The 144,179-nt window shown below is 35.1% G+C and overlaps 1 protein-coding gene and 1 pseudogene across 1 annotated transcript; one reads left to right on the top strand and one right to left on the bottom strand.

Moving 5' to 3' along the window:
* Positions 1-56,738: 56,738 nt before the first annotated feature.
* Positions 56,739-70,720, bottom strand: LOC108294766 (annotated as a pseudogene).
* Positions 70,721-71,270: 550 nt separating this feature from the next.
* Positions 71,271-129,016, top strand: SYT10 (synaptotagmin 10). The gene is made up of 7 exons (XM_017516723.2): positions 71,271-71,718; positions 84,481-84,838; positions 100,473-101,040; positions 120,239-120,359; positions 122,989-123,160; positions 125,518-125,647; positions 128,168-129,016. The coding sequence occupies exons 1-7, from the start codon at positions 71,568-71,570 to the stop codon at positions 128,237-128,239; spliced, it is 1,572 nt and encodes a 523-aa protein (XP_017372212.1). The 5' UTR covers positions 71,271-71,567; the 3' UTR covers positions 128,240-129,016.
* The last annotated feature ends 15,163 nt before the right edge of the window (positions 129,017-144,179 follow it).

Genomic DNA, 144,179 nt, shown 5'->3' with positions numbered 1-144,179 from the left:
GTTCATTATGATATTTTCACTAATATATACAGATGTTATAGCATAAAAACAACACTAAAAAATGAGAAGTCTATTGTATGTCATACTTCAGTAAAGCTGTTTAAAAATACTTACTGTAATATATAAAATATATTGGTCTATACCACACACACAAATATGATAAAAACATGAAGGACAAATGTTAATTAATTTAATTATTCTACAATGCATATATATCAAAACCTTATATTGTGCCCCACAATTGACAATTAAGAATAAAATTTTAAAAACATAAAAATTTCTTAAAATAGTAACAAGTTGGATTTCCACCTTCTAGGAAATTATACGCAACTGTTAAAATATAGATGTTGCAAAGGTGGGATAGAAAAGTCATAATACTTCCTAGGCCAAACCTTATTAGCCAATGTAAAAGCATACTTCTACCACTATATTTTTTTTAGTATTTTGAAAGAAACATGATTGAAGACATGAGGTTCAAATAATATTTTTTGTTACATATATGGAGTGGGATTGAGAATGAAAGTTGAAGAAAGATTTAGAAAAAAATACTAAATTAAATGGGGACAAGCTCAGACATTAAAATCAAATTATAATTTTGATATGTACTAAAAAGGCATATGAAGTTCCCCAAAGTATGAAATTCAGGGCAGTAGTTTTCTCGGGAGTTAAGGGGCTAGTAGAAACTGTATACCAAAGATGACAAGGAGGAAAAAGGGACTGGAAATGCATGAGTAGAAGGGAATAAAACTCATTCAATCCAGATGTGAAATCTGATATTTCTATTAGGGCTATCCCAGGATGAATTGACTGAATATTGCTAAATGTTACCTAATAGAAATCTAATTTAAGATTTATATTCCAGAAAATCTTTGAAAACTGAAGAAAGTGTGTGTGTGTGTGTGTGTGTGTGTGTGTGTCCCCTTGTGTTTAGGTAAAAACTTCCACCTTGACATATCTATCCATGGATAAAGGCATAATTTTGTAAAAATTTGGCATTTTATTTTACGTTAAACAGAAACAGATATAGTACACAGACTTGTAAGACAGAATTTCACATGACAATTGTTTTGTATGTGCTATAAGAGTTCTGAACTTTACTGCAGTATATACATTACATAGATACTACCCAGTAACTTATACCTATCATTTATACCCTGCTGATTTCCAAAATGAAGCACCTGCAACTTACCCTAACATATATAATTTTAATTAAATGAACTAGAAAGAAATGAATAAAGAAAACATTACCAGATTGAATTTTTCAATGTAAAATTTACCTCTGGGCTCTGACATCTGTAAACATCAAATTTAGGTGAAAAAAACATTTTATCACTACAAATTTCTACTTACATAAGATAGAGCTACCTACAAGTAGGATTGATAGTGCCATGAATCTATTTCTAATAATGGTTTTATGAAATATAAATTTTAAAATTATGTCTCTTTTTAAGGGCCTACAACCTAATTGGAGTATATATCCTTTCAAATAATTTTATAAGATTCCTAGTAAACACAGCTTGCCTTGCCTCTTTTTGGTAAAGGCCTTGGGAAATGGTCAGGACAGTTATATGGATATTCCCAATATTTCACTTTCAAGAGTAAATCAGTTAGGATGATAAGTTATGTGGCCATTCTACGAATGGCATCACTTGTAAGATTCACTGGTAAATTTCACCAGGCATATAGATGTCTGAAAGCATCATAGTTCTTAGAATCGTTAAATGGTAGGCCTCCTTTAAAAATTAAGTTTAATTTCTTTTAATTGATAAAAATCAAAGAGGAAGAAAAATACTGATGTGTACTAAAAAAGGCATATGAAAAGTCTAGAAAATCCCAGTTATGTTATTTGTATTTGTCTTAGGGAAGTTCTTTTCTCTAACACTTCTTTCCCTCTCCTGGCACCATCATTGTTCTTTAGAACATCTGTTATTATTATAAGCAAATGTCCTCATATTTAAATATATAACCATAGTCCTGGCACAGTGCCTACTAATAGCAAGATGGATAAAGTTTTCCATGTTGAAAATTCATTCATAAGAATGTTAGAAATAAATATGCATTTCTTTCCACATATCAAATTTGTTATTTCATTGCCTCATTTGAAGTTTTATTTTTGGTGGCTAAGAAGACTCTACATCAGAGCCCTAGTGAGAGGGAAATAATTGGGGCCTAGGCACAGAGCAGGAAGCTCATGTGGCACAGTAAGAGGCTGGTTGGCAACAGAAAAGAGCAGAAGCTGCAGAATTCTTATGTTCATCCAATTTTATGAGGTCAACAAACAATAGGACTGTGTTTATGGACCTGACTTTTTATTTCTGCGTGTGTCAGTAAAAAGGCAAAAATATTGGTTCCTTTTCAGAACCCTTAATTGTTAATATGCACAAAATTTCAATTTTTCAGAAATGCAGAGTGTATCTACATATTAAGGTAGGCTTAAAAAGAATCCTTCAATTTCCTGGTCCAAGACACATGGATGCACAAATACCAAACTGTCTCCCTATGCATGGGCCATGCTGTGAGGCAGCACCAGGGTGCAGGCTGTGGAGGCGAGATATTTATTCTGGGACACTGTTGATGGGATGACCAGAGGAGGCCAAGACGATTGCTGGTGCTGGATGCCAGAGCCAAGTATGATTAGAAGTTCTAAATGGAGATTGCCTGAGACAGAAAAATCAATAAGAACTGGGAAAGCACTGTGTGAAGTAGGTCAAATATGATTAAGAGTAGAAACTAGGAGCAATTTGTGAGCATTCAAGTTCAATAATTATGCAGTTGGGAAAGAGTTCATAACACTAAAATGCTGAATAGGGACATGTATTTAAGCCAACAAATGCCTTCTTTCCAAACATTGTTTATTTTTTTCATCATAATGTGATTTATTCAGCACCCGAGTGGTTAAATTAAGCAATAGTAATCATTTGGTCTGCTTAATAAGGAAAATAAACCGTTTTGTTTTTCTTCTTTTGCTACATTATACATATGAAAAGTCAGTTGAGTTTTTGTCCACCTACTACAACCAGAGCTTATTCTCAAACAACTTTCCTTTTTTGCATATATAACTGCAACTTTTATTTCAGATTCAGGGGTACATGTGCAGGTTTGTTGCATGGATATATTGCATGATCCTGAGGTTTGAGGTACAAATGATCTTGTCACCCAGGTAGTGACCCAATAGTTTTTCAACCCTTGCCCCCTTCCCTCCCAACTCCAGTAGTCCCCAGAGTCTATTACTGCCATCTTCATGTCTATAATTCCCAAAGTTTAGCTCCCACTTGTAAGTGAGAACATGTGGTATTTGGTCTTCTGTTCCTTAATTTGCTTAGGATAATGGGCTCCAGCTGCATCTATGTTTCTGCAAAGGAAATGATTTCATTCTCAAAACCACTTTCATTACTTATTGAATATTTATTATGTTCTAGATAATGGTGAACAACAGAAAAACAAAACAGAAAATACACATATTTTATGGAGCATAGGTTCTAGACAAAAGTGCAGACAATACATAAAGTAAATAAGTAAAGATATACATGCTAGAAAATTATGAACATCAAGAATAAGATATAAAACAGAGAAAGCAATGGGCCCTGAAATTTTCAATTGGTTAAGGAAAGTCTCACTGAAAATGTGACATATGAGTGAAGACAGGAAGGAAGGGAGGTGACAAAGACATGTGGATGTCTGAGCAAAGAGCATTCCAGCCTAAGGGCACAGCTGGTGCAAAGGCATCAGGTGGGACAATGCTTGATCTATTATTAGAGGCACATTTGTGTTGAAAACACATGAATGGGATAAGAAGTCAGAGAAGTGACTGGGTAAGATTGTATTAGAGATTATGAAAACCCTTGTAAGGTTAACAAACATTAGCTTGGCATTCAATCAGTGAGATGAATGGCAATTACAGCATTTTAAACAGACAAGTGATATGCCTTGTATTTTAAAATGTACAAGACATGCTTTAATAAGATGGTTAAGGCTACTATATTGACGTAGACATTGAAAAAGAATGGAAGCAGAGAAAGCTGTGAAGAGGGCATTATAAAACGAAAGTGAGAGTTGAGAGTGACTTGGACCAGGATGGTAGCACAGGAGGTGGTTAGAAGTGATCAGGGTCTGAATCTATTTTAAAATGGATGAAATAGTTGAATTTGCTGGTGTGGATGAGTGTAAGAAGAGTCAAGATAAATGTACAGCTTCTGGCCTGAAAGATAGAATTTCCATTAAGTAAGATTAGGAAGACTCACAAGTAGAAAAAATTTGGAGGGAATAATAGGAACTCAGTTTTGTACATATTACATTTGGTACACTCTTTTAACATCTGAAAAATCTCTTCCAGATTGTTATCTTTTTAGAGCTAGAGAACTCTTACTCTATCTACACCAGGCCTCAACTGCTGTCTAACAAGCAAGATTCACACTTTGCATAGTCCATATCTGACTATTCTGTGTGTATACAATGATCCAAAATACCCATAAGCCATGAGTGGGAACGTCGTTGGGAAACTTCTCAATTTGTGCTGGACACAGGTGTGTGCTGGGATGAGAGATCACTGGAATGATAGTTGGTGACATTATACACTGCCATCTCCTGTGAAAGTATGTATGTTTTCTTGATAATATAAGAGAAAAAGGCCAGGTGCAGTGGCTCACACCTGTGATCCCAGCACTTTGGGAGGCCGACGCAGGCAGATGACGAGATCAGGAGTTCGAGACCAGCTTGGCCAACCAACATGGTGAAACCCCATCTCTACTAAAAATACAAAATTAGCTGGTGCGTTGGCACACACCTGTAGTCCCAGATACTCGAGAGGCTGAGGCAGGAGAATCACTTGTACCCAGGAGGCGGAGGTTGCAGTGAGCCAAGATTGTGCCTCTGCACTCCAGCCTGGGCAACTGAGCAAAACTTAGTCTGAAAAAAACAAAAAAAATAAATAAATAAAAGAGAAAAGAAAAGAAAGAAAAAGAGAAAGACATCACTCTCTAGTTAGTATTACTATTTTATTATTTTGTTTATCCCATTTTCCAGTCCTCTTAGAATACAGACCCTCAGAAAGCATAGTCCTTGTCTGTCTTGTATAATGAGCCAAGAACAATGTCAATAACAATAAAATCCTATGGAAAACTAATCAGTTATATGTTCATGTTAACTAAAAATCTGTTCAGTACTTTAGAGAATTACTGTTTTGCATATAATAATATGATATGGTTTGGATATTTGTCCCCTCCAAATCTCATGTTTAAATGTAATCCTCAGTTGAAGTGGGGCCTGGTGAAAGTTTTTGGATCATAAGAGTGGATCCCTCATCAATGGCTTAGCACCATCTCCTTGGTGATGAGTTCTTGCTCACTTAGTTCACTGAAGATCTGGTTGTTTAAAAGAGTTAGGGAACTCCCAATTCTCTTTCTCTTGCTCTGGCTCATCCACATGACATGCTGACTCCCATTCACCTCTGCCATGATTAGAAGCTTCTTGAGGCCTCACCAGAAACAGATGCCAGCACCATGCTTCCTATAAAGCTTGCAGAACCATAAGCCAATCAAATTTCTTTTCCTTATAAATCACCCAACTTTAGGTTTTTCTTTGTAGCAGTGCAAGAATGGACTAACACATAGCACTTTTCTACAAAATGAAAGACTGAACTGCAAAGTAGTAGAGGGTGTAACTACAGTATATCAAAATTATACATTATTTTTCAAAATTTAATTTTATATACTATTTAGCACAGGTCTTTTAGGCAGAGATGTGACATGGTTAAGTATATATTTTAGACCTCTCTGGAGGCAGAAGCTGTAAACCATAGAATCAAGGAAAAATATATACAAATTTTAAAAATTCAGTTCAAATAACTGTCCTAGAAGTAAAAATTTAACAATTTGGACATTTAATATTTCATTTCTAATTTTAATGTTATAATTTTCTTTATCTCAGAACCCTACAATATGATTACTCTCCCCAGGATCATTTTGCCATTATATGCTGATAACATGAATCATCTCTTGTTTTTGAAGTGAACAGGATTATTTTACTTTTTCTTTGTTTTAGGAAATGAAAACTCAAACTTGGCAAACAGCTTTACAAAACTCTTTTTTGGTCACTTTACAATTTTAATTATTATCAATGAATATAATATTGTAAGTTAATAAACTTTAATAAAATGTAGCACTACATAACTCAAATTTTCATTTTCACTTTTTTGGTATTCTGTCCTCAGACAAACATGGAGAACATAGAGAAGAATATAATTTGAGCTTTGCTCTTCCTTGGCTTGTACTCTGGGTCTTTGTGCCCCCTTGTGGCTCACAGATCCCTTAGAAGAGAAATACAACTAGGTCTTGTCCATTTTGGCAATATTTCTGCTGGCACATCTCTCCTTCCTTCAAAACTTATTGCTTTCTTTGTCCTCTCCAGGATTTTTCTTTATAAAAACTTGTAGTAAACAGCACATAATATAAAATTTACTGTCATAACCATTTTTAAGTGGACAATAGACTTATGCTAACTATATGCACCTTGTGAAATAGATTTCTAGAACATTTTTATCTTGCAAAACTGAAACTCACTGTAACGACTGCCCTTTCCCCTCATCCCCAGCCCAAGCAACTGCCATTCCACTTTCTGTTTCAAAGGGTTTGATTACATACCTCATAAAAGTGGAATCTTGAAGCGTATGTTTTTGGGGGACGGGATTATTTCACTTTGCATAGTGTCCTCAAGGTTCATCCATATTGTAGCATTCTTTTTCAAGCTGAATAATATTGCATTGTATGTATTTAATGTGTATTCATCAGTGGTCATTTAGGTTGTGTCCACCTCTTAGCTATTGTGAATAATACTGCAATAAATCTCTTTGAGATCCTGTTTTCAATTCTTTTGGACATATACCCAGAAGTGGAATTCCTCGATCATATGGTAGAGTCATGCATCACTTTATGACAGGTATACATTCTGAGAAATGCATCATTAGGGGATTTTGTTATTGTGGGAACATCATAAGAGTGTGTTTTCACAAACCTAGATAGCACCTACTAGGCATCTAGGTTATTTGGTACAGCCTATTGTTCCTAGACTACAAGCCTCTACAGCATGTTACTATACTGAGTACTGTAGGCAGTTGTAACACAATGGTAAGTGCTTGTGTGTCTAAAAATATATAAAAACAGAAAAGATACAGTAAAAAAATATATATTATAATGTATGGAACAAATATTGTATATGTGTTCTGTTGTTAACCAAAACATTATGTGATACATGACCATAGTTCTATTTTTAATTTTTTGAGAGACTTCCATACTGTTTTTCATAATGGCTACACCATTTTACATTTCCACTAACACTGCACAAGGATTGAATTTCTCCATATCCTTACCAACCCTTGTTATTTTCTGTTTTTGTTTTGTTTTTTCATAGTGGACATCCTAAAGGATATAAGTGATGTCTCACTGTGGTTTTGATTTGCATTTTCCTGATGATTAGTGATGTTGAGTATCCTTTCGTGTGTTTGTTGATCATCTGTACAACTTTTTAGAGAAATGTTTATGCAAATTCTTTGCCCATTTTCTAATTGGATATTTGTTTTTTAGAAATGTTTATGCAAATTCTTTGCCCATTTTCTAATTGGTTATTTGTTTTATTTTGCCATTAGGTTCTAGGGGCTTATTATATTCTGGATGTAAATGCCTTATAAGGTATATGACTTGCAAATACTTTCTCCTATTTCATAGGTTGCCTTTGCACTCTGTTAATTTTTTTCTTTACTGTGAAGGACTTTTTTTTAGTTTGATGTAGTCCCATTTGTCTATTTTTGTTTCTGTTGCCTGAACTTTGGTGTGATATCCAAAAAATCATTGCTAAGGCCAATATCAAGAGGCTTTTTTCCTGTGTATTTTCCAAGGATGTTTATTATTTTAAGTTATATGTTTAGGTCTCTATTCTATTTTGAATCAATTTTAATATATGGTGTAAGGTAAGGATCCAATTTAATTTTTAAGCATGTGAATATCCAGTTTTCCCAGCACCATTTTTTGAAGAAACTGTCCTTTGCCCTTCCTGAGACCCTTGTTGATGATTGTTTGATTATATATGTAAGGAGTTTTTCCGGGCTCTCTATTCTGTTCCATTGATCTATATGTCTGTCTTTATGCCAGTATCATACTGTTTTAAATATTATAACTTTGTAATATGTTTTTAAGTCAGGAAATGTGAGGCTGCCAGCTTTATTTTTCTTTCTGAAGATTGTTTTGCCTATTTAGAGTTCTTTAAGATTTTATATGAATTTTAGAATTGGACTTGCCACTTCTGCAAAAAATGTCATTGAGATTTTGATAGAGATTGCATTTAGTCCAAGGATTGCTTTAGATAGTATGCACATTTTAACAATATTAAGTCTTTAATGAACATGAGATACTTATCTGTTTAAATTTCTTTCATAAATGATTTGTCATTTTCAGTGTAAAAGTCTTTTGATATCTTTATTTCTAAGAATTTTATTCATTTTGGTATTATTGCAAATGGAGTTGCTTTCCTAATGTCCTTTTCATAAAGTTTGTTTTTGGTGTATATCAACACATCTGATTTTTGTACTTTGATTTTATATCCTGTAAGTTTGCTGTCTTTGTTAGTTCTAACAGGTATTTCTGTGTGTGAAATCATTAGAGTTTTCTACATACATAATCATGTCATCTAAGAACTGAGCTAATTTCACTTCTTTCCTTTAAAATTTGGATGCCTTTTACTTCTTTTTTCTTTTTATGCTTAATTGCTGTCACTTTCACTTTCACTTACAACATACCCAAACTCCTTTTGAAGCTCTGATCTGGTCTCCACTGGCCTAATTTTCTTCTACCTGCCTCACATTTTATTCCCTGGGAAAAAAAGACATGTTTTCTTGATTTATGCCTTAGTTCCAAACCAGCTCCCTCCCCACTGCCACTCTTATCCCACTAAAGCTCATTCTTTCTAGGTACATGAATTGGCTACTTTAAGGACCCCTTCCATCATTTCAACAGGCTAAATGCCTGCCTCTATGTTCACAAATATATATACAGAGAAAAGACAAGAAACTGGTGAAGTACTGTTAGTCAAGGATACCAAAGCAGAGTGGATTTTTCTAAGTTTTACCTCTAGGAACTCAGTTAAGTCACTCCTTATTCCTATAAGCTTCAGTGTCTTCATTTGTATTATGGAGATAAAAATAGTATCTGTTGCATGAAGTTAAAAAAAATAAATAAGATGAAGCCTCAAAGTTGCCATAATTTTTATCATCACTAGTATGTACCTGGTTTTCCATTCTCAGGTCCCATTTGAGCATTTATTAGGTTTTCAATAGTTGTTGGCTGAAGTTCCTCTTTTTTGCATATCTGACATTATTTTTAAAGAGAATATAAAAACTACATGTTGTCAAATAGTGGATGCTACAAAAATAAAAAATTATCATAATTATAGTGATCCCTCTCAAAGTTTTTCTTCCAGTAGTTATCTAGATATGTTATTTAGATATCATATTATTTTCTTGAATAAAAAGTTTTAGAGGCAATAAGTGAAAATTATTGTGGATGAAATATTACTCCTCTCTAGCCTAATTAAGCTATAAAACCTGTTTAGCTCTACTGGGAAAAAATACATTGGTTTTAAATCTTTAAGAATTATCATGTTTATATTTTACGTTATCAAGAAGAAAAAATAAGTATCTGAATTCACTTTGCCTGTAAAAAAAAAAAAATGGATGCAAAACAGGCATATTCAGTGATTTTCCACTAATAGCCATTAGAAACTGATCTCAAACTTCCTCTCTAATCTTTTCATTCGATACCAGCTTTCTTTGTATTCTGTCTGGGTCATTTATCACCCTTTCCACACCACTGGCTCCCACCCATTCCCACCTGTCTCAATCTCAGCAGATGATTTCACTTTATGCTTACATAAGAAAATAAATACCATAAGACTCCCCCAACTTTCTATCCCTCCTTGACACTTTCAAATAGTCTTCTTGCCTGCTACTATGGCTCTCCTCGTCTGTCCCTGATCACAGTTATTCACTTTTCTTTTGTTAGAGGATGTTCACCAAGCACTTCTTTATAAAATAATTTATGATCTTTCAGCTCATTAATTAAAAAATTATATGTGTACTAAATTTAGTGCTGAGAAGAGAACCTTCAAAACAAAGAGTTTTACAGTCACATTCATTATACCTTTGGGTTCATCTTTATCTGGAAACTATGTTTTCCTGATAGCACCTGGATTTGACCTTTGCTCTCATGTGCTGTCTTACTTCAAGAATCTACTGCTAAAAGAGACTGGGAATAAAAAATAGTCTCATTTTCTATCTCAGCAAATCTTTATATTACCTTTGAATTCCTCATGAAGACTGAATAATAACTTCTTTACATGATATCTCTCTATCTATACTTCATTATTAGCAACTAATGAGGCCTGCTGGCACTTTTGACATTCTGTCGGGAAAATGCCTAAAACAGATCCGTCAGTTCAGTAGGTGAAGCTCCTGTTTTTTTAATGCCTTAGGTGACAGTTTTCCTGTATTTCCTATCACTACATAATGAGAAATGGCCAAGAGGACTTCTTGACTCATATGTTGGGCTCCTGGGCAGGAGTGGCTGGAACAGTGGAGGCAAGGTGGGCCTCTGTTCATATTTTCTCCACATAAGGAGGTTAGGCGTCGTCATAGCATGGCAGTCTTAGGATGTCAGACTTCTCATGTAGTGGCTGTATTCCCCGGAGAAAATATTTCAAAAGACAGAAATGGGAAATTACCCATTTTCTTCGTTCCAGGCCTGGAAACTGCCACAGAATTAGTTCCAGCATATTCTACTTGTCAAAGCAGTCAGAGACCCTGCCCAGGTTTAAGAAGAAGGAGCACAGCCTCTCCAAAGTATGAATATCAAATAATTTGCAGCTACCTTTCATTGCCCATATTTAATCCATTATCTCCCCTTCCCCATTCTACTGAGTCAAGTCCTATATCCAGCCATGTAATTGACAGGTCCATGTGGATGTCCCAAAAGCATCTGACCATGACAGAAGCCAAACTCACTTCTCCAGTGTTTTCTGCAGTAGTGAAGGACTCTGTCACTTACCAAAAAATTGGAAGTTATCTTTGAAACTTCTCACACACTGTATGCAATGCATCACAAATTTCTCACACACTATATGCAATGCATCACCAACTTCTAATGGTTTTGCCTCATATGTATCATTATTTGCTATTTTTAATCTGCTAAACATCCTTTCTAGAACTATTTCTTGAGAACAATTTATCATTCAGTTAGAAAAAGAATTGTAAAGAAATAACAATTCTCTGAGAACTGCTTATTTCTTGTTTACAAAGCCAAGAGTCAGCAAGAATCTACGTATTTCTCCCCTCCACTTTAATTAAAAGCTGCATAATTTTAATTAATGTCCTACAAACCATATGAATTAAAAAATTGTAGGAGGAAGAAAAGATGGTATTTTTCTATAGAAGAATAAATTGCCACTTATTCCTTGGACAATAAACTGTACTTTGTAACAGAGTTTGCATAAAGCTTTAAGATAGATAACTTTGCCAATTTTAGGAAGCTGTGCTTTCTGACTGTGAACTACACCACTGAAGTTATGTAACGTTGAGGCTTGATTTCAACATCATTTCTCATTTAGCTGATTTATTTTCATCACATTTCTATTGAACTTTTGTTTTTTTTACTTTTGTCCTAGGAATGTACCAAACTAGAAATACTTTTGCTTATGAAGGGGAGATGAACCACTTGCCCTTCCATTTTAATCTCCCTTCCCTCTATCAAATATGCTTCTTACCAAGCTGAGGTCTAGTTTTCAATCTCTGGTCTAAGCTTTCCTCTGTTATGGGTAGGCTGCCTTCTAACTCTTGGTGAGTAGGAATATGTCAGCTGTTACTAGGTTTGCAGTAGGACACCATACACAAAATAGAACTTTCTAAGTTTAAAAGGAATGAATACTGAGTGTATGTCTGTGTATATGTAAATATATACATACATTTAGCTTATAATAAAATCTGATTTATTACTTGTTTGAATTTGTGGAATGCTATGCCCTCATCACAAAAATAGTAACTACTATTTATGATATTGTGTTTTATATTAAATTGTGTTTATAATAGTAGTTACTATTTTTGTGATGAGGGTGCAGTATTCCACAAATTTAAACGAGTAACACAATATTGCAATTGTTATATCATTTTTACAGATTTTAAAAACTTAGTCTCTGTGTTTAAGTAACTTTCAAGTCACATAGTAAATGGTAATCTGGAATGGACTTTACAGTTCAGATGTTTTGATCATACCACGTGAATCTCATATAACCATGGAACCATTATTTGTGCTCCTGTCATAGCCCACATCACACCTCTGCCGTGTACTTAAATTATTTATAAACAGGCTTGTCTTTTCCACTATATTTTATTGTCCATATTTCCCTACTTAATAGCTTTTTAACATTGCAAAATTTATAACTTCCCTATTTCTCATTTCTCATGTATGCAAAATGGGGAGGCTGAATTAGAAAGTCTCTATGGTCCCTTTAAATTCTAGTATTCAGGAATGTCTATGATGGTGACCCCCTTGGAATAAAGCATTTATTCATCTTGTATTATCTACAACTTACAGTCACGTACATTGTACCCAGTTAGTATTCCATGTTTATTGAGTGACATTATAATGTAAAATAATTAGCATTTAAAGTTAAAAATCCATTTATAAATGAATTTGTTCATGACTATTGACCAACTACAATCTATTAGAGCACCTTATTGCCTACAAAGAATTTCTATTCAAAACTACAACTTTTGATCCTTTTTACATATAATAACTCATGAAGTTCATGGAAAAATTATGCAAGATAGATGTTGTTACCATTATTTTAATTTTAAATATGAGAAAATTGGTTAGTCACAGTGGCCCACGGCTGTAATCCTGATACTTTGGGAGGCTGAGATGGACAGCTGACTTCAGGTCAGGAGTTCAAGACCAGCCTGGCCAACATGGTGAAACTCCCTCTCTACTAAAGATACAAAAATTAGCAGGGTGTGGTGGTGCACACCTATAATTCTAACTACTCAGAAGGCTGAGGTAGGAGAATTGTTTGAACTCAGAAGGTGGAGGTTGCAGTGAGCTGTGATGATGCCACTGCCTTCCAGCCTGGGCAACAGAGCAAGAAAATAAATTTAAAAAAATTAAAAAATAATAAAATAAATAAAATAAATAAAAATATAAGAAATTTAAAGCCCAGAAAGGCTAATTGATTTGTTAAGGATGGCATATGTAGTAAGTGAAGCAGCCTGAATTGAAATTCTCAAAACTGATTTTTAATTCCAGTAATCTTCCAGTAGAATATGATGTTCCCTAGATGTTTCCACTTTTCAGTGCCCAGTGAGCTACAGAAGGGGAATAGAGAAGACAATAAGTTAAATTCAGGAAGGTCTAAGAATGACAACACATTAGTATCAGGACTAATGGAGTGATAAGAGTTCCAGCTACCAGAGTCAAAGGAAATAAAGACTGAATATCCATCAGCATAACAAGGGAGACAGTAACTCTTGGAATAATAATGACACACAATGGTGTTCACTGATTCTAAGGGAGCAGTGAATGTTTGCAAATATTCTTCAGACATTGGAGAGTTGGAATGATAAACATCATCAGAAAAGTTACCCAGGAAGCCTGAGATATGCAAAGGTTAATGGAAAGACAAATGTGTTGGAGTGGAGATAAGGGTGGTAAGTAAATAATATAGTGTAGATTCGTTTGTCTAGCATGTTTTCATTAATTTCCGCCAAAGCTTAAGCCCAAATTATCTTTGCTTTTTCATCTAAAGTCATGCTGGGATTTTGACCAAAAAAACAAAACAAAAACAGGCAAAAAGGCTAACAAATTAAAATGTTAGGATAGAACTTTCACTTGAACAGGAAGGTCAGTTGGGAGAAACAGTGCAGCAAAAGACATGGAAGGGTTTAGCAAGAACCGACAAGAATGGAATTTGACAATGGATAAAGTTCTTCATACTGAGGCAGCTATACCTTTTGTATTGCCCACCTGTCAACTAAATTAATTTCATCCTACACACATGAAGAAGGAAAGGAAATACAAGGATAAGAACAGTTTCTGACTCTGTATTCTAATATTTCTTTTTGAAACATAAGGTCTCAGCGATCCAATACCATATCTCATACACATACTAGGTGCTTAGACAATCTCACATACAACTGATCACAGAATTTGTTTCCTTTCAGAGGCACTTAAAAACAGAAGAGTTTCTCCTTTATGGAGAATGATGGTGAAGAATGATGCTATTTAAGTGCAGAAAGTAAAGATGATTTTTCTTTAAATTCTTGAATACTTTTATTGTTTTCTGATTTGTTGGTGATGACCCAATTCACTTGAAAATAAAGCTAAATTAAGGTGAATAAAATTAAAAGCACTGTTGATTTCCATACCCATCTACCTAAATCTATATTGTAGGACTAAATAAATTGTGCCAAAGAGTGAAATAAGTATATTAAATCACTCTGCTGAAGGAGCTTATAATTTAATAACATTCTTCTTTTGATGTTGCCCACTCCTTGATTCCATTAAAATTAAATTTTAATAATAGAATGTCTAATAATACATCTCCCAGTCGGCACCAACTACTTCTAGATCTCTTTTTCATTTCCCACCATACTTGAAATTTTGTAAGTTACCACCAACATAAAACCTAATTTAAGAGTTCTAGTAAAGAAATATTGCACATTAGCTATGAAAACAAGTTCAGGACCACTTGAGCAGAGCTTGACAGAAAATTTCCAATTGTCTTATTAAGAAAGAGAAGATAGTCTTAATGGGGATGAGTCAGCAGGCCCAGAAAAAAAATTTTAATGTTTCTTACTGTCTTCTCCAGCTTGTTTTGGGATTGGGTTGTTTTTATTTTTCTGCGTTGCTCTATGGTTTTGAAGACAACTTAGAGTTTATGGGCCTAGCCAAATGTTTATCTTTCTATGTATTGAGTGGGGGAAGGAAAAAGCAAAGCTGGAAATGAGAACAAGTAAAAACTTCTTTCCAGCCATCGCTACATTCTTTTAAAGATTTTGACTTGGTTATATGTGTAGGAGATATAAAAAGACAAAAGACTTCCCTAAGCCTGAGCTGTAGCCCTACTACATGAATAATCTCGGGTCATTTATCATATAAACCAATCACAGGGCAGGTTAAAATTTTTAAAGCAACAACAGAGTGGTCTTCTGTTGAATATCATTGCATCTCCATTATTTCTACAGAATTTTTTTCTTTTTGTCACTAGAGTTAGGAATCAAAGGACCTAATTAGTTGTGAGTCTGTTACTGACATCGCTGGTTTTTGTTCTATTTCTTAAGATTTCTGTTCCTTAATTCCACAATTATAAAAGTGAAAAAGTAAACATTATTTTCTTGCACAAAATATTGCAAAGGCATTAAAATGTCCTGCACCAAATAAAATATCTGAGCAAATAGGAAAATGAACATAAGCAATATTGCTAACAACTATTCAGACCCAATGTGATTTGAAATATGACTTCAATAAGAGAGAATAATTGTAACTACTCAGCCAATGTTACAAAAATTAAAATTGACAGGGTATCATCTTGTCAGACTCAATAATTTCCAATGCAATTGTAAATTTCAAGAACATTTCCAATCCTGTATTTCTACAGTATCTCAGAGTGCCAGAAACATCTTTCAGTCTTAAGAGATAATGATTATGAATGTTTTCTCTTCTATTATTGTGGTCAATTTGGGGTTGGTGTTGGCCTGTTCTAGGCCAACAAGAAACTTTTTAAAAAAAATTATCTCTTCTACTCTGAGTCTTCTACTTGCTATCCAGACAGTAACTTGTTCCCTTGGGATAAAGTAAGAAATATGTGAGCAACTTGGCTTAATATTATATTTTGTTTTATTTTCATTATAGTACACCCATTACACAAAGCAAAAATAACATTTAAAATGTGTTGCTCCATACTTTCTCCTGCTGCACATTTTGCATAAATTGGATCATTTCTTCAATAGGAAAATCTGTCTGCCTGAGTTTTAAATGTGTACAGAACTTTGATTTAATTAACTGTATGAGTCATCATTCTGTATTTATAAATGCCACCTTTTCAAGTACTAAGAGCATGAAAGCTGTTCTTTCCCTACTGAAGGACAATAAATTATGAAATATACTGATGTTACAACATAAGTAAAAATTAGAATTCAAGTATCATTTCACCAGTGAAATTCCAAGAATAGATAAGAGACTATACTAAAATGTTTACTGTAAGTTATTACTACTTCCCAAGATCACTAATTCTTATATCTGATTAAGACTGATAGAAAAATTAAATAATTAAAATAATCATACAGCTTGCATTCATTTAAAATATGTTCACTAAAAGGTAAGAAGTTCAAAACAATTAGTATTCTTGTTTTGGTTGTTTTTTTAACACTCATGCATTTTGTCTTAATCTGAAACTGGTCTTTAAAAGAAATTTTGTCTCAAAATTATACTATATAATATTCCAAATGTCTTACTAAAGTGAAAAAGTCACCTGCTTTATTGAATACTCATAAAAACATTATTAAAGATATTGGAAATCTTCTATCTCTATTCAGTGTAATGATATAACAGAGTTTTATCTTTATCATTTAGCTTATGCCAAAAACAAAACTAGAATGTTTCCATATCATACATATTTTAATAATATATGAAAAATAAATCAGTTTCTAAGGCCTAGAAAATCCATTTATTATGTGTAGAGAGAGAAAGACTACATTTATTAAAGAGCTGTTAAATTTATCATACCTAGATTCTTAATCCATATGAATAAGTGACTGTCACCAAATTATAATAGGTTCCTTTCATCATGCTGTGAAAGAATAAACGAGATCCCTTGAGGATTGCAACAGAAACAGAAATTTCCACAAAGTCATTATAGTGCGAAATACTAACAAAAATTATTGACAAGTTTATCAGTTGGCCATTTATAATTGTCTTTGTTAAAATGCAGAGCATACTAAAATAAACTTTTTCCACATGTTGATTACTTTATTCCATTAGATTATTTTGTTTTATACTCTATTCCAATGCCGCCTGCTCAGAACTAAAATAAAGTTCCTCTTTATTAAATGTACAGTGGTAAAATGCATTTGAAACATTACATTGGTGAAAAAGTGTTTTTTGCCATTAATTTTAATCAATTACAACTTTAAAGAAAATTGAATAGTCTAAGATCTCCTTGTATTAGTAATCACATGAATAATGCTATTGCCTTGGAAAATTTTATTAGGAAGGAGGTGGCATTTATCATATAAGAAGTACTGTCACCACCTATTAGATATGCTTTACTTATTTATTGTATCATCTTCTTCTCCAAAAGAATTTGATGTCTTCATATATGTTACTCATCTGTATAAAATTTTTAGTGACGTATATTTTTCCTTTTTTTTTTTTCTGATGATTATAGGTCTTTGGATTTTTTTTTTTTTCGAAAGAAAAAAGAAAGAAAGAAAGAAAGAAAAAATAATTTAAAAAAAAGAATGAAGGAGAGGAAGAAAGAGGAAGAGGGAGAGAGAATGGAAATGTTGATTTATTGCCCGGGCTAAAATGCAGTCTAAAAATGGGTATTGAAAGCTTCTTTTATATCAATAATTGTGCTTAATAGTGGAGACAGGAAAAAATGAGGGAAGAAAATAACAAACAAGCAGCCAACCAATATTTCATTTAAACATGTAAGTAGGTGTGATGTGGTGCTGATAAGAGTGTATATTTTGTGTATTTAAAGTGGAGAGTTCTGTAAATGTTTATTAAGTTTACTTGTTCTGGATCTGAGTTCAGGCCCTGGATATCCTTGTTAATTTTCTGTGTTGTTGATCTGTCTAATATTGATGTTAAAGTCTCCCACTATTATTGTGTGAGAGTCTAAGTCTCTTTATAAGTCTTATGTATCTGGGTGTTCCTGTATTGGGTGAGTATATATTTAGGATCGTTAGCTCTTCTTGTTGCATTGATCCTTTTACCATTATATAATGCCTTCATTGCCTCTTTTGATCTTTGTTGCTTTAAAATCTATTTTATCAGAGGCGAGAATTGCAACTCCTGCTTTTTATTTATTTATTTATTTTTGCTCTCCATTTCTTTGGTAAATCTTTCTCCAACTCTTTCTTTTGAGTCTTTATGTATAGATGGGTCTGGATGCAGCATACCGATGGGTTTTGGCTGTGTCTTTTGGTTGGGGGATTTAGTTGAGTTTAATACTGCCATTTGATGTTAGCTGGCTGTTTTGCCCATTAGTTGATGTAAATTCCTCATTATGTTGATGCTCTTTACTTTTCGGTATATTTTTGGAAAAGCTGATACTGGTTGTTCCTTTCTATGTGTAGTGGTTCTTTAAGAAGCTCTTGTAAAGCAGGCCTGGTGGTGATGAAATCTCTGAGTACTTGCTTGTTCACAAAAGATTTTATTTTTCCTTCGCTTATGAAGCTTAGTTTGGCTGGATATGTGATTATGGGTTGAAAGTTCTTTTCTTTAAGGATGTTGAATATTGGCCCCCACTCTCTTCTGGCTTGTAGGGTTTCTGCAGAGAGATCTGCTGTGAGTCTGACAGGATTCCCTTTGTGGGTAACCTGACCTTTCTCTCTGGCTGCCCTTAGTATTTTCTCCTTCATTTCAACCCTGGTGAATCTGACGATTATGTGCCTTGAGGTTGGTCTTCTTGAGGAATATTTTTGTCGTGTTCTCTGTATTACGTGGAGTTGAATATTGTACCGCCTTGCTAGGTTGGGAAAGTTTTCCTGAATAATATCCTGAAGCGTGTTTTCCAGCTTGGATTCATTCTCTTCGTCACATTCAGGTACACCTATCAAACGTAGATTAGGTCTTTCCACATAGTCCCATATTTCTTGGAGATTTTGCTCATTCCTTTTTATCCTTTTTTCTCTAATCTTGTCTTCTCGTTTTATTTCATTAAATTGGTCTTCGACCTCTGATATCCTTTCTTCTGCTTGATCAATTCAGCTGTTAAAACACTTCATGAAGTTCTCATGTTGTTTTTCAGCTCTATTATTTCACTTATATTCCTCTCTAAATTGCCTATTCTCATTGGCATTTCTTCAAACCTTTTTTAAAGTTCTTAATTTCTTTGCATTGGGTTAGAACAAGTTTTTTTAACTCACAGAAGTTTCTTATCATCCACCTTTTGAAGCCTACTTCTGTTAATGGAACACGCTAGTTCTCCATCAGGTCTTGTCCCGTTGCTGATGAGGAACTGTGATCCCCTGTAGAGGGAGAGGCGTTCTGATTTTGGGTATTCTCAGCCTTTTTAGGATGGTTTCTTCCCTTCGTTATAAATTGATCCATCTGTCATCTTTGTAATTATTGACTTTCTAATTAGGTTTCTGAGTGGACATCCAACTTGTTGATTCCCAGTGCCAGAATCTGAGCAACCCACTGTGCTGGCTAAAACAGCGACATTAAGATTGATGGTGCTTTTCTGACTCTGCACCAAGAACCGCTGTGCCGAGGCACCAGCAAAACTGCCACGCCAGCCACAAGAGTCACGCTGGTGACCTGTGGGGCTCCTCTGCTGGGAGTCTCCTGGTCCATAAGCAACAAAAATTCGTCTGAAAGTGTGGCGTCCTCTGGTTCTCTGCGCTTTCACTGGGAGCTACAATCCCGAGCTGCTAGTGATCAGCCATTTTGGATCTTTCTCCAAATTTAGACATAATTTAGTCACCACAACCAAAATCTAACTTTAAAGATTAGTAACAAAGATAAGCCATTTATTCTAATTTTTAGAGGTGAACTAAATACTCAGATAATTTATGACAACCCCCATTTCTTGCACTAAGCCTAGTCTTTTTTTTATATGACTCCCTAAGTTTCTCAAAAGCCTATAATTTGAAGTAGATTCAATTTACCTTAGGCTAAAGTTAAATTAGGTCAAAATATATTTGGAAGGCCCCAATACTTTCCTGGGGCCAGGCTTCTCATTTTTCTATTATTCCCTGATTTATATGACCTATGAGTTATATTCCAGCTAACAGCCAATCCCTATTCCCCCTCTCCCAATCTTCTTAACTTCCATTGACTCCAATTCTGTAAGAAACAAAATAATTTTAAAATGGTTACACTAGCCAGTGACAACAAATGACCTGCTTCTTAAGGATGAAATGGCAGTAGAAGGCCTTGTTGTGTGTAACTTGAAACAATATAGGCAAATTCCGAGTCTCATTTGTCCTCCAAATTCACATAGCATAGGTGTCTGTTCTTCACGCTGGGAGCATGGTTTAAAAACTGAAGGGCAAGAGTGATTGTGCTCAGTAGGACATGTGGTTCTGGAACAGACATAGTATTTTTCCTGCTTTAAATTTTATCAACCTTATTACATCTTAAACAGAATATCACAAACAATCAGAAAGTGGGATATTTAATTTAAGTAAACTTTTTTTAAGTTTAACTTTCAAATGTACTTACATTTTATAAAAGCCAGATTTATACCAATAACTTATATTTCTATTGTTTATATTGAATTTCTGACCATGGTAGCAATGTGATTTATTTAAAGAATTCATTTTGAAAGTACTTTTAGGTTCTTTTTAGTCAGTGGAAACTTTCATCTCTGGGCAGAGTTTCTTGATATAAAACCACCATACATAAATATCATCATATTTATATTCTGAGAAAGGGTTGCTTCTATGTACATCTCAATACCACCTCACCCCGTCCCCTAGAGTGTAATACAAATTTTGCCTCTCTGTTTTCTTCTGCTCTCCTTTCATAGGCCCTCATTCAAAAGCTGAAGAAAATTTCCCCATGATTTTAATTGAGTAATCCAAGGACATGTTAATATCTTTCAGTTTCCAACTTAACCTATGGCCATTAGAGCTATGGCATTGGGGTACTTCAGTTACAAGTGGGTGCAGTCAGGAAAGCAGACAACATACAACATTTCCACAAAAGAAATTTTAATGTAGAAAATAGATTATGGGAGCAGATCCAATATGGCTGAATAGGAATAGCTCTGGAGTACCGTTCTCAGCAAGAACAATGGAGAGGATGAGTGATCACCACATTTCCAAATGAGTTATTACTGCCCACAGACCAGGAGATTCCCAGGCTGAAAAGCACCCTGAGTTTCCAGCATGGGTGTTCCAGCCAGTGCAGTGGGTCTCTGCACAAAACCTCACACAAATCTGGGCGGCTATTTCAACTGGTGCCTGGAATGCCTGGGAGACAGAGCCACCCATTCAACTGAAAAAAAGGGGGCTGAAACAGGGAGCCAGATGATCTGGTTCAGCAGATTCCACCCCCACAAAGACCAGCAATCTGAAACCCCCTGGATTGAGAGTGTTGCAGCAAGCACAGCTGGACCTGGGATGGTCCAGCTCTGTGGGGATAAGGGCTTCCGCCATTGCCAAAGCAGTCCACCACTACCAAGGCAGTCCACCATTATTGAAGAAGTCTGCCATTACTGAGGCAATCTGCCATTACTGAGGCAGTTCTAACTATACCTCTGTAAATAAAACTACAAAGAAGTTCACACAGCAGCTGGGCAGAGCCCACAGCAGCTCAGCAATGCCTCTGCTGGCAGACTGTGACGAGGCTACCTCCTCACTGGGCAGAGTATCTCTGAATAAAGGCAGCAGCACATCAGGAACTTATAAATAAAGCCCCACCTTCCCAGGACAGAGCACCTGGGAAAAAAAGGCAGTTATGAGTTCCCCTGCAGCAGACTTGAACATACCTGCAAGCAGCTCTGAGCAGAACAATGGAACTCACAGCTCAGCACTTGAGCTCCTGTAAGTGACAGACTCCTCAAGCAGCTCCACGACTCCCATATATCCAAAGAGACACCTCATAAAGGAGAGCTCAGGCTGACATTTGGTGGGTATCCTTCTGGGACAAAGATAACAGAACAAGAAACTGGTAACAGCCCTTACTGTTCTTCAGCCACTGCAGGTGATCCTCAAGCAAGCAGGGTCTGGAGTGGACCTCCAGTAGTCCTATAGCAGAGGGGCCTGTTAGAAGGAAAACTAAAAAACAGAAATAACTTCAACATCAACAAAAAGGATGTCCACTCAGAGATCCCATCCAAAAGTCACCAACTACAAAGACCACAGGTAGATAAATCCACAAAGATGGGAAAAAAACAGTGCAAAAAGGATTAAAACACCTAAAACCAAAATGCTTCACCTTGGCCAAGGGAACACAACTCCTCAGCAAGGGAACAAAGCTGGATGGAGAATGAGTCTGATGAATTGACAGAAACAGGCTTCAGAAGGTGGGTAATAAAAAACTTCTCTGAGCTAAAAGAACATGTCCTAACCCAATGCAAAGAAACTAAGAAAATTGAAAAAAGGTTTGATGAAATCCTGACAAGAATAAACAGCTTAGAGACTAATATAAATGATTTAATAGAGCTGAAAAACACAAGAATTTCGCAAAGCATACACAAGTTTCAATAGCTGAATCGACCAAACAGAAGCAAGGATATCAGAGATTGAAGATCAACTCAATGAAATAAAACAAGAAGGAAAGATTAGAGAAAAAAGAGTAAAAAGAAATGAACAAAGCCTCCAAGAAATACGGGAATATGTGAAAAGACCTAAGTTTGATAGGTGTACCTGAATGTGACAGAGAGAATGAATCCAAGCTGGAAAACACTCTTCAGCATATTATCCAGGAGAACTTCCCCAACCTAGCAAGGCAGGCCAATATTCAAGTCCAGGAAATACACAGAACACCACAAAGATATTCCTCAAGAAGAACAACCCCAAGGCACATAATCGTCAGACACACCAGTATTGAAATGAAGGAAAAAATGCTAAGGGCAGCCCAAGAGAAAGGTCAGGTTACCCACAAAGGGAAGCCCATCAGACTCACAGCAGATCTCTCTGCAGAAACCCTACAAGCCAGAAGATAGTGGGGGCCAATATTCAACATACTTAAAGGAAAGAACTTTTAACCTAGATTTTATATCCAGCCAAACTAAGCTTTATAAGTGAAGGAGAAAGAAAATCCTTTATGGACAAGCAATTGCTCAGAGATTTCGTCACCACCAGGCCTGCCTTACAAGAGCTCCTGAAAGAAGCACTAAACAGGGAAAAGAACAACGAGTACCAGCCACTCCAAAAACATACCAAATTGTAAAGATCATCAACACAATAAAGAAACTGCATCAACTAATGGTCAAAATAACCAGCTAGCATCAAAATGGCAGGATCAAATTCACACGTAACAATATTAACCTTAAATGTAAATGGGCTAAATGCCTCAATCAAAAGACACAGACTGGCAAATTGGATGAAAAGTCAAAACCCATTGGTGTGTTGTATCTAGGAAACCCATCTCATATGCAAGGACACACATAGACTCAAAATATAGGAATGGAGGAAGATTGACCAAGAAAACAGAGAGCAAAAAAAAAGCAGGAGTTGCAATCCTAGTTTCTGACAAAATAGACTTTAAACCAACAAAGATCAAAGGAGACAATGAAGGGCACTACATAATGGTAAAAAGATCAATGCAACAAGAAGAGATAACAATCCCAAGCATATATGCACCCAAAACAGGAGCACCCAGATACATAAAGCAAGCTCTTAATGATCTACAAACAGACTTACACTCCCACACAATAATCGTGAGAGACTTTAACACTCTACTGTCAATATTAGATCAATGAGACAGAAAATTAACAAGGATATCCAGGACTTGAACTCAGATCGAAACCAAGAAAACCTAATAGATATCTACAAAACTCTCCACCCCAAAATTCACAGAATATACATTCTTCTCAGCACATCACACCCACTCTAAAACTGACCACATAATTGGAAGTAAATCACTCCTCAGCAAATGCAGCAGAACAGAAATCATAACAACCAGTGTCTCAGACCACAGTGCAATCAAATTAGAACTCACGATTAAGAAACTAACTCAGAACCACACGACTTCATGGAAACTGAACAACTGGCTCTTGAATGTTGACTGGATAAACAATGAAATGAAGGCAGAAATAAAGATGTTCTTTGAAACCAACGAGAATGAAGACACAATGTACCAGATGCTATGGGACACATTTAAAGCAGTGTCTAGAGGAAAATTTATAGCAATAAATGCCCACATGAGAAACAAGCAAAGATCTAAAATTGACACCCTATCATCAAAATTGAAAGACCTAGAGAAGCAAGATCAAAATAACTCAAAATCTAGCAGAAGACAAAAATAACTAAGATCGGAGCAGAACTGAAGGAGATAGAAACACAAAAAAAACCCTTCAAAAAATTAATATATCCAAGAGCTGTTTTTTGAAAGTATCAACAAAATAGACCACTAGCCAGATTAATAAAAAAAGAGAGAAGAATCAAATAGATGCAATAAAAAATGATAAAGGGGATATCACCGCCCATTTCACAGAAACACAAACTACCATCAGAGATTACTACAAACAACTCTATCCACATAAACCAGTAAACCTGGAAGAAATGGATAAATTCCTGGACATTTGCAACCTCCCAAGCCTAAACAAGGAAGAAATTCAAACCCTGAATATACCAATAACAAGAGCTTAAGTTGAGGCAGCAATTAATAGCCTACCAACCAAAAATAGCCCAGGTCCAAATGGGTTCACAGCCAAATTCTACCAGAGAAACAAAGAGGAGCTGGTACCACTCCTTCTGAAACTATTCCAAACAATACAAAAACAGGGAATCCTTCTGAAATCATTTTATGAGACTAAAATCCTAATACCAACACCCAGCAGAGACTCAACAAGAAAATAAAATTTCAGGCCAATATCCATGATGAACATAGATGCAAAAATCTTCAACACAATATTGGCAAACCGATTGCATCAGCACATCCAACAGCTTATCCATCACAATCAAGTAGGCTTCATCCCAGGGATGCAAGGCTGCTTCAACATATGCAAGTCTATAAACATAATTTACCACATAAATAGAAGACAAAAACCACAAGATTATCTGAATAGATGCAGAGAAGGCCTTCAACAAAACTCAGCAGCCCTTTATGCTAAAAACTCTCAACAAACTAGATATTGATGGAACATATCTCAAAATAATAAAAGCTATTTATGACAAGCCCACAGCCAATATCATACTGAATGGACAAAACATGGAAGCATTCCCTTTGAAATCTTGCACTAGACAAGGATGCCCTCTCCCACCACTCCTTTTCAATATAATATTGGAATTTCTAGCCAGAGCAATCAGACAAGAAAAAGAAATAAAGCGTATTCCATTAGGAAAGGAGGAAGACAAATTGTCTCTATTTGCAGACAACATGATTGCATATTTAGAAGACCCCATCATCTCAGCCCCAAAATCTCCATAAACTGATAAGCAACTTCGGCAAAGTCTCAGGATACAAAATCAATTTGCAGAAAGCACAAGCATTCCTATACTCCAATAACAGAACAGACTTAAGGAGAGCCAAATCAAGAACAAACTGCCATTCATAATTGCTACAAAGAGAATAAAATACCTAGGAATACAACTAACAAAGGATGTAAAGGACCTCTTTGGGGAGAACTATAAACCACTGATCAAGGAAATAAGAGAGGACACAAACAGATGGAAAAATATTCCATGCTCATGGTTAGAAAGAATCAATATTGTGGAAATGGCCTTACTGCCCAAAGTAATTTATAGATTCAATGCTATCCCCATCAAGCTACCTATGACTCTGTTTATAGAACTGGAAAAAACCATCTTAAACTTCATAAGGAACAAAAAGGGAGCATGCATAGCCACGAAATTCTAAGCAAAAAGAACGAAGCTGGAGGCATCATGCTACCTGACTTCAAATTATACTACAAGGTTACAGTAATCAAAACAGCATGGTACTGATACCAAAACAGAGAAATAGACAAATAGAACAGAACAGGGGCCTTGGAGGCAATGCCACATATCTACAACCATCTGATCTTTGACAAACTTCACAAAAACAAGCAATGGGGAAAGGATTCCCTGTTTAATAAATTGTGTTGGGAAAACTGGCTAGCCATGTGAAGAAAGCAAAAACTGGACCCCTTCCTGACACCTTACGCTAAAATTAACTCCAGATAGATTAAAGGCTTAAACATAAGAACTAACACCATAAAAACCCTAGAAGAAAACCTAGGCAAAACCATTCAGGACATAGGCATAGACAAGGACTTCATGACTAAAACACCAAAAGCATTGGCAACAAAAGCCGTAATAGACAAATGAGATCTAATTAAACTTAAAAGCTTCTGTATAGCAAAAGAAACAATCATGAGTGAACCAGCAACCAACAGAATGGGAAAAAATTTTTGCAATCTACCCATCAGACAAAGGGCTAGTATCCAGAATCTACAAAGAACATATTTAAAAGAAAAAGCAAACAAATCCAATCAAAGTGAGTGAAGGACATGAACAGATACTTTTCAAAAGATGTCATATATGATGCCAACAAATATATGAAAAAATGTTCATCATCACTTGTCATTAGAGAAACGCTAATCAAAACCACATTGCGATACCATCTCACACCAGTTAGAATGGCGATCATTTAAAAAATATGGAGACAGATGATAGAGAGGGTGTGGGGAAATAGGAACACTTTTACACTGTTGGTGGGAGTGTAAATTAGTTCAACCATTGTGGAAGACAGTGTGGCACTTCCTCAAGGACCTAGAAATAGAAATTCCATTTGACCCAGCAATCCCATTACTGGGTATATACCCAAAGGATTATAAATCATTCTATTATAAAGACACATGCACATGTTTGTTCACTGTGACATTGTTTACAACAGCAAAGACCTGGAACCAACCCAAATGTCCATCAATGATAGACTGGACCAGGAAAATGTGGCACTTATACACCATGGAATACTATGCAGCCATAAAAAAATTGAGTTTGTGTCTTTTGTAGGGACATAGATGAATATGGAAACCATCATTCTCAGCATACTGACACAAGAACAGAAAATCAAACACTGCATGTTCTCACTCATAGGCGGGTATTGAACAATGAGAACACATCGGCACAGGGAAGGGAGCATTACACACTGGGGCCTGTTGGGGGGGACTAGGGGAGTGATAGTGGGGGGTAGGGAGTTGGGGAGGGATAACATGGGGAGAAATGCCAGATATAGGTGACGGGGGGATGGAGGCAGCAAACCCCATTGCCATGTATGTATCTATGCAACAATCCTACATGTTCTGCACATGTACCCCAAAACCTAAAGTGCAATTATATATATATACACATTATATAAATTTAAAAAAAGAAAATAGATTACGCAAGTTTTGGAGTGCTACAAGAGCCAAAGATGATGCTCACTGTTGGTAGAATAAAAATAAAAGATTTGCGTTCTTAGAAATTAGGAGTTAGAAGCGAGGATCTGCAAAATAAGAGCTCAGGTTTCAAAGGATGGAAGCATCTTTGTTGTTACTGGTACCTTAAGAGTTTCAAGGGGAGTTCACAGGCCTCTGAGAAAGGGTTAGCAGCACCATCCAGCTTTTGCAGGTGCCTTTGAGGAGGCAGAATGACAGTGACTCTAGAAGTGCACATAAAGAAGCTGAAATCAGAAGCCAATTGCCTCTCCTGCAGTGACTGCTGCTGGTCAGGTGTGGTAAAGGAAGATCAAAGTAAGAGGGAAGACCCTCTCCTTGACAGTGACCCTATAGTGTAATAATTCTTAATCTTAGGTGCTTATTAGACTCACTTAATATTAAAAACCCTGATTCCCAGTCCACACTTGCAAACAATGAAATCTGACTAAGTGGACGTAAAAATTAAGCAATAGTCTTAACAGCTCTCCAAGCGATTCCAATATGTAGCCAAGGTTAACACCCACAAACCTAGTGCCTCCTACTGGCAGAAGCCCTGTAGCCAATGAATCTGGATAATAGGATTTGCAAAGTTCCTGCTCCAAATGAGAAGAGAGAAAATAGAAAGTTGGATTTAGAGCAGAGAGATAATAGTTAACCAATCACTGAAAAATGTGACAAATATTTCTTGGCTATAAAGGCCAAATGAACTTGTGGAAATAGTAATACAGGAAAATTTTAACAGTCTATACTGATGTGTACCAATATGGTTAACATATTGTGCTGTATTATCAAAATGATTCAATAAAAGGCTGATATATATACACCCCACAAACACAGGCAACCAAAACCAAAATGAACAAATGGAAGCATATCCAGTTAAAAAGCTTCTGCACAGCAAAGGATAAAATATTTGCAAACTATCCATCTGACAAAGGATTAATAACCAGATTATATAAAGAGCTCAGACATCTGAATAGAAAAAAATCTAATAATCTGATTTTTTTAAAGAGCAAATGATTTGGATGGACATGTCTTAAAAGGAGACATACAAATGGCAAACAGGCATATGAAAACGTGCTCAACATCATTGATCCTCGCATACAAATCTAAACTAAAATGAAATATCATCTCATCCCAGTTAAAATGGCTTTTATCCAAAAGACAAGCAACTACAAATGCTGGTGACAATGTGGAGAAAAGAGAAACCTCATACAGTGTTGGTGAGAATGTAAATTAGTAAAACCACTATGGAGAGCAGTGTGATGGCTCCTCAAAAAAATAAAAACTCTCCTCCTCTCTTTGCAACAATAGTTTGAGTAGGATTGGTATTTGTTCTTCTTTAGATGTTTGGTAGAATTCAGCAGTGAATCTGGAACTTGAAAACCAAGTTCCAGACCTTGCTTTTCTGGGAGACTTTATTATGGCTTTCATCTTGTTACTTGTTATTGGTCTGTTCAGGTCTTAGATTCCTTCATGGTTCAAGCTTGATAGATTGCATGTTTCTAGAAATTTTTTAAATTTCTTTCTTCTTCATTAACCCACTGGTCATTCCAGAGTGTATGTTTTTTAATTTCCATGTGTTTGTGTACTTTCCAATGTTCCTCTTGTTATTGATCTATAGTTTTATTCCATTGTGGTCACAGAAGATATTTGATACGATTTTCACTAGTTTGAATTTTTAAAGAATTGTTTTGTGACCTCATATTTGGTCTATCCTAGAGAATTATCTATATGGGATAGGAGAAGAATGTGTATTCTGTAGACGTCAGATAAAAAGTTCTATAAATATCTATTAGGTCTATTTGATCTGTAGTGCAGGTTAGGTCTGATGTTTGTTTGTTGATTTTCTGTCCGAACAATCTTTCTAAAGGTGAGAGTAGGGCGTTGCAGTCTCTGGATATTATTTTATTGGGGTCTAGCTCTCTCTTAGCTCTAATAGTTGCTTTATTTATTTGCATGCTTCAGGTTGGGTCCATATACACCTACAATTTTTATATCCTCTTTCTGAATTGATCCTTTTATTATTATACAATAATCGTTATCTTTTTTGTATTTTTGTCTTGAAATCTATTTTAACTAATATAAGTATGGCTACTCCTGCTTTTTTTTTTTTTTTTTTTTTTTTTTTTTTAATTACATGTTTTTTTTTTTTTTTTTTTTTTTTGTTTAGCCTATGTGTGTTTTATATGTGAAGTGTGTTTCTTGTAGGCAGCAGGTCAATGGGTCTTAATTTTTTTTAATCAATTCAGCCACTCTATGCCTTTTCGTTGAAGAGCTTAGCCCATTTACATTCAATGTTATTATCAATAAGTTAACACTTACTCGAGCCACTTTGTTATTCGTTTTGTGTTTTGTGTGTTCCTTCCTTGCTTCCTATATTCCTTTTTTTGTGAAAGTGATTTTTCATGGGCATCATGTTTTATTTTCTTGGTTTATATTTTTTGTGCAACTGCTGTGAGTTTTTTTAATTAGAGTTTACATAAGGCTTGCAAATAACATAACATTATATAAACTGATAACTTTGATTACAAAAACAGACTAACAAGCAAAGAGAAAATTCATACTTTGTACTTTAATTTTAGTTTTCATTTTTTTAGTTTTTGTTCTTCCTAATTATATCTTATTACACTGTCTATGTCTTTAAAAGTTGTAGTAGTAACCTGACCTTTCTCTCTGGCTGCCCTTAGTATTTTCTCTTTCATTTCAACCCTGGTGAATCTGGCAATTATGTGCCTTGAGGTTGGTCTTCTTGAGGAATATCTTTGTGGTGTTCTCTGTATTACCTGGAGTTGAATATTGCCCTGCCTTCCTAGGTTGGGAAAGTTTTCCTGAATAATATACTGAAGTGTATTTTCCAGCTTGGATTGATTCTCTTCATGACATTCAGGTACACCTATCAAACGTAGGTTAGGTCTTTTCACATAGTCCCATATTTCTTGGAGACTTTGCTCATTCTTTTTTATTCTTTTTTCTCTAATCTTGTCTTTTTGTTTTATTTCATTAAGTTGGTCTTCGACCTCTGATATCTTTTCTTCTGCTTGATCAATTTGGCTGTTAAAACTTGTGCATAGTTCGCTAAGTTCTCGTGTTGTGTTTTTCCCCATAAAGGGAAGCCTATCAGACTCACAGCAGATCTCTCAGCAGAAACCCTACAAGCCAGAAGAGAGTGGGGGCCAATATTCAACATCCTTAAAGAAAAGAACTTTCAACCCAGAATTTTACATCCAGCCAAACTAAGTTTCATTAGTGAAGGAAAAATAAAATCTTTTGTGAACAAGCAAGCACTCAGAGATTTCATCACCACCAGGCCTGCTTTACAAGAGCTTCTGAAAGAACCACTACAAATAGAAAGGAACAACCAGTATCAGCCTTTCTAAAAAATACCAAAAAACAAAGAACATCAACATAATTAAGAAATTGCATCAACTAATGGGCAAAACAGCCAGCCAACATTAAATGACAGTATCAAACTCATATATATTGTTATTAATTCTAAATTTAAATCGACTAAATCCCCCAATCCAATGACTCAGACAGGCAAAAAAAGCCAAGACCCTTTAATGCTACATCCAGATCCATCTCACATGCAAGGATACACAAAGACTCAAAACAAAGGGGTGGAGAAAAATTTACCAACCAAATGGAGAGCAAAAATAAATAAATAGAAAGCAGGAGTTGCAATTTTTGCTGATAAAATACACATTAAAGCAACAAAGATCAAAAGCAGCAAAGAAGGACATTACATAACAATAAAAGGATCAATGCAACAAGAAGAGCTAAAGATCCTAAATATATACGCACTCAATACAGGAATACCCAGATATATAAGACTTATAAAGATACTTGGACTCCCACACAATAATAGTGGGAGACTTCAACATCAATATTAGACAGATCAATGAGACAGAAAGTTAACACTGATATTCAGGACTTGAACTCAGGTCCGGAACGAGTAGACTTAATTAACATTTTTAGAACTCTCCACTTAAATACACAAAGTATACACTCTTATCAGTACTACATCACACCTATTTACAGGTTTAAATGAAATATTGGTTGGCTGCTTGTTAATTATTTTCTTCTCTCATTTTTTTTTAATATCTCTATTATTAAACACAATTACAGGCATACCCATTTTTAGACTGCATTCTAGCCCGGGCAATAAAGCAACACCCCTGTTCTCTCTCCTTCTTTCTCTTCCTCTTTCTTCCTTTCCTTCATTCTTTTTTTTAATTCTTTTTCTCTTTCTTCCTCAAAAAAAAAAAGTTGTAGTAGTTACTATATTTAATAGTTTAATTTTTTGTCTTCCTAGTAAAGATTTGAATATTTTATGTACCACAATTAGATTGTTCTGAAATTCTGTATTTGTCTGCCTGTGCATTTACTGTTACCAGTGAATTCTGTACCTTCAGATGATTTCTTACTGCTCACTAATGCCTTTTTCTTTCAGACTGAACAACTACCTTTAGCATTTCTTGTAGGATAGGTCTGGTGTTGATGAAATCTCTCAGCTTTGTTTGTCTGGAAAGTCTTTATTTCTTCTTCATGTTTGAAGGATATTTTCACTGGATGTAACATTAAATGGTAAAAGTGTTTTTCCAATAGCCCTTTAAATATGTCATGTGACTGTCTCCTGGCCTGTAAGGTTTGCACTGAGAAATATGCTGCCAGATTTATTGGAGCACCATTATATGTTATATGTTTCTTTTCTCTTGCTGCTTTTAGGATCCTTTCTTTAGCCTTGACTTTTGGGTGTTTGATTATCAAATGTCTTGAGGTAGTGTTATTTGGGTTATATCTGCTTGGTGTTAGAATATAACCTTCTTGTACTTAAACATGAATATCTTTCTCTAGGTTTAGAAAGTTCTCTGTTATTATGCCTTTGAATAAACATTCAACCGTAATTTCTCTGTTTCCATCTCCTCTTCAAGGCCAATAACCCCTAGATTTACACTTTAGGAGGTATTTTCTAATTTTGTAAGTGTGCGTCACTCTTTTATTTTTATTTTTATTTTTATTTTGTCTCCCATAAGTGTATTTTTAAATAGTCTCTCTTCAGGCTCACTAATTCTTTCTTCTGCTTTATCAATTTCACTGTTGAGACTCTGATGCATTGCTCAGTTTATTAATTGATTAAAATTTTCACCAAAATAATTTCTACTTGATTCTTTTTAATCATCTCAATCTCTTTATGAAATTTATCTAATTGGATTCAGAATTCCTTCTCTGTGTTGGATTTTATTGAGCTTCTTCAAAATAGCTATTTTGAATTATCTGTCTGAAAGGTCACATATCTCTGTCATTCCAAAATTGGTCACTGTTGCCTTATTTCATTCAGTTGGTGAGGTCATGTTTTCCTGGATAGTCTTGATACTTGTCACTGTTTATTGATGTCTGGGCACTGAAGAGTTAGGAATTTATTCTAATCTGCACAGTCTTGGCTTGTCTGTACCTGTCCTTCTTGAGAATACTTTCCAAGTATTTAAAGGGAATTGATGGTTGTGGTTTAAGTCTTTGGTCACTGCAGCCATATGTCCATTATGGTATAACCCAAGCCCAGTAACACTGTGACTCTCGTAGACTCATAGAGGTACCACTTTGGTGACTTCCAGCAAGATCTAGGAGAATTTCTGGATGACCAGGCATAGCCTTTTGTTCTCTCCCTTACTTCCCCTCAAACAAATAGGGTCTCTCGTTCTCCATGCACAGCTGCCAGGAGTTGGAAGAGGGAAAATATAAGCACTCCCACGGCCATCACTGCTAAAACTGTGATTTTCAGCTCCATCAAGTCATTTATATTCTTCGCTAAGCTGGTTAGTCTAGTTAGCATTTCGTCTAACCTTTTTTCTAGGTTCTTAGTTTCTTTGCATTGGGTTAGAACATGGTCTTGTAACTCAGAGAAGTTTGTTATTACCCACCTTCTGAAGCCTACTTCTATCAATTCTTCAAATTCATTCTCTTTTTTTCATACCCTTGATGGTGAGTTGTGATCCCTGAGAGGAGAAGAGGTGTTTTGTTCTTTGATGGTTTCTTCCTTTTTGCACTGTTTTTTCTCATCTTCATGGATTTATCTCCCTTTGATCTTTGAAGTTGGTGATTTCAGGGGGAGTCTCTGAGTGGACTTTTTTTTCTGTTGAGGTTGGATCCATATCTTTTTTTGGCCTGTAGAGGGCACTGCTGGCCTCTCTTGGGTTCAATCAGGTTGTTGAGTGGGAGGTCCTTCCCTGGAGTTTGTCTGCAGGTGAGATTGGCCCTGCCTTCCCAATGGTGTCTCTCTCAGAGCTCAGTCTTCCTGGTTGGGGTCAAACTGGTGTGTTTGCTGCCAAGCTCTCTAGCGAGGGCTTCAGTTCAATTTCTGTGGATGTGTGGCCTCCTAGGCCTTATGGTCTGTTTCCCTCCTTTCAACTCTGCCTCCCTCTGTGGGATGGTCCATCCCACTGCCATTAGTCCAAACTTCCGCCCAGGTCCCTGTGACAACTTGCCCGGCTGGGCGGGAGCCGCTGCTCAAATTTGCATGGACTACCCATGGCTCCCTTCAGTCTGGCAGGGCTCTCATGGACCATTGGTTGCAGGAGGGATGAGGTAAGCACAGGATCCTAATCGGAGCAGGAGAGGATAAAGTTCCTCCCACCCTCTGAGCCAGCTGCACGTTTCAGGTGGGAACGTGCCGCCCCATCTCGATTTGCTCCCCTGGCCGGCCTCACCCTGTGGCTTCTTCCTTGGGCTACTTTCAGTGCCCTATCAGTCCCACCGAAACAAACCTGGCACACACCTGGCACTTCGTTTGGAATCGTGAAGTCCTCTAGCTCTCAGGGACTCATTCGCTGGGATCTGCATTCCGCTGTGGCTTTCTCACCGCCATCTTTGCGTCCCCTCTCTATTTTCACTTTTTAAAATATCAAGAACACATAGTAATATTTAATTAAATAATGTATTTTGAGTTTCTTGATTTTTCGGTCTTCTTTTAAATAGTTGAAACTTTATCAGTCAATTAAGTTAAGCTTGATCACTTTAAGGTTTTTCATCTTGCTATAGAGAGACTAGTGCTGCTTTTTCTCTGACATCAGTTTAGTCTTTCTGCAAGGCTGGGCCCTTATGGGACCAAGGTTCAGAAAGTGCCTACAGACAGAAAGATAGAGTATTCCTTACAACTCACCTCATTACTTTATTTTCTCTCAGAGAGAATAGTCCTTTGATGCCTATTGCCTAATGTCTGAAAATCATTGTTTCATGTACAGTCATGCATTGCTTAGTAATGAGAATATGTTCTGAGAAATGGGTTGTCTAGTGATTTTTCTTGTTTGAACATTATCAAGTGTGCTTACACAAACCTAGATAGTCTAGCCTACAACACATCTAAGCTATATGATACAGCTTATTGTTCCTAGGCTACAAACCCATAAAGCATGTCACTGTACTAAATATGTAGCGATTGTAACACAATGTCAAGTATTTGCATATCCAAACATATAAAGGTGCAATAAAAATACAATATTATAATCTCATGGGACCACTGTCATATGTACAATCTGTCAAGCATTATAATGCAGCATGTAACTGTTTTGTTTTATTTTCCAGTTTTATTTATTTGTTTATTTATTTGCAATAGGAAGGCAAGTCTAGTATCAGTTATTCTGACATATCAAAAGTCGAAATTTCCTGTTTCACTGAACTTTACTTTTATATTTTCTTTTCCCTTCTGTGATTGCATTTGTTGTGTTCTCTTTTTCTAGCTTCTTTGGTTATATGCTTACCTTATAGATTTTAAGTATTTATTCTTATCTTTTATATGCATTGAAGACTACATATTTCCTTTAAAGTACTATTTTGGCTACCCTCCACATGTTGTAGTGTGGTATATTAAGTACATTTCTGAATATGTTAGGTGCATTGTAAATTCTTCCTTCTTCTACAACATATTTAGAATGCTATTTGTAACTTATTTGTAATTAACTGAATTATATAATCAGAGCATACTGTTTGTATGGTTAATGTTTATCAGTTATCTGAAAATTTGAGACAATTTGTGACATATTAATTGCCAATTTTGGTAAATATTCCATAAATGCTTACGAAGGTTATGAGTTCTCTTAATTTTTACTGTATTTTATCCATTTTATTAAGCTTATTAATTCTGTCTTATATTCTTATTACTTTTGTCTGCTTGATCTCTCAGTTATTTAGAAGAGTATGTTGAACTCTCACATGATAATGATTACTTTGTCCACTAATGTTTATAGTTATGTCATTTTTTTGCATATATTCAGAGGTTATGCTACTAGGAACTTAATGCTCAGAAGTAAATTATGTTTATCATGGTCTGAACCCCTTGACACTATATTATGACCTTAACAACATTTTTACTTTAAAATGCATTTTATCATGATATAGTGACTCAAATATTCTTTGAGTAAGTAAAAGCAGGTAATTTTAAGTGATCCTGACTTATTCCCACTTAAGTTACCAGTTCAAACCTAAATAAAGCCTAATTAGGAGAGACTATGCCTGCATTTCATTTAAAGGTAGAAAAAAAATATTTTCCCATTGGAAATATCAGACTTAAATGTCAGACTCTCCTGTATCTTCCACTTTAGTATTGAACTCTAAAATATTTTATATAGAATATAACAGAAATAGACAAGCACTGTCATATACACATTAAAATGTACCATTAAAAAAATCTCAAAAAAAGCAAAAAAAAATCAGTTGCACTTCGATTAAATATCCAGAGAATATTTCACATTTGTAGTCAAATAGTACATTTGTACACCTTTGTTATTTTTAAAATAATGCCTATCTATAATGAGTTAATTATTTCCTATGAATCAGGCACTAAGCTATGCATTGTATACATATAATCTCAATAACTATGCACAATAGAACACGTTATTTGACTTTTTCCTTTACCTCAAATTTTTCATCTTTAAAAAAACAGTAATATAAGTCTTCTCAGTTGCTTTTTAGTAACAGAAACTTATGAGAAATATACTTTCCTGTGAATAATCCTTAGGTTAAGAAAGGCTAAATTTTTTTAAAACCCTACAGTGTTGTATGTTTATATCAAATACATATGAGTCATAAGAAAAACACAATAAGCCTTCAATTGTACCTGTTTTTAAAGGTTCTATTACACACACAAAACTTAGAATTTCCTCTTAAAAAATGTTTCCAAGTAATGAGGAGACTGATAAAAGGGCAATTTAATAGCATCAGTAACTGATGGGCTCATTGCCAGGATTTTATTGATCTACTTGTCTACTAAAATGAATCTCCTTTTAAACCAGTCATCTATTTGTGCTTTATTACTGCATTTACAGAGTTTTTCTCCTTTACTAAATGTTTTTGTATACTATTAATTCAGCATTTTCCTTTATATTTTAAAGATTTGAAATTGTCCATGCAGTTTATAACAGAACTTTATATTAAAAGTAAGAAGATTCCTTATTAAAGATTAACTATAAAATTGATGCTATGTTAATCATGTGCTTTCTGTATTTTAACATGTTATGAAATCTTAAAAAGCCTGCTAGCCAGAGACAGACAGCCCCTCCCTGGGCTAGCCAATTTTTAGAGATGGCAAAAGGCCAGGAGCCTGTCTTTTATTTACAAACCAACTAATCACAAGTTGATAGCTCCAACCTCTCCCTTATCTATCACACATCACACTAATATTTCCCTAAATCATCTCAGAGCCCAGTGCCATGTAACTAGAGAACACTCCTATAGCCTACAGCTTGTGTGAATTATGCAAACTAGACCATCCTAAACTGTTTATTCTGCCTTGCTTTTCCCACAGACACTCCAATACAGGCTCTGGTCAACTTTCTCCTCACTGTGTCTTCCACCACCTCAACGAAAATCTGACACTTCTCTGGTGGCCCTGCAGGCATGCAGTGGCCCGCTCACTGGGACTTGTATGTGTAACACATTTCTTCCTTCCAAATCTCATTCTCATTTCCTCCTGTAGCTGTGGTTACTTTACCGTACCATATCCAACATAGACAGTCTAAGAAAATATACAATATAGGATTTTTGAAATTGTAAATAAGCAGTTTGGGAGGCTTTAGATATGTGGACAATGTTTCAGTAAAGACTGGAAAAAGACAGGTTTCAAGAGTCACAGTTACTTAGGCACACTAATCAACTAGCTTTCATCTAAAGAAGTATGTATGAAAGTAAGCATATAGGAAATCAAATGAGAATATTGTTTGTAGAACTGCTAATGAATATTATATAATAAAAAAGAGCTGTTTCTTAAAAATAAAGTGTTCTATAATTCTACATTGCCCATGTGTGTTGAATGAAAGAACAAGAAAGTGATCGTTAATGTAAGTTAGAAAGTAATACAAAAAGGAGATTTTAGTGTATGAAATGCTACCCTCATAAACTTAAGAAATTAAATCCATTCCACCATGCATTCAGGTTTCTTTCAGATTACTCTGCAAGCATGTATGTCTATTTTTCTTTGTCTTCTGCCAATCTCCAGCAACTTTCATTGTATTTTTTTCCAAAGCAGAACTGCTATTAAAGACTACCTTCAGAAAGAAAAATTGGGCAGTAGTACTCCAAAGGACCCAAAGAAGTTAAGGTGCAAAGCCTGTATGTACAGCCACAAAATCTGGGAACAGCACATGTAAGTAAGATGGGATTGTTTACCCTTCAGGTAATGACCCCAGTCAGTGCTAATTAGAAAGATTTCCAACTCTGGGGATCTTCAATCAACAGGAAGGATTCTCCATGAAGGAATACAGTTACCCATGGAAGATGTATGTGTCCAAATATGAAACATTCTCCTCGGGGGTTAGGATGAGGCTCACTTACTCATACATTTGGTAAATATGATTTGAGTTTTTATCATGTGCCAGGCAAAATTCTAGGTAGTGGAATAGAGCAGTGAAGTAAAACATGTTTTCATCATTGCGGTGCTGAGATTGTGATGGAAGAACACAAACATTAATCAGCAGTTATTTAAAAAACTACTACCATTTCAGAGAATCATAAATATGAAGAATGTAAGTTAGAACAGTGGGATTAAGGGTGATTGAAACTTGGTAGTTAGGAAAATAAGCTACTTATGATAGGATGTTTGGGTAATGCCTCTTTTAGAAAAGGACGTGTAAACTGAGAAAAGACAGAATTATAAGGACACAGTCACATGAAGATAAAGGGAGGAATACTGGGCCAGTCAAGACACTGCCAAGTGTAAAGCCTGGCTCAGAATCACATTCCCTTCCCATTAGTTAAGAACTGGAGCACCAAGAATGATTATCTATGGCAGAGAGGAGTGGTTATAAAGGGAGAATTTAGAAGCATGGTACAATAAATTCCCTTTTAGAGAGCATGACAAGTGAAAGGACATAGTGTATCCTCCGCTAAGGAGAACAAGAAGATCTGAACTAACAAATTGGGCTAAAGACACAGGAAGACAGAGTAGGGGAATCAAAGCAGAGGCTGCCAGAAGCAAGATGACAATTCTAAGGACAGTATACATTTATTTATATACTTTGGAAAAGATGTATCTCTTCTACAAGGCTGTAATTTTCTTAGAACAGGCTTTTTCTTATACATTTTTCTATTTTTGATGTGATCTATCACCCCCCAAAATGACCTATGATTGAATATATTTCAAAAGAATAAATGCTTATTAAATATCTGTAGAGAATATTCATGAAATAGGAGACATTGAGGTAAAGGCTATATGGATTTATATTCAGAGATCATTTGAAAGGAAAAAATGTATTGAGGAGAGAGGAACTATAGAGTAAGACCTATCTGGTGCATATTAGAGGCGATTTTGAATACTTGAAGACTATTTTGAACTACTCTAGATGATCGTAGTATCTCCAGAAATCTTGCACAAAGTATAATCTTTGTCTGAGTTTCACTTTTAATTAAGGTTTGTATTTTTTCCAGACTCACCAATGAGAGAAGAAAGAGCAATCATACAGTAAGGGCCAGCATATGTAGCACACCAGGGTCAAAATTAGTTGTGGCAAAGATAATTAACAGATAATGTCAATGTGATGAAGTGTTGTCACAAGATAACAGTCTCCTGCTGCTATATACATGTTGAACTGAAGCCCATTTTTCAAAAACAAATGTCAAAGTTGAAACAGGAATTTTTAACCCATAAAATATTAACCTTTAAACAATGTTCTATTGCAATAATGTATTTCGGATACATTATACTTTGCTTTAAAAATGCTAGAAAAAATAATCATTTTTAATAGCAATGCTATAAATGTGCCCTAACATTTATTTGCTATAATAGTTAATACTATGGGTAGTCAACTGTATCAAAATCTGGATGTTTTTATTTTTAGCAGTTTAGAGATACTAATTTTACTGTACCTTCCAGTACAACTAGCTGTCATCTTACCACTTATGCAGGCACCTGAAAATAATGAGAGTCTGAATGGCAGGTTATATTCTTAATTATCAATAAGATGTCACTGATACAATTTTTTTAATTGAATTAATACATTTTAATCTAATACCTTTAATCAAGAATTCTAGTTTGATACGCCTATTTTAAAAAAAACAACTGTTAATAAGGAATATACATTTTTCTTCTAAAGAATATATCTTTTCAACTTCCAGATGATTGAAGATAATATTACAAACCAAGGTAATAATTCGGTAATCACATACATTAATATGGGAAACTACTTCAACAGCTAGAGATTCTAGCGTAAACTGTATTATCTAAACTCACTTTATTAGAATAATTTTGTGCCATTATCAATTTATTTGTCTCTTAGCTGAAACACCCCCTTTTAGTCCTGCTATACAATAACAGAGGCAAACCATATAAAAATTTCTTCCTTGTCAGTGGCATAATATTAAGTCTGTTAGTGCGGTGTAACTGCTCCACTAAGTTGGTTAACGTAAACTTCTGCAGTGTGCAGCAGTCAGCAGCACTTCTCAATGAGCATCTTCCCCCAGAAGGTACCTTTCAAACACACCACCCTGTAAGGGAGCTTTCCTATGCATGACCCTTGCAGAGTATTACCAGTTAGTTCCCCAATATGGGACCTCAGGAACACTTCCACCATCCTTCAGACCACTGCCATCCTCCCTAACAAAGTCTGGATCTCAGTCCTGAAAGGCAGGCTACTCCCTATTTCTGCTCTTCCTGTATTCTTCAGAATTTTCTTTTTCCGTTAGTAGGTAATCCAGTATAATTACCTCTATATTCCACCTCCCCTGTTTAAATTGCTGTGTGGCTTCTGTGTCCTAATTGGTCAGTGAATAACACAACTTTCCATTTCACGCCGTTCGTTTTTAAATGTTATCAGAATATAATGGCTTCTTTATAGATTTTCTCATTGAAGTAGGATTCACGTAATATAGAATTAATCTTTTTTTTTTTGAGATAGGGTCCTGCTCTGTCACCTGAGCTTGAGTGCAGTGGCAGGATCTCAGCTCACTGCAGCCTCAACCTCCCAGGCTCAAGTGATCCTCCCACCTCAGTCTTCTGAATTGCTGGGACTACAGGTGTGCGCTACCATGCCTAGCTAATTTTTCATATTTTTATAGAGATGGGGTTTTGACATGCTGCACAGGCTAGTTTTGAACTTTAGTTTTACCTCTTCTTTTCTAATTTGTATTGCTTTCTCTTGCTAATTGCCCTGACTTAACTTCTAGTACAATGTTGAATTTCAACATCAAATAGGCATACTTGTTTTTATTTTCAGTCTTAGGGAGAAAGCTTTCAGTCCTGCACCATTTAGTATGATGTTAGTTTTTAATAAACGCCCTTTTCATATTGAGGAAATTCCCATCTATTTTAAGTGTGCTGAGTATTTTAATCATGAAACAGGGTTGAATTTTGTCAAATACTCTATCTCAGTCAATTAATATGATCATGGAATTTTCCCCCTTCATTCTAGAAATGTGATTTATTATATTGACTTTCTTATGTTGAATCATCCTTACATTCCTGGGATAATCTCTCTTGGTCATGATGTATAATCCTTTTCATATGCTGTTGGATTTGATTTGCTAGTATATTGTTGATGATTTTTACATATTTATTAATAAGGGATATTGGTCGATTGTTTTCTTTTACTTAGTGTCTTATTTTGGCTTTGATGGTAAAGTAATGCTGTCTGATAGAATGTATTAGATTATCCTTTCTGCTTATATTTTTTGGAAGAGCTTGAGAAGAAGTGGTGTTAATTATTCTTTAAATGTTTAGTAGAATTCACCAGCAAAGGCATCAGACCCAAGATGTTTTTGCAGGTAGAGTTTGGACTACTAATTCAATATATGCCTTCACAGCTCATATATTCTACATGTGCAGAGTTAGTACCGCATGGATGCCACAAGGATTTACAGCCTGTAGCAGCAGCCTGAGTTCATACCTGGGCCCACTTGAACCCAAAGGCTGGGGCAGCCAAGGAGTGCTGCACCCAACTGTGGGAGTAGAGACTTCATACAATGCAAAGCACCAAATATTGAGATCCTGTGGGCACCCAAGACCCCTCTTTGGACATAGTTCTGTCCCCTAGGCTTTGGCACTCTGGGCCTCTGATGGAAAGGGCAGAGAGAGATCAATAATCTCTGAAAGGCCTGCAGGGTCATTGCTTCATTATCCTGATGGACAATATCTGGCTCTCTTTCAACAATGCTAATTTCTTTATCAAATGGTCACTTGGCTACACCCTTGGTGTTGTCTCCCAAACATGTTTACAACCTGGGCAGGCCGCGAATTTTCCAAATCTTTAAATTCTGCTTCCTTTTTAGTCGTAAGTTCCATTTATAATGTGTTTCTGTCTTCCCACATTTGACTAAAAGCAGTTAAGAGAAGCAGTGTAGCACCCTGAATCTTTGCTTAGAGATTTCTTCCGCCAGAAATCCCAGTTAATTGCTCTTAAGATCTGCTTTCTACAAAGTACTAGAACATGAACGTAATTCAGCCAAGTTCTTTACATTGTTATACGGATTGCCTTTTCTCCAGTTACTCCTCATTTTTGTCCATGACTTCATCAGAATCACTTTCACTGTCTGTATTTCTACCAGCATTCTGATTATGATCACTTAAATAATCTCTAAGAAGATTCAGGATCTCTGTACAGATCTCTTCTTCTGAGCACTCACTAGAATTGCCCTTAACCCTCCATATTGGGCAAAAATCTAGGCTTTTTGTAGCATGTACCTCCAAACTCTTCCAACTTCTACTCATTACTCAGTTCAAAAGCTGCTTCCACACTTATAGATATTTGTTATAGTAACACCCTATTTCTCAGTCCCAATTTACATCTTAGTTCATTTGTGCTGCTATTGCAAAATACTCGAGACTGGGTAAGGATTTAACATGAATATCTCATAGATAGCATATAGCTAGATTATGTTTTTTAAAATCTATTCTGCTAAAATCTGCCTTGAATTTGCAAGCTTAACCATTTACATTTAAAGTGATTCATAATAAGTGAAAACTAAGGACTTACTTCTGCCATTATGCTTTGTGTTTTCTAAAGTTTCTCAGTTTCTCCAAGACTGCTTTCTTTTTGTATTTGATTATTTCCAGTGTATCATTTTAATTCCCCATCATTTTCTTTTCTATATAGTCTCAGTAATTTTCCTAGTAATTTCTCTATTACAATTAAAATCACAAACTTATAGCTAGTTTAAATTGATAATCTAGCTTCAGTAGCATTAAAAAACTCTATTTTTATCTAGCTCCATTGCCCCCTTTTAAGTCAAAAGTTACATTTGTGTGCCTTGTGTGTCTATATTGTATGTTTCTAATCATTGTTTTATACATTTATTTTTCAAATCATATATGATAAAACAAGTGTTATAAACCAAACAACACTGTTTTACATTTACCTATGTAGTTATCTTTACTAGTTATTTATCTGTGTATGCATTTGATTTATTATCTAGTATCCATTAATATTTCTTGTAGGTGGGCCTACTAGCAATAAAATCTCTCAGTTTTTGTCTATCCATGAATGTATTAATTTCTGTTTCATTTTTGAAGAAGAGTTTTGCCAAATATAAAATTCTTGGTTGAGAGTCTTTTTTCTTGCAACACCTTAAATATGTTACCCCATTGTTTTCAGGCCTCTATAATTTCAAATAGGAAATCGAATGTTAACCTTATTGAGGATCACTTGCAGGCGATGAGTCACTTCACTTTGCCTCAGTATGACTATGGTTGAGTTCATTCTACTTAGAGTTCATTAAGATTCCTGGATTTGTAAATTCAGACTTTCATCAAATTTATGGTTTTCAACCATAATTTCTTTACATATTCTTTCTCCCTCTTTATCTCTTCCTTCAACTTCTAAGAATCCCACAATGTTATGTTATACTTGATAGTGCCCAAAAGATTCCTTAGGCTTTATTAATTTTAATTATTTTTCCTTTCTTCTCTTTAGAGTGCATAATTTGAATTGTCCTTTCTTGGAGTTTATTGATTTTTTTCTTCTGCCTGCTCGAATATACTGCTTATCTCCTTTAGTGAATTTTTCACTTAGGCTTTTTAGCTCCAGAATTTCTATTTGTTTCCTTTTTTATAATTTCTATGTCTTTATTAACATTCTATATTGGATGAGACATAATTCTTCTGGCTCCTTTAGTCACTGCCATAGTTTCTTTTAGCTCTTTGAGCATACAGTTTGATTTAAAATTTTTGTCTAGTAAGTCCAATGTCTGCGTTTCCTCAGTGATAGTTTCTGTCAGTCAACTTTTTTTTCTTATAACGGGCATAAGTTTCTGTTTCTCAGTATGCCTTTTGTTTAAAAAGTTGTTAAAAAATCAAAATTTTGAAACTTATAACATGGAAAATCTGGAAATCATATTATCCCTCCCCAAACTTTAGTGTTGTTGCTTATTGAGGGCTGCTGTCATCCAATTATTTAGTGACTTCTTAAAACTATTTTTTCAAAAATGTATTCCTTGCTGTGTATAGTCACTGAAATCTCTGTTTCATTATCATAGCCTTCAGTCAGTGACTTGACAGAGATTTCCTTAAATGCTGTAATTTAGCAGTGTTTTCTTTCATTAAGCACTTCTCTGGTTCCTGCAAGTTTTCTATTAGATTAGTTATTATTAGATTCTAGAGTTTTGAAAAGCCGTTTCAGTTATTTTTCATCTTAATGCTTGTTTCAGTAGAGAGAGCTCTTTACTCTGCTATGTTTTAGGTTGTCCCCCCGAATTGTGTTTTTTAACTGTTTCACACACAAAAAAAGTTTTAAAAACTATAAAGACAGATTCTATGAGCTACAAAAACGAGAATAGTCCTTTTAATTTCACTTATAACTTATTTAGAAACGTATTACCTTTAGGATCTAGGTGATCAACAAGCTTCGCTAAACTCTTGGATCTCAATAATGTAATCAAGCTATTTTCCATGCTTACCCTTTTAATGATATTTTCTGAAAATGTATCCAGTATAATTTAAAAGTAGTAATATCCTCAAGCAGGTTTGTTTTTAAAATGGATCTGATGTTTTCTAGTACATTTTGTTGAAATTAAGAACGGAGTATCATATAGCTACTCATTGCAAAAAAATTTAAAGACATTTACCATTTTCTTTAATATAATCATGAATACAAGTTTTTGTCTTGTTAGACCAAGATTGGCCATCTAAAAATTTTAGGTTATAAGTGATTATAACCTAAACATTTAAAGGTTCTTTTAAAAAATCATGCCACTCCTCCAAAGAATATGAGAAACCCACCTGAAGAATAGTGGTGTCACAAAACACAGACTAGTATATCATAAAATTCTTTTTCCTCTACATCTTTTTTCAATTCAAATGATAAAGAAACTCGACGAGAACTTTATTTACAATAACTTTAAAAATTATATTCCATTTTGTTTTCTATTATTAGCCAAATCTGACTAAAACTATAAACATGATGATGTCTTACCAACATTCCTATTTACCAACATTCACATTACAAAAAAAGAAGCACGGGAGACATGTTGTTCATGTCTAAATTTTATTATTTACACATAATAAAAGTACAATTCAACAATAATTATATACATTTTTAAAATAAAAACATTCAGAATGGGTGCACTTCTTCAATTTAGTGGCTCTGCACAACTGATTTTTTATGTTCTTCCAGGATTCAGCTGATGGAACATAAGCCATTTGTATTTGTTCTAAAAAAAATGTTGTTTGTTCCTTTCCAAACAGGAAGCTAATGAATTGACTCAAGAAAATCTGGTCTGATCCATTTAATTTATATGTTCATACATATAAATAAAAAATATTTGTTTAAAAAATAAATTAACCAAACCAGAACAAATGTATGCCAGAGCTTTACAAAATCCTTACAAATAGCAAGAAGCCAGAATTAAAGAAAATGTTCCCATCAGCGAAGGAGGATGACTTTAAACAGGAAGTCCAAAATAAAAGTGTAGACAAAGGTGAATCCAATAAAAATGATTAGACATGTATGTGCAGAATGAGGATTTGGGCTCCTAAAGAATAAGCAGGCTAGAAAATTAATTTACTCAACTAACTGACGCAATCTTAAAGTCTTTTTTCCAACTTTTGTAGTTTTTAGTCCCAGCCATGAATTGATGCCACCTGTGCCACTTTGTGAAAATGCAAGTTTTGGGGCACTCCCTTGGGAGATTCTTAATCATGGTCTTTGGTATGATTCAGACATGGCTATTTTAGAAAGCCCTGCAGGCAACTCTGATGCATGACCAGGAGTGTATACTGCTGACTCAGCTGTTTGGATGTTCCATGTAAATTAGATAGATAGATACATAGATAGTTGCCTTTATTTTTATATATCTGAATCCATTTCATTAGGCAAAATTCTAATCTCTGTTCTTCTGGGGGTCTCCACAATAATAATAAAAGCATGAATTTAATAAATTTATTTTGTGTGCTAAATTTTTATTTAATGATTAAATAAAAAGTAGAAAACTAAGTGATGTATAAATCCATCCTGTCAAGCCCCAAAATTCAGTAACTACTTAGTATAAATTACCAAGTTTGCCCCAACCTCAGAGTCCTTGCCTAAAAAGTCTAAACTTTATGTGCATCAGGTTCATTTTTTATTACTTCTGATATGGAAGCAATATGTCTTTTGTCACAGCCTGCTTGGGCTTCTCAGTACAATTTTGTTAGAAACACCAGGACCTTTCTTCCTCATGATAACAAGTAAGAGTATAAATATGAAATTAAAATCTAGTTTTGAATCTATTAACAGCTTAAGAGTAGCCACTCAGGACAGAAGAGTAACCTTAATTCTAGAACGTTTAGAAGGGCATTAGCATAAGGATGAAGCAACAGTCACTCTCTGAATAGACTGTGACAGTGACTCCTAGACTCTCTCACCAAAAGAGAGCAGACTTTGGCTGGGCATGGTGGCTCATGCCTGTAAACCCAAGACTTTGGGAGGCTGAAGAGGGTGGATCACCTGAGGTCAGGAGGTCGAGACCAGTCTGGCCAACATGGCGAAATCCCACCTCTACCAAAAATATAAAAAATTAGCCAGGCATGGTGGCAGGCACCTGTAATCCCAGCTACTTGGGAGGCTAAGGCAGGAGAATTGCTTGAACCCAGGAGGTGGAGGTTGCAGTAAGCCGAGATGGTGCCATTGTACTACAGCCTGGGCAACAGAATGAGACTCTGTCAAAAAAAAAAAAAAAAAAAAAAGAAAAGAAAAGAAAAAGAAAAAGAAAAGGAAAAAGAGAAGACTTCCACGGAAAGGCTGCAGATACCTATCACTCTTAAAGGACAAAACTACTGTTCATGAAGTGTAAACCTCACAGGTTTTAGAATCTGAATAAACTAACTTTATATTCCAGCCCCACACTTCACAGTTGGGTAACCTTAGGTAAGTTGCATAACCTCTCTGTGTCTCTATTTTTAATTCTGTAAGTTAATAATAAACATATGTATATTGTAAACATACATATGCATATATGCATATTTTACACACCCATACACAAGATCATTTTCTTTTTTTTTCTGCCCAGGCCAAATAGGTAAATGGCCAAATAGGTAAATAGGGTTGTGGTAGGAATCAGCACCTCTGAATCTTTCAAGTCCTTGATGGTGGTAATAATTTCTGCAGTTCCTCCAGGATTGCAATATTGTCTTTCATTTACTATTTTCTTAGGTAGAACTAGATCTAGGGGTTTCCATTCGGCCTTTCCTGACATAATAACCCTCATTCCAGAGGTCAGGGGAATAACATGGGGATTATATCAGTTGCTGAGTACATCTATTCTAATTACACATTGTGGAACTGGAGAGATAACCACAGGATTGGTATGTGGACCTGCTCAACTCTGACACAGGCTTCAGCTAAAATCCCATTGATAACCTGACCCCCATAATCTTCTACTCTGACTCTAAAAACCCCTAACTTGACCTCCATAAGCCACTACTGTGACTGGTAGAACACAATAACATTTTGAGTCTCCTGGAATTAGAATAGATAGATATAGACAGAAAGATAGATGTGATAGATATATTTATTTCAAGCAATTGGCTTATGAAATTGTAGGGATTAGCTAGTTTGAAATCTGTAGGGCAGGCTGGCAAGCTGGAAATTCTGGCACAGAAGCTGAAGTTGCATCCCATACGTAGAATTTATTATTCCTCAGAGAAAGTTCAGTTTTGCTCTTAAGGCCTTTCGACTGATTGGATGATTGTATGAGTTAACTCCAAATTACTGAGGATAACTTCCTTTACTTAAAGTCAACTGACTTTAGAGATTAACCACATATACAAAAATACCTTCAGAGCAATACTAAATTTGTGTGTAATTTAATAACTGGGTATTACGTGCTGGCCAAGTTGACACATAAATCTAACCAATGCCGAAACAAAAATAACAACTTACAGGTCAACCATAAAGCAATCTCAACATCTTCCTAAGGTCTATATCTTCTTCATTACGTAATATTTAATGTATTACATATAACTATTCTGTTTAAATCATTTAGATGTTCCATTCCATCTAATTTATGATTAATGTTTACATCTGTTTCCACAAACAAGTTATATGAAAATCAGTGTAGGTCATTTTATCCCAAAACAAAAACTTCGGAAAATGTCATTAGCAGGTACACTGACATTCCAATATGAGAACAGGCACAAAGTGACATTAACTGCTAAATTCATTCTCAAAACTTTCCATAGGTCACAGCCATCTTCCATGAAATTCTGATGTAAAAATATAGAAAGGCATACTTCAAAAAACCCCCAGATTATTTTAAGCTTCATCCAACATGAAAGGAGTGTTCGTCTTTTGTCATGCTCCAACCTATCCTGTTTATTTTAAACTTTTTATATAACATTACACAAACAAGATCCTCCCACTTCTATACAATGATCCTCCAATTATAATAACCAATAATTTCATTTAGGATAAACCTTTGCTCAAACATAGAGCAGAGTCTTTCAGTTTCAATAAACACTTACTGAAAAAATGGTTAGCTCTGTGAAAGCAAAGATTGCTACTTTTTGACAGCTACAATATCCCCAGTTCCTGAGACATTACTTAGCATAAAGAGGATATTCAATTATTTTTCATTTTTTCATATATCAGCTTTATTCAGATGTAATTCACATAATATTCATCCTTTTAAAGTTGGTGATTTTTAGTATAATCACAAATTGTGCAAACATCACCATTACATAATTTTAAAACACTTTTCATCACCCTGTAAAGGAACCCCAGAATCCATTAGTGGTAGCTCCCCATTTCCTTGGTTTGCTCTCCCACAAGATTCTGAAAGCCGCTAATCTACTTTCTGTCTCTACAGATTTATATATTCTGAATATTTCACATAAGTAAAATCACACAATATGTGATCTTTTTTTACTGGCACCTTTCACTTAACACAACATTTACAAAGTTTTTCCTATTGTAAAATATATCAGTATGTACTCATTTTTATTGCTGAATACTATTCCAGTGTAGGGATATACCACATTTGTTTATCCATTCATCAGCTGACAGATGTTATTACTTTTTGGCCACTAGGAATAATGATGCTATGATTATTATTGTGTACAGACTTTTGTGTTAGCATGTTTTCCATTTGAGTAGATACCCAGGAGTGGAATTTCTGGTAATATGGTAACACTGTGGTACACATTTGAGGAACTTCCCAACTGCCTTCCAAAATAACTGCACCATTTATATTCTTTGTCTATTTTGTTCACTGTTACATCTCCAGCATTTAGAGCACTGTCTACTTGGTCTCGATAAATATATATGGAATGAATTAATGAATAGCAACCATGATTCTTGTATGTATTAACAAATTCTCACTATAAAAAATGAATGCCAACACTTTATTTAAAATGAGAAGTTGTAAGGAGGCGTCCTGATCTCAGTCTTATAATCTAAAGCAAAAAGAAATCTCAGATAGTTACTTACAGCTCTGAAGTACTCATCTCAAAGAATAATTATTATGAACATAATTTTTTTCAAATATAGAGGAATTACACAAAGTAACAGATATATCATGGTTTATTCACATTTAAAATAGATCAGCTTATTTGGTGTTTATGTCAATAAAACCAAGGTGATAAGTTTTAGCTTTTACAAAAGGTAGTGATTTTCTTTCCGTCTAAGCAGTGGTTACGTATTGCATTCCTCTTTCTAGGCAACTTAACATTGCAAAAGAATAAGGTGACTGCAACTAAATCAGCTGAATGTACTCTGGATACTTGAAAACAATTCAGAAGCATGTTCTTGTTTTCAATTCATAGGAAAATTATTGTACGCCTTCATTTACTGTTAAGTTTACTAAGTGCTATTTATGCATGTGAATCTAAGGAGGCACAGATTCTTTAATTTAATTATCAGACATTGATATGTTACTGTATTTTGAACACCAGGCAATTGTTTTAATTTGAAACAATCAGCCAGCTGAAAAAAATCTAAAATAACTTGAACCTAAAAAATTTGTTTTCTTACGTAATTTCAATGATAATGAAATACAAGATCACATGGAGAAACAATTTTATTTAATATTTTTATAATGTTCCTTGCATCTAATTTAATTGAGATTACATTTTTCTATATTTATTTTGATGTAGTATAATGAAATAAAGTTCAAAGCAAAGCATTTAAAAAGATATGCACAAATGTTCTTAGGATCAAAATAGAAAAATATGAGCTCTATGAAAGTTTAAAGGGAGGTTACCACCATTTATTGAATTTCTGCAAAATATTAAGCATTGAAATCTGAGCTTTACATATATTACATCATTAATCCATATACCATAAATAAAATACTGTAATTCTAAATTAATAGAAGATGATTCTGAACTTTTAGAATAGTTATTACTTAAGATGTTAGAAGACATGGCAGGGTTGGTGTTTGAACCTATGCTAACTCCAGACCCAAGCTCATAACTATTAAACTATAATACCCTTGCTATTGTCTGAATGTTTGTGTTCCTCCAAAATTCGTATTTTGAAATCCTAACCTCCAAAGTCATGTTATCAGGATGTGGAAGGTAATTTGCTCTTATAAAAGAAGGCTAAGGAAGTATAACTGGCCCTTCTCCTGTGTGAAGACACAAGATGAAAACTGCCCTCTGTGAACTAGGAAGTGGGCACTCGCCACTGAATATTCTGGCACTTTGATCTTGCGCTTCTCAGCCTCCAGAATTGTGAGAAATAATTTCTGTTGTTTATAAGTTAATCCATTTTATGGTACAAACAGCCCAAACAGATGAAGATAACGCGTTCCAAAAATTATTGCAGTCTTTTAAAAAAAATCCCTTTCTAAACTTTAGATTTATTTGAAACTATTATTATATCTAATTGGTTCTTTCATATTGTAATAGTAACACATGGTTGTCATATAAAATTTAAATGATATATGTATATAAGCTAAATGAGAAACAGTAGCATAATCTAATTATTTCAGTGTTCAATTGCACAGAACAAATTGCAAATGTTTTCTCCCATTCTGTGTATTGCCTTTTTACTCTGTTCTTTTAATACATAAAATTTTTTAAATTTTAATAATGTTCAACTTCTCTATTTTTCTTTTATTGTCTGTGTTGCTGGAGTCATATCTAAGAACTTTTTGCCAAATTTAATGTCAGGAAGCTTTTGCACTATATTTCCTTCTAAGAGTTTTATATTTTCAGGTCTTACATTTATTTAGGTCTTGGTTCATTTTGAGTTAATTTTTTAATTATGGTGCTAAGAGTCCAACTTCATTTCTTTGCACATGGATATCTGATTTTTCTAGCAAAAATCCAAACAAACAAACAAAACAAAATGATTTTTTAGTTTTTTCTAAAACTATCTTTTCCCCATTGAATGGTGTTGGCACCCCAGCAAAATCATGTGACCATATATGGGAAGATTTTTCTGGGTTCTCTATTCTATTTCATTGGCCTACATATCTGTCCCTATGAGAAGTGTTAAGTCCTTCAGCTTTGTTCCCTTTTATTAAATATATTTTGGGCTATTCGGGGTCTCCGGAGATTCCATGTAAATTTTTAAACAGGCTTCCTATTTCTGTAAAAAGAAATGATGAGGATTTTGATAGGAATTGTATTGAATATGTAGATTGCTTTGGGTAGTGTTGACGTCTTAACAATCTTAAGTCTTCCAGCTAGGAATGTGGGTCATTTTTCCACTTATTTATGTCTTCTTTAATTTCAGCAATGTTTTCTACAGTGTACAAATTGTGCAATGTTTTATACAAAACATTGTACAAATTTTTCAACTGCCCAGTTAATGCCTAAGTATTTTCTTCTCTTTGATGTCATTGTAACGGAATTTTTTTTGTAATTTTCTTTTCTGATTGTTTATTGTTAGTGTCTAAATATTCAACTGATTTTTATGTGTTGACTTTGCTTAGTGCTATTTTGCTGAATTCATTTATTGGTTCTAACAGGTTTTTTAAATGGAATCTAGGATTTTCTACACATAAAAGTATATCATCTGTGAACAGGGATAATTTTACTTCTTTCTTTCTAACTTGGATGACTTTTATTTCTTTTTCTTGCCTAATTCCTATGAATAGAACTTCCAGTTTTATCTTAAATAGAAGTGGTGAAAGCAGTCTTCCTTACCTTGTTTCTGATCTTAGAGGAAAAGCTTTCAATGTTTCACAGTCTAGTATAATGTTCACTGCAGGTTTTTCATATATGGCTTGTACTATATTGAGGTACTTTCCTTCTAGTCATAGCTTGTAGAATGTTTTAATTATAAAAGAATGTTGAATTTTGTAGGATAATTTTTCTGTATCAATTGAGATAATTATGTAAGTTTTCCTTTCATTCTGTTAATGTGATATATTACATTGATCAGTTTTCATATATTAAACTATCATTGTATTCAGAAGTAAGTTGCATTTGGTCATACTGCATAATCCTTTTAATATACTGCTGAGTTCCATTTACTAGTATTTTGCTGAAGATTTCTGCATTACTATTTATAGGGATATTGTCCTGTAATTTTCTTTTTCTGTAGTGACTTTGTCTGGCTTTGGCATCAGGGTCATGCTGACCTTATAGAATGAGATAGGAAATGTTCCCTCCTCTCCAATTCCTCCTCTTCAATTTTTTTTAAGAAAAGTTTGAACAGACTAGTGCTCATTTTTCTTTAAATGATTGGCAGAATTCACCAGTGAAACCATCAGGTCTAAGGTTTTTCTTTGTTGGAAGATTTTTCAATTACTGATTCAATCTTATTTTTGTTATAGATCTATTCATGTTTCCTATTTCTTCATGATTTAGTGTTGGTATGTTTCGTGTTTCTAAGAATTTGTCCACTTCATTGAAATTATCCAATTGTTGGCATATAATTTGTGATAGCAGTCTCATAATCCTTTTTCCTTCTGTAGAATCAGTAGTTAAATGCTCACTTTCCGTTCTGATTTTAGTAGTTTGAGACTTCTTTCTTTATTTCTTAGTCCCATTAAATGCCTAAATGTTTTAACTGTTGTATCTTCCTACTTGTATTAAACCTTTTATGAATAAAAGTGTCCTTCTTGTCTTTAAGAACATTAAAGTTAACTTTGATTTAAAGTCTATTTTGTCTGATATAATACCCCTGCTTTCTTTTGATTACTATTGCATGAATTATCTTTTTCCTTCAATTCACTTTCAATCTATTTGTATCTTTTATCTAAAGTAGTCTCTTGTGGACAGCATATACTTTGGCCATGTTTTTTCAATCTGTTCATCCAATAGCTGTCATTTGATTGGCAAGTTCATTCCATTTACATTTAAGGTAATTACTTCTAAGGATAGACTTGTCATTTTACTGTTTGTTTTCTATATGGCTTATAATTTTTTGTCTTTCATTTCCTGTATTACTGTCTTCTATGTTTAATTTTTGTGGTAGAATTTCTCATTGTAGAAATTTTTTTCTACAAGGAGAAAAAAAATTTCTCATTTCCTTTTGTATACATTCTATAGCTATTTTCTTTGTGATTGTCATGGGGATTATGTTAATATCCTAAAGTTATAATACTCTAATTGGCATTTATAACAGTTTAACTTAAGTAATATATAAAAAACTCTTTCTACAGTTCTGCCTCCACCATTTTATGTCATTCATAGAATGACATTTTTATACATTATGTGTTCCAAAACATAAACTAATAATTATTAGTCTCTTAAATCATGTAGAAAACAAAATTTGGATTTACAAAGCAAAGTTTCAATAACCTTTAGACTACTTTTTAAAAGTCTCTTAAATTCTGTAGAAAACTAAAAGTACAGTTACAAATCATTGTTTTAATACTACTAATTTTTATAATTGCCCACATTCTTACCTTTATTGAGATTTTTATTTCTTTATACAGCCTTGAGTTAGTGACTAGTGTCCTTTCATTTTATCTTGCAGGACTTCCTGAGTATTTTTTATAGGGAAAGGCTACTGGTAAGGAATTCCCTTGGCTTTTGTTTTCTGAGACTATTTTAATTTCTCCCTCACTTTTGAAAGAAAGTTTTGCCACATATAGAATTCCTGGTTGACAGGCTTTTATTTTCTTTCAGCACTTTAAATATATTGACCTTTGGGCTCCAAATTTTCTGATAAATCAGCTGATAGTCTTATTGAGGATTTCTTATATGTGACAAGTTCTTTCCCTCTTGCTGTTTTCAAGATTCTCTTAGTTTTTGTCTTTGAAAAATTTTATTATAGTATGCCTCAGTATGAGTCTTTTTTAGTTCATTTTACTTGAAATTCACTGAGCTTCTTAAATAACTTTTTTAATGTCTTTTATCAAATTTGGGAATATTTCAGTTATTATTCCTTCAAAAATTATCTTTTTCTCCTTCTGTCTCTTCTTCTTCTGGGACTCTTTCAATGTATATGTTAGTTGATACTGTCCCACATGTCCTATAGGCTCTTTTCACTTTCATTCAATCTTTTTTCTTTCTGCTCCTCAGACTCAATAGTTTCCATTGTCCTATCTTCAATTTTATTGTTTCTTCTTTCTGTTGAAATCTTTCTGAATCCCTGTAGTGATTTTTTTTCTTTCTTGATTCTTTCTTTTTTCTGTTCAAATCTCTCTGAATCCCTGTTGTGATTTTTTTTTTTTCATTTCAATTATTATAATTTCACCTCCGGAAATTCTCTTTGGTTTTCTTTTACATTTTCCATCTCTTTATTGGTATTTCCATTTTTTTCCACACATTATTTTTTTGACTTTCTCCACATCTTCCTTTAGTTTCTTCAGCATTTTTAAAGCAGTTGTTTTAGGATCTTTGTTTAGTAGATCTACCATCAGGTTTTTTTCAGTGACAATTTCTGTTGATTTATTTTTTTCTTTTGACTGGGTCATACTTGCCAATTTCTTTATATGTCTTCCGATATTTTTGTTGAAAACTAGACATTTGAATCTAATAATATGGCTATCTCTGGAAATCAAATCCTCTCCCTTTCCCAGGGCTTGCAGTTTTATTTTTATTATAGCTTTTGTTGTTGTTGTAACCTGTCTCTGTGCCAAAGATCAGCCTGTGGTGTAAACTTTAGGTTTTCTCATGTCTTTTCTGAGCCCACACCTTTCCTTAGACATGCATGATCACTTTCTAATTTTCGCCATATATGCAATTGCTTTTTAAGGTCCTAGTTGTTAATGTCTGTTTTCCAAGAGAGGAAAAGGAGAAGAATAGATTTGGCAGGAATCACTGGCCCTTTAAATCACCTGGAAGTCATCTCAATCACAGAGGAAGGGCTAGCAACAATTGGAAGAGATGCAACAATGCCTCCTCATCCCCTGCCCTGCCTCGGTTTGCACCCCTGTAATCAGAAATAGCAATTGGCAATGAGAACACAGATTCTGATATTTGGAAGACAGGATACTTTTTTGCCCAATTTGGCTCCTGCAAACTGTGGGCAGGTTGTTCCAGGCACACATGCAAGCGGCCTGCCATGGGGTTGGGGTGGGAGACAGATTCTCCTGCGGTAAGAGCTAAACCTGACCTAAATTAACTGCAAGTTACTGTCCATGCCACTCCTGGAAGTTACAAGCCTTCAGTAGACTCCAGAATTCCAAAGTATTTACATCAGATCCATTCTGCTAATGCAATTGTTGTCTAAGTAGGGAGACAGATTCCTGGTGTTTCCTGTTTCCATCATCTCAGATTCTTTTCACCAGTAGCTCTTTATTGAATAGCTGAATGGTGTTCAATTTTGCCAGTATGCCACAAGTGATCTAATAAATCCCCCATTTTGGAAATGTAAATTGTTCTAACATTTTTAGTATTACAAACAATGTTCTGATAAATATTTTTCTTGCTAAATCAGTTAATCCACTTTTCTTTAGGATATATTGTTAGAAGTATACTTCTAAGTAAGCATGCAAAAATTTAATTCTATTAAGTAATTTAGAGAAATACAACATCCACTTATTTTTTTGCCAACAGTATACACAACTACCCAGTTTCCCCCAAAATCCTTGCCTACATTAGCGCTTATAATTTTTTCAAAAAGCTAATTACATTGTTAAATTTTGCAGCTACTTCACTATTAATGAGGTTATTTTATGTGTTAATTTGTCATGGATACATTTTTTTTTTAATTCATGTTGCCTATTTCATTAGTAAAATTTGAGTTTTGTTTTAATTTTTTGAAATATTTTATTATTGAGATATTATTGTTACTAACCTACTTTTTGGTATATATTCCACACACATTTTTCTCAGTTCATTTATTTTGTTTTAAATATTTTTAAAGTTTAAAAAGTGTTTAAAGTTTGTAATTCCTAGGAGGAAAACATTATCTGAATGAATATCCTAATGGCAAACCACCGTAAAATGCTTCAGCTGCATTTTGGTTAGAGGGGTAGTGATTATCAAAGTAACCCAACTCTCTTGATGAGGTCAAAGTATACTGGTTTGTATTATTGTGACATCCATCCAAAGCATCCTGGGTGATCTCGGTTGCTTTTCCTTTAGCAAGGGCTTTATCAGGAGGGCATTATGCTCAACCTCCAAATTTGGCTGATAATTTACTGACAAAATTCACAACCTTTGGGTTACTCTGGTATTTTAACATATTTTCTGGGTTCTGGGCTACATGCTGGAAGGCCACCATAATTTTTGGATCCTGCTTGGCAGCCAGAACCTCTGGATCACTAAGAATTTCATTAAGTCCGGGCATTCCTGCCATTTGAGGCATGCCCCCCTCCCATGCTTAGCATTCTTCCATCAAAATTATCAGGCATTCCCCCAGAATAACCACCAGGATAAGGGCCATACTGAGCTCCTGACTAGCATCTGGCTTATTCCTGTATTTGGGCTTTCTCTTGCTCTTCTTGAGCCTTCTTAACTCTTTCTATTCTTTCTTTGATCTCTCACTCTTCACATTTTCTTTCATATCGTTTCTGATGTTCTACAATTTTCTGTGTCCTAGGTTGAACTTCTAGCATTGCTCAAGCATCTCCATCATAATCCAGTTTACAGGCAAGGGGCAAGCAAGATCATGGGTTGCTTTGTTACAATGGCCTAAAAAGTCTGTGTGGTTTCTCTCATGACTTATAAGGCTGAGCTGAATCAGGATTTATTTCAATGTGTCTGTCACAGTCTCAAATGGCAGCATTTGGCTTCTGTAATTTAACAAAGACACTGGCCCTCTTGGCATACAGAATGGCCAGGGGAGGATTCAGCTTGATGGTATCTGTGAATAAGTCAATGGCTTTCTGCAATTCATCATCATTTAAGGCTTCAATGGCAGCCACTTTCTTATCATTTGCCTGATCCACCATCTCCTCTGCTGTCTCTGCATTTTCATTTCCCATTTCTTGAGGGGCATCAATGTCTAGTTCAATAACACCTTCATTATCAGTTCCTAGGGCACTTTCTTCACTTGATGGTTTATCTGTCTTCAGGTCTTCCTATGCCTTCTTATTATCTGTTTTTTTCTTCCTTGATATTTTCTTCTTAGTGAGCTTTCTGAGTAGCAGATGACACTTTACCCCACATGCTCTATACCCACTCCCTCAGGAAGCTCATTTTCTCATGCACAGAATGCTTGGATCTTACTCACACATTTTGATGAAGGCCAGAAGCTCATTCACTTTGAGGGGGCCATGGTGGGACGGCGGTGGGTGAAGCTGAGGGGCTGCCACTGGGTTCCCAGCCCAGGCACTGGCTCAGCGTGACCTCAGTTCATTGATGTTTTTCAGTACATTTTTATCCTGTGTTATGGTTTCAATTTTTACATTAAAAATGCTCTAAAAATTCTTATTTTAGAATTAATTTTAAACACATAAGGCATTCAAAATTAAATGCTGTGTGGTGATAAATAAGCATTTGTTGTTTTTTTTAAGATAACAGCTTTATTGAGATATTATTCACATTTAATATGCAATTTTTGAAAGTGTACAATTCAGTAGTTTTTAGTGTATTCACAGAATTGCATAAACATCACTACTAACTTTGAAACATTTCATCACCAAAAAAAAAAAAAATCTTTCCATCAGTAGCCACTCCCCATTCCCCAGTTCTTCCTGCTCCTTCCCCAGATCCTGAAAGCTACTAATCTACTTTCCATCTCTAAGAATTTCAGTACCCTGGAGACTTTGTATAAATAGTGACTCAAAAGTATGAGGTCTCTTGCAACTGGCTTCTTTCACTTAACACAGTATTTTCGGAGTTCATCTATGTTGTGGCTTGTATCATCAGTATTCTTTTTTTATTACCAAATAATAATTATATAGTACAGAATATATCACGTTTTGTTTATCCATTAATTGGCTGATGGATATTACCACTTATGCAAACTAGGAATAATACTGCTATGAATATTAATGTACAATTTTTTGTGTGTGAAAATATGTTTCCAATTCTCCTGGATAAATACTAAGAAGTGAATTAGTATTAACTGATAGGAAGTTCTAACTAGTTTTCCAGCGTCATTGTACCATTTATATTTCTAACAGAAATGCATGAGTTCTAATTTCTCCACTCTTTCTCTGACATGTATTGTATCTGTCTTTTAATAAGAGCTACCTTAGTTGATATGAAGTAATATGTTACTATGGTTTTAATTTGCATTTCTCTAATGGCTAATGATGTTGAATCTCTGAATGCACTTTGTGACCATTTGCATATCTTCTTTGGGGAAATATCTATTCAAATCCTTTACCCTTTTTTAAAATTGAGTTATCTATCTTTTTGTTGTTGAGTTGTAAGCATTCTTTACATTTTCTAGATAAAAGCCCCTCATTATATGTGTTTTGCAATATTTTCTCCAAACCTGTCATTTAGCTTATTGTGTTCTTGATGCATTTTTGAAGTAAAAAAAAAAAAAAAAAAAAAAAAAAGCTTAATTTTTATTAAGTTCAAATTATCTATTTTTTTAAAACTTTGTCTATTGAGCTTTTGGTGTCATACCTAAGAAATTACTGTATAACTGAAGGTCATGAAAATTTTTTCCTGTTTTTCTGAAAAAGGTTTATAATTTCAGTTTTACGTTTAGGTCTATGATCTCTTTTGAATTAATTTTTATGTATGGTGTGAGGAAGAGGTACACTTTCATCCTTTTGCATGTGTATACCAGTTTTCCCAGCACCATTTGTTGAAAAAATAATTTTTCCCCTACTAAATTGTGTTTGTAACCTTATTGAAAAGTCAACTGCCCATAAATAAAAGGGTTTTTTTCTGGACTATCATTTCATTGATCTGTATATCTATGCTTATCCTAGTACCTCACTGTCTGCATTACTTTAGAGCTTTATAGTAAATTTGATTGGAAGTAAGAGTTCTTCAAGTTTCTTCTTTCTTTATATATTGTTTTAGTTGTCCTGGTGCTTTATAGTTCCATTTAAATTTTAGGATCATTCAATTAATTTTCACAAAACAGCAGCTAGGATTTTCATATAGATGGTATTAAATCTGTATCTCAACTTGGGACTTTGCCTTCTTAACAATAATAAGTCTTTGATTCATGAACACATCTCTTGTGTATTAAGATCTTTTAAAATTTCTTTCAGCAATGGTTGTAGTTTTCAGGGCTCACATCTTGCATTTCTTTTGTTAACTTTACCCTTAAGTATTTTATTATTTGAATGCTTTTATAAATGAAATTGCTTTCTTAATTTCATTTTGGATTGATTATTACTATTGTACAGCAACGATATTTCTATATTGATCTTGAATCCTACAACTTTGTTAAACTCATTTATTAGCTGTCATAGTTTTAATATGGATTCTTTTAGAATTTTTTATATATAAGATGATGTCCTCTGAAAATAGAGATAGTTTTACTTCTTCCCTTCCAGTCTGGCTGCTTTTTGTTTCATTATTTTTGCCTAATTTACCTGCCTTGTACCTCCAGTAAAATTGACATTTTTAACCTCCAGTAAAATTGAAGAGGCATGAGTACACATTCTTGTCTTCTCCTGATCTTTGGGGTAAACCTTCCCATCTTTCACCATTAAATATGAGGTTAGCTGGAATTTTTGTTTTTTTGTGTGGGAGGCGTGTGAGAAGGTGGGTATTTGGTTTTTGTGCGTGTGAATGCCCTTCATGAGGTTGAGAAAGTTCCTTTCTATTCCTGATTTGTTTAGTACTTTTATCATGAATCACTTTGTTTTTAAAATAAAGATTTAACAGCCAGAATTCAAGACAGGCAAATAAAACATTTAATCAATGTATACAATTATAATTTAGGTTTAAAAACTGGTATCATTTTTAAGTTCTCTGGATTTTTTTGTTTTTCATGTGTTTGTGTGTTTTGTAGCATGTGAATTGGCTTTGAAGTTGATCCCAAAAGAAGCACTCCAAAAAAAATTTGTGTAAAGGCAGCATTTTTAAATTGTTGGTGAGTCCATAAAATCAACTATGCAGAAAAACAATATATTTTATTTTCACAATCTGTATTCTAGCACTTACTCTTTAATATTTACAATAAAAAATAATACAAATACTACTGCAGAAAACTTACTCAACAAATTAAATTGAAATTCTCTGGGCCAGCTTTTTGCCAAGAGAGAAGCTGAGAATAAAAATTTTCTGAGAACCTACATACTATTTATATTATCATGTATTATGTAACTCTGTTTAATGAATGAACTGTAATTCTACTGATTTACAAATCATTTTAATGTATATATCCTCTTTATTGAACTTCTCAAAATAACCAGTAATGTTTATGTGATTTTAGTGTTTAGAAATTGACATAGTACATTCTAAGCCCTTAATTCAAACTTGTCAGTCCCAGATAAATTCTACTCATAAGCTATTACAGGGCTTCATATGGTTACTAAAATGCTAAATTGTCATTTCATTCCTGCTCTGTGCCCACAATTATTCTCAGTTCTGGGATGCAGTGGTAAAAAAAAAGTCAGATCTGGCTGTCAGGGAATTTGTAATCTAGTATGGGAAGGATAGATGGTAAACAAATAAACCAGCAAGATAATTTCAGAGAGAGGCCACTGCTATAGCGATAATAGAATATTCTAATTGATTTACGATGATTGGAACGTCCTCTATGAATGAAAATTGAGGAAGAATGTGGTGTAAACGGGAATTTTAGGGAGGTTAATTATGTGCTACGTGAGGTAATTCATCACTTGTGGCCTCTTGAGAAAGGTATTTTGCTACTTCTTAAGAGTTTTAGGGGCCCCAACTGTTTTACTTATGAATTACATACCAATTTGAGAAAACTTTGACACAGAGTAAAAAGGCTGAGTTATAACTGATTTATGTATCAAATAATCCTAATCCACAGAGTGATGATTATAATTTGTATTTGTATAGTGTTTTTGAGTACTTGCCCATTCACTGCCTCTTTTGAGCATCAGGGCAAGCCTTTGACGAAAGTAAAACATGATTATTATTCTAAAAGTAAAAAAGAAAAGCTAAGTTCAAAGAGTTTGAGTAAGTTATGCATTACACAGCTGGCAAACGATGGAACTTAAAACAGAAATATGGGTTTGTTTGTTTTTTACCTAATTTCAATTAATGCTCTCAATCTTTTGTTATTTTAGATTGCTTATTTTGAGTTGACCAGACATTACACCAGAAGTAAGTAAGTATACTATTTAAATTCTTACTTATACTTTGTGGTCTAAAGAGCCCATATAGAAGAGTGGTTCTCAAAGTGTAGTCCCTGTACCAAAAGTACCTGTATCACATGGGAGATTTTTAGAAATGCAAATTCTCAGTCCCCACCTCAAATCAACTGATTTAGAAACTCCAGGAGTGGGGCCTGCAAGTTATGTTTTAACAACCATTCTAAATGATTCTTACACACGCTAAGGTTTGAGATCACAAGTTTAGAAAAGAAGCAATGGTTAGTCTTGTATTCCTTGTTTTTTAATTAAAAATTAATGTATTTTACATTTTAATTTTAACTTCATTGATAGACATACACATTATATAAATAAAATTTCCATAAGTGTTTACATATAATATTATTTCTAGGGCAGTCTTTGAAAATAATGCACTCAAAATAATGGCAGGAATTTAAAAGTCTAACATCATTTTTGTAAGCAGGGGGTGCAAAAAAAGAATAATGTTATATGTTTCTGGTAGAAATGTGAGTTTAAATATAATTTCATATAGCAGAATTCCCTTCCTTGGAAATACAGATAATGCAAATAAAATTATCAGTATTTAACTAAATATTACAAGGAAATTCACTGCAACATCCATTGTGATAAATAGCTAAAGTAAAAAAAATTCTGCATCGGTAGGGAAATAGTTGAATAAATTATGGTATATCATCATCTTGAATGTTTCTGGTCATTAAAAATAATTATTCATCATGCTGTACATGCTGTAAATTTAATGTATAATAGCATAGTGACTATCATTGATAATACCACATTGTTTACTTGAAATTTGCAAAGAAGACAGGCATACCTCATTTATTGTGCTTCATTTTATTGCACTTTACACATACTGTGCTGCTTACAAGTTGATTTGTGGCAACCCTGCCTTAAACAAGTCTATTGGCACCATTTTTCCAACAGCATGTGCTCACTTCTTGTCTGTCACATTTTCAAAATTTTTTGAAATATTTCAAACATTTTCATTATTATTATATTTTTCATGATGATCTGTGATCAGTGGTTGATAGTTTGAATATTTATCTTGACCAAATCTCATGTTGAAATGCAATCCCCAGTGTGGGAGGTGGGGCCTGATGGGAGGGGTTTAGATCATGGGGACAGATCCCCCATAAATGGCTTGGGCCATCCTCTTAGTGATAAGTGAGCTCTCTCTCTGAGTTCATATGAGATCTGTATATTTAAGTGTGTGGCACCTCCACTCCCAATCTCCTCTCTCTTGCTCCTGTTTTCACCATGTGATGTGCAAGCTCCTGCTTCAGCTTCCACCATAAGTAAAAGTCCCCTAAGCCATCCCCAGAAGCAGATGCTGGCATTATGCTTCGACTACAGCCTGCAGAACCGTGAGCCAATTATATCTCTATTCTCACAAATTATCTAGTCTTAGGTATTTCTTTATAGCAATACAACAATGGCCTAACACAGAGATTTTTGGTATTACTGTATTGTTTTGAAGTACAATAAACTATACCCATAAAAGACAGCAACGTAATTGATAAACACTGTGTATGTTCTGACTGCTCCACCAACTGACCATTCTGCCATCTCTCTCCCTCTCATTGGGCCTCTTTAGTCCCTGAGAGACGATGCTAAAATTAGGCCAACTACTAACTCTACAATGGCCTTTAAGTGTTTAAGTGAAAGGAGGAGCTACACATCTCTCACTTAATTTTAGTTTTTATTATTATTAATATTTTTACTTATTTATTTATTTTTTGAGACAGGGTCTCACTCTGTCACCCACGCTGTAGTGCAGTGGCATGATCTCAGTTCACTGCAGTCTCTGCCCCCTGGGTTCAAGCGATTCTCCTGCCTCAGCCACCTAAGTAGCTGGAATTACAGGAGTGCATCACCACACCCAGCTAACACCCAGCTAATGTTTGTATTTTTGGTAGAGACGGGTTTCATCATGTTGTCCAGACTGCTATTGAACTCCTGAACTCAAGGGATCCACTTGCCTCAGCCTCCCATAGTGCTGGGATTACAGGTATGAGCCACTGCACCTGGCCACATCTCCTACTTTAAATCAAGTGCTAGAAATGATTATGCTTAGTGAAGAAGGCATGTCTAAAGCCAAGATAGTCTGAAAGCTAGGCCTCTCGAATCAGTTAGCCAAGTTATGAACACAAAGAAAAAGTTATTGAAGGAAATTGAAAGCGCTACTCCAATGAACATACAAATGATATGAAAGTGAAAACAGCATATTGCTGATATGAAGAAAGTTTTACTGGTCTGGATAGAAGATAAAGCCATCCACAATATTTCCTTACACAAAACTCTAATCCGGAACAAAGCCCTAACTCGCTCCAGGTCCATGAAAGCTGAGAGGTGAGGGAGAGGCAGCAGAAATCTTGTAAGCTAGCAGAGACTCGTTCATGAGGTTTAAGGAAAGAAGACATCTCCATAACATATAAGTGCAAGGAGAAGCAACAAGTGCTGATGCAGAAGCTGTAGCAAGTTAGCCAGAAGATCTAGCTAAGATCACGGAGGAAGGTGGCTACACTAAGCAACAGATTTTCAATGTAGATGAAATAGTCTTCTATTAGAAGAATATAACATCTAGGACTTTCATAGCTAGGCAGAAGAAGTCAGTGCCTGGCTTCAAAGGACAGGCTGACTCTCCTCTTAGGGGCTAGTGCAGCTGGTGACTTGAAGTGAAAGCCAGTGCTCATTTACCATTTCAAAACTCTTGGGGCCCTTAAGAATGACACCACATCTGCTCTGCCTGTGCTCTCTGAATGGAACAAGAAAGCCTGAATGGCAGCACATCTGTTCATAGCATGGTTTCCTAAATATTTTAAACCCACTGTTGAGACTGAGTGCTCAGAAAAAAAGATTCCTTTCAAAATATTATTGTTCATTGACAATGCACCTAGAAACCCAAGGGCTCTGATGGAGATGAACAAAAAGATTAATGTTGTTTGCATGACTGCTGCTCATGTTTCAAGGCGTGATTTTGATTTTAAAGTTTTTATTTCAGAAATACTTTTTGTTGTTGTTTGGGGTTTTTTATACATGGTTTCTGTTCTTATTCCATTTTGATGCATTTCCTGTACATGGCTCTCAAGGTTCTTTTTTCCAACTTTTATTTTAAATACAGGGGGTACATATGCAGGTTTGTAACCTGGGTATATTGCATGATGTTAAGGTTTGGGGTCCAAATGATCCCACCACCTAGGTACTCAGCATAGTACCCAATAGTTCATTTGTCAACCCTTTCCATCATCCTTCCCCCACCCCCAGTAGTCTCCATTGTCTATTGTTGCCATCTTTACATCCATGAGTACTCAATGTTTAGCTCCCACTTAAAAGTGAGAACATGCAGTACTTGGTCTTCTGTCCCTGCCTGAACTCCCTTAGGATAATGGTCTCCAGCTGTATCCATGTTGCTGCAAAGGACATGAATATTTAAGAAATACTTTTGATAAGGGCATAACTACCATAGATTGTGATTCTGATGGGTCTGTGCAAAGTAAATATAAAGCCTTCTGGAAAAGATTCACCATTCCAGATGTCATTAAAAAGATTCATGATTCATGGAGGCGCCCAAAATATAAAGATTAACAGGAATTTGGAAGAAATTCATTCCAACCCTCATGGATGAGTTTGAGGGGTTCGCGACTTCTGTGGAGGAAGTAAATGCCCATGTGGCACAAATAACAAGAGAACTAAAATTAGAGGTGAAGTCTGAAGATGTGAATTACTGCAATCTCATGATAAAACCTGAACACAGGGAGAGCTGCTGCTTATAAATGAGCAAAGAAAATTTCATATTTCTTGAGATGGAATCTATTCCTGATGAACATGCAAGGAACACTGTTAAAATGACAACAAATGATTTGGAATATTCCATAAATTTAGTTGATAAGGCAGCAACAGGATTTAAAAGAATTGGTTCCAATTTCGAACTAAATTTTCTGTGGGTAAAATGCTATCAAAAAGCACAGAAAAATCTTTTGTGAAAAGAAGAGTTGACTGGTGCAGCAAACGTCACTGTTATCTGTTGTAAGAAATTGCCACAACCACCCCAGCCTTCAACAACCAACCTTGATCAGTCAACAACCATCAACATTGACGCAAGACCCTCCACCAGTGAAAAAGACTACAATTTGCTGAAGGCTCAGATGATCATTAGCATTTTTGGCAATAAAGCATTTTTTAATTAAGGCATGTACATTGTCTTTTAAACATAGTGCTATTGCACACAATATACTACAGTATGTGTAAAGATAAATTGGATAAGCACTGGAAAACCAAAAATATGCTCTGACTTTTTGATGATATTTTGTGGCTTTAATACGATATTCATTTTATTAAGGTGGTCTGGAACCAAATCCACAATATCTCCCAGGTAGGTATTCCTGGAGATCTGTAACGTCCTCACTAACTTATCCTACACACACAAAATAGTAACTATGAGTAATGATGGATATGTTATTTAAAGTGATTGTGGTAATCATTTTGTATTGTATGGCTATATCAAATCATCACATTATACACCTTGCATATGTACTTTTAAATTTGTCAATTACACCTCAAAAAAGCAAGAAAAAATAATTCATTAAAACTGCATCAATTAAACTGAAAAGATTTTCATTAGTTACAATTGGGTAAGAACTGCACCATTTTGGAAAATAAACAACAGAGTAACATCTAGACATGTGTCTATCCATATACTTATTTACCTATATGGGAGAGGAAAAGAATATGACAAGGCTCATGCTAGGTTCTCAGATGGTATAGCTACTGGGACCATGGATTGGTTGCTAATGTGAATGGAGTAGATAAAGGCCATACTTTTATCATTTCACACTTTTATCAATTCACCTTCCTGGCTAATATACTATATATTTCTAAATAAGTAACTAATGGCTCTTATTACTGATGATTACTACAGAGAAAGAGATAGGGTTAAGAAGTGGCATATATTAATCTACTCATCAATAAATGTTTATTGAATAACTATTACTGCTGGAACAGTGTGAAGCACTAGAAAAAGAGCAGTGACAAAGCAAAAAATGGTCCCTTCCTTCTAGAGCTTACAACAAGTTATTTAACTTTGATTATGATTTGTGCTACAAAGGAGAAATTGAGAATGAAAAGAAAGTCCACAGTCAACTCAGAAAATAAAGAAGATAGACAGAGGTCACGTCAGATAGGGCTTTACAGACCACACTGAATTTAGATTTAGATTCAATAAGTCTAAAGCACAATGGGAAGCCGTTGGAAAGTTTTAAATAGTGGCACAATGAGAATTGCCTTTTTAAACAGCTAAACATGATAAATTAAGAACTTATGTGCTTGTGTTCCTGCTTCTGAAAGGAAACTGCAAGGACAGTAAAGCAATAAAGAGCTATAAACCCAAAAGAACAAAAAGACTAAAAAGACAAAAAAGAGAAAAGATGTTAATAGGTTTAGAAGATGGAAGCTGGTGAAGAAGCAGTCACTGACTTGCTAAGTAGTGAGAACTTAAACCTCTAGAGGCAGACAGCAATGAGAAGTTAGTGATTCACCCCAAAGAGGCTCAAAAAGAAACAGAGATGGAAACACCTCATATTCATTCTGCAGAAGGTAGGGGTAGCGCAAGAGGCCAAAAAGGCAAGGGTTGGGGGTCAATGTAATTCTTAAGATGTCTTGAAGCTCAAGTCCACCCACACATCCTCAATGATTACCCTTCCCCAAATTGGAAATAAGCGGTTTTTTGTTGTTGTTTTTTGTTTTGCCCAGAAATATTAACCTTGAAAGGCTCTGGATCCTGGACATCAGACCCAAAAGAGGACAGTCAGGTGACAGACTGAAGAAGGATTAAGTAAAAGCAGGCAGATTTTAATTATTACCTTGCATCCCTGGTGAGAGACTAGATAGTCCTCCTCTGAAAAGAATTGAATGGCTCCAGAGAATAAAGCTGTTGATGCTGATATTTGGAGTGTTCCAATTAAAAATACAGCTCAGTTCTGAATTGAACTTCAGTGATGCTCATGGGTTCAGTGTCTTACTGATGCACTTGGTCCTGCAAATCCATATTACAGTGCTCTTAAATGGAGATCAGGGATCAGCAGATACCTAAATCCTCCAACATAAAGAACAGAGTAACAGCAACAAAAAAAGAGTTATTCAGAGGAAAAAAAAAAAGATGGCAAGACAGAAACAAAGGTGAAAGAGTGTTAAATATACATAATTAATATGATCAGAGTAATAAGAAAAAATATTATATTCATGAAATTAAAAAATCAGTAAGCCAAAAATATGCAGATCTTTATGAAAGATGAAATTGCAGTAGTTTAGTAGAAGGCTCAGAGGACAAATTAAAGGAAATCTCCCAAAAATTAAAGCACAAGAAGTAAGGTGATAAAAATGGAAAATAGAAGAGAAGTGAAAATTGGAGATTCAGTCCTAGTAGTCAAAAATCCAACAAAAAAAAGGAATTCTAGTAAGGGACTACACAGAAAAATGGAAGGTAGAATATTATTGAGGGAATAAATCAGCAGAATTTCTCAGAATTGAAGAACTCAAAACTTAGACTGAGATTGAAATGCTCACTGGGTATCCATCAGGAAAAATGAACAAATTGAACATAGTGGAAAAAGAGAAGACACCAAATCTTCCAGAGTGGTAAATCAGGTTGTATTAAAAGGATCTGGAGTCAGAACTGGACTTCTCAGTAGGGACCCCTTCTATGCAAATCAGAAGTCTGGTCATCATCATCACCAGTTAGGAGTGAGCAGCAATTCCATTTTCTGAATTGAAGAATACAAGAGCAGGCCCAAGTGTATACAGAAAATTACAACTGGGCTATTATGAATCCGAGCTGCCTATCAAATAGAGAAGGAAAGAAGTAACACTTTAAGTTAAAATTTAGTAAATGTCTGTGATCTTTATTCAGACTGAGCTTAGCTGCTCGGAGATTTCCTCATTTACCTACTCTCTCAATTCCTGTCTTGGAGGTCAAATAATATTTTGAATTATAGTCTTAGAGTGATTCCTAAGTTCCCCTTACCTTAGCTAGATCTCTATCTAACAAGCTAACTCTCCTTCCTCCATTATGTGAACCAGACAGGGAAAGAAGGAATTAGAAGAGGATTGAGCAAGTAGGGAAATCACAGAGTTTTTAATGTTTAAAATTGTCACTTAACAGGTATGCATGGTTCACACATATTTCTCTGGGGTTTCTTATTTCCAAACCAGTCCCTCCTCTACATATGTAGAGGTCATCCAGAAGGAAGCTGTGACAGAGATCATTACAGCCAGCATTTTTTTTTTAAACTAACAATGGCTACCACAGTACTTAGCACAGCAAACAGTACTCAGTAAATATCAATCTAACCTGCTCTCCTCTCCTTTTACTATTTCACCAATTCCTTCAGAGTGTAAATGGGTAAGTAAATGCAAATCTGCATTGCTTGGTTTACTTCTTAGGGTCTTGGTTAGCTGAAATAGTTGGGGAAAAAATTTAAAGACTGAAAATTGAAATTCTTGTCATCTTATCTTTCAACATTGAAAAAGATGACCTTCAGTGCAGTTTTTACTTTGCCCAAAATTCTTACTGAGCTTTTGGTTAGTGACAAACAAAACCATTCTGATTCACCTGCTATTGAGCTGTGAGATGGTCTAAAGAACAAAGGAAAAAAAAATCAAAACCTGTGATATTCATTTTAGATGAAAGAAAAAAAATTTCAGAGAAATGAAATCAGAGAAATGAATATCCAAGTAAACACAATGGTAAGAGTAACAACAGGCCAGGAACAGAATAAACAAATACCAGGAAAGTTATTTTCAGAATTTGTTTACTTAATGTTTAACACTGAAAGCAAACACAAGAGAATCATTAAGGAGACCTTCTGCATTGCTCCACTCAAGCAATTAGAATCTGTAAGTAGTATAAAGATAATTACTCACTTGGTCCTCCTACATAGTAATTAGTTCATAAGGTAAATATGAAAGTACAGCATTGCATTGCAGGTGGTTTTATACCAGTCTGTCTGTGTAGACTGTAGCAGAATGGGGGGGGGGGCAAAAGGCAACTGGAAAGGGTCTTACTAAAGTTTGTTACTTAGCTTTGTCATTACAGTAGATGTCCAATATTTTTTTGAGTGACAGTGAAATTATTTCTTTAGACAATTTGACTTAAAAACCACCCAAGTCAGTGTGCATAAAAACAAAAATCAAATGAAGCCTGCAGATTTTAGTTTGTCTTAATTCATGGTAAAAATAGTCCTAGTTAAACCAATTGTCGTATGAATCAGATCAAAATGATTCAACTAATGAACGCTTCCCTACTGGAGTGCTATGCCTAATATTTATAGTAGGTTTACCACAGTGCCTGTGCAAAGGAAATAATTTACCATGAACTGATTAGCAGTTTTTTCCGTAGTCTACTACTATAAACATGCTAACAAGTTCAGTATATTTCACTTCAAAGATAAAGAATCCCTCACCACAAGAGGGTTAAATCAATCCTCAGGTTATGATATGGGATCAAATTCTGCCCAAAAACAGTTTAAAAACCATGTAAACACATTATTATATCCTGAGGCCCTTAGTAACTGTATTTTGTCGCTTTAGTTCTAGTGATTTGCACCCATTTGCATTAAAAAATTATAAGAATAGGTGACCTTAAGACATCTGAGTCCAAATCCCCCATTTTACAGACTCAGGCAAAGACCCGAAAGCAGGCCGTGCATAGTGGCTCCTCCCAGTAATACCAGCATTTTGAGAAGCTAAGGCGGTAGGATTGATTGAGCCCAGGAGTTCGATACCAGGCAGGGCACCATAGTGAGATCAAGGTTAGGCTGAGATGTGTGACACATTCGAACTTAATCCTGTTCCCTTTAATACTCATGTCTTGTTTTAAGTCGCTAACTAAGGCGATGGAGGGAGTCAAGTTGTACATTCTCAATCGCCAATTACGGATTAATCGACAGAATCTTAACTGATTATTAGTACAAATAACATTTTATTTTGTGATCTACCTAAGAGGGTTTGGTTATTCACGCATTCATATTTTTTTAAATTAACTTACTCAGTTTTTCTTCGATTGGGATGAGTTTTCCAGAAGAGCAGATGCAGACAGCACAGAAAGTAGAATACATCCGTGGAAAAGTTGGGAGAGACAAACGCGGATGGGGTGGCTGCACTGATGCAGGGAAAAGGATTAGGAAAACGGAGAGGGCTCCTCGGCCCCGCTCTGGGCAACAAGGAGCACCCCCGACCTCAGCAGGGGCGCCCGGCCGCCCGCCCTCCCTCGCGAGTCTATTCTCCAGAGGACGCGGGGAGCTGGGTCTGCGCGCTCCGCCGCCAGTCACACCGCGCCCGCGCCGGGCTGCGATTGGACGCGCCGCCGCCTGGCACCCGCCAGAAACACCAAAGCGCCGCGGAGAGGAGGGGGGCGTGCTTGCGAGTCGAGGGCTTTGGCTTTTTTACGGCTCCCCCCTCCCCTCCGCACTCCATGCCGGGTCTATAGTTCCTGCTGGCCTCGGCTCGCTCGCGCGGCGGGAGAGTTGGCGCAAACGTCGCCTCAGCCGCAGCCTCCTCGCCGCTCTTTCCCCAGCGCCCTCCGCTCCCGCCATGGGGCCAACGCGGGGCTCCTAAGAGTTGCAGTCTCTCAGCGGCGCGCTCTGCAGCCAGTCACCGCGGGCGGACAATGGCTTAGGGCGCCAGAGGGGTTAGTCTAGACGTACGGGAAGGGGAAAAGACGGCTAACTGGGGAAAAAAAGAGAAAACGAAAGAAAAGCCAAACGATGAGTTTCCACAAGGAGGACGGAGTCAACAGTCTGTGCAAGAAGGCACTGCACATCGTCACCGAGCTGTGCTTCGCGGGCCGAGTGGAGCAGGAGAAGTGCTTGGGCATCTTCCCCCGGGACCGGGGCAGCCAGGGCGGAGGCAGCACAGGTAACCGGGAGGGGACCCTGCGCGCTTGGTTGCAAGCTCCGGGGTCCTACACCTCCCGCGCCGCTCCCAGGGCATATTTAGGGGGCCGCGCTTTCCTACCTCGCTCCGTACTTCGCTCGGCTCCTGGCGACTTCGAGGGTGGGATGTTTGGGTTTTGTCTCCTCTTGTCCACCTGCCGGGCTTCTCCCGCTCTCTGGTCCGCTTCCGGCCTCCTGGCGCCGTCTCCCGCTCCCAGGCTCGCCGCGCCTCTCCGCGCTCTCCCACGCCTCCCGTCTTCCTCCCGGAGTGGAAAGGCGAATGCGGGCGGTGGCGGCGCCCGGCCTCTCGCGGCGCGGCTGCTCGCGGGGGCGGCTCACCTGTGGGACTCGGGCTGACCTCGTTTGTCACAGTGGCCGCGGGTCCGGGTCTTGCGGATGGGGCCTAGGTGGGACGCACCAATCTATGTTTGGACGCACAGAACTAACTCCCTTGCAGATGTGGCTGCCTTGGCCTCTGAGGTAACTCGCGGCTTCAACCTGTCGGGCACTTGACAATTTCCCAAGCCCTTTAATAGATACGATTTTCTAGGATTTCATGACAGAGTTGGTGAAACAGCAAGGATTATTGATCCCATTTGTGAGGCGACACCTAAAGCTCAGGACACATATCGAGGAAGTGGAAGAGAGGGGAAACGTTTAAAATCCCTTGCTCACTCTCATACACCCAACTTGCAGGCTCTCATACACCCAACTCATAGACGTCCTCCCTGCCCTTCAGGAAACTTGGAAATGGGCTGGATGGAGGCGGATATCGACCGTCGGAAATCTGGAGATGGGGAAAAGTCTCAAGTGGATTTTCCTCAAGGCTTGGGGCTAGAAAGGAGAGAACCCGAGCCACCGTTCGGGTCACTGTTGGGGAAAAGGCTGGTGTGTCCAGCCTGCTGTGCTGCTCGCACGCAAGAGAGATGGACCCCCGAGTTGCGGGCGGCTTGGTTTCAGGAGTCACTAGAGAAGGGTCACTTGTTGCATTGGGAGTCAAAAAAAACACTGCTTTCGGGATTTTTGGCTGGAAGGTTACCATTCCTTCTGTAGGTTCTTTCCCTTTGCTTTTCCTGTCATTTTGATGGGATTTTAAGCGTGGAAGATAGTCGGGGCAACAAGAGCTGGACAGCCAAGCCCGGGGTGGAGCAGGACAACACTGAGCCCTGCGTGCTGGGAGGGAGCAAAGCGGGCACACTTAGTGAATCCCCTCCACCGCCACCCCTGCGTCAAAGCCAAGCGGGGAGTGCAAATGGATTTAGTTTAGTTTTTACAATTCCATTGTTCACATGGGTAGCTGCAGGGTTTAGAATTCTCTGATCTGTGGAGCCAAGGGGGCTCTGTCCGCACTTGGCAGAGCTTGAAGAGATGCCGATGTTTGGACCCTGGAACGGAAAACTTTAGCATTTCAGTGTATAAACACAACCAAGAATCATTTCCATTCGTTCAGTAGGTGTTAAATTCCTAGGAGTGTGTGAAACTCAGTTATCAGTGGAAGGGACTGGGTGAGCAGGGTGTATTCATGTCGTGTGTATCATTGCTAAGCATGAGGTAAAGACCAGAATACTGTGACCTTAGAGTCCTCTGTGGTGATATTAGATAAGGTTTTCGGAAACGTCGTTAGTGACATACGTGCTAAAGGTAAGACTCAGAGAAGGGGCTACACTGGATGAAATTAGAGTATTTAACTTTGAAGATTTGTGCTTTGGTAATTGAACAGTTGATCCTGTGAATAAAACTACTGATTTTCCTCTTTCCTGCCCAGAAGTGATCACACACCAAAATAGTGGTTTCCCGGGTCTCAGATTGGCTGATAATGAGGAAAATATGTGAAGGCTAGAAACCAAATCCCAGCTTTTAAATCTGTCTAAAATGCACAGCTATATCACCTTCTGATAAAATACAGTATATGAATTGTAGAAGGGGTTCTCAGTTTTTCCTACACTACCAGAATTAGTTGTCTGAATTCCTTTTGAACTTTTTCCCTTGGGAATTAAAAGTAAAGAAAAAAAAAAATTGCCTAAAACAATTGCAAGAATATTTTCCTCCCCTTAAGAGGAAATATATACTCCATGATATATACAAGTAGGGTATTCGATTGAATATAAGAACATTTAATGACTATTACTAAGAATTCTACAAGGTTGTGTATGACGTATAAAGACAGACAAGATTGCTTTACATTTTCCATTTGCGAATCTAAGCAACAGTTAGAAGTAAAATACTTTAATCTGCAAATCGACTCTCAAAGTTAATAGATGTCTATGAAGTGGATTTAAAGATTGTTTGCCAAACATTTAATTTTATTTATTAGCCGCTCAGTGTCACACTGTTCTTTAAAGTAGATTTTCTTATCACTTGTGCTCTCATGCTTGTTATTATAGGTTCCCAAATGAAGCACTTCCAGCCACCCTTCTACTCATTGTTTAATGAGAAGGGCATTTTTGGTAGGAAGACATCAACAATGTTAAATGGCACAGTGCTTATTTATTCTGAAAGTTAATCAGCACTGCCCAGATGGTATTAGTTGTTCTAACATTACAGTGATAATTACAAGCACCAAAACTGTATATTTTTAATTCCTTCACATAGAGATAGAGGGAGAGAAATTCAGGTAATTCCAGTTAAAGTCATTCTACATGAAGGGAGCTACAAATCACATGTATAAGTAAGATATCATCTGACTGGTTTTGTAAATGCCAGTGGAGTGCAAGCATCACCATACCCTTTACCATATCAGCAGTAGCAGAAGCAGCAGCAGTATTGTTGCCATTGAGGATCTCACAATGGCAATATGATCACAAAATGACCAATCTCATACTTTAGTAAAATTGGTGAAGACTTACACTAAAGTGGCCAACACTAGTTCATTTACTCTTTTGGAGTAGTTTATTAGAGTCATTGTATGTGCCAACATTACTCATATTCTAGAAAGTTCACCATGTGCAATTTTTAGAATATCAGATTTTTTTAGTCTTTTTACTACGACTCTCTCCCTCCCCCCAAATAGATAAGTCACCCACTAAATTCATCTGAATGCACAATATGGTTTAATACTGGAATGCTTAGAGAAAATACAAAGCCATATATTGGACTCAAAAGTTATTTTTCAGGCATACTCTGACTGAATATACATAATAATTTTGAACTGGATTCAGCTTAATTTCTGGTTACTCCTGAATTGTTGCTCAAATGCTTATCAGTTTCAAGGAGCCTACGTTGCTTGAAAGGCAGACCTCATACTTCATAGCTGATCAAACCCACTTAAGCTAACAGTCACTTGCGCTCACATCACAATTGTATATATCTAACCTTAAAGATTTTCATAAGCATTTAATTCATCACTGTATTAATTTGCATGTTTACACAATTTTAATTTGGGACTAAAAATTCTGAAATAAAAATTTAGACAAATTCTTCTAAATTCATACATGTGTTCTTCAGTTTCTTAGAGGTAGGGATAATGAGTAGGTATATGGCAAAGAATATTATTAAAGTACTTAACTGATAAGAAAAGGGATAGTTAAGTAAAATTTTAAGAATTACATCATAATTTTCCTCTGAGATCAAGGCATAGTGGGTCTATGGTAAAAGTTTAAAATTAGAAGAGGGACTTTAGAGAAAGCAAATGACTACCCAATTAATTGAGTTGTCATTTTTAATCACCATAATGGAGTTTTACACATCCTAGTGATTGTATAAAGAATTGCAGTTTACAAACATATTATCAGCAGAAATTTGTCCTTGAGATTGTAGGTCTATAGAATAATGCAGCCACAGTGAATTCAGAAGGATAGGCCCATTTGAAGAAGGATACATGAGATATTTTTCCTTCCTCCACATTGTCACTCCAGTGAAGAGTGGCCAGTTTCTGTTATGTCTAGTTTTATTGTCACATGACCATCATACACCTTGTGCTTGGTCTGATTTACTTCAGACAGAAATGGACAACTATCTTCAAAGCCAAGAAGGTCTCAAAAAAAAAAAAAAACATTTATTTTTCTTAATTCCCAGTATGTTAGCAGTATTAGCAGCCATCTTTTCTTGCTTTAACGTTTTCTTTTTCCTTTGTGACAAATTAAAAAGCTGTATTTCCTTTTTCTATGAACTATAAGTCTCTGACACCTAATTCTTTTTTTTTTTTCCCCTTTATTTATTTTATTGTATTTTAGGTTTTGGGGTACATGTGAAGAACATGCAAAATTGTTGCATAGGAACACACATGGCAGTGTGATTTGCTGCCTTCCTCCCCATCACCTACATGTGGCATTTCTCCCCCTGCTATCCCCCCCCCAGCTCCCCACCCCCCACCGTCCCTAATTCTTATGAATTATTCTGTATACCAAGTTCAAATCACAGTTTTTTAAAAAACTTAATCATTACTGTAATTTTGCTTTTTAAAAAAAAATTAGTAATTGAGATGCATCTGCATTTACAAGCTTTCTTTATGCAAAATTCTGGCAGAAGACAAACTTTACCATAAATGTTTAACGTAATTTCCAAAGCCAATTAAAATCATTTATATTTTGAACATGTGATTATATTCTTCCTGATCTACATTTTATTGCACTAACGATGTGCACATTAAGTCAATAGCATGTCAGCTCTTTGATGGCAGGGGCTTGTTTATTTTATCATCAGTGGCTGGAAAAATCTGTGGTTCCTACTGGGGACTTAATTTTGGTTTTTTGGAGATAGAGTTTCACTCTTGTTGCCCAGGCTGGAGTGCAATGGGGTGACCTCAGCTTATTGCAACCTCTGCCTCCCAAATTCAAGAGAGCCTCCTGCCTCAGCCTACCGAATAACTGGAATTACAGGTGTGAGCCACTGCGCCTGGCTAATTTTGTATTTTTAGTAGAGATGGGATCTTCTCCATGTTGGTCAGGCTGGTCTCGAACTCCTCACCTCAGGTGATCCACCTTCGTTGGCCTCCCAAACTGCTGGGATTACAGGCGTGAGCCACCACGCCCAGCCCAACTAATATTTTTTTAAATAAATGAATGAATCAAGGAATTTATTATCAAGAAGCTTCAACTTTATTATTTGTAAAATAATAAGTCCTATTTAATAATCTCCAAATCCCTTATGCAACTAAATTGTATACACCTGAATTTTTGTGTCGCCAGTGTCTAATACAATACCCTATATAAGTAGTCATACAAAATATTCAGTTTATGACAGTAGCAGAAATTGGAACACTTGAAACATTTAAATGCTAGAATTCAGAGAGCAACATCCTCATGAAAAAGCAACTGAACGTGATATAGGTATCCATTGACTTTCTTCAGAGTGTGTTCAGGTGGAGCTATAATTCCATGACTAAATTTGTAAGTGATATGTAAAGCACTGAGTCTACAAGTTCTAGAATATCTGTTCAATATATTCATGTATGGCAGTAAAAGGAAGGCATGTTAATGTGCTAAGTAGAAAGTGGCAGGGGAAAAGTAACTATCTCATTATTCAAATTGCTGTTAATCATTCCAGTTGAAAGTAGGAATCATCACTTTGCAGATGAAAAAACTAAGGTAAAGAAAAGTTAACGTCCCTTCAAATCACAACTAGTTAGTGATGGAGATAGGCTAAGAAACCAGGGCGTCTTAGATTTTAGCCTAGGTTTAACGAAGAGTATGAATAAAAAGAGGAAATTCTGGGGGCATTCTTGACACTGAATGGCATTGGAAAAAATGTCTGTGAAGATAAGCTCTTAATATTATTATATTATTGGCTATAATTACTGGCCAATAAAATTTCTTCGTGTGCAATTAAGACTCAAATCCCAAACCTTTCTTTTTAGTAGATTTTCTATCATCCAAATATGACAAGCAGTGTTTTTCATTTTTCTTATGTGACTATATGCATACATGTGTACTTCAGTGTATATGAATAGCTGTTTACATATCCTTGGCCAAATATAATTGATTTGTGTCAACTGTAAAATCATGTAAAAGATTTTTAGCGTGTTTAAAATACACAACTTTGAACTCATATAATCCCAAATATATTCTTTCTATATGTTTATAAGTAAGTATTTAGTGAAAACAGATATTAAATTACCAATTACATTGTTTTTGTTAATTAGTAATTAGAAAAAACAATCCATTCAAATCTTGTATACTGTATTTTCCTACCATATTTTGGTCAACTTAAGTAATTAACAGTGTATACTATTAAAATTTAGTATTGTGAGGCATGGGAGACAAAATATGACAGTGAGAAAGAGCTAAGAGTCACCCACTCAAAAATCTCAGAGCATAATTAGTATGAATGTATCAAAGAAACTGAACCTTCAAATAGGGAGTGTTATTATTATAGGTATTTCTTCTAACTTGCATAAAGCCAGTTTCCTCTGTTGGTGGAATACCTAACACTGACCAAGTTTAGAAACAAAATTCCTGACTAAAGAGACGGCTTCTTTTATTATTTTATAGGGTAGTTTTTTTTTTCTTCATAATGTTGAATACATCCTAAGTAGTCACTGAAACTATAAGAGCAGGCATTAACATGGCTGACGTAGACTATCAAGGAAAAAAAGTAGTAGCTGTGATGGTTTTATTACCAGAAATTAATAAAAGTCCTTACACCTTTATTTCTTCATGGAATTGTGCCGTAATGGCTTTGGAACCAGAAGAGTGGAATCATCCTAAGGGAGATAGAAAGGAACCAATATTAATGACTTCTTTTTCCTTTAGATGAACCTTGATGTATATTATGATCTGCTAATTTATTATTCCATTGTTGACTAGATAACATGATAGTCAGTTTTTAAAACCATGTAGATGTCAATTTGTCCATCCTGCAAAATTGTCTTAAACAAAGACAATTGTTATCTCTTCAGTATTTATTAATATTGTTTCCTTAGTGATGTTTTAGTAGTCGTGGATTTATAGGTCCTACAGACAAATCAGTATTCAGAAACCTATAGTTTCTAATCTGTTACAATATGAGCTGTTAATGTACCTGAGAAGTGGTTTTAGCATTATACTTTTATTCAAGCAATATTTGTTGAGCACTTACTGTGCAAACACCACTGTGCCAAGCGTTAAATGTACTCGTGCCATAATTAAATGTACGTGATGCTATGTGTGATGTTCAAGTTAATGTAAATATGTGATTAATATATAATCACAAATTATAAATAATTTACTCAATTATGAGCATATGTAAAGCTTTTTAATATATTTGGATGTTCAAATACCATATTTGGTACCATATTTTATCAAATCTAAGATGCCATTGATTATAAGATGCGCCATTATTTTATGTGGTACCAAGAAAAGGAAGAGAACATTGACAAACTGCGGCACAATGCTTTTTAAACAGATGGAATTTTTATTTTATGTACAAAAGTACCTCTTTTAAAACTTAGTTAGACTTTTAAAGAAATCTTATATCACCCTTGTACAAGTATAAGAAAGAAAACATTAAAGAAATAAATAGGTTAAAGTAATTTTAAAACTAAAATTCTGAGTCTGATTCTTCTTGATTTAGAATTAATGATGCCCGTGGTTTTCCACACATTATTGTGTTGTATGCCATAAAAGGTGTTAATGAGGCATTTTTTCTTAAAACAATTCATAAAAGATATACAGGCCATTGGTACAAGCTCTAAAGCTAATTGTGCAAATATATGGGATGTTGTCAAATACATCTGACTCACCACCTTTACCACTCATTTCCAAAAATTTGACTTACAAGGGTGAAGGACATGCTTCACTATTTTCTCCAACATTCTCTTTCAAGCCACTTAGACTTATTCTATGAATTTTGATGCTGATGCTTTTGCTTTTGCATATACACAAATAATGAAAATTATCACACAATTACTGCCTGACTATTAGCTATTGTAACAAGCCATCAATACTGAGGTAACAATCTAATTTCAAAAATGCAAAATGTTTTGAAGTATGTATTTTATAATAGGTTACATATAGTATTATTACAGTTTTTATTATTTATTGAAATTCAAGAGAAAGGCAAAAGGCAATACATTTAAAATGGAAGTTATAAGAGCGCAAGTATTGTTGTTGGTTGATTATATTATGTATTGGATTTATAGATGAAAAAGAGATTGCTCATTGCCTCCCAGTATTTATCTCCCACTTCTACTTGACAGCAATAGGATCTCTTATTTTTGCTTAAGAATATGGCAGCATAAAAAATTTTTAAAGAGCATTTTTCAGTCTCCTTGAAGTTCAGTGTGGCCACATGACTAAGTTCTGATCCTTGGGAATTTATTAGCAGGGATATGCACAACCTCAAATTTGTACTTTTAAAATGAAATGACATACCCTCCCCTTCCCTTTTCCCATCTTATTCTTCCGTCCACCTGTCTGAAATGTGGATATAATAGCTTGCCATCTTGGACGTTAAAGAGAAGCAAAGACCTTTGAATAGCAGAGCAAAAATGTAAAACAAACCAGAATTCCAGGCACCTTAGAGTTGATAAATCTGCCATGGCCTGTTTATGCTGGGACAGTCTCGCTTCGCATGAGAGAGAAATAAACTATCTTGTTTCAGTCTCTATTAATTTGGTCACTTATTATAGAAATCAGAAGCATGCCCTAATTATAATACTGGTAGTATCAGATGAATAGTATAAATAAATTAACCTCAAAGATAGTCCAAAAATTTCATCTTTGAGGCAGTTGCCTCAGCTTTATTTGACAAAGCGTTGCTGATTTGAGTTTTATTCCCTCTCTTTCTCCATGAAATGGTACCATAAACAAATAGACTGTGGTCAGGCAACAGCAGGGAGCAGTGAAATAAACAGAAGACTTGGAATATCCATGAACTAAATTATATTAATTTATGATTAATTGTTGGAAATCACATTTTTGTACATTTTAAAAAATTAAAAATGAACTAGAATTTTAAAATTTTTAAAAAGATACAGATAGACACAGAGAAGAGTATCAAGTCAAGCAGTGGTAATTGGAATTGAGAACACGACACTTGGCCTGTGCTTTTCTGCATGATCATAGTGAGCTGCATGGGCAGGAGGTAAGTGGACCTAGCAGTATTTATAAGCCTTTGTGGACAAGATCATGCAAATGTTATGGCCTGTTTATGCAGACTTTAGCAAAGTTCTGCTATACTAAAAGTTTCTGAGGGAATTTGCATTTTAGAAGTTGCCTGTGTTTTCTGATGACAGTGATCTTTTTCTCGGTTTTTCAGAACGGTGTTACTTTATTTTGGGATATTAAGACATGATAAAAGAGTAAAATCTTTATAACTAAAATGAGTTAGAGATATATAGTCAGACAGACTGACAGACATATAAACAATGGCAGAAAGAATGTTTTTGCGTATGTAATCAAACCAGAGTTTGAGCTATTTTAAATCTAATTATCCCAGAGCCTAATCTAATTTCTGTGCATTTCATTAACTTTTAATCTTTCCGGATATAACAGGATGAATGTTATGTAATGGATTTTTTTTTAATTATCTGGAGACAGTGAAAATTACAGCTAGAGAGCCTAGTCATCAAGTTTGTCCATTGAAATGGATAACTTGAAAGTCCATGTAGAAAAGCCAGGACATTCGTATTCATCACTTTGCCCCCCCAATGGTTGGCCACCTTCCTCCAGTGATCTTCTCTAGTCCACCTCTTTTCTTTTATGGTCATACTCAAACCCTTGTCATTATGGTAAACAATACTAACTTAGCATTGTGAATCCAAATATTTCACTCCCTAACCAAAATCTCCTATTAGTTCATCTTGCTCATTTAGAAACTCCAGTCTATTAACTTTTCTATTTATCTCTGAATCTTCTGTCAATAAGCATGGCATCATACTTATGATGCATCATTTTATCTGTGCAATACACTGTCTCCTTTGGGATCTATCGCGTTCTCCTGGAAAAATAAACAAACCAAAACGTTATCCATGAATGAGTTTATTTGTCTCTCTCCCCCTACACCAAAGCTGCTGAATATTTAGAAGATTTTAAAACCAGGCAGACTAGTATCACTTTATTAGTCTCCAGTTTCAAAAGAAATGTATATTCTGACTAGGCATCTAATGTTTTCTTATTCAATTTTCTTCTGTTCTCTATAGTCCCTATTTCAAACTTTTATCACTTTCTCCAAATATCCCAAATTATTTTCAAATATTCCAACATAATTAACAGTTAACCCTAACTCCTCCTTTGGAGAGAAAAATACTAGTTACAAACAAGAATTCACTTGACTTCCTGCCTCAAGACCTAGGACCTTACCAGCATCCAGAACTATTCTCTTTATCTTACAAAGAAAGTAGCAAACCAGTTCTTTCACCTTTGCTTCAGACTTCATCCATTGTCACCTTTTGTGGAACTTCACTATTAATTATTCTGCTTAACTGCCTATTTTTTTGGCCACTGATTCCTTCTCATCATTCTTAAGCATGCTGAAGTATTGCACATCCTAATAAAAACACCTTCATCAACTCCATGTGCTACTGTAGTTATTGCTTCCTCTCCCCTTTCTTGTATAATTTATTGAAGAAATTATCTACTCTCACAGAATCCACTTCTGCACTGCTAGTCATTTCTTAATCCACATTAATCTGGTTAACACTGCATCTGCTTCACTGGACTCATAGAACTCACTAAAGACTTACTTGTTAAAGTAATTGTCACTTCTCAACTCTTGTTTTAATTGAACTTATTTTAATTATTTACAGTATAATTTCTTAAAATATTCTCCTAGGTTTTGTGAAAACCCACTGACCTGATTTTTTACCATATCTTTCTTTCTCCTTTTCCCCATTCTTCTATACAGGTTTCTTATTCCTTAAAACTCTCTTTCTTGAAATATTGGTGTACTCAGGATTCTGCTGAGGAACAATTATCTTCTATAGATTTAGATCTCACTATTTAAGGAAATTAGTTGCAATTTATCTAAGTTGCATTTATGCATAACCAGTAGCCTACTAAAATTTCTATTTGCATGACCATAAGTACTTCAAACTCAGTACAACCAAAACTGAAGTCATAGTCTTTCTTACTTCATCATCTCAATGAGTCAAATTTTTGTCCTTTATAATCTTCACACTCCTTTGCTAGAGCTTTGATTTTCTCTGGAATCTTTTCTTTCCCATTACAGCAACTCTGGTTCAGAACCACTACAGTCTCTCACATGGATAGCTGTTGTAATCTATTAACTAGTATTTACTCTAACCGTCTTGCCTTCACTTCTGTCTTCTCCTTAGCCAAAACGTTATTTCTGAAATGCATATTTCAGAAGTGCATATTTTCATTTCAACACCTTATATAAAATGTTTCTGGAACTACTTATTTTTCTTTGAATTAAATTCAAACTCGTAACATACTTCATGTCATAGTTAAATGAATTGCAAACATGAAAATGTCATTTAAAACTTTTTGATGACTTTATAAATTCTCCTAGATCGTCACTCAATCTTTTGATAGATTCTTTTCATTTTTTTAAACGAAGCTTGTTATTGGGGGGAAAAACATGTCATGAAGACCTAAGCATTAAGTACTTGATTTCATTTTTAATACTATTAATGATGAGTCATAATTGCTTCGGCAAGCAATGCAAAAGATAAATAAAATACAATAAGCTTGTTTGCATAATTTTAGTTTTATTTTTCAGGATAAAATTTTACTTAATCTAAATTCTTGCACTGTTTTCTATTAAGCTGAATTCCGTTTCCCCATGCCTTATGTCTCTGAATGCAAGGAGCTACAAGATTGAATTATCATGGAATCTTGACCCACCCCCATCCTTAAGAAATGATATATCAATTTCCTCCTTCTTTGAGGAAAAAGCTTGACATCTTCAGTAAACAAAAATTCTCTGCTTCTCTATATTATAAAATGTATAGGGTCAGGTACCCGTGGAGAATGCCTGTGCTGGTCCAGTGGGCCCATTTCCTAATTCATAGATGACACCTTCTTGCTGTGTCCCCACATGGTGGAAGGGCAAAAGAGCTCCCTTGGCCTACCTTATAAGGGCACTAATCCCATTCATGAAGACTTCCCTCAGGACCTAATGCCCTCCCCAAAGTTCCCACCTCTTAATACCATGGCCTTGGGGATTAGGATGTCAGCATATGAATTTTGGGGGGGGGGGACACAAAAATTCAGACCATAGCACAATTCATTAATTAATTTAGGACTCATGAAATTAAGATAAATTAGGAACAAAAATAATATAAAATTATCAGAAAAAAACCTATGGAGTTTGAAAATGTAACAGCGTCTCATTCTCTATTAGTAATGTGTTATTGTCATTTATACTGTAGAGAAAATGTTATTCTCATTTATACTGTAGAAATATATACTACAGTATATATTTAATCATATTAAATATATTACACAAATATTTAATGTGATTCTCAGCTAGAGAATGAGAAACTTGCATCTTTAGATCAAAGATGAAGCAAACAGAAGTTTCCTGTTGTGTGCAGTTTTAGATATTCTCACTTCATGGCGGGTTGGAGATTTTCAACCCCTATTTGTAACATCTTAAACCCATCACAGTGGACTTGGAAATAATATGCATACATCATACTTGTCCTGTATATAATTAGAATTTTTACCGGGATGGAACTTTTCAAGTACCTCCTTTGAGAATTTCCAGGAATGATTATTAACCTTTTCTTCCTACAAAGATAACTTAAAATTGAGCTTTTGAAACTCTAAATCAGGAAATAATAACAATTATGATGTAAAATTTTCTCTCCATTTCTGCTTTTTTATGTATAATATTAATCATTTTTACACTGTAATTTTTCCAGATATTTCAGTCAGCCTGTTAGCAGTCGTTGTCGGCTTTTGTGGACTGGCCTTGTTGGTTGTCTCACTTTTTGTCTTCTGGAAGCTGTGTTGGCCGTGCTGGAAAAGCAAGCCTGTGACTTCCAACGTCAGCACCCTTCCCCAGAGCATTTCAAGTGCTCCTACTGAAGGTCTTGAGACTGAAGAGAAAAAAGAAATTAAGGAAAATGAAAAGCCAGCCGTAAAAGCAATTGAGCCTGCAATAAAAATCAGCCACACTTCCCCTGACATACCAGCAGAAGTCCAAACTGCTTTAAAAGAACATTTAATTAAACATGCACGTGTGCAAAGACAAATTACTGAACCTACATCATCATCCCGGTAAGGAAAAATTAAACATATAAAACTGTGTGTGTGTGTGTGTGTGTGTGTGTGTGTGTGTGTGTGTGTGTGTGTGTGATTTTGTAAGAGAGAAAAATTTAGTTGAGAGAAAAGAAAAGAGAAACAGGATAAATGGGAAAGACATAGGAAATAGACAAATAAAGAGAGAAAGAGTAGGACAGAGTACATAGGGGCAGAGAGAGAAAGAAGCCAAACAGGGAGCAGGACCATGAAAGGAGCTTAGCAGAATGTGAAGTCTCAGTAAAATCATGTTACTACGGATTATTATTAAACTCCTTCCCTTGAAATATCATTAGTTGATAGCTGCTACTTGTAGTCTTTCAACTTAATTTAATTCAACCAATAAATATTGAGAAAGCCATTTGAAATGTCTATCATGGAGGCTCTACACAATCGGAAATTATCTAGAATTTCACAATCACAACTAACAGATTCATGTTTACTCTGCAACTGTTTAACACATATACCATAAATGTGAAATTTCATTGCATGTTTGAGCTCATGTAGACCAAATTCTTACACTGGACAAAGTCTAAGTTCCACAAGAGGCTAAATATCATGGACATGTGATGGAGTGTACACAAAAGGGAGGAAGAAGAGGACTTCCTTAAGGAAATACGTTTTAACTCAGCCTGGGAAAATCAGCAAAACTTTGTTGAAAATAATTCACCACAGTATATTCTAATTGTATTAACTATAAAGGAAAAAAAGATTCTTGTAAAGAGGCATTTTTATTCTGCTAAGTATAGGCATCCATTTTTAAAACACATGGCATGATAGCAGTTTTTCTCGGGTTCCGAAAGGTAGCAACTAGTTTTATTCTAGGGCAGAGTAAAATCAGTGGTCCCCTATTGAGAGGTAACTGTTATTTCCTGCAAACTAATTGACTTCCTAATCTTACCTTCTTATCTCTCTCAACTGAAGGTGCATCCATGTTTTTCAACATAGTAATACTTCTCTGGGTTTAGAAATCTATCAAATTGAAAAACTGTGTCATGTTGGCTACTAGAAATGAAGGGCTGTTCAATATACCTTTTGTGTATATAAAAATAATTTTATCTATAAATAAATCCACTCCTTTCTCAAATATATTCCAGAGGGATAAGTAAGAATAATTGTTACCTCTGAGGTAAGAAACTGGGATAAGGAGGATGGGTGGAGGTTTCTTTTTCTTGTTATACTTTTCTGTGCTACTTAAATCTTATAACTAAGGGCAGGCTGCGGTGGCTCACTCCTCTAATCACAGCACTCTGGGAGGCCAAGGTGGGCAGATCGTTTGAGGTCAGGAGTTCAAGACCAGCCTGATCAACATAGAGAAACCCCGTCTTTATTAAAAATACAGAAAATTAGCCCAGCATGGTGGCACATGCCTGTAATCCCAGCTACAAGGGGGACTGAGGCAGGAAAATTGCTTGAACCTGGGAGGTAGAAGTTGCGGTGAGCCGAGATTACGCCATTGCGCTCCAGCCTGGGCAACAAGAGCAAAACTGTCTCAAAAAAAAAAAAATTTGTAACTAAGAAATACCTTATATTTTGTTTTTATTTTGACAAGTTTTCCTGAGCAGTGACATTTAGGCTCATTTTAATATTTTCTTATTTATGATTTTTATGTAATTTAACCCAATAAATAGCCATGTTAATTTTTACTATATATTTATTGAGATATATATGTATTTATTGAATTACATGTATATTTATATTGAACTATAAATAATTGTCCAATATACCACTTTTTAAAATATGTTTTAGAAATAAGGGAAATAATGTCTTTGGGAGGAACTTCGTTTTTTCCAAGACATTGGGCTCACTATATCTGTAGGGGAAAACTGCTTTAAAATTACATCATGTGGTTACTTGATTATCACTACCATCCCTGAAAACTTTGGCCAATATTATATTTTATATCCACAAAGCCTTAAGACCCTAAGAAATTTCAGGGTAAAAATCTTCAATTAATCTGCAAAACATTTTAAAAATAGTAACCACTGTGAATAAACATTGGCTTAGCATTCAGAATTATTCAACTCTTATAGTTGATATGTACAAACTATATAAGGTTACGCTTATCTTATCTGATTATCCCTAGCTAGGGGAGAATGAAAACATGTGAGCGAAGACTTAGTTTTCCAGCTATGGATTTCTCAGTAATTATGTGAAATTGAACAAATCAGAAAACATAAAAATTTCAACCTTAAAAACATAAAAATTAGATTGTACATATCCAATATTTTCTAAGAGGAAAAACTGCAACACACATTCAGAGTTTTTCTAGAACTTTGATATCATTTCACCTGCCTCTGACTTTCCTTGTTTATATGGGTGGTTAGGGAAGGAAGAAGAAGAAAATAATTTTGAGCACTTGCAATTTTGCCAGTATGCCAGGGCACCCTTCCTGATAATCCTTCACCAATCTGTATGAAGTGTTATTAATTATCCCCCGTTACATGTGAGTTAACTGAAACCCAAAGAGAGCTTAAAATTTGCCTGAAGTCATACAGCTGGGAAGAGTAAGAATTCAAATTTATCCAGATAGATGAACGCATATTAAGCATAAACGCCAAGGGGATGTAGTTTTCCTGCAATTAAATATGTTGGTTATGAAGCATGCTTAGGATAGGTAGTTTAAAAGTTGAAGAGTAAGAGCATGTTTCTGTTCATTCTACTCAATTAAAAATCTGGAATTGTGTATGATTATCATGAATTACTAGAGTCATGATTTGAATCTGTTTAGCCTTGGGATGAATTCCTTGCAGAAAACTTGATTATTTATAGTTCTCAAGAACCCTAATCTACATTAATTACTTCATGATACTAGAAATTACCTTTATAGAGAGAGGAAGAGGAAATTGTTGAGTTCATTATGTAGTTCACTTGAACACAGAGATCTAGGGTACATTATTATAAATCAGATTATTCAGCTCGAATGCCAACTTTTCACCAAGATGTAGCCAAATCAAACCTGCATGCACAGGCGCGCGCGCGCACACACACACACACACACACACACACACACACACACACACACACAGAATTTAACTTTAATACTTTGTTTCCTCACCTTGTTGGTATGCCTTAGCTTCAGTCTGTTGGGATGCCTTTTAATTTGGCTCAGACATCATACTCTTTCAAGTTTTACTTGTCTCTATATTTAAATAGATCCTGTTGGGCCTAGAAGTTAGCAGCATTACTGGAAACTCCCACACTTCTCAGGTTCTTGTCTTCCTTTTCAAATGCCTGGACATTTTGCCCTGTCAGCCTGCCAGGCAACCAAACAAACCAGCTGGCATTTGTGTATTTCTTCGTTACTAACATTCTTCTAGTGTCATCTTCATTGATTGTTTATTCATCCAATAACCTTATTCAACATATATTTAATCCTGAGTATAGTCAGTGTGTCCTACACACTCTGAAAACTCCAAGGATCTGTGACAGTTTATGTAAATTTATAAGATAAATATGAGGAATTGCAAGTGCCAGCTATGTGATGGAGAATGTGGAATTAGAACATTCAGACATTATTTCCAGCTAAGGCATGGAGAAGAGCCATTAAGCGGAGTCGAAGGAGACTGGAAATTCATATAAATGGCATTTGGGAGGGGATGTACATCCTAGATGGAAACGTTTTATGTGAAAAATCATAGAGTAGGAAGTTGTGCTAAGAAGACAGCAGGTACAATACTTTGATCAAAAAACAGAGTCAAGTGAAGAAATAATGGAAGACAAAATCAGCTGCAATTGAAGTATAGTGAGACATTGAAAGCATGGTCAACATGTTCAGAGTCTGTCTTGTCAAAAAATATTTGTAGCAGAAGAGTTCTGTGGATAAGTGTTGTGTTTTAGGATAATTCACTTGGCAACACTTTATAAGACAGACTGTAGGAGAAGGCATCTACTTTGTAATTACTTTTTATTATATTGAAGCATAATAATAATCAGGAAATAGAAAACAAGAAGAAGAAGAAACATAAAAACATTTAAAAAAGAAAATCAAAGATCACAAATAAAAAAAAAAAAAAAAAAACATTAAGTGGCACTTCAGTAATTCCATGTCTGGTCCAAATCTTTTAAAAGTCATTCAAGGCTGTTAGTTATAGTATGATTGTACCAAGCTACCATTAGCATTTTGGTTCCATATACACCACATATGGAGTTCTATGCTGCTTTTTTAGGCAGAAAATCTGCCCTATCCACTTCTGTATTACTTTTTGATGCCTTAACAAAGCACTGTAGGAACTCAAGGTGAATTTACTGAATTAAAAGAATCAATAAATGAGTTCAATGACCTCATCTTGTTTATCCCACTCATCTTCTAGATGGTTACTCACTAGAAGAGTGCTTGGTCTTTTTATTATCCTCCTAAAGACCTGACTCTCTTTGCCTCTGCTTTTGTTAATACTGCTTTCCTTGTGTGGAATAACAACCTCATTTTTATGTAGTGTAGGATCCTTAAAGAAAATGCATCTGTGAGTCCACTTTCTCTGCCCAATTATAACTATTATCCTTTATTATTTGAAGCTGTAATTACAATCTAGCAATCATTTTGTGTCTTAATACTGAGCTCCAGCTGTTTCTAAACTAGATGCTAAATTTTCAGAGAACAAGGGGGTGTAACCTACTTTTATGCCCTCCTAATTTCCAGCACTGTGTAGGCACATAAGTGTCAAGTGAATGCTTTTGATTAATTGATCATCCTCCACTTCATTTTGCCTTTTTAAAGACATCGTCTTTGAAAAGCACACCAAATGATGAGTGGTGAGATAACACCATGTTCATATTAGAAAGAGGTTAATGATACTATTCTCACAGGGATGAGTATGAGAACCAATTTTCTGTGCATTTATTAATGGTATAAAGATGAGGTGAATAGTAACTGGCAAAATAATAATTTGTGGAGGATGAGGAATTACATAGATTTACCACCTTTAGGACTCTTAAGTACCTATTGAAAATAATTAGGAACCATAATAGCAGAGCCAATTAAACATGAAACAAAAGCAGGAAAATGTACATAGGAAGAAATCACTGACTTATATGTGCTGATGAATTTACAATATTTACAATTAGGTATGGTTGATTAGAAGAATAATGCTTAAAAATCATCAAGCACAGTATCCAAAAGAATGTTTAGTGTACATTATTATTAGAAAAATAAAGAATTATGTAAAAAATACATAAAATGAGATTGCATAGTTATCTTTACTGTAAAAATGTTTTTAAGCAGTTAAATTTCTCTGAAAAGATAGCAAAAATTGAAAATATCCTTGCTAAAACACTGTAAGGAATGAAAAATGAGATACTACAAAAAGGGGGAGTTTAAAATATGTATGCCTAGCTAGGGTATCAAGGAGCAACTCTTGCTCAGAACAGTGGAAAGACTTGAGATCTGTCTCCCTGAAACAGAAACTCATAAAACATGCTTTGCAGGAACTTGAGGTGGTTAAATAACCCGCTTCATTAAAGATATGTATTATGTATATACATTTGCTTCTTTTCTGAAAAAGAGATGACTCTTTGAACGAAAGCCAGAGTTACAATCTTAACAAAATTACTGAAATTTGAAGTTTGTTTTCTGGCACTTATATTGTCTTATACACAAACCCTAATTTGACTCTTTTGTTGTTGTTGTTGTTGTTGTTGTTTTGATACAGGGTCTCACTCTGTTGCCTAGGCAGGAGTGCAGTGGCATGATCATAGCTCTCTGCAGCCTAAGCTTCCAGGTTCAAGCGATCCTCCTGCCTCAGCCTCCCAAGTTGCCAGAACTATGGGCATGCACCACTAAGCCCAGCTAATTTTTTTTAAATTTTTTGTAGAGATGAGGTCTCAAAATGTTGCCTACCTGGTCTTGAATTTCTGACCTCAAGCAATCCTCTCACCTCAGCCTCCTAGTCTTCTATATAATATGAATAATGCTTGGAAAGTTTTATTTTATTAGTCACAGAAATCTTAGGGTAAATTATTTTCATAAAAACCCCAACAGATGTTTTCTTAGTTCCTAGCAAATGTTTATGATGAAATACATTAAAAATTGAGTAATACTTAGTCTTTGTTATTAAAAAGACCACAATTTAGAAGAAAATCTTGGAGAGTGGAAGACAAGTCTGAAAACAGGTAATTTCAGTACACTATTTGCAGTAACTTCAAGGAGATATGGAGGCACACAAGAAGCATTATCAAGAATGGTACATGAACCCAATTGTAGAACTATGACTATTGTTCTCCAAAACCTAGCTGAGCTCACCATGAGGTAAGCTCTTGATAGTCAGAAGCATATTACAAAGTAAGGGAAGGCTTCAAATTGCACACTGAGCTTAGAAATTCAGACCTAGAATCATGGTCAAATGACCTCCTAGGAATCAAGTAATACTAACAAATAAGTGCTTAGATTTATTATTTTGACCAGCTGTTACTGAGAAATTTTAATGTTTAAGGCTGCAGTCTATATTTACTTCTTTTCTTGTAATATAATGTGTTATGTTCTCAGAACATTATCTGTAATTCAAAAGCTATGAAGAAATATTTACCAATCTAATTACTTCATATGCATTCATTTAAATATATGCTATATCAAAAAGCATTTGCTTATCTCTTTTTTATGATAGTGATAACATTTTTTTTAAAAGTGGAGAGAGGTCAAGGTATTTGGGTAATAACTCAGCTGCCTGTAAATTATTTGAACAGAAAAAAGGTAAATTACAGAAATGGATTTTAGCCATCCCTTTAAATAATTGAGAAGGAAACCAGTTGTTTCCTTAGTTATTATTATTATTATTCAATTGTTATTTAGTCACATGGCTACATTTCTCAGAGAAAAATATATTCTTTATTCAACAATATTTATTTAACACTTATTCTGTCATAGATATTTTTCTTGAAATTTGATACACACTAGGCACAAAACTGTCAAAAGTCCCCCACACACACACACATTCTTACAAATTATATGATGTATTACAAGGTAGTAAGTCCTATGGAAAATAATAGCACAAAATAAAGGGATTGGAAGGTCTGAATGGTAGGCATTTTTGCAATTTTAAACATTGTAGTCAGAATAGCTCTTGGTGAGAAGGTAAATTGAGCAAAGACTAAAAGTGGTAGATAAGTGGACCTTGAGGAGTCTGGGAGGGCTTTTCATTTAGAGGAGGCAGATGCTACAAAATCCCTGAAGCTAGAACCTGTGCTATGTATTCCCACCCAGAGAAATTTAGGAGCAAAAGCAGAGGTAGCGGGACTACATTATTTTTGGCTTTTACTCTGACTAATATGGTAAGCCACTGGAGGGTTTTAAGTCAAAGGAGTGGCATGACCTGTTTTAAAAGATTATTCTACCTGCTTTATTGAAAATAGACATTGAGGAAGGCACAAGGATAGAAGCAGAAAGACCACTAAGGAGACTGTAATCCAGGCCAGAGGTGATAGTGTTTCAGACCAGGACAGTGTTAGTTAATGATGTTTGTGAGAACTTGTGACCAAATTGTGGACGATGGGCTCAGGTTGCTCCCTGATAGGATGTGTTCTTCCAGGCACTTGGTCCTTCACTCACCCAAGAATGGGGGAGAGAACTCCGCTGGACACGGTGAGCTCATTCAAGTAAATATCAGACCCGAAAGAGTTTTGCAGAAAGTGTTTTATTTATGCAGAGAGAGAAAAAGAAATAGAGTGAGCGAACTCCCACACTGACGCGGGAGGGGATCCAGAGATGAAGTCCGCACAGATGAAAGAGAAGGGGACTTTTATCCTGGGAGTTATTCCCACCTCATTTGAGTTTTTTATCCTATGAAAGGAGTTCCTCTAAGCTTCTGCTGGAGTGATCTTTGATTTCTGACATCTGATTTATTGTTTGGCCCACAGTCATCCCATAGCTTTTCATGGGCTTACCTGGGCAGTCTATCTTCCTGAGCTCACACAAAAGTTAAACAAAGATGTCTAAGCTCCCGGATGGACATGTGAAAGAAGGCAGGTTGGACATGTCACTAGGAAGTTCTTGCCTTTGAAACCATGCCCTTTGCGGACCCGGGAAGAGAAGTTAATTACATTCCCTCAAACTGACTGGATATATTTTGAGAGTATAAGAAACAGACTGTCCTAATAGATGAGCTGAGGCATGTGAGTGAAATAGGAATAGTCAAAAATAACTTGAAGATTTTGGTCTGAGCATCTGGGAAAATCAAGTTGAGACAAATGAAACCATTAATGGAGTGAGTTTCAGAGGCAAGAAGAGGATATCTGGACCTGTAGCATTTAAGGGTTCTATTAGAAATCTAAGTGGACATGTTCAGTAGGCAGCTAGGTAATGACTCGGGAACTCTGAAGTGGATCTGTGATATGTATTTACATTTGGGGTCCTCAGCATGTAGATCATGTCCTAAGCCAGAAGATGGTATCATCAAATAGTTTATATAGGAAAGAGAACAATAAAATTCTGAGTGATGAGGGATCAGAAACAGCCAAGTGGACTGAGAAGTAGAGGCTAGTAAAGTAGGAGGGAAGCCCAGAGGGTGGAACCTGGAAGCCAAGTGAGGAGAGTAAGTAATCTCCCAGGAGGGAGTAGCTGTCAGGTGACTGTGCTAAGGCCAGGTGGGATGAAGATTGTGAATGGAACCATGAATTTAGCAATGTGGGCGGGGACATAGTTCACATTTTCAAGAGTGATTGTGGTACAATATATGAAAACATGGTTAGAGTAAGTTTAAATAGAATTTAGATAGTGAATATACTGTCTTCAACTCTTTCAAAAAGCTTTGCTGCAAAAATGTTAGAGAAACAGAGCAGCACAGTGAGAGGAAGAGGGGTGAATAGAAGGTTCTTTTAACTTTACCTCCCAACTCAGACAACCCCTCCAACTCAGCAAAACCCCCAATCCATTGATTCTGTCGTGATGTCATTATTCCAATATCCTTGATATTTTTTTTTCTTCTTTACTCAGTTTCAATTCCATAGTCAATCAGAGCCACTCTTGCATTTATCCTCAATTCTCTTGTTGCTTTCTACTTCTGTATTGCAGGGCAAAACCACAGCCCTAGCCAAATTCATTGCTCATGTCATCTCTACACTTGCACATGTGCAAGTGAACATGAATGGAAAAAATACAAACTCCCATGGATCCACTTGAAATTCATGACCGCATTCTCCATTTCGCTAGCTAATGCTGCACAGTAGTCTGTTTCCCCTCTCAGTCTTTTGAGATTCACAAGACTGTTGTCTTAGTACATTTTCTGTTGGTCATAGCAGAATGTCAGAAGCTGGATAATTTATAAAGAAAATGAATCTATTTCTTACCGTTCAAAAAGCTTCGAAGTCCCTGGTTAAGGAGCCACATTTGGCGAGGCTCTTCCTGCTGGTGAGGACTCTCTGCAGAGTCCCAAGGTGGTGCAGAACTTGTCATGGCAAAGGGGCAGAGTGTGCTAACGTGCTAGCTTATTTAGCTCTCTCTTCCTTTTCTTATAAAGCCAGCAGCTCCACTCCCATGATCATCCACGAATCCATTAACTCATTAATCCATTGGATTTAATCTATTCATACGGGCAGAGTCCTCATGCCCTGGTCACGTCTTACAGTACAGGCTCTGCTTCTCAACACTGCCACATCAGGGATTAAGTTTCAATGTGAGTTTTGGAGGGAACATTCAAACCACACCAACTCTTTATACCTTCTCATTTTTTTTTTCAAACTTCTGTCACCTTCTTCCTCATTCTTAGTTTTAATTAGTGACCTTACTTCCCATTTTACTAAGAAAATTGAAGCATATGGGAATCTAACTGAGCATATGATGAGAGTTTCTGATGCAGATTTTAATATTAAAATAGAGAGAGAAAATTCTTTTAAACATTTAATTATTTATTAAACAGCTGCTAAAGATTTTTTTTACTTTTCTTTGATTTCTCAAGCAATATCCAAGGTTAATTTAATAGATGGTAAGGACATTGAAAATTAGAGCAGGAGGATATATAGGTTTCCCAATTAGATGCTGAGTTGTGAAGCCAGAGGATCTCTTTAGCCCAGGGTGGTGGTCCAGGACATGCTCACATAGAAATGACTTTGTGTCATCACTATGGGAGGAAACCTAGACTTGAATTTGTCAAAACTAGAGAGTTTATTATGACATTTGCACTTCCCCTCCTTGTGTCCTGAATTCTAATAATAATAACTAATGCCAATATGAAAAAGGATAGTTGGCAAAGTCATATGTCATTTAATCTTCTCAAAAATTGTAAAGGAATCATTTTATAAATGAGAAAAATAAAGCTCAAACAAATTAAGTGATTCACCTAAATTTGCCCTCACAACATAGGGAAGCTGGAACCAAACTGTAGTCAGAGTCCAGTCCATCACTTTTTCTTCCTTATCTCTCTGTAAAAATCTTTAAACACTTTCTTCTGATAGGTGGGAAGAATTTGCCCATATTCCTGTGAATTTCCAGGACTCTACCCACATGTCAACCAGAGCACCTCTGTCTTTACATAGTCAACTTCTGGCCTCAGATTTTATTGGAAGAAAAGAATTTATTACTGGTAAATATTTGAAAGTGACCATATTAAAACATGATACTCGTCTGCCATCAAGTAATATTGAGTATATCTAGCTACCCTCATTGTTCCAGGTAAGGTGGGGAAAGTTTTTCCTTCTCTGGGAGAGTGCTTGGACAGTGCTAGGTTTGAAGGATAAGATGGAATTTAGGTTGGTGCAAAAGTAATTGCAGCTTTTGCCATTCCTTTCAATAGCAAAAAATACAATTATTTTTACACCAACCTAATACTAGGTTTGAAGGATAAGAATGGGGTAACAGTCAAATGACTTGCACTGTGATTGGTTGGATATTTGTGTGAGACTATATTGCCACTAATCACTGTCATCCTAAAAGAGAAAAAAAAAGCAAGAAGAAAAAGAAGATCTGTGTTGTCATGGCAATAGTTTAACATTGTAATAATTAAAGCCTGTCTTAACTGACTAGCTAAACTGTGACTTAAAATATGTGCTATTTACCCTATAATTAGGACACTGACTTACTAGAACAAAAATGTTACCACTTTTTTATTCTCATAAGGGACTTTACAGCTGCAAAATTATAATCAGAGTCATAAAGAAGAAATTACAGAGGAGAGAAAATTAAAATTTTATAATATTGAAAAGCATAAAGGAGTGTGAAATAATAGAATAAATCTATTAAAAAATAAGGAATTAACTTCTTAGAGGTTTTGCTCCAAAAATCAAAAACTTCTTGCATAATTGAAAGTGATTTTAGCAAGAATATTATATTCTCTATTCAATAAAATATTCTGAATTTATTAAGAATATTGAATATGCAAACTAGATTATACTAGACCATTTTAATATTTCACAGCCATATGTACCATGTATATTCCTTTTTCTTTTTATTTTCATAAATTCTCTCTGACCTCTCCTAACCCTAATTTAAGCTCCCAATTCTTCATATCTGGGGTAGATTCAAGGTCAAAGTGCATTTTATGTCATGCCCAATGCATTAGAATGGCATATATCTGAAGAATCAAATCACTTCAAGATTTAAGCTAGCAAAGACTTTTACATGTATACTCACTTAAATACAGAAAGTAAAGTATTGAGTCATAAAGTCAGTATAGTTTCAATTAGGGACTAATATTCTCACCTGAGATAAAGTAGTTCTAGTATGTTTATATAGTAACAATTTTTCAATTATAGTCAAATTTTAAAATAGTCATTTTTAATACATGATATAGCACAAATTGCTTTACAAATTTTACTTCATTGCTATTTTCAAAATACATGTCATTTCTAATAAAATGTATCATAACTATAAACTTGATAAAACTTTTGTACACAATGTCTGATCACAATTTCATTTACAAATTAAACATTTGTGCTCTCTTCCAAGTTTTGATAACAAGTCAAAGAAGTTGAAAGCACCTCTAAAAACATATCTTAAGCTGTTTTAACCAAATGAACTTTGGATCTTAGTGGATTACATAATTACGTTATATATAATATTTAAGTGGAAAACATAAAATGATACTTTAATATTTTATATGGTTATTCAGTAGAATAATTTGTTTTTGAAGTAATTTAATCAAATAGGATAACCATTAATATGGCAGTATATATAGCATGGTGGTTAAAGGTGTGGCCAGTAGACCCAGACTGCCTCAGTGAAATTTTAATTTTAGCATCTGCCTAGCATCATGACTTTGAATACATTACTCACTTCTCTGTGCCTCAGTGACCTCACTTGTGAACATAATAGTCAGTACCTAATTGGATTACCTGAGGCTCGGTTGAGTTTATAGAGAATTTATACCCATACCTGCAACATCATAAGTACTCCTATGTTAGCTTTTACAGGCAAAATCTCAAGAGCAAGGGCATCCTAACTTTTTATTGTGAAAATATTGTAGTGCATATTTATTTTTCCTGCTTTTTATTATTTTTTATTTACTTCCAAATTGTATTAGACATTATTTTTTTCATATTCTAATTCTTGGCATACTTTAGCACTAATGTGATATTGAAATATCATTTTTCCTTAAGCCTTCTCCTTTTATCCATGTAATTCTCTGTGGCAGCACGCTAAAAGCTTCTCATTCTGAGGGTGAAGCTAAGCAGAATGTTTCGAAAACGCTGCAGTTTACTTTCATCTGTGACACCCTTCCACCACTTTACTAGTCTGATTTTCAATATATGTACTGAACAATAGGTCCTTTAAACAAATGTTTGAGAAGTCTGTGACTAGCACAGTAGAAACGAACAGAGCTACTGATACTCTCACAGCTCATTTCAGTTTGTCTTCCTCATCTGTATGAAAGGCAACCATAGAAAGAGGTTGAATTACTTTCAGTACAGCCCTAAGCACTTCTTAAGGTGGTGTTTGAATTACTCCTCAATAGTTCAGTCCAGCTAAAGAAAATAAGCAATTTACATGTAAGAGAATGAACTTGGCAATACCTTAGTTATAATTCTGATTTTAACAAATTCTATTTTATGAATACACATACTATTGATGCTGCCTTGTAAATATTTAGGCTCATAAAATTATTGAAGAACTATAGAATGGCAGAGAATCACAGAGTAAACTTAAGGCTAGAAAACACTTAATGCTTTCTACCTCAAGTGAGATACTAGACTTGAGGCAGAAATCTCACTTGAGGCAGAAATATTTTTCTTCAACATCTAACCTTTGTTCTACATTTCCAGGTTGAGGAAGTTCACTACTTCACTGTGTTGGATAGGTCGAGATGATTTTAAATGTTTCTTTATATTAAGCTAACATTTATCTTCCTGTACCTTCCATCAATTCTTAAATGCTGTCATGACAGTCCTTCTGCCATTAGAAGAGAGCCAGCCTTAATCCACCTTTACCCCATTCTTTAACTGCTTCAGCTTTCTAGGTCAACATCCTCAGCTCCTGTCATTACTTCTCAAATGGTATTGTGCCCAGGCATCTCACTTCTGGGTGGTCACTAATTTGTAAACTCTTATTTACGAAAACAATCTTCCCATGCCTGTAATCCCAGAACTTGGGGAGGCAAGGTGGGCAGATCACTTAAGGTCAGGAGTTCGAGACCAACCTGACCAATATGGTGAAACTGCATCTCTACTAAAAATACAAAAATTAGCCAGGCCCGGTAGCAGGAGCCTCTAATCTCAGCTACTCGGGAGGCTGAGGCAGGAAAATCACTTGAACCTGGGAGGCTGAAGTTGCAATGAACCGAGATAGCACCATTGCACTCCAGCCTGGGTGACAGAGTAAGAACCTATTTCAAAAAGAAGAAAAAAAAATCAATCTTCATGTGTGTATCAGTGAATTAAATATTAATCATGCAGTGTCATCCATATTACTTAGTGCTGTAACAGGTGTAGACCTGCTGCAATAGACAACAGAAGTGAATAAAGTATTTTGAAATGAATGTTCTCAGGGTTTACTGACTGGATATTAAGTGTAAGACAGAGCTGGAAGGAAAAAAAGTCAGCTGAAGGTAACTAGAGAAAGCAAAGTATATGGTGATAAGTGTCTGGACTCCATAGCAATGGAAAAGGACTGGAATGAATAACTATATGAGATATTTCAAAGGAAAAGCAACAGGATTTAGAAAATTGGGTAAATCCTATGGGTAAAAGGAGAATGACTCAAAGCATACTTCATGCTTGAAAGCTTGAGTGACTGATAAAAATGTTAGTGCTATTGTCAGACATTGTGAGAGAAAAAAATGGATTTGTGAGCAAAAGGGAGAAATTAAGACATCTGTTTAGAAATCTTCCATAGAAATTTAGAGATATGGGACTAGAACTTTATGTAGCTGGGACTTATCTGAGGAACCATCAGATTTAAGACAATAATTACAGTCCAAGAACTGATTATTAGTCTGATGGACAGACTGAGGAGAAATGTAACAAAAGCCCTGGGCCTAAGCTTTGAGGAGACGTGTAGGTTGGCACAGTTCATGCCAGAATGCATGGAGGAAGTTTCAAAGAAGCAGATCTTTCATGCAAGTCACATTTAGAAGACATTAGTAAACTTATATATTTAATATTCTGGAAATGTTGACTAGATGAGTAGTCATAGTGACTATAGGAAATTCAGTCTAAGTTTTAGAAAAACTTGTTATATTGGACTCAGATTCTAAAATTCTACATTTGTTTTTATCCTTAGAGTTTCTGAAGACCACATCATGTTGAAAAAAAGAAAATGTACTCATTTTGATTTTGGCTATCACAACTATATATTCTTTTTAAAAGTAAACATTCATTTAGTTAGATTAAGAATTAGAAATAACCATTATGAGAATATGTGGACTTATAATATGTTTTTCATTTTAATACTATAGTCACTGAAACATGAAATTCATGAGACCCAAATATCCAGATGAAAAGAAACCAGCCATCCAAATGATTTTGTCCGTATAATGGTTACATTTAGATACACCAAGATGATTGATAACATTCACAATTTTACATGGAATATTGAACTTTGTTGCTAATCGTATTTCATTAGAATTGTCTTTAATTGTGCATTTATAATTGAGAGTACAAAATTGCAAAAGCATATAAAAATTAACATTTGCCAGCCAGGTATGGCTCACATGTGTTATCCCAGCACTTTGGGAGACTGAGGTGGGAGGATCGCATGAGCCCAAAAGTTCAACACCAGCCTGGACAACATAGTAAGATTCTGTCTCTACAAAACATTTAAAAATTATCTGGGCAGATATGATGGCCTGTAGTCCGAGCTACTCAGGAGGCTGAGGCCAGAGGACGGCTTGAGCTAAGGAGTTTTAAGCTACAGTGAGCTCTAATAGCACCACTGTACTCCAGCTGGGGTGACAGAACAAGACCCTGTCTCAAAAAAAGACAGAAAAGAACATTTAAGTGTTTCTGGAATTTTAAGAGACTTTTTCTTTGAATATTGTACTTCTTTATTTTTTTTTTCAAAAGTAGTTCTTTGATTATGTGTGTGTGTGTATGTGTGTGCGTATGTGTGTGTGTGTGTGTGTGTGTGTGTGTGTATCTAAGTAGATATAGATATCTTTTCACTATTCTGGGGGTGGGGGAGAGTTTATATACCACTGTATAACATTCTCATCGAAATGATCTCCCTCAATGATTTTATGTGTATGTGTGTGTTCAGCCACAATTCCTTCCGAAGACACCTGCCGAGGCAAATGCAGGTTTCCAGTGTTGATTTTAGCATGGGCACGGAACCTGTTGTACAAAGAGGAGAGACAACAACCAGCATCGGGAGGATAAAGCCAGAACTCTACAAACAGAAATCAGTTGACTCTGAGGGCAACCAAAAAGAAGATGTCAAAACCTGTGGGAAACTTAACTTTACCCTCCAGTATGATTATGAAAATGAACTTCTAGTTGTTAAAATTATCAAAGCCTTAGATCTCCCTGCTAAAGACTTCACGGGAACTTCTGACCCTTATGTGAAGATGTATCTTCTTCCAGATAGGAAAAAGAAATTTCAGACCCGTGTGCACAGAAAGACTTTAAATCCTCTATTTGATGAAACTTTTCAGTTTCCTGTAGCATATGATCAACTAAGCAACCAAAAACTACATTTCAGTGTGTATGATTTTGACAGATTTTCTAGACATGACATGATTGGGGAAGTGATTCTTGATAATTTGTTTGAAGTCTCTGATCTGTCCCGGGAAGCCACAGTATGGAAAGATATTCATTGTGCTACCACAGTAAGTAGTAATTCAACCAATATATTGTTTTTTATTTGACCTACAATGATATATGACTAGTTTACCCATATTACCAGAATAAGTCTTACAGAGTTATGTAATTTATGCCTCAGATCCTGCAAAGGTAGGATTTCATTACTACCAATTATAATTCAGATACCTAATGCTATATTGGTAACCCTAGTGATTGTGTAAATTAAAAAAAACAGTTCTTATAAACTAGTAGAACTGGTAGGCTATGTCTCCTTTAAAATATTTGTCTGTAACCTATCTCCAGCACCCAATTTCCTTATACTTAGTATTGACTTTCATTATTTAAGATACTTTTGTTAATATCATTATTTTAGAAATTATTTCACTGTTTAAGAATAATTACTTCATTTATTAAGATAATCCATCAGATTAAACCTAAAATGTACTTTGATGGGGTGGAAAAGGACTTTGGAAAAGTCCTTGGTTTGATCTGAAACAACTCATTAATTCAGCTTTTGTAGAATACATAAAATTATGATATATGAAATGATCAGTGATAAAGAAGTAATCATTGTTTACATTGAAGCTTTTCTTTATTACAAACTACTTTTTCTGATTATAAAATAATACCAACTTTTAGTATTGAAAATTTTAAAAACATAACACAAAGCATAAAATTAAAATAATCTACAATGCTACACATTATATATAATATTTTGGCATATTGCTTTCCAATTATTTGCCATTCATATTTTAAAATAATAAGACCATACTAAGTTTAAATTTTTTCACGCCAATTTCCTTTCATTCTGTATTTGTTGTAGTGCATGATGTTGAAATACGTGATCCATTTATTTAACCATTTTCTTACTGTTAGACAGTTGAGTTAGGCATAAATTTTGTTACATGAAAAATTGTGTTCTTTTTTCATAAATCTGTTTTTTTTTCAAGATTATTTGTCCAGCATAGGATTATAGAAGTAGAATTAGATAACCGATCTCTTAAGTGAGACCACACATTTTAGTTTATTAGTTTTTAAATGTGGACATTTAATATTTTACCATCAGGTTGTTTCTATGCATTTATCGTCTTTTGTTTGAGTTGTATCAAAATTTATAAGTTTAGAACGTTGAATTTTTGAAGAGAGAGACAAGGGATTATTTAAAACATAAGCAAACTTTTTTTTTATTCAAAAATATCTCCTTTTGTGTTTTCCAGTTATGAATGTTTTACTAATTACAATCAGTATGTAGGATAATTATATTGTCATTATATGGAGAAATTAATTTAAAATTCTATCATTATAACATTTTTAGTTGTTGGATTTTTGTGTTGTGATATCTGTTAGGGAACAAAGAAGAAATTTTGAAAGTGGATCATATTTCAAAAGCACAATGGGGCTCTTTTGATTTCACATTCGTGTTCATTTTATTACCTATATTCCCACAGGGAAAATATGATGAATAGTGATTTTTATTGTACTTAAAAATAACACCTTCTAGAATACAAATGCAAATGGAAATTAATTGTTAGATTATTTCTCTTGATTCCTTAATCTTATTATTACTTTTTATTTATTTAACAAATATTTACTATTAAATACCTATTTATTTATCTTTTTAAAGTACCTATTTATCTTTGGCATGCTCTAAGTACTAGAGTTGCAACAAACAAATTTCTTTTTTTTTGGAGACGGAGTTTCGCTCTTGTTACCCAGGCTGGAGTGCAATGACACGATCTCGGCTCACCGCAACCTCCGCCTCCTGGGTTCAAGCAATTCTCCTGCCTCAGCCTCCTGAGTAGCTGGGATTACAGGCACGCACCACCATGCCCAGCTAATGTTTTGTAGTTTTAGTAGAGACGGGGTTTCACCATGTTGACCAGGGTGGTCTCGATCTCTTGACCTCGTGATCCACCCGCCTCAGCCTCCCAAAGTGCTGGGATTACAAGCGTGAGCCACCGCGCCCGGCCTGCAACAAACAAATTTCTATAAAAAACTGAAATATGTTCTGTACATATATTCAGGCTCAGAGGTAAATAATCTGCATGTAAAGTCTAAAAATTAGTATAATTGACTAGGAGATTGGCAGTGGATTCTTTTAATGATTAATTCATCATTGTATTCTTTTTTATTATGATTATACTTTAAGTTCTGGGGTACATGTGCAGATTGTGCAGGGTTTTTTTTTACATTCATATGTTTTCCAAACTGGTTCTACTTAGGAAAAAGTAGGAGTTCCTTATGGAAACTTTAGTGTCTTACTGCTAATAATATTTATTTATTGTTTGGTAAATATTAATGAATTACTTAAATTTCTTTCCAACTCTCCCATATGCCTTGTATATTAGTTTCTTATTTCTGCTGTAAAAATTACCACAAATTTAGCATTTTACAGTTTCATTAGAAATCTGAAATGGATCATACTAAATAAAATAGTACGATATATTTAGTACTATTTTATTAAATAAAATGAAGGTGGTTGGCAGGGCTGCATTCCTTTCTGGAGGCTCGTGGAGAGAGCCATTTTCTTGCCTTTTCCTGATTCCGGAGGCCACAGGCATTAATTCCCTTATACTGGGCCCAAGTGTAATCTCTGAAAATCTCCCCATCTCAAAGTCCATAATCTTAATCACATCCACAAAGTCTCTTTTGCCATTTAAGTAACATTATTCACAGATTCCAGGAATTAGGACATGGCCATCTTTGGGACTACCTTTATTCCACCTGCCACATCTGCAGACATTCTTATTACAGAATTCTGAATTAAGAAGAAGTAGACAGAAAATAAAATATATTATTAGATTATTCTAATAAAAGGACATTCTCCTTTAACTAGACATTGAACCATACATTGTTCAGGATGTTGCTTTTGGGTGTTTTGGTTGGTAACATAGTAATCAAACCTAAATTTCTAGACTATGTGGCCAAAATTAATATTATGGTTAAGCTCGTATTTAATTAAAATTTCTGTTTGGCCCTCAAAAAATCATTAAGCAATGTTATATCTTCTTATTAGTAAAAATGAAGAAAAAAATGATGTAGGTGGAAATTTCTTTAAGAAATTTTCTTTTTCTATTCACACATCATGAATTTTTAATAATTTCATGAAGACATTATTGAGTCTTCTAGAAAAAATGGAGAATAAGAAGAAATAAATAAAAATAAATGTAGCATATGCTCTCACTTAAGTCCTGTGGAAACCTACAAAGGCAAATCCAACTATGCAGACACAGATATAAAAGAGTTTATGTAACAAATAAAATAAATATTGGATTACAAGACTATTGGCCAGGCACAGTGGCTCATGCCTATAATCCCAGCACTTGGGAGGCCGAGGTGGATGGATCACCTAAGGTTAGGAGTTCGAGACCAGCCTGGCTAACATGGTGAAACCTCATCTCTACTAAAAATATAAAAATTATCTGGGCATGGCAGCACGCACCTGTAGTCCCAGCTCCTTGGGAGGCTGAGGTAAAAGAATCCTTTGAACCTGGGAGGCAGAGGCTGCAGTGAACCAAGATTGTGCCACTGCATGCCAACCTGGGCAACAGAGTAAGACTTTGTCTCAAAAAAAAAAAGTTTTTATTTGAAATAATCATTTATGAGATTTTTAAAGAGTACCTTTATATAATTGCAAATCTCCAATTTAATTTAGACCAATATTTACTGGGGAAAAAATACCATTTTGCTATCAGTTTGAAAAGCAATAGCTGATATATCTTTAATTTTTAATGATTCTTCTTAGTATCATTAAGTCTTGCTTTATTATCATATTGTTGTAAATGCCATGATTCTCTTCTTCCTTCTTCATGCTAATTACATAATTATATCTCATAATTGTTGAAAAAAGACTGAGAATCAGACTAGCTGCTTTTGTGATTGTTGTTTTTAAGTGTGTTAAGCATCTCATTCCTACAAATTTTCATCACAGAGTCTCTGTAATATTTTCTTCCCACAGATCCAAAGGCCTGTGCATGGACTTATCCAAAAATATCGTCCAAGAACAGTTCATTCCCTGAAATTTTCTGTTCTATAGCATTTGATTCAAATAACTTGAATTTGATTACATGAATATTTACTGAAAACGTTCTATTAACAAAGTTTATATTTAGTTCTAAAATTGCAAGAAAGACTAAAATACAAGTTTTACTCAAGGACTTTAACAGAAGAGGCAAATAACAAAGAAAGAAGTGTATGCCTGAGTGTAAATTATATAATCGTTTCCTAATACCCTCCACAAATGTGGTCCTGTCTACACACACACACACACACACACTTTTTGATACAGATTATATCCATATGAAAATAATATTTCAGATGGCCTTTCAATGATGATAGAATTCTGAGGAAAGAAATTGGATGATCCTTGAAGAAAAAACGGCATGAGGAAAAGGAAATAAATTGAGACTATAGCATGTTTTCAGGGGGCAAAGAAGTAGAGTGTGAATATAAAATGAAGAGACTAAAGGGAACCCAAACCAGAATGTTATGTTTAATCTATAAGAAGACCTTTAATGTCATGGGAGTTTATACTTATTTTGTTTTTTATTAGAAGAGTGAAATCACTGAAGCCATTATCTCCTATGGCAACCCATGTGTACAGTGGATAGGAGTGGGAGATTGTGAGATGTAGTGGTCAGGTGGGAATCGAGCACAGACTAGATGAGATGAACAAAGCCTGATTGAGGCTGGTAGCAACGGGAATGGAAAGAACAATGCTAATGGAAGCATTGTCTGCTGCACTTATTTAAACATTCTGCAGGTATTTATCCTATGTCGGCCACCACCCTTTGAACTTCTGGAAAGCAGAAATCATCTTGTATATCTCTTGCAGAATATGAGTGCTTAGTGGTTACAGAATATGAGTGCTTAGTGGTTGATGAATAAATAACTTAGCAAATTTTCATATGAGGTTACATGTGGAGTTATATAAATACAGATCTACCACTACCAGAGGAAAAAATAATGTGATGTTGTACCCTATCGTTATGCTCAGGTGTACTTTGTTAATGTTAGCTACTTTTTGTAGACAAATTCGTTTTAATATTCAGGGTATGGCACCCATATACGAGAAATAAAGCTGGAACATTTTAAATTTATTCACAAAAATGTCACCAGCTTGAAACAAGAGGCACATATTTTGTATTTATGATTTCATTAATAATAAATTACATAAGAAGAATTAATATTTTTCAGGAAGTAGCAATTGTTTTGAAATTTGATATTGACAAAAAAACAATGAAGGTGAATCTTTTTTCTGTGCAAAAATTTAGTTTTCACTTTAGCAATCATCCTACATATATCACAAATATGGCAAGCCAACCACCTCTAGTACTAGCATAGAAACATCTCCAGCATAGGGAATAATCATATTAAAAAGCAGTGTATCCTGTGCTGCTATTTCTGAAAGGTAAAGGAGAAATACATATTTAGATTTAGTTATACATATAAAAAAGTCTATGTAAAGACACACAAGAATTTAATAGTAGGAGTTACCTATTGGCAACTGTATAGAATGAATATATGGTAGAAATTGGATGAATGACTATAGAAAAAGAATGATTTGCAGCATGTGCTTTATATACATTTTATGTTTAAGCTATTATGTATAACATTATTGAAATGTTTAGTTTTTTCAGAATATCAATATCTATGAAGACTGTTTTTTTTTTTTTTTTTGAGACAGAGTCTCACTCTATCCCCTAGGCTGGAGTGCAGTGGTGCAATCTTAGCTCACTGCAGCCTCTGCCTCCATGGGTTCCAGTGATTCTCCTGCCTCAGCCTCTCAAGTAGTTGGTATTACAGATGCATACCACCACATCCAGCTAATTTTTGTAATTTTAGTAGAGACGAGGTTTCACCATGTTGGCCAGGCTGATCGCGAACCCCTGACATCAAGTGATCCACCTGCTTCAGCCTCCCAAAGTGCTGGGATTACAGGCATTAGCCACCACACCTGACCAAGACTAATGTATTTTGAATATTTAAATGTAGTTTTTCCATGCAAATGCAAGAAGCCATCGAAAATATAGGTAGACAAGAAAAAGATTTCCTTTTTTTAAACAGAACTACCTTCATTTTGCATATTTATTTATGTACTTACCTATTCAGTTAACTTTTTTTTTAGCACCAGCTGTGTCCTACACACTTTAAAATTGTTGTGAGTAAGGAAGTTGCTTGTGTGTATCACATTGACTTGCTTACAGGTATAAAATGTTTCAATCTATTATATTCTAACTAAGCATCTGTCAGGTATTGTTTGAAAGAGTAGACCTTGATAGGACAAGTACAAAGCAACTGTTATATTCATTGTATCAGCCATTCAAAGTATTGGATGTATCTGCTGAGCTTCAGCTTGAAGTAACATATTTTATTACACATTACTAAAATTTTTTTAATATTTAAAATTCTTTTTAGTCTAGAGATGTCTTTTTAATTCTACCCTAGATCATCCATTGGAATAATACTATATGTATTTTTTGCATTTAGCTATCAATGAATTATCTTCTGAAGTTCATTAACTATGAAATATGTATCAGCTAATCACATTTTAAAGATGGCAAAATCCCAGTTTTATTTTAAGGAAAAGAGTGTGATGGAAAGTGGGGCAGTAGGGAGCAAACCTTTCTGATCAGGGGCTATCTGTCTTACCAGGTGTCCTGGAGTATAACAGATAGTATTGTAGCTATAGACATGCAGGTTGGGACAATTAATCCACATCTGCTCCTCTCTGAACATTCCTAGTTTTCTATTTCATCTCTGCAGTAAACCTGGCCTTGGAGTGTCACAGTTTACACATCTGCTATTCGGCCACCAGTAACTGATGCTAGATTAACTTAAATAATGCAAGTAAATTCCATAAACCTATATGTCAGGTCTTTTAGTTATTTTGTTAGAATTGATGGGAAGCATCTATGTTGCAATTTAAAATTAAATTTAACTTCACTTTAAACATAATAGAGTCCTTCATGTGCTATCATAAGGTCATGAGAGTTCAGTTCCCAAGTATGATTTTTCTTGGCTTTAACATCTGCCTAACTCAGGCAGCCTACTTAAGGGAGCTTTGTCTCACGATTAATATTAAATAAATCATCATAGTTTATTGTAGTATTTTCATATTAGATCACATCTATGCACATTTAGAGAACAAGGTTTTGTGGTCTGATCAGTGTGTTTTGACTACTTTTGCTTTCATGGGAAGGATTACAGGTAAGTGGCTGTAAAATAGCCCACAACAATGATTATATTAGCCTTTTATGAGCAGTTTAAATAGCAGCTTCCTGTAACATTGATTACAGGCTTCTGTTTTACAAAACAAAAAAAGTCAAAGATAATACAAATCTGAAACATAAATTTGTGCCACCAGTTTTAAGTGTAATTCAGCATTGATGCCATACTTTTTAGATAAACCAAGAATTAATTGCTGGGTAAGCACAATATAATATTTAGGCTCATTGGAAGGGTGTCATTCGAAAATGAGTTTCCAAGCAGCCACTTGAGGAATAGCTCCCAACCATATTTTAGTCATAATATTTGGGGTTATTTGTACAGCAAAAGGAAGATTTTAGCCTAAAGTCATAGCATCTACATAATTTCTCATTTAAATTCCTACCTGGTTGTCCTGGTAAAGATTATAATTCTCATCTAGCTTTCCCACTATATCCTTGGGACTATCTCTTTCTCTTTGTCTGTAGTTAGAGGCAATATAGCCTCTAAGTATTTAATTAATGAAGCACTGAAGTCTGTAACAAACCCACATTGCTTTATATTCCTGCTGTGTCACTTACCTGTGTATGGCTTGACCACATTACTAAACCTCTCTAAGTGTTAATTATAGTATCTGTAAAATGGGAATTATGAGAAAGCTAACCATAGTTTGTTGTTAGGACTAAATAACATAAGTGCTATTTGTAAATGTATCCATATATACAATAGGATATATTTTGTGGCGGGTTTTTGGTTATTGTTGAGGTAGCTATCATATTAGAAGGAACAGAGATCTTGATGCTAAAAATTATATCATAGTAGTAGTAATATTATCATAAGGGATAATTTAGATGTTATATTTTTCTATTCAAGTTGGAAAGTTTTGAGTTAGAGATCCTTTAAATCTTTTTGATTACTGTGTGCTGTGATTCAGTGAGTAGATACTGTTGCTTCTTTTTATGATGTATGATGTATATACTCATAATGCCATCCAGCCTGGCCCTCATCTCCTACCTGGAGAGGGTATATCAATTATTTTTCACACATTCATTGAGTATTTTGGTGTCTTCATTTCTCTCCACTTCCACTCGGGGTATTATTACCCTCCTGAGCACCCTATTCCACTGCCTATCCTTCTTATCCCTTCCAATTTCTGACTCTACCTATTCTTTGTGATCTGGCAGTTAGTTCTAACTTTCCCTGCTTGTTTCCACCACCCTCCTATATGACTTCTCTGCATCAATTTCACCTCACTCAAAGCAATAGGTTTCCATGCCTGCAAGCTTTCTTATTGACTGATACCTCTGCCTGAAATGTCCATTGTCCCTGTTTCTGCCTGGGAAGCCTCACTCACTCATCTTTTTATTTTCAGCTCAGACACATATTCTCTTCTCTTCCCTGGGAGAGTCAGTCTTCTCCCAAGGGAAAGGCTCTCTTCCCTTTCCATTAGGCATTTCATTCCTTCACCAGTCTGCATCTTATAAAACCTCAGGAGCTGAAGATGCCGGATATCTCCTATGTGTGTCTTTAGGTTCAGTCTTTGCTGTTCTCCACCCTGTTTGGTGCCTCAAAAGGCTAGTTGGTTTGGTTCAGACTTTCTGTCCTGAGGCAAGAGTCTCTGCCTTCTGGCAAGAAATATTAGGGCAGAAGAATTACCTTGGGAAACATGTATCTGTCCATTGCTGCCTTCCACTGCAAGAAAACCTCAGGCTGTACATGCCCCTCATCTGAGGGTAGAGTTTTTCTCAAAGCGGGCTCTTCTTCTGACCACTTACTTTCTGGATCAAGGTAACTGTCCCCACTTGCTCTTTGAGTCCTAGTGGTCATGACAGCCTGTGCTGTTACCACTCCAGGGTAACTACCTCTTGTGGTTTCCTCCTCCCAGTTCACATATCTGTGCATAACCTCTTCATGAAACCCTCTGGAATAGCTCTAATTTGTGTGTGCCATCTGTTTCCTGCTGGATCCCTGACGATTCTCTAAAGAAAGAAAATGTTTCCTAATTACAAACAGGTTAATTTCCTATAACCTTTCTGGACCATGCTGTGTATCTGACTGTGTATCTATGTGCTCATTACCTTCGCAGAAATCAAATTAGACCTTTAAAGGCTGGTGATAAGACAAGGCTTCAACCACAAAGTAAGAAATAGCCATGACCATTGCTAAAACACTCTACTCTTTACTACATAAGGAACTTCAAAGGATCGCCGTAAATGTGGAATCCCACATTTCATTGCAATTGAAAAAGTAAGAATTTCTGCCTCTTAAAATTCAGATTTCAGACACTGATTATCTATCATTTATTAAGAACAGCCTGGAAAAATAACTCTGTTTATGTTAATTTCATAGGTTCCAAAACATATTTTTATGTTCCCAGTTTCTTTCCTTACGAATTTAAAATATAAAATGTTACAGATGTATCTGCTTTTTAAGTAGAATATTCTGAATGTAAATTGTCCTTTTCTTAACAGTAGTGATCTTTGTGATCATTAATTTTATAAACTTAAAAAGCAAATTTTCGTTTCTGTCCAATGCCCTCTTATATTTCACTATTTCATCTCTGTTATAAGTTTGCTTGCTTCCTGCATTCCTTACTGCTCCAATTCGTTGCTTTCAGGTTGAATAATCAAATATTCAAATTATATAATTGTATATAAATAAAATCATTATCTTAAATCATGACCTGAGATCTTGTTCTCAGAGTAAAGTACATAAGATTTGTAATAGGTCAGACGTCTTTTCATGCTACCTTTACTACCTTAAAAGTTCATGGGCATATTCTGGGAAGGATTTTGAGAGTGCCATGTCTAGATCATATAATCATTATTTTAGAATCGGTAGAGAGACCAAGTTTAATCCTTTCTTTTTATAGTTTAGAAAACTGAAGCCCAAGGATGTTAAAAAATAATTTAAATTCACAAAGCTGATTAGTAGAAGAGCCAGAACTAGGTTTTATATCTTTCATTCCTAGTTCAGCTGTTTGCCCTAAATGTTATTAGAGTTTTATCTTACTTAAAATATACAAAAGAGAAAAGAATTGAATTTTCTTGTGAAACATGGAAGTCCAGAATTGAAATAACTAAATACTTATATAGTTTGAATATTAAAAATTTGGAATAAAATACTTGTGGCAAAAACATATACATAAGACTTTTAAAACTTATAATCTTGTCAAATCTATCTTGTAATTGATGTGCATAGAGAACTAAGCCAAGCTTTTCTTTGTCTTATTTTTAAAAACTGTTGGAGTCTATTATTTCAGAAAATGTCCAAGCAATTTTTCTCTCTTAGATGGAATTAACAAAATATCCATATTTGGATTATTATTCGGTCAGCTGTGTCCTGGTATATTTTAATGCTTGAAGGTTGTAGGAAATAAAGAGAAGCTATTTAACTTCTAATTCTCTAGCAACACACATGAGCCTATTGTGAGTTCTAGGAATTTAGTGTGGTTCCAAAGCTACTGTTTAAAGTTGTTCTGTTTCTCCCTTGCATTTAACCAGTATGATTATTAGTTATTAACACACTCTTATATAGTGAAAAGAATATGCAGATGCTTTTTAAATGTAAATGTTCAGAATAATTCTTCTCCTCTGTAACAGGCTGCATTAAGCAGTTTGCTGTAAATCAAGTATCTGATTTTCTAATTTCTAAAAAAATGCCTTCAAAGAAATATAATACTTCATTTGCTGGTTTTGAAATCTAAGACCATGAAGACAATTTTGCTTTTCTGGAAATTAAAATTGTAGGCACAGAGAGAAGCAGGAAAGTACAGGAATTAAAATATTAATGAATACACTTTCATTAGAATCCTGGGATGGCAACCTTTAGCTGTATCACTTTTAATAAGTTCCTTAACATTTCTGAAATTGTCTCTTCATCCACAAAAAGATTTATAATATCAACCCAACAGGAATATTTTGAAAGTAAAATTAGATAATAAATGTAAAATGTTTGTAAAATTTAAAGTTTCTAGTTGTCAGTTATCTCCTACATGCTATCATGCTCACACAAAGAAAACACCTTCTTCTTAACCACTCGGCTGCTAATATCCCAGCTACTTCTATGTCCTAAAGTTCTTGCCCTAATATTTAGATTTCTTAAATGTATCACCCTCATATTTTGAAAAAATGAATGAGAGTTACTTATGCCTTACCTCTTTTCCTAAATCTTAAAAATAGAATAAAATATGACAATATTATACAAGACTATGCCATGACATAAATTGGATTAAGTCCTTTGCATTTAATTCTGTAAACCAGAGACCTTACAGACTGGATACCAATTTTGTTCATGCTTTCATAGTGCTTTTAAGTTTTTAAATATCTATAATCTCACACCTTATGGTAACAAAAGGGACACTGCCACCTATCAAATACCAGTCTACAGAAGGGCATAGATAACGGGACACAGAAAATTGTGCCCAATCACGATGTTACCATGACAAGTAGACTGCTAATGCTCTAAAATATAATCTACTTATATAGAGAAGAGCAAGGATCTTACACTCTTCAACCCAGTAAACTTTTGTTCAGTTCTCCTGTTTACCAGACACTCTTCCTGGTGTCTTAGGACATAAAATGTCCCTTTTCTATAAGGCCTACTTTCTAGAAAAGAACACAGATAATAATGAAGGAAATATACAATATGCACATGAATGAAGACATGTGCTTTATGAAACATGAGGGAGGGTAGGAGGAAGGCAGTGGTAGTAGAGTGGCCAATGAGAGCGATGGGAGATTAAATCAGAGAAATAGCCATGAGTCAGGTCATCTAGAGTCTTCAGGCCATGGAAAGAGCTTTGGGTTTTATTCTGAGTGACATTTGAGACCACTGATGGCTTTTGTTCAGAAGTGAGCCATGGAACCCCTCAGAATCAGTAAGATCTCTGGCTATTATATGGAAGATAAACTTTGAAACCAGAAGTGGAACCTTGTCAATCAATTTAAGACAGACTCTGAAATAGTGAAGCCAAGTTCATCCTGTCTAGGTGTCTACATACAGCAATACTTAGAGGGACTCCTTTAATTAAGAATTTTGTAAAGATATTGAAAAGCATCCAACACTCTAAGGAGAGTTGTATATAGTTTATTGAACAAGTTTTCATGCCCCTATCTATAAATGATGATGAAAGTTTGAGAATAAGTCTCTGGTTTATTTCACTGAGAAGCTTATGATTATCTCTTAACCAGTATGATGAAGGGAAGAGTTGTTATGAAATTTGTATCCTCTTTTTGTGTCTCAGGTTGCTCTTGTCTCAGTGTCTGTGTTGGGCTATTCCGTCATTACTTCATAGTCTTCATTACACAGCCAATTTTGAGACTTGATTAGTTATATCAAGGAAAGATTGTTTTAAGGCCTTAGCTCTGTCACTTTGTGGCTCCTGATAGCTAAAGTCCATGGTTGTGTTGGATAGGACAAGAAGTAAACTATTCTGGCATATAAGAGGTTGGTGCAAAAGTAATTGCGGTTTTTGCCTTTTTTTTTTAAATGACAAATAACTAATGGTGGTTTTTTTGCCATTTTTTTTAATGGCAAATAACTACTGGGTTGGTGCAAAAGTAATTGCAGGTAGTTACTTCCCATTGGAATGGATCTTCATGTGTTATTTAGCTCTCATTTTTGACCAGTGCTTAAAATTACATAATTTTACAGCTGGAAACTAAATTCCCTCATCTCTTTGAGCACTCTCATGTTATACCAACGAAACTGAGGTCAAGTGAGGTCAAGTAGATTGTTCAAGGTTAAATCCCACAATTTTCTCAGGTGAATGAGTGGTGTCAGTTGGGGAAAAATACATACATTTTACAGTAGTTTTAATCCAGTAGACCCACTCTGGGTCTGTATTTTGTTGTAGCTTATTTTGTGGGCAGGTGGTTGAAGGACTAGTAACTTGATGAAGAAGTTCATTTGATCTAGTTACACATCTCACTTTTAACAGTGTGAAGAAAACCATCTGTTTTCTTACTACCAAGGAAATGTGGACGGCAGACTGCATTTAGGGTGCTAAGTGGATGTGATGACTGCTATCACCATAGCAACCAATTGTTTGTTTAAAGTTTTTTTTTTTCAATACGTGTTAATGATTCTTACTTCCCAATATATCCCTGAATTCAAACTTTTCCTTAGCCAACATCTTCCCACACCAACTTTACTTCAGTGGCCTCTCTCTCTTATGTCTTGTTTCATCCTAATCTAGCCTACTCAAGATAAATGTTTTTTTAATATTATTTTCATTAACATCATTATTGTTTTTGAGTGCCTGTTTACACCAGGCACTTTACATGTTTGCTATCTACCTTGCAAGTTACTTATTATTGACTCCATTTTATTTGCAATTAAGCTCAAGCTCAGGGTCAAGTATTTTTGCCATGTGCTTGGAAACTAGAACATAGAAGATTTCGTATTTTTTACTCTACTTTCTTTGACCCAGGAACCTATGCCCTTTCCACTCTGCCAAGCTCCCACCCTTTTCACCAACAACACCTTGGATCCCTGTTGCCCATAGAAGACATCAAACAACTACATCAACCCTAAACCTCCTCTAACATGTTTCCAGACTCCATATTTCTCAATGCATACTTACCATTTTTATTTCTGAATATTTATCATAGTACTCACAAACAGCATTATTCCTCATCACCCTGTGAAATCCCATCTGGTTAATTCTTTAATCCCAACCTAACGATTATTTTGCTCCGAGAATGCTTCCCTTGGTTCACAGACCTTCTAGTTATGGAGCCTTTAATCTGTCTTCTCTCCATCTCTTATAGTCCGTTGCTACAGCTTGATTTTACTGCTAGTCCTGCAATAGGATATGCAGTGTAAATATTTGCATATCAATTTATCCTTCCAGTGACTTTTATTTTTATTTTGGAAAAGTACATGGAAAAAACTTTGTAACTGTGACTGTCTGCAAAGTTGACTATAGCCAATCATCAAAACTGGTCTTTATCTACCCAGCTCCATTTTGGTGAAGCCAGCATGAAGAAATTGAATTAATAACCTATGAGCCAGCTTCATTGTTACCCTTTTTTCATATGCCCCTATTCCAAGTAGGAACTCTGAAGATTATCATTGAGATTATTCAACCAAATAAGTTAGTGTGTATGAGAATGGGGTAAATACCTTCTTACCCATAATAAATTTTATGGAACACTGCATCTTAGACTTAATAGCAGGCTTTCAAATGGTTATTTGCCCAAAAAATACATGAATTTTTTAGAGGTTGATATGGGAAACTCATGTTTATAAAAAATTGTCGAAAATGAGACTGCATGCAATTTGCAGAAACTCAAAGCGTTACTCATTTTGAGCTGAAATTATAATAGCACTTTAAATGTTTTGCATTTTGGATAAAAATAATCCTGAAAAATAGTGTACATGTCTCTGTTTTCTTGAACAGAACATATAGGATATATTTCCTTACCTTGACTCAAGGGCATTACTTTAAATATTAATTACTGTTCAAGTCTGTAATAAAATGTTAAGTTACTGAATCATTATTATTGGTAATTACCCCAATACAAAGTGATTCCAATTTGCTGTTCTTTTTAGAATATTTGCTTTTTTTTTTAGCAGTTTTGTGTCTTTGTCACTATTTTTTCTTGCTGTCTTCACTAGACTTACTATAAATTTCCCGATCTCCACACTGCGTATGTAAGATTTGACCTGCTGTAGACTGATACAGCAAGTAAACAATCTTGCTAAACTTTTGACCAAAATAATAGCAAATGAGTGTTGAAAAAAAAGATATAGACTTCTTGTATAAATAACTTTATTGTATAATTTCCTTATATTAATGCTATATGTTTAGAGACCCTTCAATTTGTTTCCTGGTTCTTGACTGGCCACCAGAGAGCTTGGATTGTTGGGAATGAAGATTGCCTTATAAACCACAGTGGCATGGGGCAGACAGAAGAGGCAGCCTTAAAATTCTACCTGCTCATTGGAGTTGAACTATCAATAAGGGCACAGACTCAGTGGAGGATAGCAAAAATTAGCTCACATGGTATCTCAGAGCACTGTCGCCAAACTCTAGAGTTCTGCATTACATATGTTATAGATCCCTTTAAAGGTCATGCAGCCACCTACCTTTGTTAATTTCACTTTCTCATGATAATTTCTTAGATCACTTAGATTTTAAATAAGAATATTGGTATTTACCTTAGAGAATATTCTACCCTTTGTAATATGTTGGCACTTTGTTCTTTCACACTCTTGAAAGAAAAATTTATTTTAATGAAGACTTAAACTTTTGTGCAGTTATTATGCATGCATCCCTTACATTAATTTTTACCACCCAATTCATTCCAGTTTTCTTAAAACTCCTGAATACATGGAGTTTGAATTTTGTTTTCTTTTCTTTTCTTTTTTCTTTTTTTTTTTTTTTTTTTTTTTTTTTTTTTTTTTTTCTGAGGTGGAGTCTTGCTATCTTCCCCAGGCTGGAGTGCAGTGGCATGATCTCAACTCACTGCAACCTCTGCCTCCCAGGTTCAAGCGATTCTGCTGCCTCAGCCTGTCAAGTAGCTGAGATCACAGGCATGCATCACCACACCCAGCTAATTTTTGTGTTTTTAGTAGAGACAGGGTTTCACCACGTTGGCCAGGCTGGTCTCTGTTATTTGTTTTTTCTTTCAAGATAGAGTCTCACTCTGTTGCCCAGGCTGAAGTGCAGTGGCCTGATCCCAGCTCACTGCAACCTCCACCTCCCGGGTTCAAGTGATTTCTCCTGCCTCAGCCTCCCGAGTAGCTGGGATTATAGGCAGGCACCACCACACCCAGCTAATTTTGTATTTTTAGTAGAGACAGGGTTTCTCCATGTTGGTCAGTCTGGTCTCCAACTCCTGACCTCAGGTGATCCACCCACCTCGGCCTCCCAAATGCTGGGATTACAGGCGTGAGCCACAGTGCCCAGCCCACCTCCACCATATTTCATAATGGAATTTGGTGTCATGATCTACATTCATAGAGAGATCTCTTTAATTTGACCAGCTGACAACAAAGTATGCCCACACTTATTGATAGTAACTGAAAGGAGAAACACCCAGTGAGGGAAAGGGGAATGGCTGTCAGGCAGAAAATTTAAGCCCATAGAGTGAGCCTGAAGAAATGCTTAGACAAGGAAACAAAGAGAAACAAGGAGAAAATCAACAGATAAAAATGGCATTCAGACTTATTTTCTTAGCCTTTTAAAGCCTACTCACTTTCTTCTCAACTGAGACCTCCAGGGGCCGAACCATGTCCATCTTGGTGTCTACAGCACCAACCACTGTTCCTGGCAAATAATGCTCAAAAATCATTAGATGTTGGCTGGCTGCCATAGCTCACACCTGTAACCCCAGCATTTTGGGAGGCTGAGGCAGGTGGATCTCTTGAGCCCAATAGTTCAAGACCAGCCTGGCCAACATGGTAAAACCCTGTCTCTACAAAAATTAGCCAGGCTTGGTGGCACATGCTTATAATCCCAGCTAGGCTGTGGTGGGAGGATCACATAAGGCTGCTGTGAGCCATGGTTACACTACTGCCCTCCAACCTGGGTAACAGAATAAGAGACCCTGTCTCAAAAAAAAAAAAAGTTAGAAGGAAGAGGAGGTTCCTTCTTCAGCAGGAGGTTGTGCTCTTTCTGTTTTTCCTCAACCGTCTTCTATGGGATCTTCCTCACTGTTTTTAGTCTACAGCAATCCACTAGCATAAAGGATATCCAGTTGGATATACCTTTCTTTCAAAATATTTTTTGTTTACTAATATTCTTGCAAAATAATAATCACTTCTATTTATTAAGCTTCTCATTTATCCAGTACTTACTGAGTGCCTGATATATGTAAGGCACTGCTCTATGTGCTAGCAATACAGTAGTAAACAAAAGATCATTCTTTATCACATGCCAAACACTGTATAAAGTACCTTATGCTTTATTTACATTATGTCCTTTAATGCTTACAAACCCTGTGAGGTGGGCATTATTCTCAATTTGAAAATGAAGTTTTGCAGATTAAAAACTTAATTGAATTTCCCAGGATCTCACCATTAGAAAGTAGAGAACTGGGGGTCAAACACAAATTTAATTAAAGTTTTTGCCCTGAGTTACTGGTCTCTAACTTCTAGACCATGAATAAAGAAAGGAGAATCATGTAAATCAGCATCCAAGCTATATGAGTAAGCCCAACAGATGTTAATAGTGTATCATGAAAAATGTTTAAGAACCCAGCCCTGTGGACCTGGGTGCATAATCAGCAAGTTATTTCCCCCAAATGTAAACCTGCCACAAATTTCTTACCAAGTGTGATTTTATTGAATCCTGTGAACAACTCTTTGAGGGCCATCCTAAAGTATCCATTGTCCACATTCATTTTCATTTGTCCACTCTCTATACAGTCAAAGACCACATATAAATCTATATCGGGGTACTGTGGATAGTCCTGCTTTATAAAAATGAAAAAAAACAGGTTTTATTCAGATTAATTAAGTAATGTATTCAATTCTTCAAAAAATATGCACTGATATGTACCAGCTATGCATCATGCACTTCAGTACATTTTAGAAAATAAGACCGCCAACAACCCTGCTCTCCTGGGTGCTATATGAGGGAGTCTGGGAAACAACAAAAAAGAATTTAAAAGGTGATATCAGACAATAAGTACTACAAAAAATATGTGAAGGGCCTGGACTGCGGTGAGTATAGGATATGAAAGGTGTGCAGTCTCTGAATGAATGATGGGTGGAGGCCCCACTGCAGAGATTCTGTTTGAGTTGAGTTCTGCATGGTAAAAAGTCAGCCATATAAATATTTAAGAGAAAGAAGCGCTATTCAATGAGAAAAAAAACACAGAGGCCCCAAAGCAGGAACAAACTTCATTTCTTTGAATAGCACATGCACAAACACATTTGTGTCTGCATCAGACCTTGGAGGGGAGAGGAATGAGAAATGTTAGAAAGGTAGGGCACAGATGGCATAAACCTTATGTGTGTGACCGTCTAATGTATTAGTCAATCAAAGACATATTTAAATGTGGACAGATTGGGAAGCTGTGGTAGGCAGATCACTTGAGGTCAAGAGTTTGAGACTAGACTGGCCAACAGTCAAAACTAAAAATATAAAAGTTAGCCAAGTGTGGTGTCGCATACCTGTAATCCCAGCTACTCAGGTTGCTGAGACAGGAGAATCGCTTGAATGCAAGAGGTGGAGGCTGCAGTGAGCTGAGGTTACACCAGTGCACTCCAGCCTGGGCAACAGAGTGAGACTGCCTCAAAAAAAAAATAATAATAATGTGGACAGGGATGTTCTTAGTAATTACACCATAACAATAGGTATAAACCAGGAATGTCTCAGGTATACCAGGACTTGAAGTTATTCCACTTATATGCCAGGTAGGGAGTTTGGACTTTATTCCACTACAGTTGTGATCCCTTAAACAATTTTAAGCAAGAGATTTGCATTTCATACATGATCTTTTGCTTTGTGAAGATTAACTTCTGGAATGAGAGGTTTGTTTTCAAGGCTAGTGAAGTAATGCTGGCAAGAGAAGATGGAGGCTTGACTAGTAGAGCTGAAAAGAAAGTCACTGATTTGGGATATACTTTGTAGATAGTGTAGACAGGACTTGCCCATGGGTTGCTCATAGAGGTGAAGATAAAAGAATAAAAGTCACTACTGGGTTTTTGGATTCAGTCTTTGGGTGGATTGTGATGCCTTTTGATTGTGGAACACTGACAGAAGAATCAGTTTTGGAAGGTGATAGGGCATGGCTGAAATCAGTAGTCTGGTTTTGACTATGTTAAGTTTCAGATTCTTGTAAATACAAGCAGAGATAGCAAATAAGCAGCTGGGATAGACTTTTTTTGCGTACTGCATTCAGAATAGCTTTCTTGCAGTGTTATCTGTTTTATCCCCAATAAAACAATTTAAAGTGACATTCCAATATTCTTCTAAAGTGATTTTCTGTTCAACATCTTTTATTATTTTTTGTTTTCACTCTTCAGTGTTTGAGATTGCTAACATTCCAGTTGCCTTTCTAGGAAAGTATAGACCTGGGTGAAATCATGTTTTCCCTTTGTTACTTGCCGACGGCTGGGCGTATGACATTGACAGTGATTAAGTGCAGAAATCTGAAGGCAATGGATATTACTGGCTCATCAGGTATGTACATAATGGCCATAGGACCAAGGGCACGTTCCCAAATAAAATAGTTCATGTATCTAAAATGATACATGGCTACTTAATAAATTGTCTATAATGGAGTACTACAAAAGAAGAAAAAAAATTACAAATTAAAATGTTCCAAGTCACCTCTTTTATTTACATTATCTTTATGAAATTTTTAAAAGGTATTATCAAATAGATCTGAATTTGAGTTCTTGTTTCTATTTCTTTCTCTGCCAATTTACCAATATAGCACTGTCTCAAAAATACATAATTTACCATCTATTCCCCCACTTTCAGCTAGTCAGTTGTTTATAAGGGAATATTCCTAGCCTTTAAGCTGTGAATGAGGCTATGTGAAGAAATATTTACTCTGAATTTATTCCCCCTCACCTGATCTGCAGAGAAATAGCCATGTTCCATGACCACCATTTGCATTTGCATTTTTTGCCACCTAACTAAAAATTTGTGCATCTCTGGTGTCTGAAATGAATAATAAAATAAATTAATGTTTCTTGAAGATTCTGAAAGAAATTCTTGAAGGAAATTCCTCTTGTGCTAACTTTGATAGAAGGATAAAGACGCTTCATTCTTCTTCATCCCTTTATTTAATTCACTGCAGTTCTGAGTAACTAGTTAGAATTTAATACATAAACACTGGCACAGCTCTGTGAAAGGAAAACGATAAGGGAAGAGTAGAGAGACTGGTAGGTGTTTGTTATAGTAAACAGAAATAAGAAATAGTGGTGGAAATAAGGGGTGACATTTTGGGAAGATGTATAATTTGTGGTTTTGCAGAACAACAAAACTCAAATTTGCATCACAAAAAAACATAAGGGAACTGTAAATTCTGGTGTGGAAATAGCTCTAGGATGTACAAGTGATTTTTTAAAAGGAGGTAAAAAATTAACATGAATATTATGCACCCTTCTGTGTAAGAATGGGGAAATTTGGAATACATATTCATATTGCTAATATTTGTATTAAAAATACCCAAGTGATATACAAAAACTAAGGGATGAAGACAAATGGGAGGGAGACTGCTTATTGTATATCTCTTGATCATGGATTTTCAAACTATGTCATGATGTTCATTTTTTTTAATTTGTAATACATAGTGTGAAGGTAAAACAAGTAAATTCTACATTAATTTTGGTGAAAAAGTCTTGGGTCAGTAAATGTTGAGGAATTGAAGATAAACAGTATACTCTGCAAATTGTTTATTCTACTCTTTTTTTTAACCGTGTATGAAAAGAGATCAAATTTTGAGGCAAGGAAACAACATCAAAGTTATAATTAAGCGCAAGATTACATTTTATTTATATGAAGCTTTTCATCAGAGGAGCGCATGGTTTGAGAGCACCTCCTCATTAATCCTCACAACAGGCTTGTGATTCAACTAAAGAACGAGTAAATTATCCTTGTCACAAGCAGAGAAATGTAGTTGGAGAGCTGTTGGGAGTTGCAAAGGGTAATTCATGTTTCTCATTCCCATTTTTCATTAGAAGTCCTAGGTCTGTGGGCTCAAACACAAAGCTGTATCACAGAAATGAGCTTCTCCTTAGGACATTCTTCCTACTATTTAAAAATTAAAAAATAAATGGGAAACAGATATTAACATTATCTTCTTTTCCTCTACATACCCTATTGCCAGTCATGAATACCTTGCTTCTTGATGAGAATGCTTTGGAAATAGAGAGTTACATACTTCAAAAGTTTAAGAAGCATTCACATGCTCAAGTAAATTAATATTGCCATCCTTTTGGCTTATTCTGTGGAAATAAAGTATATTACTATGGGAACAGAAAAAACAGAAATATTGGTGCTACAGTTAGAGGATGGCCAGAATGAGAAAAAAAATTAAGATAGCAGACACTGATTGTTTATCTAGTGTGCTCAACCCAATGTTGACATCCCCTCCCAAAACCATGCCTGCTTTGAATAAAAGGTGTAAAAGTAAGGCTTGTTGGAAATTTTGCATAACCATCATACAATTTTCTATAATACCATAGCAATTTTTCTATTTAAGGTAGTAAAGGTAATAGGATAGATATCAAGTCTGCTGTAGCAGAACTTGTTAGCAATTGTCTGATCCCTTTGGCCTATAAAAATGTAGCCCAACTAAATTTTTCTCTCATAATTGGCATCATGCAGATAATGTCATATCAGGAGCCTTCTTTCTGTGTGGCCATCTTTAAACCAAATATCCCCCTTTTTATCTTTTACCATTGTGTATGCAATAAATCACTTGTAAGAATCATTTTTTCAATCCAAGTTCCTTATCAAGCAAATGGTATTTCTAATTTTAGGTCCTTTTTCAAAAGTAATTGAAGAAGATTCCACATATATTTTTTGCTTTCTAATTTCTACTTATCGTGATCATCTCTATCTGTCTAGCACAGTGTTTCTAAGTCTTTCACAAGTTTTGATCTTCTTACTCTAAACCATTTTGAAAGAAACTAACCTTACTACAATTATTTTTTGAGACAAATTTAAAATTGGTAGTTCTAAAGGTCTTAATATAGGCCTTAATATTATAGGTCTTATTTAGTACTAATAAACTTCAGTTTTATTTATACTTTGTACTACTACTTTTATTTTAATAAAGTTATCCTTTTATTCCTAGATCCTTATGTCAAAGTGTCTCTGATGTGTGAAGGTCGAAGATTAAAAAAGAGAAAAACAACTACAAAGAAAAACACTCTAAACCCTGTGTACAATGAGGCCATTATTTTTGACATCCCTCCAGAGAACGTGGACCAGGTCAGCCTCTCCATTGCGGTCATGGATTATGACAGGTATGTGTATCTGTCTACTCACTGAAGAGCAGCCATCCCTAGTCATGCACAGGAACTCAGCTTTTCAGGTCATTTACTGCTACAACAGTTTAAAATTAAATTGGAGGAGAGAATAATAATTAATTCAAAATTCATTGTTTTCTATTTTATAGTTCTGGATTTTCATTTCCAAAAGAAGTCATCTTTAAATTAAAATTCACCTGAAACTAGTGAAATAATGGGTCCAGAAGTAGTATAGAATATATTCAAGAAAGCACTATTGTGGAGTCTTTTTACAGTAACAACAGATTATAATCAACGGAATTTGTTTTATCAACTAGGCTGGAATATGAATATCAATGATGCTTACCCAAGCTCTATCATTAACTAGCTACATGAGAGGACAAGTTGCATAACACTTTGGGAATCACTTTTCCCATTTGTAAAACTTTAGCATCATATAGAACTGTGAAAAATGAGGAATAAGAGTGGAAAGTGAGTAGCAGCCATAAGGATACAACTTTGATACTTTCACGTTAATCTTAAAGCATTGCTTTCTGGATAGTTCTTCCGGGTCACACACTTTGAGTCACTCCTGCTCTCATGAAAACATTGCCGCCTCCCCTATGCAGGTCTGAAGATCCTGCCCACTGCAGCTCTTACCCTTGCCCTTCCACTCTCCCCGTTGCCTGGACTGTCCCCCAGCTTTGTGTATCTTGTCCCATCAACGCCCCACAGCCTTGTTTATGTCAGCACCTCTGTAAGCCTTGCTTTGCTGACCAGTCCTCTTCCTCTGAACTCTTGTCCCACCAAAGGTTTCTGTCTCTTATGTGGGCCTTACTATATACTTTCTCTTATTATTTTGACTTTTATATTGATAAATTTTTTGGAAATGTATACTTGTGTTTTTAACCTACAAAATTATCAGCACATAAACAGTGCCTTAGTACATTTGTTTTGTTCTCAAATACACACAAAGTATCCATTTTATAGTATCATAACCAAGACCCAATAACTGAGAGAAGTTAATGAGCTCTCCCCTGGCTTAGAGCTAGGGAAAAAAGAAACTGAAAAATAAAATTTGCAAGCACTGTCTATTAGTAATGAATTTATAACTTTGAAAAAATTAACTTGTGACTACTGTTTAAAAGGGTAGAGAGAAATCTTGAATTAGTTGAAGTTTCAAACTCTAAAAATGCTGCAGATGTTTTCATCAGGAGCCCCATTCTGCTTTGCCAATTACCCCTATTGATTTCTCACAGCAATAAGTTCAGATAGATACACAATTGAGCATTTGTCACTCAGGCAATTTTAGGGAAATGAATGCTAACAATACACAGAAAGACAAAAATTTTGTACCTAAAAACATGCTTGTTTGTGAAATTTCATATTAAGGAAAATAATACTACATATACATATCTACATCAATGATGGGGGGAAAAGGATGAAATGTCCTAAAATAATCTCAGAAGTACCTTTGGAGATGGCTGTCAAAATTGAAAGCTCCTTTCAATTACATTTCATTCTTGAGAAGCTACTTAACCACATGTGCTCTCGAGTCAACAACTTGTTTGATTCAGCTCCTGCCTCTGCCTCTTACTAAGTGTGTAGTCAGGCTAGCTCCTAACCTTCTGGGCATTTAGTTTATTTGTACAATGGAAGAATGATAATAATGATATTCATGGTCATGGTGGGAGAATTAAGTGGGTCAGTACATTTAAATTACCTAGAACACTGGCATATAATAAGCTCTCAAAAATATTAACTGTTATTATTATCATCTTGATTTATTGCTATAAAAGAAGGACATGAATAGATAATGCAAACGTTGTTCAGTATGTTTTCTATTATCTAAAAATAATTTAAATGCCATGCAACTGAACATAATCCTGCCCTATTTAATTGTAATGCAAGTGGTAACACACTGACATATCATTTAGAGCCAATTAAAGAAAATTGGTACTGTATTTCTTGGTGAGAAATCTAAACTTTGTTATAAAACATTAAGCCTCGTGGAAAGAACAAGATTTGCTTTACATCACTTATGTTAAAGGAGATTGCTTCCAAGAAAAACACTCATGATATAGGTAAAGACCTACTGGTATTTCTCATTCGTGCTATTTTTACTATGATGAAATGTGCTTAAACTACAAAGCACTGAAATGGTTTGTGTCTACCTCTTACACATATTCATTTTTTGAATGTTGATACTGTTTAGTAAATTTTTATTTATTTAAGATATTTCATTCAGTCTGAAGTAGTATCTGCAGAATTACAGCATCTAATATTTTAATCATATGTGTAAAATTCTAAGATTTGTGAAACTCCTTTTATCTTTGAATGTTGGAAATGAAAGTATAATATTCTACGAATCCTAGGGTAGGACACAATGAGGTCATAGGAGTATGTAGAACAGGACTGGACGCTGAGGGACTTGGGCGAGACCACTGGAATGAAATGCTGGCCTATCATCGAAAACCAATAACACATTGGCACCCCTTGCTGGAGGTAAGCTTGTGAATTCCTTACATCTGCCTTTTTTGTTGTCTCTTTTATGTAATACTATTTATCTGCTAATCTTTATCTGAAATTTTATGTATTCACCTTTGTTAAAAAAATAAAAATAAAAAAGATTGCTCTTGCTTTTGTCCCATAGTCTCTAATATTTAATATTCAAAGTTCTGTGTGCCTTCTTGGATTTTAAAAAGCTACTGCATTTTCTGGGCTTTATATTCTTTTGGACAGTAAGCCCATTAAAAACTGCAAGTCTTTTTTTTTTTTTTTTTTTTTTTTTTTTTTTTTTTTTTTTTTTTTTTTTTTTTTTTTTTTTTTTTTTTTTTTTTTTTTTTTTGCATAGCCTGAAAACTTACATGAGTGAGGGCTGGAGCAATCTAGTAAGTTTATTACTAGCTGGAAACTGCATTTTTGTCCTTCTCTTCTGCAAAAAAGAAACCAGCCACCTTACCTAAAGTTTTCTACAATCCCTAACTAGAGGTACTGTCACCTAATTATAACTTTTCAGCATAAGGGGAAAGATATGTCTCCCTCAACTCTGGTCAGGAAGTAAAACTGCCCAAGGTTTTTAAAATACTGAGGTGTCAGTTTAGTTGAGTTCAAGGCCTGGCTCTGCTGTGTGACTGCTTATTGTGAAACCTCAGGCCAAGTTACTGCTATGACTCTGAAATAGTGGTAAACTCAGAGTAAAACTAAAGAAATGCTATTAAGTACTTAGTGCTTCTTGTTATGTCACTAGGGACTGGATTGAATGGAAGAGGCTGTGCAGTATCATTGACTAAATATCAGTGGGGCCAAGTTCTACTCTCAGTTTAGTCACAAAAAAATGCAACCTTAGCTGTGTTACTCAGAACATAGTAAGGGAAATTGGATGAACACCAAATGAGCATTGCATGCTCACACAGGTGAACTGTCATCATCAATATCTGTTTATATGTGAATGTGCCAAGTCTTTATCTGACTTCATAATTTAGTATAAATCATAAAAGACATACACACACACAAATGCATCTATAAACACACACACACACACACATACACACACACACACATACACACACACAATCACTTGATGTTTTCCCTTAGGACTTCATAAGTATAGACGTGTGTATTCTCTGAGTAGCTCAGGTCTTGGAAAGTTAGTATTTGTTTCAACAGTGGATGTTGTCTAAAGTACACTTTACTGCTTATTTTATAATTATTATTCTTTTCCTAGTTCTCATCTTTTCTTAAGTGTGGAAAGTGAACATTAATTCTAAAAATCTGAAAAGAAGAGTAGAGCCATGTTGGGCAGGAACTCACTCTGAATGCAGTGGTGGATTCTAATCTTTGTTCCTCTGGCTGTCTATGTCTGAGTGGGCTGTTCACTCTGTCTCCAACTACACTTCTCCATATCTTAACAAAAAAAGAACTGCATGGCTCTATAGGCTTCACAGGGAAGATGCAGGGAGAAATGAAGGAGTTTGAGCAAGAATTGTTAAGTAATAATAGAAAAGGTGCTTTGTGATACAAGGCATATTAATCATTCATTAGTGCTTAATAAGCAGGTATACATTTTGCTGATGAAGGGGAGTTGTGTAATAGGCACATGCTTGTGTTGAGGAACATGTAGACATCTTTTAGTCATAATAGAATATACAGAAAGATAAGCCACAATATAGGCATCAGAAAAAGATCCCAGATAGTTATCGAGAACAAGGTCATGTAAATGTACTTTCTCCAGCAAAAGCTTCTTTTAATCCCTGCTCCTGCATTCATTGGTCAAACAGAATATATGGACTAGGGACCTAAGAACTGGCTGGATTGTGCATTTTGGGAAAAATAAGTATATAATTATACATGTTCTTGTCACAGAAGGCATAAATGTGAGAAGGGAACAGTTATTCGAGAGTTGGGTCTGTTGGTACAACAGGGACTAAAGTATCATGCAGAAAATCTGGTTCTTTTTATCTAGATAATTGTTTGTTTTGTTGTAATTAAACTTTTTAAATACACATAGGCATTTAAGGATTGTAAGAACATATCTCTGTCACTTGGGGCTCCCATCTGCCAAATGCAGCTCTTCTCATCTCATTAACTGCCTCCGTGATCACCTCCTGCCTTAGAGCAAGTGGAGTGCAGTCTCTTGTGTTTAGAACCTCTTACTGCTCTTTCCTAGCAATTGCCCCTCACTAAAGTAAACCATTTATTTTTTATAGAAAAGAGCCAAAAACCTGTCGTAAAATTTGAAATTATTCTGCAGTCATAAATAGTTATCCACATAGTGCTGCTTCATGTTCATCTGTGTACCGTGCTCTGCCTACATTCTAGGAGATATCTGTGCCTCTTCATGGTAGCAGAGAAGGTAAGTTCTGAAGGGCAAAGGGAGTCATGTATTTCTTTTCTTCAGAGATTTGCATATTGTGGTTGAATAATCACTATTTGAAGTGAGCGACACTATTTGAAGGGAGCAACAATAACCACTGTATTATATTTCTGTACTAAATCATATATTATGAAATTACTGTCTTTCAGTTACCTGGCCGGGCAACCAGTTTTGATAGTCAAGGATCCTGCCCCTCTCCCAAACCACCTTCCACACCATAATGCCTCCAAAGTAAGATACCATGATATTTAGCACCTAGGACCATGTGCTCATTGAATCAAAAAAGAAAAAGTGGAAGGTTTGATTTCCTCATTTAAAATATATTCATAGTAATGAACAAACTTGACGTGTAATTTTTTATTTACTTTTATTGCCGATTTTTTAACTTTGAACATCGTAATACATTTTACTTGAATACATATAGTCCTTAGTTGCTTAAGGCATTTTGTCCTTCATGTCAAATGCCTGTGAGCACAAAGAGTGTTGAATATGTTGTAATTCTTTGCATAAGCAAAGAAATGTTTATTTAAACAGTTCATACTTATCTAAAATTAAATATGGTTTATGCTGCTATTATATAAAGTAGCACATGTCACATATGTATGGGTTTGGTTTTGTTATAGTGTGTTTTTCCAATTGTGCACATGGTTCAATATAAACTTAAAAGGAGATTTTGAACTTAACTTACACAACATTAAATCCTTGCACAATCAAATTAATATTACTTATCTGATAATACTTTTCTTTCAGTCTCATAAAATTGCTTTCTTGGTGAGATTTGGCTCTGCTAAACTCAAAACTTTGTCTCTCAAGCTTGTTCTTTAAAACACACAGACAAAACTATAAATTTAAAGAATCATTTTGAATATAAATTTAAGAAGTAATACTTACTGGCTGAAAAATGGAGGTTGGGCCATTATGGCTACCATTTTATACTGTTTTACTGTTATGTTAGCTCAAATATCTGTTGCACTGTTTAACTGATATGTTTATAATTCTAATAATCTTCATCTCAAATGTAGTACAAGTATTTCTAAGTGTAAAGAATCAGAAGTTAATTTTTTAAGTGATTGTAAGGTTCTCAAGTACTGTGACATGTATTTTTTGTGACATGTATTTTTTGTGACTTGAAGCTATGATATAGATCCTGTGTTTATGATAGACCATGCTAACAGACACCAAAAGAACAACATTCTCTGTGTTCATCATCATTTAGATTGTACACAGTAGTGGTGACTCTTCACACCCAGTCAGAAGCAAATCATTGAAATTGGGTATTTTCTGAAAGAAAGGATGATTTATTTCCAGCAAAATATAGAAAAATGCCATAAATATTAATAATACAATGTCAATACTTAATAATAAACAAATTAATTCTAAAGCCTAGGACCCCAGTCCTTGCATGAAAGGCATTTGCCTTCATAAGCGTCAAGGCTCAGGCCACTAGATGTAAAAACTATGCAAACGTTTTTACAAGACAGACCTTTCTTTTAAATCAGGCCAACATATTTGGTCTCATTTTCAGGCCCTATTGGAAGGTATCTATATGGAATTACCCCAACCTTACTTTTGAGATGTGTGGTATAGATAGTGCCTATTTCCAGATTATTTCAAAATTGGTGTGTTTAAAAAAAAAAAGGCAAGAGAACATACTTACTTGGATGAGAAAAATATTTTAGCAGTTATGAAATTTTTAATTTTGTAAAATCCCATTATCTCTAAATATTAAAAAAAATTAAAGCCTTGATATTTTGTTGCCATCTCTTATAATGATGTCATTACTATTAATTAAGAGGTAAATATTTTGCACATTAACATTTTAAAGGCAAAAACAGTTCTGCCTTAGATTTTTAAAAATGCTTATACTACCCTAAGGAAAACAGGTACTCATAGCTAACATTTTCTCATTGAAAATAATAGAAGAAAGCTGTTTGAAAACACTTGGCTACCTTGTCAAGCCAAAAAGAATTATTTGTTATAGGTAAAATGAAAGATGACACTTGCATTCTGAAACTCTTTGTTTTATTGGGAAATAAAACTTTTCAAATGGGAAGACAAAAGGTTATACTATTAATAGAATGGCATTTTTGGAGACAATTGTTTTATTAGTAGATATAACTGCAGCTTAAAGTAAATTAGCAATTACATTTCCTAAGTGAGTATAATAATTATTTTCACCCAAAAACATATTTCAAGGACTTTTTATTGATTCTTAGAAACTCATGCTTGTCTTTACTTTCTAAGGAGAAAAAGCCAGTGCTTCTGATGTAAAAATGTGAACCATTGACCAATCAGAAGATTCTAATATGGGAATTGTAGATTACAATGTTTTTTAAATAATTTTTAAATGTTTGCTTGGAGTTAGAATAAACTCGTCATGCAAGGATATGTGTTAATCCTGAGAAAGAGATCAAGCAGAGGAAATTCACCACAGCAGCTCATCTTTCATGTAATTCAGGAGGAAGGTTTATACACAGATTGATAAGGTATGATTGTTAAAAATGACAGTTCATATTATAAAAATGTAATCCTAACACTTTTAATACAACACACCCTCACTCGACACAGCCCACACATTCATATACACATAACTTACCTTTCTGCTTGTAATTGAAGATGAAATGTTTTGAGTTTCAATATTTAAAATAAGTTTTGATGTTAGAAATCTCCTTGTGTGGGACATCACATTTTAATGACAGTACCAACACATTATGAAGTTGTAGTTCAGATACATAATGAATGTCTAATTTCAGGGACTTACCAAGTATAAGTCTAGGAAAACAGTAACTTAATTCATTAGCAAACAATACTGATATTCTTCTTAGTTTTGTGGGAGGGATTTGTTGTTTGCTTTACCTGTTTCACCAAGAAATCAGGGGAATGAGGGAATTGAATAGGAAAAGAACATTCATGTTTGTGGAGTATATCTTTTCATAAAACTCAGAACATTGTTTTTTTCACACTGGTTTCCTAATAATATTTTCCCCAACAATTGTTTTTGTCAGGCCAACCCTGTGTTTCTGAGACTTCATTAACATGTAAGAATTTCTATATTGAATATATTCATGGTTCAGCAACACATAACATTAGGACTAGTGCCTGGGGAACACAGACAGGAGAGCAGAGCCAAGCACTCACTTTCTTATGCAGTTTTGGGAAGTGTGTGCATGTTGTAGTTATTGCAGGGAGATCACAACTGATCAATACTGACTCAGGTTTTTGATAAATAAAAGCAAATATATTTGAACCTATTTTGTGGTAATATTTAATTGACATTCTCAACTGTGTTTATTCTCCACCAGTGTTTATTATTTTAAATTTTTTGCGACTCAGTAAAGAGCTATCCATCTCCTAAAGCCTTCATTTAGTGATTAATTACTGCAAAATTGAAAAAGCTAAACTTCCACCCCTGTGATCAACTTTTACTTTCCATAAAACAAAATATAACTTATTTTAGGATCAGTTATCAAAAGAGCCAAAGACTATTACAAATAAAGGGACATGAAATCTTAACATTGAACATGTGGTAATTTCTTTACCTCCTCAAAAAGAGTGCTTGATATTGTTTAAGAACGTATAGTTTTATAGAATTTAGTCTGATTTTTTTTGCCACCTTAGTTGTAATAATGACCAGGTAATTTAACTGCCTGATAATAAAAAACACCTGAAGTGGATAAAGATTTGAGAACGTCATTTCACCTCTACTAAATAAAAAGAAAATGCAGATTTTTCTTCACTTGTTCTTGAAGCAACTCTAGTTGTTTTGAGGTACTCTACTTGATCCAAACTTTTATAAGCTTTAGGCTAAAAATCATGAGAAATGATTCAAAGAATGAACATAAAATAAAGTAATTAAATGATGGTTGAGCAAAGAAGTTAAAGCCTATGGAAATTTGATATTGAGATGCAAAATCAAAAACTTGTTATGTTTTAACTTTTAGAGAAATGTATATGCTTTAACATTGTTTCCAAAAACCCTATGACAGAGCATTTAATCATTAACTCAGTGACATGGCTCAGGATATGATTCATCTGAACCTGCTGTAAAGACCCATTATTTCCAAGAAAAGAATGAGTTTATATTTTGTATGGGAAACAGCTAATTAAACTAAATGTTGTCTCCAATACGTTATTCAGCGATACCCTTTTAGGTAAGAATTCTGTGTTGTATTAAAAAGACTTCTATATTTACTCAATATTTTATTAATTAAAATGAATGGTAATTTAATAAAAGATGTATTAGTAATTAGTTGTCATCTACCATTAACAGTTAACCAAAAAGATATGTATTTGAACAGTGGCAGTTCATTAATATTCAGTTCAAGTGTCTTCTCATCAAAGTAAAAAATTATTTTCACTTTCACCCTGTTATCATGAACATAAGAAACCAGGATGTGATTTGGTGGCATGACAGCATCATGGCTACAGAGACTTCAGAAAAGAAAGCACTAAATTAAAGGCTGAAGTGGAAGTGGGACTTAACGGTTTATTGAATGCAAACATTTCGAATGCTAGACGTGGTGACTGAAAAATAAGTAGAAGATGTTTGAGAGAAAGGATAGCCTTTTTCATGTCTGAAATGATTTAAACATACTCCTGCCAGGAGGAATTGATTAGAATTATTCTATACTGAGACACTAGAAATGACATGCTATTGATAGATACATTTCTATGGAAATATTTTTATCTCAAACTGACAATAATTTCTTCTAAACTCACCTGGATCAAGAGAAGCATCTCCAAAGAGCAAATTTATGCCTAATCTTGTCACCAGAGGGTAAAAATAAGCCATTTGCTCCTGAAATTTTGCTGTAAGTGTTATCTGTTGTATGTATACAGATCCCATTATTTACTGCACAGGGTGGGTGGATTTTAGTTATTCAATTTCATGTTTTTGTTCCCTCAAAAATAATTTATTAGATATTAATGAATATTATAGATATAAGTCAAAAGTGTAAAGATAAATAAATCTTGATATTGAAAATTTAATGCATTAGATGTTTATTTCATCTTCCCTTTCAAATTTTTCTTTTTAATTTTCCTATTCTGAACACCAATATATGAATTATATTCAGCTATGATTTTTCCATAGAATAAAGTTTGTGGACCCAAAACAACCTGTAATCCCTAAGGCTATGTAGAAACTCATCATTGAATTATTCTGTACAAAAAAAATGCATGATTTGTTCTGTTTATATCTATATAGATCATTTTGTGAGTTTTATTACAATTTTTGTCTTTAAAAATACCCTGAAGTTTTCCTTTTAAAGAACATAGTAATCTCCAGTGTGAATAACTTCATAAATTTTATCACTGTATAAATAAGAAGCAGGTAGACCAACTCTAATATACAAAATATTTGCATTTATAGTTTGTCTTATAGACAAAAAGTCCAGCCCAAGTTGGTGTCATTCACATTAACTTACTGTTGACCTTTCCAACTGAAAGAAGTGATCAGCTTCACCTGAAAATATGGAGACATTATGGACAATGAAGTGAAACCTTTATTTCAGGATAAAGAAGCCAAAGTTGAAAAGAACTGCCTCACGTTGTAAATCTGATGAGTCCACTAATAAATAGTCCAAGATGTTGCCAATTATTCTAAACTGGCAGGAATCACTAAAATTCATCATTTCACATATAGCCTCAAATTATTTGGATCCATTCTATCGGATTTTTTGAACCTTCAGTCCTTGTTGATAAGGTGACTTTTCAGCTGAAGTTCGTGATTTAATACTTCGCCATTGTTCAAATCAATATCTTTGGCTTCCACGTTATAGAATGGAAATTTTAAAATCTCTTGAAATTCATGTTTCTGGCTTTTGTATGGTAAACAGTCATTTGTGAAACTTGACAGCATATAATTGTATTACTTAGAACAAATGTTTTTGCAACCACCTTTAAAAGATATTGCACAATGCAATATTTTTACAATGTCTTCTTTAGAATGTGTGAATATATTTGTCAGGTTCAGATGAATTACGTAACAATTAAACCTCAAAGCTGTTACGAAGTATACAGTTTATGATTACTTTTGTAAAAGAAAATGGAAAGCATTTGAAATATAATTTTACTGTTTCATATGTATTTTGAAAAAGAAATAAAGTGATTATAAATTATTTTGTCTGTGTTTATAGAAAATATCTTTTCCAGATTTAATTTTGTGACCTTTAAGGTTTTCTTTAATAGACACTATTTGTCGCACTCATTAGTAGTGCAGAATGATTTATTTATCAATAATCCAATAATAATTCAGGTACTGAATATATGTTAAAGGTCTTCTGTAATACAGTCTATTTGTCACAAAAGTATTAATTTAAATTCCTGGATTATTTCCATTAAGAAGCAATGAAACAATCATGTGCCAAGTGTTAAAACAGGTAAATGCCATTTATACACATTAGCTAAATTTGTTTTACCTTCCAAAAAAAATTCCAAGCCCCTAGAAATACGTTAGCAGGTGATTCAGCAGTTGGGGTGTACCAGATATTTGCTGGGTTATTTGTTTGCTTGTGTGTTGCCTCCAATTTTCAAAATATTTTCATGTATATAGGTATAGCAACAGTTTTAGACAGTAAACAGGGCATTGACTCAAATAAAATTGTAACTGTTGATAAATTGGATGTTCTATACCTAGAGTAATTTTTATATAATATATATATATATGGCCAGGTGTGGTGGTTCACACCTGTAATCCCAGCAATTTGGGAGACCGAGACAAGTGGATCATCTGAGATTAGGAGTTCAAGACCAGCCTGACCAACATGATGAAACCCCATCTCTGCTAAAAATACAAAAATTTAGCCAGGCATGGTGGCAGATGCCTGTATTCTCAGCTACTCGGGAGGCTGAGGCAGGAGAATCACTTGAGCCTGGAATTATTATTTGAATCTGCTAATGTGAATTTGAGAAAAATGCTTTAATTTCTATTTCCTTTTTTCTAGCGGGATTTGTCAAATTTTACATAATGATTGGCAATTTGGATTTTATTAAGTCTTTTCCCATTCTTCCATTGGGATTTTCTTCCTTATTTATTTTTAGAGGTTTTTATTTCAGTTTTGAATGCAGATAAATTTTTTCATATCACCATATCTCAAACTAATCGTTCTTCAAAGGAGATGTCATAATATTAGGCTATAATCTATAAAGGATGTTTATACAACATACATAAAAAAAAACATATTGAAATACAAGTTGAGGAAATGTAAAGCAAAGTTTAAACAAAAGTTAGCCTCTCTTGAAACTCATGAGCTCTTATCCTTGAAAATCTCCAGGGTGATGTCAGGCCATCACCCTCCAGTGTGTCTGAAAGAAGTAGAAAAAATTCGTTTCATGGATAACCCATTATTTATGCTATTGTTTTAAAATCCCTTGGAAAACAAATCCTTTTTGTGCCAAATTTGAATAGTTTTTATTCTATCTACTCGTACAGTGACACAGAATGGAGTAAAGTTGTATCCATTAATGTCCACAGAGAATAAGACCAAAAATTAAACAGAAGCCACAAATAGGACCCTTCACAAATAGTTTCCATTTTCATGCTGCAGTTAGAATTTTTTTTAAAAAAAATTTTCTCCACGTGAAAAAAATCCAACTTTCAACTATAAATATAAAATATGTGAACAGAAATGAATCCCCATTATGAATCTGTTTAGTGAGTCTGATTAGATTGTATGCATTTTCATGAGCAAGTAATTTATTAATTTTAGAACATAGATGAGTAAAAACCTTACCTTAAATGGGAAGCTAGACCTGAGTCAGTAACAGAAACTCAAGCCAGAAAGTGAAGGAGCCAATAGATAAAAATCACACTGAGAACACAAGGTACAAACAGGCCACAAATTGCACAGTCCAGGACGACTAGAACAGCCTGTGATCTGTATAAATGGTGCTTCCAGGAACACGCAACTCTGACCACCTCAAATTAGTAAATAACAAGGCATAAGTAGTGCTAATAGGTACAGAGTTAACTCAAACAGAAGCTAAAGTTGAAAGCTGAAGTTGAGAATTAAAGGGGAGATTTTTTTCTAATGGACATGTTACCTAAAACATACAGAATATGTGCTATGCACCAAGCACTGTGTTCATTAACTACCATATTCCTAATCTCTGTGTACAAAATCTCTGTAATTTATTATTGTGACCATTTTAAAGATGGTGGAATTGAGGCTCAGATTGAGTAAGTGGATACACCCATAGTTTTTTTTTTTTCTTCCATTTATTTTATTGCATTTTAGGTTTTGGGGTACATGTGAAGAACATGCAAGATTGTTGCATAGGTACACACATGGCAGTGTGATTTGCTGCCTTCCTCCCCATCACCTATATCTGGCATCTCTCCCCCTGCTATCCCTCCCCAACTCCTCACCCCCCACTGTCCCTCCCCTATTTCCCCCCAACTGACCCCAGTGTGTAGTGCTCCCCTCCCTGTGTCCATGTGTTCTCATTGTTCAACACCCGCCTATGAGTGAGAACATGCGGTGTTTGATCTTCTGCTCTTCTGTCAGTTTGCTGAGAATGATGGTTTCCAGGTTCATCCATGTCCCTACAAAGGACCCAAACTCATCGTTTTTGATGGCTGCATAATATTCCATGGCAGAGCACAACCTTGCAAACATGGCTAACTCATTCCTAAATCAGGGCTTTTATTCTCTACAAGACATGAGATATAACAACTAACATTGATACAATTTTAAAACAGTTTCACATATACTCTTTCTTAATTCTTACCACAAGGCATGTGGATTTCATCACCCCCATTTAACAGAGAAGCTAATTGTGGTCAACAGAGATCAAATGAAAACCCAAGGTCTTGTAGTAGACTATAGAGCTGGGCCTCAAATCTAGGTCTTCGGCCCTCCAACTACATGCACATTTTATGTCCTGTTGCTTTTCTAGTTGCCTTCATACCATGAAACAAAGTAAGACTTAAAGGTATTTTGCCTCTTTAGGTAAATCACTTAGATGAAAGTCATATTAACCTCATTTCCACTTTACTCATCTATAAATTGAGATTAGTTTTTTCTGCCTGATCTACTACTTAGTTAATGCATGTGCCATCTTGTAATATGTAAAATATTCTGCAAATAGTAGGTACTAGTTTTTGCACCAACATCATTCCCATCATTAATAGGAAGAATCCATGTATGGGATATTTTTAAAAGCCTAAGGTAAGGTGTTTGTGCAGATGGAGTGGCTAAGAAGGGAGTAAATGCCAAATTGACCCTGACCTGAAAGAAAAAAAAAAAAAAAGAGAGATCTCAAGCTGTTGGATTGATAATCTGTGAATTTCTATTGCAACCACTATGGAACAGAAAAAAAAAAAAAAAAAGCCATGAAGAGTAGAGTAGAAAAGGTGCCTAGTCAATAGGCTCAAGTTCTATAGACTCCTGTTAATCATATTCAATTAAAAACAGTCTCTCCCATTGCCACTATCAAAGCTCAGGCCATGAAAGGTCTTTTCTGCATTTTATAAATCTTGCTAATTGGTTTTAAAATCTCTAGATTCTTGTAGAGAACACTCACTCTCCACTATACAGCTCCATCTCCAGAAAATGCATCTCTGAGCATCCCATACCTTTACTTAAAAACCCTACATGGATCTTAAGAAGAAAAAAAGAGTGGTAGTGGAACAACTGGAAATCCAAAAGAAAAACCTCATATCATACATAAATTAATTTCATCTACGTCACAACTAAATGGATACCTTAAACCTATAATTCTTCTGGAAGACCAAGCAGGATATCTTTGTGACCCTGGAGTAGGCACACCTGGCCAAAGCTTTCTAGTGTCTTAGAATGACCAAAGACAATTATAGAAACACACGAAAGTAAAGGTTTAAATTTCCTCCAAATGGACCAGCAAAGCAACTCAGAGTTTCAAAGCAATTCTAATCAAAACTGCGGCAAGTTTTCTGTTTGTTTGTTTTTGTTTCAATGGAACCTGACAAGCTGATTCTTAAATGCATATGGATAAGCAAAGGTCTGTGAACAGACATTCTGCTGAAAAGAAAAGAGTTGAGATTTCACCTAAAAAAAAAAAGTCATCCTCATCCTGAAGCTATAATCATCAAAACAATATGGTACAGCATGAAGTTAAGAAAATTGACAAAATAGAGTAAAACTATGCCACATAGATAAGGAAATTAGATATATAACAGAAAGGACATATTAAGCTGTGAGAAAACAATGAAACTAATAACTGCAGGTTTTAAAAATGGAAAAATATAAACATGGATCCTCTTTTCAATTTACATACTAAATTCAACTTCAAGTGGCATTCAAATGTCAAATGAAAAATTTCAAAATTCTGTTGTAAAGTTTAATTTAGAAAGAGGAAATGGTTTTCTTAAGACACAAAATATGCTCTACATTGAAAAAGATGATGAATACTATTACATTAAATAAACAACTTATAATTATCAAAACAAATATTTAAAGAGTAAAAATGCAGCCAGATGTGGTGGCTTAGGCCTGTAGTCCCAGCTACTCAGTAGGCTGAGGCGAGAGGATTGCTTGAGCCCAGGAGTTGAAGGATGCAGAGAGCTATGATCATGCCAGTGCACTCCAGCCTGGGCAATAGATCAAGATCCCCATCTCTAAAAAAATTAAAAAATTAAAAAACAAGAGTGAAAACAAGCTACAAATTGAGGATAAGATATTAACAACATATATAACTAATAAAGAGTCCATAGCATGTTATGTAAACAAATCTTACAAGTCAATAAGAAGAACTTAAGTAACCCAGTATAAAGTGAGCAAAAAACATGAAAGGTTTTAATGGAGGAGGAAAAGCTTATGGGCAGTAAACACATAAAGAAGTACTCCACCTCATTAATAATTAAAGAAATGCAAATAAGGGTTATAATGACAAAAATATGTAACAATTGACAATGTCACAGTCTTACAACACTAACTCCAAAGAGGTGGTAAACCAATAGAATTTCTAATATGTTTCTAATAGGAGAGTGATATTAAGAAAACAATTTGGAAGTATCTATTAAACATTCACATGTATGGGATGGAGCAATTCCACTCCTAAGACTATACCCAGAGAAACCTTCAACCATGTGGAATCAGGAGATACATACCAAATTTTAATAGGAAAACAGTACAAAATGGAGGAGGGGAGAGGAGTGACTCACATGCCAATAAAAACGGTGGTGGATAAAGTGTGGTATATTCAACAACAAAATATTAAACAGTAGTGGAATAACTTAATTATTTCTACCTACAACATGGATGAATCTTAAACTTTTTTTTGAGACAAAGTCTCACTCTGTCACCCAGGCTGGAGTGCAGTGGCGCGATTCTGGCTCACCGCAAAGCTTGAAAACATTATGCTGAGTGAAAGAAACTGGTGACAAAAGACAACATATTTTAGGATTGTATTTATATGAAATATGATGTACAGAATAGGCAAATCCACTGAGATGGAATGTAGATTTGTGGTTGCCTGGGCTGTCGTAGATGAGAAGACTGAGGGTGACTGCAAAGAATATAGAGTTACCTTTTGAGGTGATAAAAATGTTCTAAAATTGATTGTGGTGATGGTTGTATAACCACATGAATACAACACTAAAAACATTAAATTTTATATATGTGGGTAAATTGTCCGCTATACAAATTATATTTGAATAATGGGGTTATCAAAAAACGGGGCAAGAAAATAATAGACATAAAATTAAGGGGAGAGTTTATTTGGAGGTGGTAGCTGGAACGATAGAAAGAAGATGAATAAGTAAACTCATATACGTAACTAGAATGGTCTAGTTTATTATTATTATTATTATTATTATTATTATTTTGAGACAGAGTCTTGCTTTGTCACCAAGCTGGAGTGCAGTGGCACGATCTTGGCTCACTGCAACCTCCGCCTCCCAAGGTCAAACGATTCTCGTGCCTCAGCCTCCCAAGTAGCTGGGATTACAGGCATGTGCCACAGTATAGTTATTTATTAAGATTTGAGTTCATGGTTGCTCTTTATATTAACAAACACATACATACACCCTTATCTGTTAACATAAAATAAAAGAGGACTTTCTTTACATGAACCAATGGAAATAATTTGTCTACAAACCAAACATTATGATGAACACAATTCTATAAAACAGGTTCATTTTTAATATAATTAACATCTACCTTGTTATATTTTATGAATCAATCTCAGTATACAAAACCAGATCACTGAATCAAATGTAGTTAATTCTGTTAAAGAGAAAAAAAATGGGCCAGGCGCAGTGACACACACCTGTAATCCCAGCACTTTGGGAGGCCAAGGCGGGCAGATCACGAGGTCAAGAGATCAAAGCCATCCTGGCCAACATGGTGAAGCCCCATCTCTACTAAAAATACAAAAATTAGCTGGGCATGGTGGTGCACACGTGTAGTCCCAGCTATTCAGGAGTTGGAGGCAGGAGAATCACTTGACCCTGGGAAGTGGGGGTTACAATGTGCTGAGATCCCACCACTGCACTTCAGCTTGGTGACAGAGTAAGACTCTGTCTCCAAAAAAAAAAAAAAAAAGAACAGAGAGAGAGAAATGTACTTTTACTACTTAAAAAATGAACAGGCATTAATCTCTAAAATCTCACTCAACCAAGGTAAAAACAAACTGCATCTGTGTTAATTCCCTGACTGTTCCTATCTACCCTGTATTTATATTTTATTTTAAATCTACCTGGTTCATTTTCATTTACCACTATAGTCTCAATCATTATACAGACTATGGGGAAAGGGAAAAAAAGAGCAGTGATAGAAACAATGTTGGCTAAAAGCTGACACATAAAGACTGGTGGTGGAGTAGAGATTGGGAAGAGTGTTATTAGATTACATAACATTGTTTTAAGTAATCTCACAAAATATCTAATTTTAAAATTTTTATTTTGTTATTGATAATTCTTGTAACTTTGAAATATCAGTTTTAAGTTTACCTTTTGGGTTGTTTGGGGTTTGGTTTTTGACTTTGCGAAACTTCTCCTTACTCTCCTAAGTGTGTTTGCTTCTCTTTAAGGCTTCTACGGTTGGAAGGAAAGAAAGGAAAGACAATACTTTCACTTTGGCACTTCTACGGCAAAATTACAAACCCCTCATATGCGATATAGAAGTTTCAAGGAAAACATGAAATTCAAATCTGAAAGCCAATTTCAGCAAACCACTCCAAAGGTTAGTTAAGCTTCATTTTTGCATCGTTTTATGTAATCCACCATATACAATTCAATATGTGTTTTCAACAATGTCATTTTCTACGTGGTACACACTTGCCTTTTTCGCAGATATTTTGGGAAAAAAAATGCCTGCCATATCTCAGATGCATAGTGTTATATAAAAATATTTAAAGCCTGGAACATTTGGAATTATTTTACTCCTTACAAAGCCTCACCATTGTTCAATCCAAAACATATATTTTCTACACCCCTACTAAAATGCAAACCTGTGTAAATGCCTTAAATATAAGCACAGATTTTACTTCAAATGAATGTTGATTTGTTAAAGATTCATTCTAAGAAACTGTTGATACTATTTTCAGCTGTCTTTTCAACAACAATAAAATTTACAAATCCTTTTTTAAATAAATTTTGATATTCAGCTGTCTTAGATGAAGTGACAGCTGTCATTTATTTGTACATCAATATTTCCATCAGAAACTACTAAATAAGCCAACAGGAATATAGTTACCAATGTCATATGGCATTCTAATTCTTATAATCCTATTTTGAATTTGCACGATTTTGTAGGAACATCTTACAAACTAATATATTGAAAAACTATCCTTTTATGGATGATGTTCACAATAAAATACACTATATTTTTCTTTTGAGACAGGGTCTTGCTATGTTGCTCAGGCTGGAGTGCAGTGACACAACCACAACTCACTTCTGCCTCAGCTTCCCAAGTAGCTGAGACTTCAGGCAGGTGCCACTATGCCTTACTAATTAAAAAAGAAAAATTGTATAGATGTGGTCTTACCATATTGCTCAGGCTAGTCTCAAACTCCTAGGCTCAAGCAATCCCCACGCCTTAGCTTCCCAAAGTGCTGGGATCACAGCCTTGCTCCACCACATCTGACCTATCTTTCTTAAATATAAACATGCTTGACTGAATAAATATATTTTGCTATCAATTTCAGGTGTGTTCTATTTGCCTAACCTGTTGTAAGTGATTAGATAATTTAATTTTAATTATAATTATATAATTGTAATTATTAGTAACAGTTTTATTATGAAATTGGCAATTAGTCCTTAATTACAATAATTTCTAATATAGTCATGTCATCTATTCTTAAATTTTTCAATTTTTTTGTATTGTGAAAAACATAATGAACTCTATACACGGCTAAATTTGCATTCAACTATAAGAATAAAAAAATTTTTTTAATGTGCAAGTGTTCAGAATATAGCATAACCATACACTAAATACAAGATATTTGAAGAAGTAATTCAACAAAATGAGAAAAGAATAAAAAACTCAAAGATTTTAATAATAGAAATGTCATAGTATAAAGAAATTGTCTCCATGAAATAAAACTACTGAAATAGAAAATTGCTTGAATATTAATTTACTAAAAAATATAGTAGAAGAATCTTGAAAATGTGATATGAAAAGTATAAAATGATAACATGAACTAAAATTTTAGATTTCCTCACCTAAAACGTAGATATGAAATGAAATGAGTGAAGAGATGGAAGACAGGGGGTTGAATTTATTATAATACAGGGGTGGCTAATAGACACTAATATTTTTAAAAAATAATAGTTATACTATATTTACCTAAAAGCATATATCTACAATGAAAATAATGAATATACTAATAGAGGTTAAAAACAAAGTAGTCAAGATCGCAAAAATAAAAACACATAAAAAAGAAGCAAAACAACAAGAAACCACTAAAAACAGTACATTACATAAAAAGGTAATATAGGATTAAATATTAGTTAAGATAATCAAAAGAAGTAAAAAACCTCCCATATTTATAGCAAATGCTCTTAAATATACCATATAAATTTTCAACAGTATAATTTTGCCAAGAAATTATGAAACACTGCATTTTAAAAATCACATTTCAGAAAATAATTGTATCAGGATATTATTTTATAAATTTTTAAGAGATATTGGGATGGGAAAAACAACATCATGCTTGTAAGCTCACTCATGTAAAGACATTGCTCCAGAAATTCTGTCCCCTCTTCCTCATATCATTATATTGTCCTTATTTCACTTTTATTCCCAACAGCATACAAGCATGATGCTGCTTTTCCCATTCTGATTTCTCTCTTTCTGAGTGCTTCAGTGTTCTCAGTGGAGAAGGAAGGATGCTGGTTGAGAAGGAAGGTCGCTGGTTGAGAAGGAAGGTTGCAGGGAAAGGATTCCAAGGATGAGAAAGGAAGGGGTAGGAAAATCTTCCTGGAGAATGAGGTTGAACAACCAAGGGGAAGGCGCTCTCCTGCTAGGCGGAACTAAGGGTCTCTTTTTAGGCTTATGGAATGAATTTAAAGTGGAAACAGTCAGTATAGTTGTATTTTTTTCTTCTGCCATGCTTAGCTCCATGGGTACTGGCACAAAATTTTGGAATAGAAGAGAAAGAGGAACTGAGCTGGAAACACAGGAGATAGTGATCCAAGAGCAAAGTGCTTGAAATTGAGATGACAGAGAGGTTGCATTTAGGAGAGAAACTATACCACTGTGAGTCGCTATAAAGACATCATGCTTACACTTTGTGAAATACAGTGAACAGACTGATTCATAGTCATCTGTTCATTTTTTCCATGGATGTTATTGAAAATCTATATAGGGGAACACAATGGCCCCAGACCCCGCTATTATGAAGCTTACTTTAAGGGTAGGAAATAAATATTAATAATCAATCATTCTAATTGAAACATGCAACCTATTATATTATATTACAGGAAGACTTCACCTAGTCTTGTAGAGAGCTTGATCAGTGGAGGTTTTATTGGAGGAAAGGGAATTTTATCAGGGACATGAAGAATGAAAAGAGAGAAAGCTGCCTGTGCGAAGATGCCGAGTGCATTAGTAGAAATGAAAGTGGTAATTATGAGTGGAACAAAAAGATTTGCAGAGTGAGGAGAAACTAGCACAAGGTGAGCTGGAAAGAGGTAGGTAGTAGTTAGCCCATGTAGGGATAGGACTACTAAGATGGCCT

This window comes from Cebus imitator, unplaced genomic scaffold (genome assembly GCF_001604975.1).
Source record: "Cebus imitator isolate Cc_AM_T3 unplaced genomic scaffold, Cebus_imitator-1.0 Scaffold601, whole genome shotgun sequence".
Lineage (NCBI taxonomy): Eukaryota > Metazoa > Chordata > Mammalia > Primates > Cebidae > Cebus > Cebus imitator.
This window is presented reverse-complemented; position numbering and strand designations above follow the sequence as displayed.

Excerpts from the sequence above, each read along its gene's own strand:
- SYT10 (XM_017516723.2), top strand. The coding sequence starts at position 71,568 with ATGAGTTTCCACAAGGAGGACGGAGTCAACAGTCTGTGCAAGAAGGCA. Across the intron at positions 101,041-120,238 it reads ATATTCATTGTGCTACCACA|GAAAGTATAGACCTGGGTGA; the intron begins GTAAGTAGTAAT and ends TTGCCTTTCTAG. Across the intron at positions 125,648-128,167 it reads ATTGGCACCCCTTGCTGGAG|TTACCTGGCCGGGCAACCAG; the intron begins GTAAGCTTGTGA and ends ACTGTCTTTCAG.